This window comes from Ascidiella aspersa, chromosome 6, assembly GCF_963924565.1.
Source record: "Ascidiella aspersa chromosome 6, kaAscAspe10.2, whole genome shotgun sequence".
Lineage (NCBI taxonomy): Eukaryota > Metazoa > Chordata > Ascidiacea > Phlebobranchia > Ascidiidae > Ascidiella > Ascidiella aspersa.
In genome coordinates this window covers 8,414,347-8,521,479 of record NC_139452.1, presented here as the reverse complement: position 1 = coordinate 8,521,479, position 107,133 = coordinate 8,414,347, and the positions used below count along the sequence as shown (strand labels likewise).

General features: G+C 36.5%; 8 protein-coding genes and 3 long non-coding RNA genes across 14 annotated transcripts; 6 read left to right on the top strand and 5 right to left on the bottom strand.

Moving 5' to 3' along the window:
- Positions 1–2,072: 2,072 nt before the first annotated feature.
- Positions 2,073–12,474, bottom strand: LOC146139515 (sodium-coupled monocarboxylate transporter 2-like). Its single transcript, XM_083392474.1, has 14 exons — positions 12,332–12,474; positions 11,378–11,488; positions 10,851–10,941; positions 10,096–10,213; positions 9,651–9,718; positions 8,891–9,045; positions 7,804–7,944; positions 6,135–6,264; positions 5,819–5,907; positions 5,235–5,338; positions 4,795–4,955; positions 3,910–4,234; positions 2,480–2,676; positions 2,073–2,120 (listed from the first exon to the last, which is right to left on the bottom strand). Exons 1-14 carry the CDS (start codon positions 12,472–12,474, stop codon positions 2,073–2,075), a joined length of 1,881 nt encoding a protein of 626 aa, XP_083248600.1.
- A 2,366-nt stretch (positions 12,475–14,840) lies between these two features.
- On the bottom strand, positions 14,841–18,427 carry LOC146139514 (ryncolin-1-like). Its single transcript, XM_083392032.1, has 7 exons — positions 18,015–18,427; positions 17,834–17,887; positions 17,545–17,657; positions 16,779–16,878; positions 16,309–16,405; positions 15,782–15,922; positions 14,841–15,121 (listed from the first exon to the last, which is right to left on the bottom strand). The coding sequence occupies exons 1-7, from the start codon at positions 18,262–18,264 to the stop codon at positions 14,941–14,943; spliced, it is 936 nt and encodes a 311-aa protein (XP_083248158.1). The 5' UTR covers positions 18,265–18,427; the 3' UTR covers positions 14,841–14,940.
- Positions 18,428–18,880: 453 nt separating this feature from the next.
- Positions 18,881–22,335, bottom strand: LOC146139513 (fibrinogen C domain-containing protein 1-like). Its single transcript, XM_083392473.1, has 6 exons — positions 22,206–22,335; positions 21,591–21,703; positions 20,979–21,078; positions 19,937–20,033; positions 19,423–19,563; positions 18,881–18,995 (listed from the first exon to the last, which is right to left on the bottom strand). The coding sequence occupies exons 1-6, from the start codon at positions 22,333–22,335 to the stop codon at positions 18,881–18,883; spliced, it is 696 nt and encodes a 231-aa protein (XP_083248599.1).
- Positions 22,336–22,346: 11 nt separating this feature from the next.
- On the top strand, positions 22,347–26,444 carry LOC146139512 (uncharacterized). 3 transcript variants are annotated; one of them, XR_014501308.1, is made up of 4 exons: positions 22,347–23,520; positions 24,944–24,990; positions 25,394–25,529; positions 25,731–26,444. It is a non-coding gene; the product is annotated as an uncharacterized LOC146139512 (long non-coding RNA). The 3 variants fall into 3 exon arrangements; XR_014501310.1 differs by having other exon boundaries at positions 24,944–25,000; positions 25,394–26,444; XR_014501309.1 differs by having other exon boundaries at positions 22,347–25,000; positions 25,394–26,444.
- A 2,563-nt stretch (positions 26,445–29,007) lies between these two features.
- Positions 29,008–36,843, top strand: LOC146139511 (uncharacterized). The gene is made up of 10 exons (XM_083391753.1): positions 29,008–29,169; positions 29,669–29,824; positions 30,754–30,900; positions 31,403–31,474; positions 32,046–32,204; positions 32,766–32,915; positions 33,566–33,637; positions 34,274–34,432; positions 34,933–35,082; positions 35,905–36,843. Exons 1-10 carry the CDS (start codon positions 29,121–29,123, stop codon positions 36,186–36,188), a joined length of 1,398 nt encoding a protein of 465 aa, XP_083247879.1. The 5' UTR covers positions 29,008–29,120; the 3' UTR covers positions 36,189–36,843.
- A 5,478-nt stretch (positions 36,844–42,321) lies between these two features.
- Positions 42,322–48,685, top strand: LOC146139510 (uncharacterized). 2 transcript variants are annotated; one of them, XR_014501299.1, is made up of 6 exons: positions 42,322–42,479; positions 43,992–44,593; positions 45,381–45,539; positions 46,071–46,220; positions 47,178–47,489; positions 48,079–48,685. It is a non-coding gene; the product is annotated as an uncharacterized LOC146139510 (long non-coding RNA). The 2 variants fall into 2 exon arrangements; XR_014501300.1 differs by lacking the exons at positions 42,322–42,479; positions 43,992–44,593 and having other exon boundaries at positions 44,676–45,539.
- Positions 48,686–50,282: 1,597 nt separating this feature from the next.
- Positions 50,283–52,859, top strand: LOC146139509 (uncharacterized). Its single transcript, XM_083392472.1, has 5 exons — positions 50,283–50,331; positions 51,186–51,341; positions 51,900–52,046; positions 52,398–52,469; positions 52,630–52,859. Exons 1-5 carry the CDS (start codon positions 50,283–50,285, stop codon positions 52,857–52,859), a joined length of 654 nt encoding a protein of 217 aa, XP_083248598.1.
- Positions 52,860–56,111: 3,252 nt separating this feature from the next.
- LOC146139508 (uncharacterized) lies at positions 56,112–58,801 on the top strand. The gene is made up of 3 exons (XR_014501370.1): positions 56,112–56,249; positions 56,586–56,657; positions 58,143–58,801. It is a non-coding gene; the product is annotated as an uncharacterized LOC146139508 (long non-coding RNA).
- Positions 58,802–66,032: 7,231 nt separating this feature from the next.
- LOC146139507 (uncharacterized) lies at positions 66,033–69,308 on the bottom strand. The gene is made up of 7 exons (XM_083392471.1): positions 69,215–69,308; positions 68,920–68,982; positions 68,404–68,550; positions 67,904–68,041; positions 67,061–67,513; positions 66,513–66,668; positions 66,033–66,163 (listed from the first exon to the last, which is right to left on the bottom strand). The coding sequence occupies exons 2-7, from the start codon at positions 68,969–68,971 to the stop codon at positions 66,033–66,035; spliced, it is 1,077 nt and encodes a 358-aa protein (XP_083248597.1). The 5' UTR covers positions 68,972–68,982; positions 69,215–69,308.
- A 10,949-nt stretch (positions 69,309–80,257) lies between these two features.
- LOC146139506 (sodium- and chloride-dependent GABA transporter 3-like) lies at positions 80,258–91,476 on the top strand. The gene is made up of 12 exons (XM_083392470.1): positions 80,258–80,378; positions 80,886–81,017; positions 82,520–82,763; positions 83,099–83,231; positions 83,784–83,918; positions 84,140–84,243; positions 84,731–84,824; positions 85,400–85,543; positions 85,955–86,092; positions 87,764–87,970; positions 88,990–89,166; positions 91,360–91,476. Exons 1-12 carry the CDS (start codon positions 80,258–80,260, stop codon positions 91,474–91,476), a joined length of 1,746 nt encoding a protein of 581 aa, XP_083248596.1.
- Positions 91,477–93,486: 2,010 nt separating this feature from the next.
- On the bottom strand, positions 93,487–102,129 carry LOC146139505 (sodium- and chloride-dependent GABA transporter 3-like). Its single transcript, XM_083392469.1, has 12 exons — positions 102,009–102,129; positions 101,288–101,419; positions 100,486–100,729; positions 99,819–99,951; positions 99,423–99,557; positions 98,771–98,874; positions 97,947–98,040; positions 97,027–97,170; positions 96,328–96,465; positions 94,900–95,106; positions 94,074–94,250; positions 93,487–93,600 (listed from the first exon to the last, which is right to left on the bottom strand). The coding sequence occupies exons 1-12, from the start codon at positions 102,127–102,129 to the stop codon at positions 93,487–93,489; spliced, it is 1,743 nt and encodes a 580-aa protein (XP_083248595.1).
- Between the last annotated feature and the right edge of the window lie 5,004 nt (positions 102,130–107,133).

Sequence of the window (107,133 nt, the reverse complement as noted above, 5' to 3'; positions counted from 1 at the left end):
AAGTGCGAAATAATTTCGTGCCCGAATGATCTATTTACATCCGGTTTGTTTACGTTATAATGCTGCCTAAATCAGCGCTTATTTACCGTTGTGTCGTGAAAGGCTGCCAAGTGGACAAACGAAAAATGTATTCAACAATATTGGACATAGGCCTATATATTTTAACATTTATTTTTTTTATTTTTTTTTTATCTGGTTTTCCTCAAATTGGTTTTGTTACACATTTCATTAGTAGTATGGATGACGACGTGTGGACTTGAATTTTAAACTAAACAAACGCTTTTTTCTCGCTTCGCGCTAACACTTTACTGCCTCCTATGTAAGTAAACACGTTTTTAACTGCACAATAGATCCGAGGCCAGATTAACTTACAGTTGTTGTAACATTGTAATAACAGAAATCTCTGTTAACATTTTGTGTGGCCCGCATAGACCTCATTTTGAGTTTGGATTTGGCTGGCGATTTGGAAAAGGTTGCCGAAGCGTTGTATCTAAGACACTCTGATATATAGTACGTTACGTCCCGCGGGTGAATCTACCTTCTAGTTACATTTAACCTTAAATCAAATTGGATTTGAACCCTTGGTGTAAATTTTGAGCATAGTGGTAAAGCTCCTGAAAGAGTTTCTGACGTTTGTGTGAGCAGCAGATCAACCGACTCTGAAGCATTTTCCAAATTCTACTTTATAATCCAACGGGAGTATAAAGATATTGGTCAGCAAATTGCCCTTGTGTTTAAAAAAAAAGTTTATAAACGAACGGTGGCCAAAACAATTTATTTACATTTTGCTAAACACATTAGTCCCAGCAACTTTAATCACAGAAGGAATGTCATTTTAGCATACGATATTAGCTCACATTAGATTGGCGGAATATTCATAAAATTGAGTGCAGGGTTGTCAACCTAGAACCTTAGCCCCGCCCTCACCCCACCCCTGGGGTGCAGCAGTTTTGCAAACAAGTCATTTCAAAAATACCCAAGTCAATTGAATTGAAAAATAACTTAAGTTCATGTCACAGTAATTTTCAATAAATAACAATTCCAAGTCCAAGTCATTGCCAAAGCGAGTCAATTTCCTATTAAAATCAAAAATAGTTTTCATTAAAACACTTTTTTTACCATTTGCTAAAACAACTCAAGTTCAAGTCAAGTCACATGTCCAATTGAGGTAATTAAAATCATGTCATTTGCAAATAGTTGCTTAAATGCACCTAAGCGGACGCACTAACAGGGCTAAAACAATCCGACGGCACACCTACGAAATATATATTACAATCGACAATAGATAACATAATCAAGTATCCTAGAGACCGCCCAAGAAGCGATATACGATTACACGCCCCGAAGGCGCAGGGAATTTTGGCGAATTAAATTATTTTATCTTCTAATTTTGCGTTTTTCAGTCTTCCTAAAATATCTATAGCTAGCTTAATTGCTTAAAAATATCTTCCTTGCCCAACAGCTTTTAATAGCAAAATCGAAAAATTGCACCTGAAAAACGTGGTTTGTACTTTTCGCCTAATTTATTTGGTTTACATTATATCAATGATCAACCTTTTTTTCTCATCTTTTTATTATCAAGCCCCTTTTTGTATTATGTGTTGTGCTTTGAGCCCTTCTCAAATATTAAATAATATCACACCTAAGGCAACTTATTTTTGGATTAAACGTTAGCGAGACAATAATCGGCAAAGCTTCGTAACAACTACTGATTAATATTAAGGAGAGTTTAAATACTTGGAGTACACAAACAGAGGTGAACCTAGGATTTTAGTTCGAAAAGGTCTAAGAACAAGATGATGTCATAGAATTGCGTCTTAAGTGGTGTCAAGACAATACTTATATTAAACAATATTACATGTACATCAATGTTAAAAGTAACGTTAAGAAATTGGTATTCATTTTCAAGGTCTTGAAATTCAAGATGAAAGATATTTATCACAAAACAAGTATATAGTTCAACACACATCAAAGCAAAGCATTTGGCAAACGCCAAATAGTCGGATGGAAAAGGTGTAATTAATGCAGATCTTCCAGTGTAATTGCTGAATATACTGGCTTCGAGTTGTCCACTAGATTTTTGTGTGAAATGCCAAGTTGTCCGAACCGTTTATTCCATTCTGAAAAAAGTTTAAACACCATAAAAAGTTGTAATAGCAGTATTTATATCGTAAATAAAGCGACAAATCTATAAATAAATAGGCTTATATCGACAGCAGTACAGATGCCATCACGATGCACAGAGGTATTCGATATGCGGATATGCATAAAACATATTTACATATATATATCGTAGATAACCACTATTAACCAGCATTTATTTAAGTTTGTTAAAAAAAATGCTTTGATATACACCATATTGTTTTTTTGTTAATAGCAGCAAGAATTGATAAATGGTTCGTTAATAGCTCGTATAGAACGGTATATCTTTTCCTAAGCCTAACAAGTAGATGATCTATAATTTTACTTATGTACCCACCACATTTCCACTGGTTTCGTAGGAAACCGATTGAATGAAGTTTCGTTCTCGTTTTATTTCGATTTCGTTTTCTTCATCATGATCGACCCCGCACCAGCAGCAGCGACGCGCACCAATCGGAATCCAGGAAAATATCACGTGGTCAAAGAAGCGGTAGATCATGCGGGGATCCACCTTCTTAGGATTTCTATGTCCGCCTTTAAACAGTTTGGATTTCAAAGGCAAAACAGAATGAATTTTGCACAACGCAATTAGCTTGACGAATTTGTAACTTTTCACTAAAAAGAGTATATAACTAAGGGTACTTAAGTCACTGCTTTTAAAACTTAACCATTTAGGGCACAATCAAGTGATTGTTATAAACTCGTTTGGATAATTGGTCTGTTTGGGCTTTTTTCTTTATTCATTTTCCACATAGAGAGAAGGCACTGATGGTAAGCGTATATATAATGCTAAGGCAGACGTCAGAAAGATGGAAACGTGGAGAGATAAACTATCTAAGCCGGGTGTGCGGCGATTAGAAGGCAGGTCCCCGATAAGGCCATCCACGTGATCAGATGTTAAAATGATAGAGTGTATAGAAGCTCGGTCTGCGTTAATTTCCGGGTTGTGCAGTGCTATTTCTACGGTTTTCTTTATCAAAAGACGACGCCAACACCGACTTGTCGCAAGAATCTTGGGGTTTTTAAAATCTATGTTGTGACCAGGATTTTGATGCAAATGCCTGGCCACGTCTGTGTCCTACGTGGACCGTGATGAAGGGTCGTGGTTATCCATACGCACTTGTAGGTTACGCTTGGTTTGTCCAATATTAGTGGATCCACACGAACATCGCACTTTGTATACAACGAAACGACGTACTGAACGACGTAACACATGTTGGTGGTCCTTGTGTATAAAACGAACTGATAGGTGTAGTTTCCTCTTCTATACCACTCTATCTTTTTAACATCTGATCACATGGATGGTCTTATCTGCTATCGGCGACTTACCTTCTAATCGCCGCACACCCGGCTTAGATAGTGTATCTCTCCACGTTTCCTTCTTTCTGACGTCTGCCTTAGCATTATTTACAATCATTACCTTCTCTCTATGTTGAAAATGAATAAAGAGTTATTCGAAACGTTCAAGATGATACCTACTTCTGTATGAGCTTTGATATTTTTATTACGTCTTACTACAAGCTCCAACCAATATGCTCAAAAAATAATACCAATATAAAAAGTTTAACAATAAATTGTTTATTCTTTGCAAACTTAAGTATAGGAATTGTCTTGCAATTTCTTATATTTAGGTTTAAGGTTATACAATAGTGTCGTTTAGAATTAAATCAACATCAATAGTTGAAGGTTAAACCATTTCTTCTAAATGCTTGTCTTTTGCAACCCTGGTAATAACAACCTGTTTTAGTGCACTATAGACACACTTACATGTCATGAAGCTTATAAGTAGCCCGGCAACGATCGTGAAGCACCATCCCAACGCCGGATAATAGGTGTAGGACATTGCGTACAAATCAGCAACTGGTGGTCTCTCTTCTTCAATCATCGATGTTGTGAACATTGTGGTGTTTTCTGTGGTCGTGTGGTACGCGGTAATGGTAGTCCAGTTGTTCGGAATCGGTGTGGTAACCGGACATTCGGTTGTAACAAAAGCCAGTTTATACAAGAATTGACTGGGGGGCGGGTAAAACCTTGACCCGAGAAATACCCAAATATTTAATCCGAGGCCTATTACCACTCCACCGAAAGCACCCTGCGTTGAAAAAAAGATACACCTGTTAACACAACATGCCTTCAGAGAAGCTTAGCTAAATCACTCATCCTGATCAGGATTGTAAATCAAGGAAATTCGCAACTTCACCGCAGGGCGCAGGCTAGTTGTTTTTCTAACCTGGCCTGGCTTGCACTAAAATCCTGATAAAGCTGACTGATTTCGCTTAGCCTCTCCGAAGGTATCTTGTTTACTATATATATCGGTGCCGTTATCGTTTTCCAGTACGACTCCAGAAGGGTTTGATCTAGGAATGCGCATTGTGTTATAAGTTGTTCACAGCTGTTAACATTCGTAAATGTAAAACTTCTTTTAACAACCATTAATATTTACGGAAAACGGACAACTCTTTGTTAACGACTTAATATTGTGCTTTTACTCATCGCACGTATTTCAAAACGTGACGACAAGTTGACATTTGGCTCCACAAATAAATTGATATTTAGCCTATAGTTCGTATTCAGAAAGATTGGGAATGTCGACGGACCTATCTAAAATATTGCTCTACCGCATTTACTTGGCATAAGCAAATTGAAACTCACGGCAGAATTTACACACGGAAAGAGCATTCCGAGCGAGTAGAGGCCAACCAAGGGCCCTCCTACCAGACCAAGAACACTGACCGCAGCTTCTAATATTGCTCCTAGTTGTGAAGTGAGGTAGGCAAACACCATACACAACGATCCGTAGAAAACGATAAGACCTGGTAAGGAAATACAAAACTTTTACGAAAAGGCATATGAGCCTAACGGAATAACCCACTAGGGGAAAACTGATGTTTTTGCCGTTTTGTGGCCATTTTGCACAATTTTCAAAAGTGTATTCATGTGTTCTATTTCAAATATAACTCTGGATGTAAAATTTGTTTAACCAAAAACAATGTTAGGTCTATCGAGTCTATATAGTACCTGTACCAGGTATAATATTTTGCTAACAGATTTATTTGATTTACCGGCTCGTATACCACATCATTACTAACTACCTCTGGATATCCAGACGTACGTGGGATCACTCCATTTGAACCAGGGCTTTAGAAAATCTTGCACTGTTACACTTGACAATCCTGTAATTGCTGTTGACACAGTGCTGAAAATATCAACGAAAGGTTATATAGTTTCTTGAACTGGGTGTTTAAGTAAATAGCTGTAGGCTACTTTATTAACCAGAAATTGGAAACCGTAGGCGTGTCTTTGAAAATGTTAGCAGACGACAGACAGGATGTGCAAAACCCATCTAAATGACAAAAACGCCGTTGCTTGGTTTATTCAAGACATATTTTAACCTGGGTTTTGAAAACGTGCAAATCGATACATAAGTTTGGTAACACGTAGCAGGTAAGCATGATAGTATTTAACTGGTTTCGCTGTTGATATACACCGTAGCAGCGCATTCTGAACTGAAATATTTTCTACAGTGTGAAATACATCGATTTTTAAACGCAATTTATCACCGGCATTGTAAATCGAAACATTTTGCTAAGTGTTCCTTTGCGCTTTCTCCTTCTTTAAACTTTCTTCCGAAATAAGTTTGTCCGCGATAAATTTAAATAGTACAAAGAGAACTAACCTCAAGCTTCCTGAGTATACGCAGGCGATAAACACTCCCGGTACTCCAGGATTGTTTTGGAAAATATCCAGCACCATAAACGGCAAAAGCTAAAAAGACGAAGTTGAAATTAGCAAGTTACAAAGTATTGGCTAGCCCGAACCTGATTATTCTTACAGTTATTTTATTAAATAAAATAAAGCTAAATGTATACAATTCTTTTCTCAACTTTTCTCCTAATTGGCTAGCCCGAACCTGATTATTCTTACAGTTATTTTATTGAATAAAATAAAATAAAGCTAAATGTATACAATTCTTTTCTCAACTTTTCTCCTACCTGATCATAACTCCCTATAATTCCTGCTGAGATTGGGTCACATGTTTGGTAGTAAGAGTACATAATCATCCCACACATCACCGCAAATCCATTCAACACTACCAAGCCGAGCCAGTTTACTGCAATTGCCCTGATCAGGATAAAGTATTGTAAATATTTCATTTTTGAACTTTGCTAATATTTTTCACTCATAAGAGTGAAAATTAGCAAATAGAAGCAGTAAAGTAAAACCTCTTTAATACATATATGAGTTAACTTTATTCACTTAAGTTATATCAACAAGTTGGCAACAATGTTACCATACAAGGCCATTAACTAATGTTAGAAATACCTTGATCGTTAAAAAACTTCGTAGGCTTATTTGTTTAGTGATTGGCTAGCTTATTTTACGCATAAGTAGCTATATTCGTCACAATTTAAGGGAGTTTCCCATTTTAAAAGTAGTTTTATTGTTGTTGTTAGTTTAAATTGAGTGATAATAAAAGTTAAACAAGTAATTTCAGAATTTATTGACCTTTCTAAACTACAAATGGCCGGCTAAATTATTTTAAAACAAGGCACGTTGCTTATAATACATCAAAGTTGTGATTGTTAACATCCTACACAAAAACATTTCTGCTGCTGCTGCTCTATACTTTCTTTAGTTTTACTTTCTTTAGTTTATAGGCTGTGCCTCTAATATTCCTGTTAAACTTAGACTTGATGCAGTGCAGATTTGTTTGATTAAAAGCAATGTTATGTGGTGAAATAAACAAACACAGCTATGGATTATCATTTAAGTGTTACTACTTCACCATAATTCCTTCATGGAACTAACCTAGGTACTGTATGGAATTTACTTTTTATATAATATTAAATGAATTCAAACTTTATCAACTAACGGATGCATTTTTTTAACAATAAAACCCTTTTCTTCATTGGGTTGTTAAGTTAAAAAATAAATGTGAATAGAAATGTAATTTGTTCTGGTTGCATTGATTGGTTTCGAAAGGCCTTGATTCACTTATACACCAACCAGGATTATTGTATTAACACTACAGATGGGATGCTGGTAACTGGTAAGAATATCAAATCTATTAAAATAAATAACAGTAAGTAAAACACTTTAAAGTATATAGCATTGTGGAAACTACTTTATAAACCCCAAAAGGAAAAAAACGTGGACTTTTAATGTGTGTTGCACTGTTTTACAGTTAAATAAAAAATGGGGCAATGATAGACCAATTAATACTGTCAAAAATGCTTAATAGTAGCTCTATCATAAGAAGTGCAGTTTTGCTATTATTCATAATTACTTCATGAAACTATTCTAGGTACGGTACTGCTGGAATTGACTTTGTTCCAAAATATAAGATAAAAAAAATCCAATTTTTACAACTGATAGATATATTAGTTAAGAATATATATTTTGTTATGCTAGAAACTTGTCCACATAAAGAGGGCACTGATGTGTACCTATCAAGATTTATTCGTTGTTACACCATTTTGGTATATCGCGCTGAGAATACTGCCCTATCAACACAGAAAGCGTAGAAAGAAAAAAAACGTGGGCTTTTAATTTGTGTTGCACTGTTTTACAGTTATCGGCAGGGATACACCAATAAGTACTGTCAAAAATGCTTAACGGTAGCTCTAACCTATGATTCCACTTCGAAAACACTTTTCTTACTTCTTTGCGTCTTTCACTGATCGGCATGAAAGGTAGCGTTGCACTTGTCCCTGATTGACTGCGTACATTCCGAGAGCGAGGAAATTCATTCCAACGCAGAGTGACCAAACCGACTGGCGAATCCGCGGGTCAAGACCAAACCTATGGGTAAAGCAAAACATTAAAACCTATGGACGATGGCAAAAAATTAGGATTTAATAATTAATGTTAGCGCATCCAGGATTTTGTTTTTAGGTGCTATTAAAATTGATGACGTCACAAGGTTACGCAAAACGTCTGACGTCACGAACAGTTTGTTTATCTTTTTAAGGATTTTAAGTTGTAGATCAGCGCAAAACAAAAAAAATCTTTATATTTCTAAATTACGAAAACGTTTTATTCTTAATGGCCTTCATGGCTTGCATTTTACCCAAAAAGGGTTAAGTTATTTAAAAACATTTTGAAATTCGAGCAAACCGCGAATTTTTTATTATATATATTTTTAGTGTGGCATAGTCACGTTTCCCCCGTAATCCACCCCTAGTCCATGAAAAGAACATTCGACACCATTGAATGAGAGGCGATAAGTGATATCGAGGGATGGGTCATTGGTACTCGATACCAGGGTGATAGTGGGGCCGATCTGATCCCACGTTTCATATTTATTACTAACTTAAGTTGCGATTTTGAACCAGCAATTTCTATTATATGAGATAAATTTATTAGAAAACAGTAAGTTGGCAACCGAAGATAACAAACTCTGAAGGAAATTTTGTTTTGTATACCTGGAATATCACGTTTAAACAATCAATTTTGCTGATTGGATTATTGTAAATGTCGTTTCAGATCGAAACGAGCGGCCGTTAACCTATTGACCAAAACAGGGGTGTCAAAATTAGCTCCCTTAAAATAAAAAATATATTTCAAGAATTTTTAGACATTTCATTTTAAAAACGGATTTTGCCAAATCAAAATGTGGCAATGTGGCCATACATATTAGGTAGAGTGGCATGCCTAATTTCAGGATTTTTGCTGTTCATTTTCGACAATAGCCATGCGCTGACACCTAGAAATTATGTTTGGTTAGTGCTGCGTTCGAACCAAAAACCTGAGCATTTCCGTTCTTCCTCCTTGTTGACATATTTCGATCACATTTCCAAATCCACCAAGTCTTATACTTCCTTGTATGATGATGGCCATGAAGCCAGTCAGCATGAAGATGAGTTGTATCGCGTCGGTCCAAATTACAGCTTTCAACCCACCCTGAAATTGATTTGTGGCAAAATTGTTTAGCGCTGGGCTTCATGAAAAACTACTTTTCTTTTACTGTTAAAAAAATATCTTTCTACATCACTTATATGGTAATTCGCAGCAAGGCTGCGAAATAGGAGGCGGGACTCGACGGAGTTGGTTTGTTTGGCTGGAGTCCGACTCGGGACTCGAAACTCGAGTAAGACCACGTAAAACTACCCGAGTCGCGAGTCAGACGTCCGCAGTCCTAAATTTTGAAAGTGATATGGCCGCTATGTGGAAATTGTAATGGTGGAATAGGATATGGTGGAAAAAATTCCAAACTTATATTGTGTGTCGATGAATTAGAATTTAGGTGAAACCTCCAGGAGCGGATTTCTAAATATTCACGCTATTTGTGTCACGCAATTGGGTAAAATCCAGGCTGTAAATTCTTTACCCGATTCGGGACTCGACCAAATCGCCACCTTTGGCAGGAGTCCGACTCGGGGTTATATTTAAACTACTCCGCAGCCGTAATTTGTACCACTCTTGGTTCACATAGATGTCGTGGTGAAGCAAAGTACTAAAATCATCATACGTTAAACAAAATGGGGTTAATTGCTCTAAAAACTTACCAACGCACTGTAGATCATGCAAATCGAACCAGTGGATACGACAGCACCCCAGAGATTGAATCCGGTAACTGAAAGGTAACAAAAAAAACAAGAACGCTATTTATCATATTTCCTTTAAAACTTGTCGTAAAAATATGAAGGTGTTAAAATGTATTAATTAGGCCTACAGTCATTTTAATGACTGGCAATTTTAGGGGCATGGTCGTTAACAGTAAGGCTGCAGAAAACATCTAAATTGAAATAAATTGTGAAATATTTAATTACTAGCAAATAAATTTATATTTGAGTCCCACACTCTACTTTCCAACTCAATATTTTTTGACTGATGTTGTAATATAACTATCGGTTTGTCACGAGGGAATAACTATGATGTTTTTGCATGTTATCGTATAAAATAGGCATGGGTTCTATTTATTTAGGCCCATAAGCGTTAAAAAGGTTTTACCTGCATTTAAAGCCAGGGCAGGGGCGTAGATAACGATCCCAGTGTATAGCAGAGTTTGCGCGATGTAAAGTGCAGTCCCCAAAAGGCGAACAGGACGATTGAAGCGTTTCTCCAGGTACTGGAAAACAAGGAGTAACCGTCTGAAAACAACAACACAGATAAGGTAGTTTTTTTTTACTTTTGGACTGTTTCACAATATCATTTAAACACGGCTGCAGATCTATTTGCAAGTGGGGAAATCAGATTGGTTCAGATCGGAGCCGATATCCGACGATTGTTCGATGAAACTGGGTTGGTGTCGGCAGCTATCCGATGCCATTTTGATTTCAACGTATTACTTTAGCTACAGAATGCGATCCTGTTAAAATTTAAGAGTAACTCTTTACCAAAGGCTGTGGCAATAAATTTTGTAATCGCTGAACTAAAAACGCATAAATACTAAAAATATATTAGGATTACTAAATATAAAGATTCAAATGAGTAGCCTAGGCCCCTAACCATATTAACAAGTGTTTTGTTGAAAAGGTAAATGCTACAGATTTTTCTTTTTTGCACAACTTTAAATATTGTTGTAACTCGTTCGTCATATTTTCTTCTGCAAAGTTATTCCCAAGGTTTATCTAGACGAAAACTAAACTTTTAAGGATCGGCCACCCGCGGGCAGCGTGTTTGTCATATAGGCTAGCTGAATTAAAATCAGCATAGACAAGAATATATTTGTAAACCGAGCATTTATTTTTTTAACTTGCACTTACCTCGTAGACGCTCGTCAGCTTTAATTCGTAGAAAATCGGCATGAACATCTCCGCAGTTATGATCAACGCTATTAGGAAGCCGACCAGAAACCTTTACAAATAAGAAGAATAAGGTTGTTGCACCAGGCCTGATAAACAAAACAGAGGTCGACAAAGTTGCCACGAAATCTCAGCTATTATAGGGACTCAAGAATTTTGGGGAAACGCGTACAGAAAAGGTGCTAATATGCCCGTGGATGTTTTTCGCTGAGCGACAGCCTTTGTACAGCTATATCTGTCATCCACCATTTTTGTTTTTGGAAGTTTGAATCCTACCGCAGTGTGACCCCTATAGGAGTGTGTATTACAACATGTCTAAAATGTATCGATAAGAGTTAATAATACTTCTAGAAAATAGCTTATGTATACTTCACCAGTCTATAATTAGTATTTCGTTTTTTGAGTCAATTTTGTGCACAATTTTTCAGCTGAAAAACGGTGTCAAGTTTAAAGTTTTACACACAATAGAAAAATAGAACTGAGCTCACCAGGTATATATGGCTCCGTAACGATAGACTTCTGCCGGTGTTCCAAGTACAGTGACCGCCGACATAAAGCCAACCGTAAGGGAGAAGGCAACGGGGTACGGATTCATAGACCTGCGACACGAACAAAATTTGTTTGCCAATTGAGGCACGTCATTTGTTTTGTTTTACATCGTGGGCTATCGTGCTTTGGCGGTATACAAAACACACGATTAATGTAAGGAATATGTCGTAAATTCAAAGCAATATTCTTACAACACGTATTTACTGCAGAATATAAGCTAGCCTACAGGCTTGGTATAACTGGTCGCTGTAAAACACGTTGACTTTAATATTGAAAAGTAGCTATATAGTACTCTAAAATAGTTTGTTGTACACTGTAAAATTAAACTTAGCTATGGACAATGATGACCGTTTTATTCGATAAAGCATCGCTAGAATATATTTTAAGTATAACTAAACGCTCACTTTTAATTAATTTCCCTTTTAAAAATATATTAGGGTGGCGGCTATAATGGAACACTATACGTATATAATACCTTTGTGGAATCGAAAACTATAGTCATTTTTCTGACTTTTCCACAGTTGAACACTAATCATAATTAATACCTCAGGCCATGTTTACTTTACATTTTCATGTTTTTGAGAAAGTATGTTTCAGATGCACATGTGTTAAGCTGTATACACACAGGGCTTGCCATGTTGTCCTTTTTATAAGATTTGTCTTTATTTTCCAGGTCTAGCTCTTTAAAATAATATTGTTTATATCTTACACAACTGGTGTCAGCAAACATCTTTTTAAGCTACATCTATATTAGTTGGTAATACACGTTTATGCTAATTTACCCTTAGTTATTTACTTTTATTTAAATTGAATCAACGTAAATCATACATTTCTTTCCTCTTGTTATTTCGAGGTGGCAAATCAATAGCTGTCCTGTGATTAATATCATTTACCTGCCGGCCACTAAATATTCTTCAGTATTTTGTTTCTTTCTATCCTTGACGGCGAAAAAGAATCCTACCGACGTCGAAATGGCCAGCATAAGCCCGAATATCACATAGTCCACAACTGAGAATGTTTTCGGATCCAGATCCATTGCAAAGCTAATTATCTTAGAATTAAATAACCAATCTACTTTCAAATTTTTAAAACAAATCTCGTTGGTTATGTGGCGTTATCGTTAAACATCTTGCAAATTCCGCCTGAAAGGCTAGCTTTTGGGCTAAGTTTTCGTGAGGTCTTTAATTGCCTCTAGTATTACGTCACCCGCCAAATAGCTTGTACTCCAAATATGTTTTAGTCAATTTGCAAAGAGTTTATACGGGGTATCGTCATACTTTGGTTTCCTTTTGGAAAGACATGCTGCTACAAAGATTATTTTTTTCAAATATATTTGCCTACAAACGTCTAGGTTAAAAACCAGACCTTTTAAATCGGATTTTTGCTATTCTGTCGGTCTATAATTTCGTTTACAAGTTTGCATAAAAAGTTTGGTCCGCTTTCTTCAACAAGCCTACCATTATTCTGGACAAACGTGTACTAAAAGCAAGTAGTAAATTTAGGTTTGTCCATTTTATAGTTCATTTTAAAAAGGAAAAAAGTTTACGCGTAATATATAATTATCTAAGTTGCGTAAGAAAGGGCGCTGAAAATTTTCCAATACACTGCAGTTGCAAGAAAAGGCACGATCTCAAAAACGCAAAGGTCATATTTCAGCCCGTGCACATATCGTTAACCTACGTTACGTTATTTGCCGAACCATCGATCAGCAAAGAGTGTGATGGATGCCGTTGCGGCCGTCGCAGTATTGTTCATCGCCTTGAATCAATATAGCACCGCGTAATGAAAGCAGCAAGCCTGGATTGCGGTACGGCGAGCGTGCCGCTGCATTGTCCGCCTCCTGCGAAACGCCTGGCACTCCCAGCACTGCTGTGTTTAGGCCGTGACTCTGCTTTCCTGCTGGTAGCTAACACTGGAAGCCTGGATCGTGACTCGGCAGTGCTGTCGGGTTGGACCGCACAACTTTCAACTCTGGCTCATTTGATTTGACACCCGACTCATTTGTTTCAACAGTTTCTTCGTCGTGTTATAGTTACGCCGATTGAGCAGTTAACGCACGACTGCCTCGAGTTGGACAAACAGCCACTCAGGGAAACAATATATAATAATAACTCCGACCTAAGAGTTGTTCCAGGCGTATTTATTGCTTTGTCTAAAGCAGGGGCAAAAACCTCTTCCGCGAACTAGATGCGACTGGCTGAGTTAATTCTGTCGCCCGCGGCCTGTTTCTCTAAAGTGGATAATATAAGTTGACAAGTTGTCGGAAGCTATTCCAAACCAAATGTGAATAAAACTTTAAACTCTTTAAAGCCTCTAACAGTTTCTTTCGTTAAGCGATGATTAAGTTGAAAACATTTGTTCTACACAAGTTTTTATTTTTGGTCCGCGATCTTCAGGCCTTTGAGATACATTTTGATGACCCCTGGCCTTATAAATTAAGTGCTCGAGTTTCCAAGTCATCTGACTTATCCATATTAACCTTTTTTGCATGTGACACAATACGCTGCCCTGCAAGCAACAAAAGGCTGAAGGTATATGAACTCGGCGACATCCTTTCCAGTTTCTCAAGCTTGTGTTGCCGCCTTAAAATGGAGTTGGTGAAGTGGCTGGCTAGGGAGTTTTCTTAGATTTGCGCAGGCTACATTCGGTTCTCACGTTTGTTTGATTTTGCCCACTCCAGACGTCGTCGAAGATTCAGCCGAGTGGCAAGCGGTGTCCTTAAGTGTCACGATCTTGTAGTTTCAGAAGATTGAAATCGCGAATTAGGGACGTTATAAAAACTTGCTATCAGACAACCGTTGCACAGTCGATAATTAAGGAAAATAGTTGGCAACCGACTGTGTGGATAAATATGCTGTTGGTACCAGTCATATGACTGTCTGGATACAAATGACTGTGTGTCTGGATATGACTATCTGGATGTGTTTGGATAATTTTGAGGTGATGATTGACCAAAACCGCGTGGACAAAATAAAATCGTTTGGCCAGAATACGCATTCTTCTGCTAAGAAAATAAGGCAAAAAATCATGTTGCTATCTTGCACACTAAACGTCTGCTAAAATATCGATATTTTTTCATCTTTCATTAGGTGTTCTAAAACTTTTTTTTTGGATGTATAACATAGTACGCGTAAATAACAAATTATCCCGTACGATTTTTCTTCAACGTGTGTGTTGATAAATAAAGCATACAACCCACCCCTTGTTAAACTTATAGTGCTTGAAGAAACGAAACAGTCCAACTTTCTTACACTATGTCAATGCCTGTCGTTGGGCTGACTGCAATATACATAACGACACTAAGTGGGCACCCTATAGCGGTCAAGACAACCATGACGTATTTCTGCCAAGCGAACTTCATTTCTAAATTGCAATTTTAAAAGCGTTTTGGTGAGTCGTAAAGGCGTGTTATATACACTGATTTATTTAATGCAAGTATATCTGATAAAAAGCAGCAGTTTTACAAGGTATAGGCGTTGGCCATTTCTAGTAATCGAGAACTTTACATGTCGCATCTGACTTTCATCATTGATTGACTGATGCCGCCCCACGCGTTTTTCCAGTGATACCAGCTGAGGGCATTACCAGAGTTCCCGCCGTTGTAGATGCCGTTCAACCTCGCGTATCCACAGTTGTTGTGCCACCACGGACCTCCGTGGTTCGCCGCACAGTTGTCCGGGTAACTGGACAGAACAATAGAACAAAGTCAGTCGCACAGAATATGTTCAAAAGGTCACTCAAACCTGTCCCCACAAAAACCTACCAACAGATCTTGATTAAAGTTTGTTATTTTACTACTAAAATTAATTACTGAACAAGTAAAGTCATTTTACCAAAGCGACTTAAGCCAAGTCGAGTCAGTTGGAAACAGTGACTTAGATGCACTCAAACCATGTCATTAACTTAAGGAAATGCACTGCATATTATACAATGGAATACTTCATTTGATGGAAAAGCAACATTTATTTGTGTAAGGTAGTCCTCGGATCTTATTTCATACATAAGATTAGGTTTATCTGTAGGACGTCGTAAGTTTCAATCACCCCTCGTTTTTAGAAAGATTATTTATCAAGGTGCTCTACTTAAAAGTTAAAACTTCTAGTTATGTCAATACCACATAAATTTCTAATGAATTCAATTGGTGAAGATTTATGTTTGGACGACTAAATTCAATACTCCATTATGTATTATGCAACAAAAAGGAGCGCCATATTTTTGTAGTGAAGTTACACCCTTCCAGAAAGCTTTGTTGGCAAATATATTTACGGCAGGTTTCGTGACGTTTTATTGGGATAAAAGAAAAAATCTTGTCTTCAAACTAATTTCACGAAACAAAAACTTACTTGTCGTTGTCGCGGTCACTGGTGGAAAAGCTGTGTCCGTTTTGGTTGTGGGTGGAAACAAGAATACTGTCCCCGGCGTTTCCACGATACTCGGCGATATTCAGGCGATAAGATTCCGAACTACTCCCGACAGAAAACTCCCTGTGTCCAAAGGAAAAAAATGATCGAAAACATGTTGCAAAGAATAATATTTAATTATTGACCGTTTGGTTTTACCTTCATTACTGGTAACCTTTGAGGTTCAAAACAGCACTACAGAAAACTATATTCATGTAAACCAATAAACAGCGTATAGCGAATATACTGGGACAAAATTAATTTAATTCTTAATTTAACGTCGTCTGTAAAATAGATGACGGGCTAACGAATAACAAAACACTACCGAAATATCATTTTTATGTTGGACATAAATAGTTCAGCAAAAAAGTCAGTAGGCCTAATAAGAGTTTAGCAGACGGATGTCAAACCTGGTAATAAAGCCAAAAGGTCAGAACCATATGAGCATATGTTTATATTATCACACCAACCCGTATTCAGCGAAAGCGTGCCCGCCACTAAAGTCCCAGATGTCCACGCGTAGTTGACATCCGCCATTTTTGGTCAACTGGTGAAGCTTCTCAAGACCTAATCAAACGGACGACTTTAATATAAGTATTAAGTAATTGTTTCAATCCATTTTAGTTATTGGGTGGGCTTATACTAGGTTACAGAATATGCCAAAAAAAAAAATATGAAGTCGAAATCTTGTTTGACTTTTTCTACAATGAAGTGCATAAAACGCCCTATTAAAATTTAATAAATTATTTATCCCATATATAAACTGTTGCTGCCAGGCATAGTAATGTAAATAAAAAAACAGCTTCTCTGGTAATTGTGATTATTTACCAATGTTTCGGCAACCTATGCAAGTCGCCTTCGTTTTCGATTTATTTTATTCGTCCCAGGATAGGAATGCAGTTTATATGCAACAACTCAATCCAATATTATTTTAACAAACCGAGCCAAAATTCCTTCGTCAGGTTTCCAAAGCCGTCAACGTAAGCTATCCAGTGTTTCGACTGGAAGGGTAGATTCCCGCTGTAGCGATGCTGAAACACCTTAATTAAAGTAGATGAAAAACAAGTAAAAATACAGGTTAGTTTCTCAATTGAAGGAATTTAAGAATCAGCTAATAGCCACGCTAGAATTCCTTACTAAAACAAAAAATAAAGTAATAAAAATTAAACTTGGGTATTGCATTGATTTTTCCCGTTACTTTGGTTGGGGTGATATCAGTGTAAATCGCTGTAAAAAACAATAAATCATCTTTTTAAAAAATGTATAACCTTTCATACGAAAGAAAAATTGCTTAAGCGTCCAAGTAATCAATTCAGTTTATTAAGATACGCTCGTTTGTTGTTGTGTTTTGTAATTTTCCTAAACAAACAAAAAAGGTATTTTTGAATGGTATGTAAACAAGTTAATCAAATTGAATGTACAATGCGGACTAGGTGACTAATAAACAAAATAAATACATATTACCTCTCCCTCTGTAAAACACGGTTAAAATAGTTGCTAATTTTGGTAAGCGTTGCCTAAAGCTAAAAAAACAATGAGAACCGCTCATCTAATAAATTAAAATGTAGGATCCTGTAAATAACATTGATTCGAAACGTTTACAATTTCTTTTTAGTATATATTTTAGGCTTTACACGATATAGTAACCCCTTCACACGATATTTTTGGACTTTTTTCCAAATATAATAATATGTAAAATATCTTACTCTCCATCCTTCGGAACAATAAACTTCCTCTCCTGACCGTAGCTTTTGCTTTCCGCTCATCCAGGCTTTCTTACAGCTTTCCGGAATTAAAACGTCAGATAATGCCTGTAGAACTTCGCGCAGAAACACAATAAGTAATCTTACAGTGCTCTGAGTTGTTACAGCATGTACATTATGCTTTAAGGCCATGGTCTAAAATCGTATAGCGTACTGTTGCGTTAAGCTTAATTGTAGCCTACTCTATTGATTGGTTTTCCTGTAAAATGTTGTAAAAAGTTCCCATATTTACCTCGATTGGTATTGTTCAATTTAGCAGCTTGATGGTCGATTTTCCTCTGTAATTCTGCAAATATTACAAAATACGAGCTTCATATTTCCCAATAGTTACACATTATATGCCAAAGGAAAACTCCCAAAGTTGTTTGTACTGAACTTTGACCTACATAACTTAGGCAGAGGTAGTAACTTACCCTGGAGCGTATTTCGAGTTTCCTGACTAAATTCATCGATGTTTGATATTGGCCCAGGATCTCCTTTGGCCCCTACTTCGCCAACCGGGCCCCTCTTTCCGGGAAATCCCGCTTCACCCTTGTCCCCCTTAATTGGGGTCGCATTAGGTGATTCCTGACCCCCATCGCATACTGGAATAAATTTGCATTGTTGGCAAGCAACCAAGGATGGAAATATCATCAGGAACAAAACACAATATTTGTCCATCATAACTGGATTTACTAAACCTTATAATGATTATTTGACACCAACTGAAAGTATTGCATTGGCCATATAATTCTTTTTTTCTACCTGTTTTACCATTATCAGTCTACGACTTTGTTGCACAAACACAGATATGCACATTGCTTTCAAAAGTGTTAAAAATGATCTAATTTCCTCACTAAGTAAACATGGTTTGCCCAACTATCACTGTGCTAAACCTGCCTACTGTGCTTCTAGCCTGCCGAAAAACGCCTACAGGCATCACATCTTTGGTGTTTTTTTCTCTCATTCGACGTCACTGTTGTTCAGATTTGCTATAATTTAACAAATGTCTTCTTGTTTATCGGATTGATCCTTACTTTGCCAACACGACAAATTTCAACGACTTTTGTGCACAATATATTAACAGTACGACTACTAGTTGGTACGTAATAATCGCATAAAAGTTTTCAAAGCAACGAGCGTCATATATAAGCACGTAGTATCGTATATACACTCCAGACGTCAGATTTGATGTCATGTCTTCGTTTGTTTACCATATGTTGCGTTTAGATGCTTACATGTCGCATCTGACTTTCATCATTGATTGACTGATGCCTCCCCACGCGTTTTTCCAGTGATATCAGCTGGGGGCATTACCAGAGTTCCCGCCGTTGTAGATGCCGTTCAACCTCGCGTATCCACAGTTCTTGTGCCACCACGGACCTCCGTAAATCGCTGCGCAATTTCCGTCTAAACTATACACAAATACAATTGGATTAACATAATCACATTGGAAATATTCGAAGGATACTTTGAAAACTTATTTTGTTTTTGAGACCCGTCAGAAACGCAGTCCTGGTCAAGTATTTAGGTTGCCGTAAGTTACGTTTGTGAAATTCATTTAGTAATACTTTATACAACAATTTGAACATTTAAAACGAACTTGGTATTAACGGGTGTATATAGGCTAATTGGTTTAGTGAAACGCATTTAGGTTTACAAAAGTAACAGCTCAACTGGCATTTGTCAAATTATTACATATTTTGAAAACCAATCCCAAAAAGGGTTCTGTTTCTAATTTAGCTTATCATTGCAACAGTGTATTATTGTTTGAAACAAGGGCGTGTAAATACCTGGTGGGGGCTCTTTGGAGTTCTAGCAGGCGATTTTTAACTAACTCACCTATCGTTGTCGCGGTCAATAGTGGTAAAAGGTTGCCCATTCTGGTTGTAGGAGGAAACGAGAATACTGTCGCCCGCATTTCCACGATATTTGGCGATGTTCAGGCGATAAGTTTCAGAGCTACTCCCGACAGAAAAATCCCTGAAGTAAGTAAATCAATGCGAAAGCCGCAAATACAATTTCGCAACTGTACACGAGGTTATAGAGTCTCATTTTTTGTGCGTTTTGCAAAGAATAGTTAAATATCGTTTTCTCTCGTGTTACAGAGTAAAAAATAAGTGACAGGGTAATGTTAAAATTCAAAATTATTTTTCCAGTTCACAATTTTGCTACACAAAGTTGAATTTTGTTAACCAGATGGCTGACAAAAATCGAAAACTGTATCTTATAGTTATTTGTATATTGTTGGAAAGAAATTCAGGATAATTTACATATGACGCCATGTCTATTGTCTAGTGATCAGTTATTACGGATAATCCACCAGTTTATAAAATTTCCAATGAGTTGGACTAACCCGTATTCAGCGAAAGCTTGTCCGCCACTAAAATCCCAGAGTTCAACACGAAGTTGACATCCGCCATTTTTGGTTAACTGGTGAAGCTTCTCCAGGCCTGTTCATTAAGGAAGACTTATGTAATATAAAACGCTAATGGTTTAGAAAAAGCCTTTGATGTGGTTAGTGTTTATATATATATACAGCAAATGTCACATGATTTTTTAAACATGCAAACCACGCTTTTAACAAATCAAGTGCAAAAAAATATAATCTTCTTTCTTCCCTATCAAAATTTCCGTCGTATTAAAAACTCTGACTTGAAGCAAACTCAAAACAATCAATTCTGGATTGCACATTATGTGATAATAATCACACTCGTGTAGAATACGACATCAGTTTGTTTAGTTTGTTGTCATTTGAACTGTTTGTATCTTTGTTATTATAGTTGCGGCAGTTGTCTGGACAGTGCACCACTCTGCTAGGACCAGACTTGGACAACTAGATAATTCTAGTTTTCTAATTCAGTGAATTAGAGCAAAATGCGGCTAATTCTAATTCTAATCTAATTTGTGAATTGCTTGTGTGCTATAATTCTAGTTCTAATCTAATTCGGATTTTACCAAAAATCCTACTTTGTTCAACGACATTTTTAGTCTCTTAGTGAAAACAAAGAAGTTGAATTCAAACTCTTTGGTTGAAACGTAATTTTCACGGACTAAAAATCATATGCTAAGCTAAAATGCTTAAAAATTGGCACACACATAATTGACATGCACATTCCTATTAAAATACTTCTCGATTTAAATGTAATTGATTGTGAATAATAAAATGTAATTTTAGTTTAAATTCTAGTTCAAATTTGTTTTTTTCAAGAATTCGGTAATTCTAATTCTAATTCTAATTGATACTGCGATATTTAAATTATTTCAGTTCTTCAAAGTTGTTTTCACATTTAGAAATGCAATTTTTTTAACTATTTTTTATAAATATATCGGAAATTATATTTTAGATATTGTTTTTATAAATTAAATCGCTTCGTTTTATTCCAATTGCAACAAACCGATCCAAAATTCTTTTGTCAAGTTTCCAAATCCATCAACGTAAGCTTTCCAAGATTTGGACTGGAAGGAAATATTGCCACTATACCGATGTTGAAACACCTTAAAATTAAAACAGTAAAAAAAAATATATTTGATTCTGGGCCATGTTGATCGAAGTATACCTTATCGTTTAGTCGAGTTTTGTGTTACAATGTCAAGTTTTAGATTTTAAAACGATTTACCGCTTATTTAAATAAATATTTAGTCCGGCAACTTAACCGAGGTATTATTTTTATTAGATCACGTGTCGGCCCCCCTACACCAATATTTTGCAATCCGCGTTTAAACTTTAGTGTTATACATTTTATCAGCATTACTGACTTGGAAACATAGCTCATCGAAACATGGTGTTATATAAACATACACTGCGGAAATTATTTTCCATTGGCAGTATTTAAATGAACGAGTTATTACATATTGTCCGAATCACGGAATTCAGAGAATATAGAATAACTCTATATTCTCTAAATCACGGAAGCTGAAGTACAGAGATAAAACAGCCGATCACTACTCCGACACCGCAGGTTGGCAAGCGATATTTAAAATGTAACTAGTAATGTAAAATATCTTACTCTCCATCCTTCGGAACAATAAACTTCCTCTCCTGATCGTAGCTTTTGTTTTCCGCTCATCCAGGCTTTCTTACAGCTTTCCGGAATTAAAACGTCGGATAATTTCTGCAGCTCTTTGTGACAAAATAACATTGGTTTCCAGTCAGAGACTGCTAATTGGATAAAATATGGTGAACCTTGTGCGAGGTAAGAGTTGTTTTTGTTAAGATTATACGTGAAAGTTACCCCGTTAGTTTGTATTAAATATAAAAAAATTCTGGACAACCTATATAACTACCTTGTTTGGTGTCATTTAATTCAGAAGCTTGTAGGTCAACTTTCGTCTGCAATTCTGCGAACAGTGTAAAATATAAATGTATACACCTTTCAAAATATAAACAATTTATTTCATACCTTCAAAAGTGTTTATTTTTAAGTGTCTTACCTCATATGCGAACATTTTTAAATCGATAAATTGCGACCAATCTATTTAGCAGCTCATTTACAATAAAAAAATACCGTTAAGTGTATTTCGAATTTCTTGACTAAATCCATCGATGTTTGATATTTGCCCAGGATCTCCTTTGGTCCCAATTTCGCCAATCGGGCCCCTCTTTCCGGGAAACCCCGCTTCACCTTTCTCCCCCTTAATTGGGGCCGCATTAGGTGACTCCTGACCCCCATCGCATACGGGAACAAACTTGCATTGTTGGCAAGCAACCAGGGATGGAAATACCATCAGAAAAACAACGCAGTATTTGTCCATGATAACTAGTTTAAATTAAGGCTACATAAGAACAACAAACAACAATGGGTAACCTACTTTTTCAACCAATAATTTTATAGCCCTTTATAGCAATTTTAAATACGTAAGAGAAATCATGCATAACTTTGAGCAATCACAAAGTTATTTTTTTTAAAAGTTTTGAAAATTCCTACACGATATAACTAGAGACAAACCGCATAATTAGCAAGTTTTGAGCAATTATGAATTTATTTCCGTAGGCTATGCTTTTATTCTTGCTCACAAGTGTGTCTGTTAATGTAAAAGTAATTGAAAACAAATTCGAGCAATATATGCTTCTGTTTGTTTCTGATTTTATTTAAGCGTTGTTGTATCTAAAAATTGATTGACATTTCGTTCACGTGTGTCACGTAGGACATAAGCCGAAGCTATATGTGATAGTTAGGGCCAGGGGTGTGGTCGGATACCCGATGCCAAGTGATAGTATCGGTACTCCGATGCTTTGTTGTCATCCGTGCCTTATTAAATCGTGTATTTATACGTTTAAAATAGAAGATTAATAGGCTTTCCAGCACAAACGTAAGTTCATAATATATACATTGCACTTCGACATTTTATCGTTTGTGCGTTTTATGGATCAAGAGTGAAAATGTCATTGTACTAATAATACCAAATGTATTGGATACCTAAACTGTTCTTAATGAGACTCCGGCAGGAAATCGATTTTTGAATAAAAATCGACCGAGCGTAACGTAACATTTTATGTGTTGACTCTTGGCCACTACCAGGTGTAACATTTTTATTTATTTAAAAGTTTTATAATCCTAAAAAAAACAAAATTCGTCGCTATATCTTTTCAAATCCACAAAATTTAAAATTATCAGCAACACTTTTTAAAATCACCGTTAACAAATTTAAAATTATTGGCGCGAAACGTTACGTCACAATCACTACCATTGTTGTGCGTTCCTCTTTTCTAAAAAGTGAACTGTTTTCTTTTACCAAACGGATGCATTGAAAAAGCAACGCAAGTTTTTAAGTTTTTGCGTATCGTGAAAATGTTATGAAACTAAGTGCAGTTGTAGCTTGTGGACAACGAAATTTACTATGCAGCTAAGTACAGTTGTAGGCTCGATGCTACATTGTCTTTAAACAGAAAAAATGATGAAGAAATGTAAAGTACATCTCAAACCAAATCCCCATATGGTAAGTCAAAATGCAGGGTTGTTCCTAAGCAAAAATTTCCACTCGCCAGCCTGGCGAGCGGCTATCAATCAGCACTCGCCTGGACGAAATAACACTCGCCAAATTTGTTGGCACGCAGTCTGCCAATTTCCGTCCTAGCGCGGTCATTTCTTTGGTTATCTGTTAAACTGTCTTATGGTTTTTATATGTAAACATTAGTTTTTATAAAAGTCTGGTCGTTTATATTTTCATGCATGGATGGACAAATTACTGATCCATAAAGCAATTTACGCTACAAACAATGTTTTTCGCCGAATTTTTTAAACAATCATAAAAAAAAATAACACTAATATATATCAGTAGCCACAGCCTTCCTGTTTTCCATTTTTCTAAAAATTCTTGCGCTCTTTTGTTTTCGTATTATAATTTTTCTGTGCAAGGACGTTTTACCGCAGGTTGCTTCGCGCCACAAACAAAGCGCCACATTTCGCCTAACACTATAGTTACTGGTTGAACAGCAAGTAATGACAAAATGAATGTAAATTTACAACTAAACCATTCATTCGCAAAGTTAACCACCATATGCACCAGAGGTTCTGTGCTGCGACGCCTTATAGCTGCGACGCCTTATAGTCCTGATTACATCGCAAGTCAAATAAACTTTTCCAAAGGCGTCAACGACCGGGTTAAACTTTTAAAAATTAACAGAGTTCAGGTTAAACAATAAACCTCATAAGTTCATAAACTATTCACCACTGCAGCAATGACGTATTCGATTGTTTGTCGGTAAACAATTTAAAAAAATGGGACCAACAGTCTTTACTACGATCATACTACGGGACAAAGAGTCTTCTTTACGACCTTTGAACGTGACTTATTATTATTTGTTTAGTGTTGGATGAATTTGCGCTTTAGTGTTTAAGGAAATCACTGGCGCTAAGTTATATTTCGCTTAGTAGTGGTGCTTAACACAAGTTGTCCTACACAAACCGATTAAATTTCTCGCTGAAGTCACTCGCCAGTCGGGCGAGTGGATGTCATTCAGCACTCGCCAGGAGCGATTTGCACTCGCATTGGCAAGCGGGCGAGTGCTTAAGCCCAATCCTGAAATGTATGTTTTTTTAATGCTAAGTTTGTATGTTGAAATGTTATTAAATGTTTAACTAGAAAAAATACCCTCATACCACTTAATACTATATTGTTTCATTTTATATATTAAAACTGAGTTTTAGCTATTATGAGTTAATCCACTTTATTTTAAAGATGTTTTAACAGAAAAATACTATAGGTATCCACAATGAAAGTTCATAAAAACTATGCCTATAAAATTAACCAATAATTCTTACAAGGACCTCGTTTTGAGTTCTAATAGCAGCAGTTTACACAGGGACAATTATTTTACATCTGTATAAAAAAAATAGGCATTTCATGTATTTATTTTTAGAAAGTGGAATACTCTCTATAATAGAAAGCCAGAAAAAAGTATGAAAGGTACGAAAAGGTATGGTTTACATTTTTGTTACTGTGAGGATTATTCCAACTTTTGTTGTTTTATATTATTATATAAATAATTTAATTTAAGTGATTGTCTCTACATACATAATATATTGTGTTAAATGTGTTTATTCAATTGTTTGCTTCAATATAACCCAGTCTGGAAAGTATGGCATGTTTTGATGAGAAGTGCACAAAATATTAAAATGCATCCCACTTATGAATCATATAGGCAAATCGGGGTGCAGGTTAGGTCTACTAAAAAAATTGTGTGTGCACTTGCCATACTTTCCCGTGTGCTATATTGTTAAATATGTGTTTTTGTGTGATTATTTGGAGGGTACAACTACAAGCACATCATTTTTATATAAATTGTGGCCATTTAACTGTTTTTGTTTAGAACTTGATGTGCACCACTTCAAAAAGTCATCTACAGACAAGCATTTCTGCAAGCACTATTTTGCTAAACAGGCTTCATCCACACAGGGATGCGGAGATTACAAGAACGCTATCAAAGAACAAAAAGCAACTGACAAGTTAAGGATTTTTTCTAAAATATAGTGACTAACATAAATTTTGAATTCTAATTACATGTTTCAAGAATTATTTTTTATTAAAAAAAAGGCTTTTTTTGGTTTGTTGCTTTTGTAAACATAGTTAGTTCAAACGTTTTACTAGCACATAACTTTAATACATACATATATACATATACATTAACACTAATTATGTTATTACAGCTGTTTCATATTCATCCCCACTCAACACTCAATATTGTGTTGTGTTTGTAACCACCAAGAAACAATTGGAAAATGAAAGTGGAAATGAAAACCAAAATTCAGGCATAAATTGCATTAATATGTGCTTACTTATGAGTATACTGTCAACGTTACATATAGCCATTTATTGTTTACGAACCTCTTGGTTAAGCATTCCATCAACTGTCAAAACTCTGTGAAAGAATTGGCCATAACTTATGATTTAATTGTTTAGTATTTTGCAGTTTGTTTTAACTCGTGTGGTGTCATTATAAGTTCTATCCATATGTTTTTTTAATTACAGCAATGTTTATAATTCTTTTTTTCTATTTGTGTTTATATTTAAATATTCCTAAGTTATTCTTTTAAGCCGTTTTTTTCAATTGTTTTTAACATTTTTTTTTCTTTTTAAATAACCGTTTGAAATTTTTGTACTTGCTGTTATTGTGCATCTGTGCGCGTAAATTTAATGACAATAAATATTGATTGCTTGCTATTTTAAATTTGGTGTAAAGCAGGAATATATTTGGCCAGGCTAGTTTCACGTTTGAACCACATGTGGGATGCCATGTATGAGAAATCAAAGAAAATCTAACATGGGCCGATGTTACCTTTCCGGTCTCCCAGCTGGGATATATCCATGCGGTTTCTGTGGTAATCTGGTAATGGGCCATACTAACACCGTAAATAGTTCAAGTAAGGCCCGCATTAAAATTTCCGACTGGGATAGAGGTAATGGTCTACTTTTGACTTTATCGTACGTCACAATGCTGCAAGTTTTGTGCCTAATTGATTAGGAGAACAAACTCGTTCAAGTCGTAAACTTTAAGACCAGTTTTATGTGAAAAACTTTAATAGAACCACGTACAACACATATAATATCAAAATTAAAGTTTCCATTTATGCTTTTAAGTTGCATACTTTTGTCGTAATTACATTTTGGGTAGATTTTGAGTTTTCAAGGTCCACCGGTCCGCGAAATTTGTGTTGAAATTTTAGCGGTCCGTAAGCTAAAAAAGGTTGAGAACCACTGTGTTGGAATACAGTAATCACATCATTTGGGATCGGATGGAATCGCGATACTTTTTTCTCAAATCATCGAATATCGGTATCGAAATAACAAAAATGAAGTATCGGAAAAAAATCCAGGTCGCTACTCCAAACTCATTATATCAACAAACCGCATAAACTTAAAAAGCATCCCTAAATATGAATGACGTGTCGAGGGCATAATACTATTACATACGATGCTTTCGATGATAGAGACAAACTTAACTTAAAGTTAGTTTGTAAAAACAAATGATAGCAACAATTCAAAGGATTTATAAAATATAAAATTTCTTTGAAATTGCATTTTAGAAAGATTCACAACATTAGTCTGTTGTCAAAGGTATAGAGAAAAATATCTATGAGAGCGCGATGAACGTTCTCGTTTTACTTTGACCAACTGTTGGAGCTTTAACCTTGGTGTCGCTTCTATTTTCTTTTTTATTCGCATTTTACACTATAATCCAAAACCCAACGCCTCAATCGTTCTTTCTTGTAGAAATCGTTTCTTTCTTGTAGAATTCAAAGCGAACAATCGCCGCCTGTCGTGACCACTGACCACGCCTTGCCGAATAATCATCAATGGCAATCGTATGCGTGTCACCAGCATCACGCATATCATTTTATTTACGTTTATATTTGTAGCTTTTCTATTGTCTATATTCACTTTCTCGGCACTGGGTTACGAATTTTTGTTTCCTAACTAACGTTTTTTTGCTCGCATATATTTTACCAACAGACAAATAGGCCTATTAAAATCGCTTATAATGCGATTACTCCATTATCAGGTTAATGAATATGTTTTGCCAATAGAAAAATAAAGTATTTCTCAACTTTACCTTTCTTCACGATAATATTATAAACTATTCTTCTCGCCAGGGAACTAACAAGATCGTGCAAAACAACAATGTGAATTACAATGTTTTATTTTGTGTTTCGACCTTTTTGGAGATGCAAATTGAAAAGCACTTATAAGAGGAATTTTGAAAGAAAATCGTAGTTTAAGCATGATAAACCGGTAATACGACTCTGCCGCCTGGTAAACACTTTACTTCTTTATTCAGGGAAAACAGGGAAATTCTTCTTGTCGATGGCTGGAGATATAAATCTAATCTCCACACACCCCTTTTTGTGGCAAAATAATGGCGAAATTGAAGCTTGCAGTTGATGTGTCGGAGTGCTCGCGGCATAAACCGATGATTTAATCTCACAACCAGAATAGCGTTCAGCCGCATGCTTAAGCCGCAGTGACTGGCGATGTTATTATTAAGGCAAATCATCAAAAATTCCCAATCCACATTTAATTTGTTTCCACGGTTAGGTTCAGTCCAGTAATTATTGTTACTCATTGCACGTTACATCTTCGTGGACAGACAGGCATATTTTAAGATAAGCGTTAGTCGTTTAAACTGTAAAATTGTGTTCCACTCGTTTCACTGATTTAAATGGATTTTAAATACTATAAAAATAATCACGTTCGATTCTGAACAAATTGTATATTTACTGACACCCTATATTATTGCAATACACCTTTCCTAAGTAGCTTACTATGTATATCGCTATGAAAAATAAGAATTTAAAATGAATGAATCAATTCATCGGTCCTAACCAGGGGGCGTATCAAGGATTTTTGTTTAAGGGGCCATAAAAATTATGAGTGATGACGTCACAAAGTTTCGTCGTGGCATCACGCTATAAAAACAATTCTTTAAAACATTGTAGTTCTCGTATTTACATATAGTAAAATACGAAATCTTTTTTTTTTGGAGGACATGGCCTGATGACCCACCTGGGATCCTTCCCGGGCCACAACACTCCTACAGGTGTGTTTGTCGTGCTACACAACTATCTCTGATATAAGTTCATTGATGAATCACACGGTGCAACACGACGACCAAAATCAAAATAGTATTCCCAAAGAAAGATTTATGTTCCGACCAATGAGTTGACAACATCTCAAGGACCACACATGAGGTGTTTCACCGCCGCTAAATTTCACGCTTTTGGAAATCCCAAACGATCGTGGGGAAAAAGTCGTGTGGGAGAAAACTTAACCTTTGCCAAAAGAATTACTGTTTACTCGAAAAACCCTTTCAGAAAATTTTCCGTCAAATTGCCTCTAAATTTCGGCTTGCATGCTTTTTTCGCCGGAAGGCAAGTCAGGCTATTTATTCCGGGCACGTTTCAAGCAAATTCGTCACGTGCGCTTTGCCATGACGCAGTAAGCTTGGGAGTATATAAGTGAGGGCTAAGCGACCTGTTTCCCACTTTGCAACAGTTGTTAATGCGAAATACAACGAGTTTTTCGTTAACTGCAAGAACATCATGAAGATTGGAATCCTATTAATAGCCCTTCTCTCCGCGGTAGCGTTTGGTGAGTTGCTTAATATATATTGCACTGACAATAGGTAAAATATATTTTGATAACTTAACATAATTAGTCGGATACTCTTTTGCCTCTACAAATCACTGTTGGATTATTTGCAGTAACATATTGTATTCGTAAAGTAGACTGAATGTCTCACAAATCGTAACTAAAAATAAAATACTTTTTACACGATGATAAATTCATTGACATTTAAAAATCGCCTCAATAGAGTCTTGAAGAGGTCATGGATAGCTCGTTATAATGCAAAAATCGTAAAAACAAACACATATTATTCTATTGCATTCATTTGTTTTATTTAACAATAATTCTAGTTGTGTTACGCCAAACGCTATGTTGCTTATAAACTTAACGGCATTTCTGGCCCGGTGTCGCACCTCACGGAAACAAATGGCCGTGTTTTAGATTATTAAGTTCGTTCGAAGCTTAATCTGTCGTAAGATAAAAATGTCCCACAGTTTAAATTTCACTTTCTTTTCATCCCCAGTCCAGGCTGGTCCCGTCGGCGGCCAAGAGCCCCAGGACCCAAGGGGCTGCCGGAGGAAGTGCATGGGTCCCGGCAAGTGCATGTCGAATGAGGAGGTACGCCGCAGGATGACGTCATCAGGCGCTACGTGTCAGACTTGCATAGAAGCGAAATGCGGTATGGAGACTTTGCATTCGGTGTTGCATTCTTCTCACTAACAATACACTAAAGCAGTGGTTCTGAACCGGGGTGCAGCGGCATATTTAGCAATCTTCAAGAATCTGATTTTTGCTCAACTCTAACAACTTTTTGTGTAAGATTAGAGTGGAACATATCCAATTATAACTTCCTACATTATGTAGAGTTGATGTGTGTTGTTTCAGTTCCGTTTATTGTGTCATTATAGTGAATTACCTACGGAAAAATGTCGTAATGGTGCCGCAATGTACTTTTCATTTCTGAGGGGTGCCGCAACCATAAAAGGTTGAGAAACACTACAATAAAGGATGGAATTAAATGTGAATACGGTCTATGCGCGAAAGCATGTCAATTAACTAAAACGCAAAATGTGAAAAGTTGCTTTCATAAACCATTTCACATTTTACATTATTTTCTTAACCTGATTAACTTTTATTACACATTTTGCTTATATTGTCAAGAATCGCTATTATTCGAAGTTTGCATTGCTTATTAGGCACATTCGTCAGGTTATATTAAGCCAGGTTATTTATTCTATGTAAAATAATTTCTTTAATTTATATTTTTTACCCTTCTTGAGAAACGGTATTAACGGGTGTTCGGTTAGCCTATTTTTCGAAGACACAAATTCATGCAAATAACAACGCTGTGTTGAACAAAGGCGATTTTTGTAACAATAGGCTGGCGCAAATACTTCCTCCCCTAAAATTGTACTAGGCCTACTTATCTCCTCATCAATAGTGTATAACTGATCTGTAATATCCTCCCTAAAGATTACCGTACTATAATAATCTACGATCTCCTCCTTAAAATTGTGCTATAGTGATCTGCGATCGGCTCCCCACAAGTGTAATGCCTACTGGAATTATGTAAACGTGTATTACGTAAAACGGGTACCGATTTTGCAGGGGCCGTGGACCAGTATATGAACAAGGCCACACGATTGCCTTGTGTGAGAAACGCGAGGAACGTCTGCGTTTCCTGCCAAATTACCGAAGCAGATGAGGCACGGATGTTGAGTTGTGAGTCCTGCTTGTCGAAATGTCCCGGCCAAGGTGAGTGGCAGTTAAACCTTTTTTGGTATATAGAGTTAAGTAAAGCGGTTTGAGAAGTGAAACTAGCTTTTTTTCGTGTCTTTCGAAAACTTTTAAAAATTCTTAAGCGTTTTTTTTCTAGTATTATCTTTGAAAGGATACACTGTGCAAATTTCTGGCTTATGTCAGACTTTATCTTAAATGCCAACAATTTGCTCTGTTTTTTCGTTTGATTGCTATTGTAAGTGTTAGAAAGATATCCACATGATGTTTCTCAGCTTTATGTGGTTAGCTATTAAACCAAGGGATCCACATAAGTATACATATTGAAAATTAGCCCTGAAAAAGTAACACTGGTAAACGATTTTGAGATATAGACTAAGCAAAAAACATTTGGCAAAACGTTTGATGCATCAGCCAACGGTGCTAGTTTTATCGCTGAACCTGGGTAGCTTTAATTTCGAATAGTTTTTCAGCCTAAAGAGATCTTGAATTACTCATATTTCATCATGTCCTCTTTCAGCACAAAGCGGTTCCATGACGGACTCTGGATCACCAGGATCACCTGAAACGCCTGACACGCCAGGAACGCCAGGTGGTAAACTCGATTCCAAGTAGAACTTTATTAACTACACATAATCAAGCGAACAGCATGAAACTAGTGTTCAACAATTTACATCCCGCAGCGTTAATATTCTGTCGGCCTGCAGTATATTGCCCCAATGAAAATAAGATCCAATTGAAATGTTGTCGGGTGCCATTGAAATTATTAAATGATTTAAGTCCCAGTCCAAGTCATTCTCGTAACATGTCAAGTCCAAATCAAGCCATTTGAATTAAAATAAAATGTTAATTAGGTAGTAAGTCGTTGGAAAATTTGTAAACGTGTCCGATTTTGAGAGATTAATTAGTAAACTACCAAAATATTACCACGTAGCAATCAAACTGTTGTTACCAAATATTATCTAAATTTGTTAAATGAATACATTTTTTTTAAATCACGAACAAGTCATTTGTCCTAAAGACCTAAGTCAAATCATCATTGACTCAAGCGATTACACCCCTAACTAAATAACGTGGCAGCTGCGCCACCAATCTTTGTTGTTATACTGCCTTAGGGTAGAGTACAGCGGTCGTTAAGCTTACAGTTTTATTTTTTTTATAAGGCGGTCAACACGAAAGGCTCAACGAACCAGACGAGAAAACATTGCGCGACTGCTTCAAGGGTTGCGTGACTGCTGAAAACTGCACCAGTCTGAAAGAAGTCCGGAAGCAAATAAAAGCCACCAGTAGTGCCTGTAGATCTTGCATCAAGGAAGAGTGCGGTTAGTTTTAAACTTGACAATATAATCTACATGGCAAATAAACTGGTGGGCAACAGTCACTATGTTGACATTCAGAGTGTTGAAACGTGTGTTCAGTTTTTTATTGAACGTATATCACGCGACATAGAGACTTTTAAAAAGTAATATATCAAATTTATTTTAATCTAACGACCATATACTTGCAGACCAATCATGACTTGTTCCACAAACATTGCATTTGGCAGTGGAATAAATTCATTGTTTTGACCTGAACAAAATTTTACCTAATTTTTTTGGACCTTTGCTGGAAATTCACTTTAAATTTATTGATTTATAGTCCAACTTATTTTTTTGCCTTATATGCAATAATACGGTATGCAGTTTAGTTCATTTTTGCAGTATAGTGTAGTGTTTAGGTGGTTCTCTGGATTGAGTTACTTTTAACTCTTAGAGGAAACTTTATACGACAATAGTCCAAAAAAACTTTAATTTTACTATAAAGAAGGAAAGCAAGCAACCAAACTAAAAAACGCATGTCTGCACATCAAGGGCGCTTTTTGACAATTTCGCTCTGATAACCAGGTTCATACGAAACAAGCAACAGGACCGATATCGTGGTTTGCATCTGGGACGCCAAAGAGGATTGTCACGAGTGTCCTGACGTCACAGATGAGGAGGAAGCCAAACAGGAGTCGTGTAACATGTGTATGGGCAACTGTCCGCTCTTTCAAGGTAGACTGTTACGCTTTAAATGCAACTGATTTTTAACATCATTAGAAAGTGTCGTTTTGCATCATTACCGTTTTTGGAAGTACCGCAAAATGCCTTCTCCCTTTTACATGGTTGTCATAGCTTATTATCGTAACTGTAACAGATCTTTTTATTGGAAACACGACAGAATTTAAAATTAATGGTAAATCGCCATCGTCTTAATCAAGACTTTTCGTTCCGCATTTGCACCAACATCAGTTGAGCTCCAAGTGCGTATCGAAACGTCTTTATTATGATGATGTCCATATTCCCGACATATTTGGTTTCTGCTTTTTGAAGCTAAAACAGACCGTTCATCGTGTAAAAAAAATTGCTTATGATATAAGGTACCGTAAAAAAGTGTAAAAAACAAACTTGGCTGTCAAATGGTCGCATATCTTGGCACAACCTCGAACAACTTGCTTTTACATATGTAAAGAGCTATTGGTTGCAATTCCTTACTATGAACAGGTGTCCCTAATAGTTAAGTTCTTCTTACTTTTTGTTTATTTGAACCGGCAAGGAACTTAAATTACATAGAAAAAAATAAAGTTTTGTTTCATTTGATGGTTTTTATATTAGTCTTCGTAGCCTTCTAATTTACCCTTATTTAATATATCAAAACATTACAGCACAAGGAGGTTCTACCACAAACTCAGAAACTCCCAAAACCCCAAAAACCCCAGGAATGCCAGAAGTGCCAGGTAACATTTTCTTTAAATACGTATAAATCACCATTGGTTGCGTTTTTGCGTGCACATGCAATGACTCATGCACCGAAATACGCGTGTATTTTTTTTTTTTGAATAGACATAAAAGCACCCTACCGTTCGTCTCCAGTAATAATCATTTATCAGAACGGGCTCCACTATTTTAACGTGTATGTTGTCGGACGACGAGATTTATTTTACATTGGAAAAATTAAAAATATATCAGCTTTAAATGGATACGAATTTTTAATCGCACTGAACAACTTCTCAAATAAATGCCAGAAGGCTGTAAAAGATTCTAAAATCTGACGCTTAAAAAAAATGTAGAGGATCAGGACAGGAGTGGCTTTCGTAATTTTGTTCCGTATGGTAGCAAAGCGACGACGCGCTCGCGCGCACTGGCATACATTTTCGGACTTTAGTACTTAAAATAGTAATAAAAAAACACGAAAATTGACATTAGACATCCTTAATATAACTCAAATACAGCCTAAACGAAAAGCCACATAAAACTGGTTGAAGAGCCGTGAACGGTGTTTTTAGCCACCCCTGCTAGATTTGAAACATTTACCGTATTGCTGCGTTAAATTGCGAGAATTTGCTGAGCACATTTTGTCTTTATTTCGCAAGGACGCAACCAGGCAAGCTCGGAAGAAGGAGATAACAAAGCTCTAGGCGATTGCTTCAAGGGTTGCGTGGCTACTAATAACTGCACCAGTCTGAAGGAAGTCAAGAAGCAAATAAAAGCAACCGGCAGTGCTTGCAGATCTTGTATTAAGGAGGAATGCGGTTAGTGTTTTTTTTTAGATATTTATTTCTTTCTGAAGATAATGCACAACTACTTAATATGTTTAAGGGTATTTTGGCTAATTGACTTTACCCTTCCAATAACTTTTTAATAAAGCGCCCCTTAATAATTTATTTACACCTATATAAGGATTCGTTTGATTACTTAGTTCAAATAGGTGAAATAAATGAGTCCCCCTGTAACAAATATACTTTGTGCAACTTTTTCCAAAATACGTTTAACAGCCATTTTTGTCTAAAATTAACTTGACTCCACTAATCAGGCATGAAATAATAACTTTGAAAACTGTCTCTATATAATTCAAATACAAAAATCACTTAGTGTACACTGACAATTGATTCGTATTGTCAATAAAACTCGTATTTATGAAAGTGGCACTTGGAGACTTCTGGCGACCACACTTAAAAACATTTGACAACAACCTAACAAATCTATAGTACAGTCATTTGGCAAAGTTTTGACACTTTTTGTCGGTCACCAGGAGAGTACGAAAATGGCAAGGACATCAATACCGTTGTGTGCATTTTGGATGCCAGGGGGGAATGTGACGAGTGTCCTGACCTCACAGATGAGGAGGAGGCCAAACACAATTCATGTGGCGTGTGCATGGAGAATTGCTTGCCCGACCAAGGTTGGTATGATTTCTTTGCTGCGCGTTCGTTGATATTTTTTCTTATAAACGGAAACACAACCTAAACCTAAAAGCCGCATGCGGTGCGCGAGCCGCGGTTTGGCCACCACTGATGCTGTATGTAGAGCATTACAGGCTATGTAGCACAGCAGCCTAACAATAATATAGATTTGAAACATTTTTACTTTCTATGCTGCACGTTTATTTATATTTTTTTAAATTAAGTGAATAAATGCCGCGCCAATGAGTAGCAGTTTCTTTAAAAGTACACCAATTGTTTCTCTGAAGTGTTGTTCAGCACTTTAGTGATTAAACCAATATTATATGAGCTATTTGTATTTACATCTACGCATGTCGGCAAAATTTTAATAAACACATGATTGTTTGAGTAATGTATTTACCGCAATTTTTTTATCAGAAAATTGCATTTTTAAGGGTTTTGATATCTTTTAGAAATGTACTTGAGTCACTATTTTACATGACTTAAGTAAAGACTGTCGGACAAATAACTTGACTTAGTGAGAATCAAATTATAAATAAATTTCGATCGAATTTAGTTAGTTTTTCAACTTTAATTTTGCTAAGAGTTTTGCTGGATTAATATTTATTTTTGTTTAATAATATTAATCAATATATTTCCTAGCATTGGACGAGTTACTAATTTAATAGGTATGTTTTTCGCAAATGACTTAACGTTGACTTGCATAAATACAAATGACGAACCTTTTCTAGCTTTAAAATGAATTAATACTAAAAGTAAAAAAAATCACTCGGAATTGGTGAACTCAAATGACCTCAAAAAATTTAAATTTCTCAACGCAGGCCCACATGAAGGCGGCCTCGAGGGGGAGTACGAAGGCCCGGGGTACCCAGGTGGGGAAATTCCCCGAACCCCCCACCCCAGTGAACCGACAGACCCGAGTCCCGTGACCCCGACTGTTCTAAGCCAGAGCGACTTCCTAACCCAGCTTATGGCTTGCGTCACTAAGCAGCAGCAGTGCGCCGCCTGTCCCTCGGTGGGTGAGCTGAGTGCCACGTGTGCAGAGTGCAAGAAATGCACGGACAACCCAGCGTTTAGCAGTGAGTCGTTATTTTTGTGCTCGTAAAATATACCATTTTGAGGTTCGGAGCCACCATTGAAGCATGTTGTAAAGAGTATAAAACTGTTTTTCAATATTAATAGCAGCGTTTTATATATGTGTGGCTTATTACTTGAACGTTTAAACAACCTGACCTAAATTGCATTTAGCCTTTTTACTTCGAGTTCTCAGCAACGCCAAAACGCTTTACATTTCAATATATTTATTCCGATTTTTTCTTGTAACAATCATTTTGGCAAAAACAAAAAAATTGTTCAAATCTTCTCAATAACACTTAATTATAAATCGCAATTCTTTGCCAAGCCCAGATATAATAGTGGTAGTAAGTTTTGTTTGGATTAATTTAATAATCAGTTGTTTGTTTAAAGTTCGTAATTTAACGAAACACCTTGAACTACGATTGCTCTACTGATACGTTCCACGATAGTATTTTTACAAACAAAAGTTGAATAGTTTTGAAACAAAGTGGAAAAGCCTTTTAAAAGTTTTGTTGAATCCGTTATTTTCCTTTTTCAGAAATTCTTCTTATTTTTGGATCGCAATTTGGTCCTGTAATACCAGGACCGTACCGCAAGTAAATCATATCATCGCAAAGAAGCAAAGAATGTTATCATTAAAGACGTATTCCACTTGAAAATACAAATCCAGTATTTGAGAACTATATATTGTGTTAATACGGACTTTTAAACGTATTCAAGAATTGTGTGTGTAGGATAAGCAGCTTGAAAAATAAGCCGATAAAAATAACTATTTTTTACTGAAACATCGATAAGTTTAACTTAGAATTTTTAAGAGGGTGTTTGTGTATATAACTTTATACAGTTAAATCTATTAGCAAAATAACCCAAATGGTTTTACATAACAATTCGATATATGTATTAAAGACGAAAGCTTTCATTTACCACGTCATTTCGAAACATGTTGTTGGACACGTCGAAATACACCAGTGTTACAAATTGCCAATCTTATGCAAACAGGTTATTGTCACAACCTTAATCATGGACTAACACCAGAATCAACAGTTGTTAAATTATAAAATATAATGACTAAAGATAATATATGACAGATAATTATGCAGACTTCTACAAATGCGTCAAACCTTTATGTATGTAAAGCGTCGACACTTCATAGCTGCTTAGACAGTTTTAAAATGTATCTATATTCTCTTTTTAAGGTCTAACCATTTAAACAAAAATAAGAAATGATACTTTTATAATTTAATTACGTAAAGCAAAACGAGCGCGATACGATTTGCTAATGAAACACAAGATAGATAATTTATTTTGCAGTGGAAATTTTGCAAATCAACTGAACCGCTGAACTACCCTGAAGAATGGTAACAATGGGGACGAAAACTCGTATCACTAATATTACAGTTTACCTGCATGTTTGTCCGCCACGGGCAAAGCCAAGTAATAGTTTAATTTAAAGAAGAAAAGCATTTCCCATAGTGTTTTACTTTTTGAAACAAAAAATCACGATCTCTTTTTCCCGCCAGGAAACTGCAAAAAACCTGCAAAGAACCAATGTGAATTGCAATATTTTATTTTGTGTTTCGACATTTTTGTAGATGCAAATCGGAAAAAGAATTTCGAAACAACACTGTTGTTGACGTATATTGAATCGGTAATACGATAGTGACACCCGGCCAAATACGTTACTTCTTTATTCAAGAAAAACAGGGAAATTCTTTTTATCGTCAGCTGGAGATATAAATCTAATCTCTACACTCCCGTTTTTGTGTCGAAATAATGGCGAAATTGTAGCTTGCAGTTGATGTGTCTAAGCGAAAAAAAATAAATGTTTTATCTTAAAAACAGATTAACGTTCAGCCGCGTATTCAAGCCTAGCTATGTCAGTATTAAGGCAACTCATAAAAAATTTCCAATCCACATTTAATTGATTTGTGTCGGTTAGGTTCTGTCAAGTAATTATGCTATGCTCATTGCACGTTACACCTTCGTGGATTCGAGATACACATCTTGAGATAACGATTAGTCCTTTTATCGATAGAAATGTGTTTCAACTAATTTAGCCAGATTTAACATACAATACTATAAAAAATAATCTCGTTCGATTGTAAAAAAATATTTGTTAAATGCATGCAATATTCCAACATACCTTGCCCAAGTTCTATACATATGGCTATGGAAGATAAAAAATCAAAATCAAAAAATAAATACATACGTCTCAAACAATGGCCGATCCATTTTTTTTGTCTGAGGGGTCAAGAAAATATTTAGGGATGACGTCACAAAGATCTTCATGACTGACGTCATAACACAATTCTTGTGAGCACTCTAGTGTTCTGAAAATATCGAAAAAAATTGTATTTACATAGTAAAATTTGAAAACAAAGAAAGAGCAGCATGGTCTAATGCCCCAACCTGAATACGCCCCTGGCCGCAACACTCTAGAGGTGTGTTTTCGGGCTACACAACTACCAAAAATATACGTTCACCCATAAATCACACAGTGCAGCAGGACGACCATAATCGAAATGTTATTCCAATAAAAAGATTTGCGCTCTGAGCAATGAGTTGACAACTTCTTAAGGGTCGCACACCAGTTGTATCGCCGCTAAATTTCACGCTGTCGGAAATCCCGAAAGATCTTGTGGAAATTTTCTGCATCAACCTCTACCAAAAGAAATACTGTTTACTCGAAAACTCTAACAAAAAAACTGCCATCAAATTGCCTCTAAATTTCGTCTTGCATGCTTTTTTCGCCGGAAGGCAAGTCATGCTACTTATTTTCGGTAACGTTTTGAGCAAATTCGTTTCGAGTGCTTTACCGTGACGCAGTGAGTTTAGAAGTATATAAGTAAAGGCTAAGCGACCTGTCTCCCACTGTGCAACAGTGGCTAGTGGAAAAAGAACAAGTTTGTTGCAAACTGTCAAAACATTATGAAGATTGGAGTCCTAGTTATTGCCCTTCTCTCCGCGATAGCGTTTGGTGAGTTTCTTTGCACTGACTTAAATTTATAGATATATAGGGTTTTGGGAAGTTAATATAATTAGTCGGACTCGTTGTTTGAACATCTGCTTGTTCCGTAACATATTTTATACGTAAAGTAGGTTGAATGTCTCATAAAATCTTGAAACCTTATTCCACTAAAGATAAAATACTTTAAACACGACAATAAATTCATGGACATTTAAAAAGCGCCTCAATAGAGTCTTAAAGTGGTCATGGACAAATCGTTATAATACAAACATCGGAAAGACAAATGCATATTATTTAATTGAATTCATTACTGTTTTATTTAACAATAATTCTACAAACACTATGTTGTTTTCGGCCTTTCTCTGACCAGGTGTCGCACTAAAAGGGAGGGAATAGACGTGTTTTAGCATATTAAGTTCGTTCGAAGATCATCAGTCTGCCAAAGATAAAAATGAGCCACAGGTTAAATCTCGCTTCCTTTTCATCCCCAGTCCAGGCTGGTCCCATCGTCGCCCAAGAGCCCCAGGACCCAAGGGGTTGCCAGAGGAAGTGCGTGGGTCCCGGCAAGTGCATGTCGAAAGAGGAGATACACCGCAGGATGATGTCATCAGGCGCTACGTGTCAGACTTGCATAGAGGCCAAATGCGGTATGACGCTTTGCATTAGTGTTGTATTCTTCAATAAACTTAAGCCATGGCTCTCCGGCACCCTGGGGGGCCATTTCTAATGCTCAAGGGCGCCGCGACATATTTGGCAATCGTCACGAACCTGATTTGTGCTCTTTTACAACTTTTTGTGTAAGATAAAGTGGAATAAATTTAATTATAACTTCCTACATTATGTAGAGTTGATGTGTGTTGTTCAGTTGCGTTTATAGTGCTATTATAGTGAATTACCTACGGAAAAATCTTGTAGGAGTTCCGCAGTCTATTTGTTATTTCTGAGGGTTGCCGCAACCATAAAAGGTTGAGAAACCCTACAATAAAGGTTGGATTGAAATGTGAATACGTTGTATGTGCGAAAGCATGTCAATTAAGTAAAATGCAAGTGAAGAGTTGCTTTATTTTACTTAATTTTCTTAACAATATTAACTTTCACTACACATTTTGTATAAGTATGTTGTCAAGAATCTTTTTTTTTTAAGTTTGCTTTGCTTATTAAGCACATTTGTCAGGTATTTTATTAGGCCAGGCTATTTATCCCATGTAAATATTTTTATTAATTTATTTTTTTCACCTTTTTGTAATTCGGTAACGGGTGTTCAGTTCGCCTATTTGTCGAAGACACCAATTCATGCAAAAAAATATCTGTTGAACAATGGCAATTTTTTTAACAAAAGGCTGGTGCAAATACTTCCTCCCCTATTATTGTACTACTTTTCAATAAAAGTGTTAGTGATCTGCGATCTACTTCCTAAAAATGTGCTTTAATGATATTTAATCTACTTCCTTAAATTGTACTATCATGATATTTAATCTACTCCCTAAAAGTGTGCTAAAATGATATGCGATTTCTTCCCTATAACTGTACTGTCGGCAGGATTTAAATGTATGTAAAATTGATACCGATTTTGCAGGGGCCGTCGACCAATATGTGAACAAGGCCACACGATTGACTTGTGTGAGGAACGCGAGGAACGTCTGCGTTTCCTGCCAAATTACCGAAGTAGACGAGGCACGGATGTTGAGTTGTGAGTCCTGCTTGTCGAAATGTTCCGGCCAATGTAAGTTGAAGTTAAGTCATCCGTCATTTCAGCAGAGCTGTACTATTTTTTGTTCGAATTGGTTATTGGCAGTTCAACGGAAACGGTTTTCGTTGAGTTTTTGCAAAGTTTGGTATAGAGTTAAGTAAAGCAATTTAAGAAGTAAATTTTTTGTTTTTTCGTGTTTTTCGAAAAGGTTTTAACAATCCCAAAGCGTTTTTCGAGTATTATGTCTTTTGAAGGATCCACTGTGCAAATTTCCGGCTTATGTCGACTTTATCTTTTAATCCCAACAATTTGCTCTGTTTTTTCATATGATTGCTATTGTAAGTGTAAGACATACACGTGATGTCAGCTTTACATGGTTAACTATACTAAACCATTGAATCCACATATAGCCTATAAATATAAAGAAAGTTAACCCTGCAAAAGTAACACTGCGGTCAACGATTTTAAAAGTTAGACTAAGCTGAAAAACATCTGGCAAATCGTATAATTCATGAGTCAATTGCTAGTTTTTTCAACCTATTATCGCTGGGCCTGTGTAGTTTATAATTTGCCTTTGGAGCGAATAATTCTTCAGCCCCAAAAAACTAGAATTACTCATATTTCATCATGACCTTGTTCAGCACAAAGCGGCTCCATGACGGACTCTGGATCTCCAGGATCTCCGGGATCGCCTTATACGCCAGAAACGCCAGGAACGCCAGGTGATAAACTCTATTCAAGTTAGAACTTTATTAAATACGCATAACCAACCGAACAGCCTAAAATTAGTGGTCGGCAACTACGGTCAGCGGGGTTAATATTTTCGGCCTGCAGTATATTCCCCAATCAAGATTAGATTAAACTGTTGAGGGATGCCAATTCAACTGAATTTGGTTAACATTTTAAACTGAACAACTATTTTACAAATCTCATTAAACTTTATTTGAAAAAGTGTTAAAGATTTTTTGTTTTAATATATTTAAATAAAATTAGTAAGTTCGACACAAAGCTTTAAATCCGGCCTGCGATTGGCAATATTAACAGTTATGGGTCTACCCTTGACCTTCAGGCTGTTTGCGACCCAATTAAAAAAAAGATTTGGTTGTAACTTTTCCAAATCAGTTTCATAGCATGTCAAGTCCAAGTTAAGTCATTTAAAAAAATCCAAAATGCTAACTTAGGTCCTATAATTCTTAGGAAAATTTGTATACACTTGTCCGATTTCGAGCGATTGACAAGCAACGAACAGTAGCGTAAAACGTAGCCATCACTGTTCCACCAGCAGAAACATAGATGAAAAGCTTTTCAAATATTACCAAACATCATTAAACAAAAACACCTGTATTTTGAAATGCTAAAAAAGTAAATTATTCGAAAGATTTAAGGCAAGTCTATACATTAACTTAAGCGATTATACTCCCACCACTAAGTGGCCATCTCCGCAACCGATCTTTTTTGGTTATAGTGCTTTAGTTTATGGTACATTTTTTTATTTTTAGAAGGAGATCAACACGAAACGCTCAACGAACCAGACGAGAAAACGTTGCGCGATTGCTTCAAGGGTTGCGTGGCTGCTGAAAACTGCACCGATCTGAAGGAAGTCAGAAGGCAAATAAAAGCAACCAGTAGTGATTGCAGAGCTTGCATTGAGGAAGAATGTGGTTAGTTTCAACCTTGACAATATAGTATATAGGGTAGGGTTGTTTAAAAAAACACTTTTTTGTCAATTTTCAGTGGGAACCCCCTGTAATTGTTAGGTTTCGTCAAAAAAAAAGAAAAAATTTGGGCACGTTTGGTTCAGTATTGACCTACGCCAATTTGAAAATTCATATTTAGGCTAAAATTGTTGAAAAAAATAAATTATCCTTCCCCGTTTTTTACTGTTTTTGCATTGCTTTGTAATTGAATAGCTATAAATAAACCTGTTTTACAGTAAAAAAAGTGAATAGTCATGGTATAAATTTTACATTTCAACAACATTTGTTAGGCTGTTTCATACGAAAAATGGCTTAAAATTTAAAATAAAATAGATGCAGCACACATGACATCAAATCAATAAAAAAGTGCATTTAGTCTTCACACAATTATATCAATTACTTATCTGAAGTTCATAAAAACGTGCTAAAGAGCCATTTTTCGTATGAAACAGCCTGACAAATGTTATTTAAATGTGACGTTTATGCCATGACTACTCACTCTTTTACTGTAAAACAGGTCTGTTTATAGCTATTCAATTGCAAAGCAATGCAAAAAAGTAATAAAAAAATTTTAGGGGGAGGATAATTTATTTTTTTCAACAATTTTAGCCAAAATCTAAATTTTCAATTTGACGTGGCACGGTTAATACAGAACGAAACGTGCTCAGATTTGTTTTGTGGGTTTTTTAGACACAACCAAACAATTACAGGGGGTCCCTACTAATATTTGACAAAAAAGTGTTTTTTGAGCAACCCTAATATAGGGCTAATGAGCTGGCGTGCATCAGTCACTATCTTGACATATAAAGCGTTAAAACGTGTAATATATGTTCAGGTTTTATCGAGTGTTAATATCTCGCAACATAGAGGTGTTTATAGAAATAAATATACCAAAATGAAATTAATCTCACGACCATATACTTGCAGACCAAACATGACTTGTCCCGTAAACATTACATTTAAAAAGGCTAATAAATGCATTGCTTGGACCTAACCAAAATGTTACATAATTTATTTAGACATTTTCCGAAAATCCACTTTACTCGGTTGAGCAAAAAGCTACTCTCCTGGGTTTATTGGGTGTTTCCCATGGTCTCCCGTATATATATTAGAAATTATACAAGGGTATCAATATAACTAATATTCTATATGGACACTCATTTAGATTTCTCTGCTTTTACTTTGCCTGTAAAAGCCCGTTTGGCAATGTTGTATCTTAAATAAGGCAATTTATTCACCAACTGACTTTTTAGCCTCTTATCCAATTTTGGTATGCAGTGGAGTGTACTTTTGCAGTATGCAGTGTAGCGTTCAGGTGGTTCTCTTTAATGAGTTACTTTGACCTGTTAGAGGACGGTAATAGGCTAAACGAACGGTAATTTTGCTATAGAAAAGGAAAACAAGGAAATAAACTAAAAAACTGTATTTGTAAACATTAAAAGCGTCGCTTTCTGACAATTTCGCTCTAACAACCAGGTTCGTACGAAACGAGCAACAAAACCGATATCGTGGTTTGCATCTGGGACGCAAAAGAGGATTGTCACGAGTGTCCTGACGTCACTGATGAGGAAGAAGACAAGATGGAGTCGTGTGACGTGTGCATGGCAAATTGTCCGTTCTTCCAAGGTAGACTGTTACGCTTTAAATGTAACTGATTTTCAACACTGTTAGAAAGTGTCGTTTTGCACCATTATCGTTATTTGAAGTACCGCAAAAAGCCTCCCCTTTTCATGGTTACCATAGCGTTTCATCCTAGCTATGATTTTGTAACAGACACTTATATCGGTATAGTATGACAGAAAATAAATAAATGAGAAGGCCATATAGGTCGATTAAATCGCCATCGTCTAACTGAAGACTTTTTAATACGCAAGTGTTCCTAATAATTAAATTCTTATTACTTTTTGTTTAATCGACCCGGCAAGGAATTTAAATGTCACAGTAAAATTTTGTTTATTTTGAAGGTTACCACATATAGCCTACTAATTTTCCTTATTCTACCACAGACTCCGGAGATTTTACCACAGATTCAGAAACTCCCCAAACCCCAAAAAACCTAGGAACGCCAGAAGTACCAGGTAAAATTTTTTTCTAAATGGACAGATGTTTCATAAGTATTAACTACCATTCGTTGAGTCAACCGAAATAAGTAACACCTTTTACATTGGCTAAAATTGATATCCACCTATTTCTCTTCATTTACAAGCATATCTTTAGTAAGCTAAATTCGTAATAAATGTTGCCAACCAAAAATATGTGTAGGCCAACATAAGAGAATTTTGTTTCGCCATTAACGACTTATTAAATAACGCCAGAAGACTATAAAATAAAGAGGAACAGTGCAGGAGCGGATTTGTAATTTTCTTTGAAGGGAAGAGAATAATGTGACTACATATATAAGTATCGCGCACTAATATGTAACGTAAAAAAGGCCAAAATATTCATGGGTAGGAAGAGAAAAAATCGTCCCTTATATAAGTTAGCAAATTGCTATTTGGCCATAAACGCACGACATATTTGTGCCGGCAAGATTTCTAACTTCTAATATTTTTCTAAGTATAGGCTACGACGAAAAGTTTCACGCTAAGCGGCATACATTTTTGCATTTTAGTATTTAAAATAGTAATAAAAACACACGAAAATTGACAACAGACATCCTTGATATAACTCAAATACAACCTAAACGTAAAAGCCGCATAAAATTGGTTGAAAAGCCGCAAGCGGCGATTTAGCCACCCCTGCTATATGTCGAGCATAGCAGGCGATGCAACACAGCAACCTAACAATAATACAGATTTAAACACTTTATCGTATTGCTGCGTTAAGTGCGAGAATTCTGTGCATATTTCTTCTTGATTTTACTAGGACACAGCCAGGAAAGCTCGCAAGATGGAGATAACGAAGCTCTGCGCGACTGCTTTAAGAGTTGCGTGGCTGCTGACAACTGCACCAGTCTAAAAGAGGTCAAGAAGCAAATAAAAGCAACCGGCAGTGCCTGCAGATCTTGTATTAGGGAGGAATGCGGTTAGTGTTTTTATATCTTACTTTCATTCCAAGGTGATATAAATAAAAAGTCCCTCCGTAAAAATACATTTTGCTTTCCGAAGAAAGTTTAGCAACCATTTTTGTACTCCATATAATCAGGCGTGGTACAACAACCTATAAGCAGCGATTTGCAAACAGTTTTTACCTGAAAGACCCATTTTGCTCGTAAGAATAATTGAGAACAGCATCGATAATAGTCACGAGACAGTAATGTTTACTCTATTTCAAAATACAAAAATCACTTAGTATACACTCTCAATTGATTCGTTATTGTCACAAAAATCACCAATAAAGGCATGTTTCGGCCCAGGAGTCAGAGTCAGAGATTATACTATAAATACCATTGTTGCATGAGCTAACAATTGATAATTTTTAAACAAAATAGTAAATTTTGTAAAAGTGTTATTTGAAACTTCTGGCGATTACACTCAAAAACAATTGGAAATAATTTAACAAAGCTATCGTAAAAGTCATTCGGAAAAGTTTTGACACACTTTTGTCGGTCACCAGGAGAGTATGAAAAAGGCAAGGACACCAATACCGTTGATTGCATTTTGGATGCAAGAGGGGATTGTGACGAGTGTCCTGACCTCACAGATGCGGAGGAGGCCAAACAGGATTCATGTGGAGTGTGCATGGAGAATTGATTACCTGATCGAGGTCAGTATTACTTATTTGCTGTTCGTTTGTTTATATTTTTTGTCTTATAAACTGAAACACAACCTAAACTTAAAAGACTCATATGCGACTCGCGAACTGCGGCTTGGCCACAACTAATGCTATATATCGAGCATTACAGGCGATGTAAAACAGACGCCTATCTAATATGGATTTAAAGGATTTTTACATTCTTTGCTGCACGTTTGTTTATGTTTTTTAAATTAAGTGGATCAATGACGCGCCAATTAGTAGCAGTTTCTCTTAAAGTGTACACTAACTGTTTCTCCGAAGTGTTGTTCAGCACTTTAGTGATTAAACCAATATTATATGAGCTATTTGTATTTACATCTACGCATGTCGGCAAAATTTTAACAAACACATGATTGTTTGGGTAATGTATTTACCCATTTTTTAGCAGCAAAATTGCATTTTTAAGAGTTTTGATATCTTTTAGAAATCAACAAGCGTATTGTTTGAAGCGTTAAAATGATAACAACCGATAAAATCTGAATGAAATACGCCAGTTTTGTAATGACTCAAGGTAATACTGTACTTGAGTCACTATTTTATATAACTTAAGTCAAAACTGTCGGACCAATAACTTGACTTAGTGAGAATTAAATTATAACAAAATCAATAAAATTTAGTTAGCTTTTAACTTTAATTTTGCTGAGAGTTTTCTGGCTCAATGTTACATTTTTGTTGTTTAATATTAATCAATATATTTCCTAGCATTTGACGAGTTGCTAATTTAATAGCTTGTATAGCTTTATTTTGATGCGAAATACTTGACTTTGACTTGACTTGTAATTTTACGCAAATGGCGTAACTTCGACTTGCATCAATACAAATGACGAACCTTTTCTAGCTTCAAAATAAATTAATACTTAAAGTAAAAAAAATCACTCGAAATTGGTTAACTCAAATTATCTCAAAAATTCAAATTTCTCAACGCAGGCCCACATGAAGGCGGTCTTGAGGGGGAGTACGAAAGCCCTGGGTACCCAGGTGGGGAAAGTCCCCGAACTCCCCACCCCACGGAGCCAGACGACCCGAGCCCCGTCCAGGCCGTGACCCCTACCGTACTGAGCCAGAGCGACGTTATCAAAACAATTTTTACGATCAGAGTTATTTTTCCTATTTCTGCCGTACCCCAGCTTATGGCTTGCTTCAATAATCACCAGACGTGCGCCACCTGTCCCTCGGTGGGTGAGCTGAGTGCCACGTGTGCAGAGTGCAAGAAATGCACGGACAACCCAGCGTTCAGCAGTAAGTTATTATTATTATTATTATTATTTTATATAAAATATACCGGTTTAAAGTTCGTGGACACCATCGGAGCATGATGCAATTAGCAAAACAGTTTTTCAGTTTCAATAGCTGCGTTTTATATATGCATGGCTTATTACTTGAACGTTTAAACAGCTAGACCTAAAGTTTATTTGCCCTTTCTACAATGGTTGTTCACTAACGCCAAAACGCTTTACAATGCCAATACATTTATTTTCGATTCTCCCTTGTAACACTTTTTTTGGCAAAAACAAATAGGCCATAATTCAAACCTTTAAATATAGTATCGCTAAGCCAATTTTTAATTTTCATTATAACATTACTTATAAATCGTAATGCTATACCAAGTCCACTTATAATAGTATAGTAAGTAAGTTATATTGTCACATAATTTAAATATCACTTTTTTGTTTAAATTTTATAATTTAAGGAAATACTTTGAGCATAAATGCTTAACTGATACGTTCGAAGCTTGTCTTTTCACAAACAAAAGTTGAATAAATTTAAAAACAATGTGCCAAAACCTATCGCAAGTTTTTGTTAATTCCTTTCTTTTTGTCTTTTTCAGATATTTTAAGTATTTTAGGATCGCAGTTTGGTCCTGTCATTTCAGGACCGTAACGCAAGTATATCATATCATCAAAAAGAAGCAAAGAATGTGATCATTAAAGACAAATTACACTTGAAAATGAAAAAGCTGTTTTTGCATGTTGTATATTGTGTTTATACGGACTGCTAAACTTGTTCAAGAATTGTGTGTGTAGGTAGGACAAGCAGCTCGAAAAATAGCCCGATGAAAAATGACTAATCTTCACTGAAAACATCGATAAGTTGAACTTATATTTTTAAGAGAGTGTTTGTTTATACAACTAATACAGTTAAACTTATTAGCAAAATAACCAAAATGCTTTTACATGACAATTATAATTCGATATATGTATAATATCAAAGACGAAAGTTTTTATATACCACGTCATTTCGAAACAAGTTATTGGACACGTCGAAATACACCAGTGTTGCAAATTGGCTATTCTTATGATAGCAAGTTGTTGTCACAAACTTAACATTGGGCTAACGCCAGAATCAACAGTTATTAAATTATACAATAATGACTAAAGATAAAATATCCAAACATGCGACAGACAATTATGCAGACTTCTACAAATGCGTCAAACCTTTATGTATGTAAAGCGTCGACACTTCATAGCTACTTAAACAGTTTTAAAATGTTTATATTATCTTTTTAAGGTCTACCCATTTGAATAAAAATAAGAAATTATGTTTTTTATAATTTAATTACGGAAAGAGATACAAGCGATACGATTTGCTAATGAATAGTTAATTAAATAGGTAACACCAGATAGGTAATTTGTTTTGCAGTGGAAATTTTGCAAATCTACTGATCCGCAAATTTAAGTACCCTGAATAATGGTAACCATGGAAACGAAAACTCGGTAAAACGTATCGCTAAGATGGCAGTTTACCTGCATGTTTGTTAAGTAACAGTTTATTTCAAAGAAAAAAAAAGTGTTACCTAATTTTCTTTTTGACACAAATATATCATGAACAACTCACCTGGAAACTGCAAAAAAACGTGCAAAACACGATGTGTTTTACAATATTTTATTTTATGTTTAGACCTTTTCGGAGATGCACATCGGAAAATAAGTTTTGAAACGACGCCGTTGTTGAAGTATTTTTAATCGATAATTAATACGGCGTTGCTCTCTGGTAACCGCTTTACTTATTTTACAGGGAAAACAGGAAAATTCTTCTTATCGGCGGCTGGAGATATAGATCTAATCTCCACACACCCCTTTTTGTGGCAAAATGATGGCGAAATTGTAGTTTGCAGTTGATATATTTAAGCGCTCGCGGCATAAACCTAAGATGTTATCTCAAAACCAGATTAACGTTCAGCCGCATGGTCAAGCCTAGCAATGTCATTATTAAGGCAATTCATCGGAATTTTCCAAACCACATTTAATTGATTGCCTCAGTTCAGAGACATCTTTACGTTTGATTATGAAAAATCGTATGTTTAATGAATACAGTATTCGAACACAACTTCCCCAAGTGATATGTACATCGCTATGGAAGATAAGAAATCATAATATAGAAACAAATAAATACGTCCCAACAACTAGAGGCGAAGGCAGGATTTTTGTTTGAGGGGGCATTAAAGTCATTGGGGATGACCTCAGAAAGTTCCATCATTACATGACGTCATACAACAATTCTTAAACGCACTTGATAGTTCTTGGGCGAACAAAAAAAGTTGTATTTACATTGTAAAACTGGAATAAAATATTGTGAGGATATGACCTGATGGTCCACCCTGGTTACGCCCCTGGCCGCAACACGCCTACAAGTGTGTTTGTTAGGCAACACCACTATGTCCAATAAGATTCATGCTCTGAGCAATGGGTTGACAACTTCAAGGGCCGCACATGAGTTGTTCGTTCTATCACCGCTATATTTCACGCTGTAGGAAATCGTAAAGGATCCTGGAGAAACTTGCATCAACCACTGTCAATTACTGTTTACTTGAAAACTCTACCAGAAATTTTCATGTCAAAATGCCTCTAAATTTCTAGATGCATGCTTACGCCGGGGGGCAAAGTCAGACTACTAATTTCGAGCTCGAATCAAGCAAATTCGAACGAGCGCATTTAGAGAATATACGTGAAGGCTAAGTGACGTGTTTCCCACTTTGCAACAGTCGCTAGTCTGTGAAAGAACGATTTTATTTTATTAATCTGCAAAAACATCATGAAGATTGAAATCTTCTTCATTGGCCTTCTGTCCGCGGCAGCGCTTGGTGAGTTGACTTATATATATCGCACTGACTTTAATTAGGTAAAATATAAGGTTTTGAGAAGTAAATATGTGTCGGATACTCTAGCCTCTTCAAATCACTGTTTGAATAGCTGCTTTCTCAGTAACATGTTGTATACGTTAAGTAGGTTGAATGTGTCAAAAATCGTGATGTTTTAATCCACTAAAAGTGAAATATTTTAACACCAAGATAAATGCATTCAATGAAACATTCACACATATGTGCGTTAATAACTGAGATCTAGCCCTTCGAAGCTGCTTTTTGACCAACGACTATACGGCTTACGTATAATTTGTCAAACAGATTGAGCAAGCATTGGCGCATGGTTGTTTCTAGACTCGTTCCCTTCTGAGCCTGCACAGCTCAGTTGGTAGAGCGACGGTCCCGGCTTGACCGGAGGTCGTGAGTTCGAACCTCACTGCAGGCTAGTTGTTTTTCTAGTCTGCTCTGCTTGCATCATAGATCAACAGATTCGGTGAGTCTGCGATGGCTTTAGGTGTACCAAGATAAATGCATTGACATTTTAAAATCGCCGTGTCTTGAAGAGGTCATGGATAGTACGTTATATCACAAAGTTCGTATTGACAAGCACGTATTGTTTCACTGAATTCATTAGTGTTATATTTAGCAATAATTCTAGTTGTATTACGCCCAAGATTACGTTGCCTATATACTTAACGGCCTGTCTCTGAACCGGTGTCGCACCTAACGTAAAATATAACAATTTATTAAAACGGATGGCCGTGGTTTAAAATATTAAGTTCATTCAAAGCTCAGTTTGTCCGAGATGAAAATGTTCCGCAGTTTAAATCTCCCTTTGCTTGACCCTCTTGCAGTCCAGGCTGGTCCGATCGGCGCCCAAGAGCCCCAGGACCCAAGGGGATGCCAGAGGAAGTGTGTGGGTCCAGGCAAATGCATGTCGAACAAGGAGATCCACAGCAGGTTGGCGACGTCGGGCGCTTCTTGCAAGACTTGCATAGAGGCCAAATGCGGTATGGACGCTTTGCATTCGTGTTGCATTCTTCTCCTTAATAATACACTAATGACTGGAATTAAATGTGAACACGGTATAAACGCAAAGAAAGCATGCAAATTAAGCAAAATACAAGATTCGAAGAGTTGCTTTCATCAAAAAATCATTTCACCAACTAACTTTTTTAGCGGGATTAACTTTTATTTGCACATTTTTTATATTTTCAATAATCGTAATTATTCAAATTTCGCTTTGCGTATTAAACACATTCGCCTGGTTATATTAAGCCCAGCTATTTATCCCATGTTAAATAATTTAATTGATTTATTTTTTAACCGTCTTGAAAATCGGTGTTCAGTTTGCTTATTTTTCGACTAAACAATATTAATGCAACACAGAACGTTTTACTTATCAACGGCGATTTTTTAACAATCAGCGGGCGCAAATACTTCATTCCCTGAAATTGTACTTCTTATCTCCTTCTAAAATTGTACAACTGATTTGTGATTTCCTCACTGAACGTGTACTACTGGCTGGAATTAAATGTGTATTATGTAAAACGGCTACCGATTGGCAGGGCCCGTGGAACAGTATGTTGCGAACAAGACCCGACTTATTTGTGTGAGGAACATGAGACACATCTGCGTTTCCTGCAAAATCACAGAAGCAGACGAATCGCGGATGTTGAGTTGTCAGTCGTGCTTGTCGAAATGTCCCGGCCAAGGTGAGTTGCAATTAAACCTTCCATGGTTTCAGCAGCTTTATAGTGTTTTGTTTGAAGTTGTTATTGATAGCAAAACGGAAACAGTTTTCGTTATATTTTATACAAAGTTTGTCATATCGAGTTAAGTAAAGCAGTTTGAGAAGGGAAACTAATACATTGTTGCGGCACCTTTTAAAAATCCTAAAGCAATGTTTGAATATTATTTATTTTAAAGGATTCCACTTCTTCATAATTTTTGTTTATCCAAACCGGCAAAGAATTCGAACGTCACAGAAAAATTAGGTTTTGTATAATTTAAAGACTACCATATTAGTCTTCGTAGCCTTATAATTTACCTTTATTGTACCACAGACTCCACAGATTCTACCGCAGACTCAGAAACTCCCAAAACCCCAAAAAGCCCAGGAACGCCAGAAGTGCCAGGTAACACTTTTTTTAATCGACGATACTTATTTAATAGGTATTCCTTGAGTTAAAACAAAGAGTGACACCTTTCACATTGGCAGAAATTGATCTCACCTATTTTTCGTTACTTACACACACACTGTTATTAAGCTGTATATTACTTCCTTTTTATCCCCAGTCCCGGGTGGTCCCATCGGCGGCCAGGAGCCCCAGGACCCAAGGGGTTGCCAGAGGAAGTGCGTGGGTCCCGGCAAGTGCATGTCGAACAAGGAGATCCACTCCAGGATGGCGGCGGGCGCTACGTGCAAGACTTGCATAGAGGCTAAATGCGGTATAGACGCTTTGAATTCGTGTTGCATTCTTATCCCCGAAAAATACACTAAAGCAGTGCTCTTTAACCTTTTTTAGTATGGTGAACCCTTAAAGTTGTTGTGACGAACTCATGCACCCAGGGTCGGATTAAGGGTACTGTGGGCCTAAGGCTATTTACCAGGGAAGGGCCTAATTTTGCAAACGAGGCTGCAAAAAGTAGTAAAAATACATACCTACATGAAAAATTGAAATTATTTAGGCTACTGCAAAATGACACAAACATAATATAAAAACATGTAATAAATGTAATTAAGTGTCATAGACTCATTGTAGGCGAGCTGTGGGCCAGTGGGTCACTTTTGACGTTTTTGCATCTGCAGGTTTTTTATTTACCTCGTAAAAAAGGACTTTGAGGTCGTAACGTGAAGTTTAATCTACCCTTCAATATACAACAGCATTTAACTCAAAATGTAAGAAGAGAAAAGTTGAATAAGTGCACCTACTTTCTAATTATTTAAAAAATCAGTCGTTTTAAATTAAACTAACTTAGTTTTGGACTCCGCCGAGATATTTTTGTATATTCGACTAATGTTTTGTCACTACATTCGCCGAGATGATTCCTAGATTTTATTTTAATAATGCGTTACTATTGTTTGGCAAATACGCGTGCATAAGCTAGCTCAGTGGCAGCAACCTATTTCTAGTCGCGGGACAAAACCAAACTAAGAAAGTCCTCCGCAGGCCGCACAAAATGTTAATTAAGAATTGTGTTATTAAAATGTTAGAACAACTGTGAATCAGGCGGGTCTCGGATCTTTTGCACCTAAAGATGTGTTTATTTACGTTTACGGAGGAAGTAACGTGTTGACGCAAATTAAAATTCGAGTCCACACCTCGTCATCCATACTATTTATAAAAAATGTGATAAAACTACTTTGAGAAAAGGCAATAACCTTAATAGTTAATCTATTCCGCGTTTGTTAACCTTTTTAAGTCCGGGCGCACCCGGCGAGCGAAGCAAGCGCGATTTTTTTGGTACCGGCATTTTTTTTAAACTTATTGCTGTTTTTTATTACATTGCCGAAAATAAAAGATAAAAAAATGTTAAAATTGATATCATTAATATTTTGTAACATACGTTTTCGGTTTGTCTGCAACGGTAAAAAAGCGCAGATGTACTTAAAAACACAGCATCAAAACGTAAACAAACTGGACGTAGAACGAACAAGCGCTCGAATCGCGAAAATTTTTCGCACTTACGTATAGTTAAAAAGTCAAAAATTAGGCCTATTTGAAATGGACTCGCGTTTAGTTGTCGAAGAGGCGGCGGGCCGGATGAATTACATTGGCGGGCCGTAGGTTGCCGACCCATGACCTAGCTGAATATTGGCCTAAAAGTAAGTTGATTTTGAGTAAACCCGTAGCATACCCTTGCGCGTTTCACGATGGAGTGTTCTTTTGCAAACTCTTTAGGGAAATTGGGAAATCTCTGCACTAGGCATTACAAGTTAGTTGCTTGCCCAACCGCATTTGACGGAAATTAAAGATTAGGCAAAGGTTATCGTCAAGCAATTTGCTTTCCGAAAAAACGCTGACGCCGCACCACATGGCTAAATATAAAGCAACACAGTAATGGACAGACCTTTATCTCCCAATCTTGCCACTCACAAACGTACGATTAGGCGTAAAACTTCGCGAAAGACGTACAATATTCTACTTTGAACATCCCTAGTTGCGAGTAAATCAAAGAACGTGTCAGAAAAATGAGTTACAATACGTTACAAGAAAGGTCATAATTAAAATCACAAATTTAAGATAACAAGCAAATTTTATAAATAAAGACACTTTTGTAGTCGGGTTTTGCAAACTACGACCTAGCTAGAGAGTTATGCCAGTACATCACTAACTCCCTAATAATTTTACCTCTATCCATTTTTTACCCCACCCACTACCCACTAATAACCCCTAACAGGGCCAAAAATCCAGTGCAAAAACAGCGGCGCCCTAATGGGGCCGGTCAAATTAAGGCGTCCGAGCGTCGACACCAAAACGGCCCATGCCAGACCTAGCACAGCGCCCGATCGACCCATACCCTCTCCCTTAAGTTTCAGGCGCTATTTTGCCAATTTAGGGCAATATTACGATGAATTTAGGACGTATTTTGACAGATTTAGGTCTTATTCAGACGATTTTGATCTCATTCTGTACTGGGAAGTAATCTGCGTATTTAATTTATGCTTTATGCCATTGGTCTTTATTCTATGGGTTAAAACTTTTTTTTTCTTTAGTTATTGTTGCCTTTTAGGTTTTATTGTATATTCCCCTAAAAAGTGATTGCACAGAACGTAAATAGTTCTTAACTCGTTTGCAGCATAAATGAAACGATTTATTTACCTACTCACACACAAGGCACATATTGACTCGACTCAGTCATTAGTTTTTAAGCAAAAACTGTACTGTACTCATATTGGATCTGTATCACTATCAGCCTTACAAAAAGTTAACCTTAAAAAATTGAGGGCCGAATTTTTCCAGGGCCTAAGGCTATAGCCTTATTAGCCTATTGGTTAATCCGGCCCTGCTTGCACCCTGTTTACTTAAGAGGTAAACTGAGGTAAAAAACGATATAAAAAGCATTATGCATACCAATATTATTATGTGAATTAAACCAAACGGAACTGCCAAATTTTACACACGGTCGGAGAGAAGTTGATTATGGCTTGCAGTCTTCTTGCGAGTGCTATTGCATATCATAAAACAGCTTTCAAATAAACTGTAGAATATAGCAAAGAGACTATTTCACATTTTTATAAAATACAGATGTTCATTTCTACATCAGTTGAAGCCTACACATTTTTTTTTAATATCCTAAATGTCAAATATTGATCGAACGAAAGCATGCAAGTTAAATTAAATACAAGAAGCGTAGAATTCCTTTCATAAAGATTATTCCACATTTTACTTATTACACATTTTTTTAAGCATCGTTATTGTTCAAATTTCTCATTGCCTATTAAACTCATTCGCCAGGTTATATTAAGCATAGCGATCTATCCACTGTGAAATAATTTCATTGATTTATTATTTTAACTTTTTTAAGAATCGGTATTAACGGAAGTTCGGCTTGATTATTTTTCGAAGAAACAACATTCATGGAAATCAGAAAGTTCTATCGAAGAACGGCACATTTTTCAACAATCGTAGTGGGCGCAAATACTTTTTGAATTTCTTATCTCCTTCTAAAATTGTACAACTGATTTGTGATTTCCTCTCTAAAAGTGTGCTACGGGCTGGGATTCTGGGATTTTATCTGTATAATTTAAAACGGGTACCGATCTGCAGGGCCCGTGGATCACCGTATAAACAAGACCCGGCTGATCTGTGTGAGAAACATGAGAGACATCTGCGTTTCCTGCAAAATTACAGAAGCAGACAAGGCACGGTTGTTGAGTTGTCAGTCGTGCGTGTCGAAATGTCCAGGCGAAGGTGAGTTGCAATTAAACCATCCATGATTTTAGAAGATTTGTATTGTTTTGTTCCAAGGTGCTATTGACACAACGAAAAAGGTTTTTGTTGGATTTTTTTGTAAAGTTTGTACATGGAGTTAAGTAAAGCAGTTTAAAAGGTGAAATTAATATAGTTTTGCCACCTTTAAAAATCCTAAGGAATATTATCTCTTTAAAATGATACACGTCCTTTATAATTTTTGTTTATTCGACCCGGCAAAGAATTCATACGTCACACAAAAATTAAGTTTTGTTTAATTTGAAGGTTACTATATTAGTTTTCGTAGCTTTATAATTTACCTTTATTCTACCACAGACTCAGGAGATTTTACAACAGACTCAGAAACTCCCAAATCCCCCAAAAGCCCAGGAATGCAAGAAGTGCCAGGTAACACTTTTTTTAATTAACAGATATTTTATTGGTATAAATAACCATTCGTTGAGATAACCGTAAATAGTGACACCTTACACATTGGCAGAAATTGATATCACCTATTTTTCTTTACGTAGACCCCTTCTTTACGAGCTGGATTTGATATAAATGTTGCCCACTAACAATAAGTAAACAAACAAATTGTTGTTGGAGTAATGCATTTATATCATATTTTACTATCAGTTGATTGAATATTAAGAGTTTTAATATCCTTGATACACAAATAAACAATCGTATATTTTGCAGCGTTAAAACAAAACTAACCGATATAATCTAAATATATTTGCAACTTTAATTCTACTAAGATTTTGCTTTCTAAATATAACTTTCGCGTTTTTCAAAATCAAAATATTTAGGGAACACACAGTAAGACCTAAAAATCAACAATATACCTAAAGCAGAAAAATCGATAAAACTATAGAATTGAACTATAGACCTAAATTAATCGGAATAAGGCCTAAATTCATCGGAATAGGCTTAAATTCATCGGAAAAAGGCCAAAATTCATCTGAATTAGTCCTATAGTCATTGAAATAAGGCTTAAATTCATCGGAATAAGTTCTAAATTCATCAGAGGAAGTCGTAAATGTCCAAAATAACGCCCGATTCTGTGGGTAGAGGGTATGGGACGATCGGGGGCCATCGGTCTGGCATCGGCCGTTTTGGAGACTACGTTTGGACGACCTAGCTTTACCGGAGTTTTCAGGGCGCCGCTGCTGTGGCAACGGATTTTTAGTCGTGTTGAGGGTTTTTGGTGGGTAATGGATTAGTGTTGAATTTATTAGGGGAGTTTGAGATGTATTTAGGGGTGGGTTTTGGATTAGTTAAAGTGTTATTCAGGCCTGATTGTCACCTTTTACGTCTTATTCCGACGGATTTAGGACTTATTGGGATTTAGACGGTACAAATACCAAGGTATTAGTCCTATTTTGACCTTATTCCGAATTGTGTTTTATTCTGACGTTGATGTTGTTCTTATCTAGGTCTTATGGCTGGAGTCCAATATTTCCTAGCATTGGACGAGTTTGTAATTTAATAGCTTGTAATTAAAAAAGAAACACTGAATTACCTAATGTTCTGCTAACCATCGAAAACGTCGCCGGTCTGTATTCAAACAACCCTGATTTAAACCATACATTCATAAACAACACAGATTTTTTTGAGATAGTTTAGTCGCGCTAACCTAGTTCAGTAACCTATGCTTTTTCACAGTGATGCAGAGGCATGTAGCTCGCGTTAAGAGCATAACCGTTTAGGCGTGGGAAAAAAAATCTATCTACCAAAACTGTTCAATCTAATCTACCAAAACTGTTCGACATCTCAGCATTTGAAAGTTTGAAACGATTTGCCTACAGTAGAAACGATGCACATCGTGCAGCGTTATCCCACAAAAATTTACCTCCTTAATATTATGGGCAACTAATGCTTTTTTCATTAAAGGTCCAGCGGAAGAAGGCGACAGTCCGGGCCAACACGGTGGGGAAACTCCCCAAACTCCGGGACAGCACACTCCCAGTGAGCCGAAAGAACCCGGACAGTATGCCCCGTAAACTATGGCTACGAAGACAATTTCGTTAAGAGCGGTGTGCCATTTGACGTTGACGCTTAAAATTGGCTGTTCACTTTGTCCACTATTACTTTTTAGTGTATTTGACAATTTTATAACAATCCTGCGATGACAGTATAAGATTGAACCCTTAGAACTACATTTTTTTTCATCGCGTGCCGCGTACGTTGATGCAACATTTATATTGCATATAATAAATGGTAACGTTTGTCCGCGAGTCGGAATATAGTCGACGAAAATAAAGTCATGTGCTACCAGACAGTAAAAACTACTCTCTTTCGATGAGAAAAATTCGAGCATCTCAAGCGAGCGCCGTCGCAAACCGGTCACGGAAAAGCAATTGTTATCTTCAAAAGGTTTAGTTTTACGTATGACGCAGTTTGGTGCCGGGATTATTTGCTTGAATATCACTAAACAAGCAATTCTAAACAATTGCTTTGACAACTTAAAGTTTTAGGTTTTTTGCAAAATTAACTGTTTTTTATTTAACATTTTAAGAATAAAATTGAGCTATTTATCTCAATTTTTGCACAACGATTAGATTGCTAAATGCTAGATATATTTGTTTTTCGTATTTGAGTTGTTGGACATATTTGGACGAATTTATCAATTTTTAATAGTTTCAAAGTTTTTTTCGGAGATTTGAATTAACTTGTTGTTTTTTGAAAATACATAAATGACCTGACTGTGACTTGGGTGATTTAAAATGACTTGTTTAAAACATTAGTCTTTTCAAAAACCAAAAGTTGAATAGTTTTAAAAACAATGTGTAAGTTTTGTTGAAATCCGGTATTTTCCTTTTTCAAAAATTTTATGTTTTTCGGAATCACAGTTTGGTCCTGTAATGCCGGAACCGTACGGCAAGTATAAAATGTTATCATAAAAGACGGCTTCCACTTGAAAATTGAAACGCTGCATTTGCATGCTGTATATTGTATTTATACTGACTGTTAAACGTTTCAAGTATTGTGTATGTAGCACAACCATGGAAAAGGATATTTGTTTTATTGAAAACATCGATAAGTTTGATTTAGAATTTTAAAGATGGTGTTTGTTTATACAACTTAGTTTAGTTAAAGGTATTAGTGAAACACCAAAAAAATTTTCATAAAAATTATAATTCTATTGGCCTATCCCTATTAGGCCTGCGTACACATCTGGTGCATAATATTCATTAAATACTTTCATTTAACACGTCATATCGAAACATGTTATTGGATACGTCGAAATACACCAGTTTTACAAATTGGCAATCTTATGCAAGCAGGTTATTGTCACAGCCCTAACCTTGGATTAACACTAGAATCAACAGAATTAATCTTGTAGCATGATGACTTAAAGATAAGTTCTCCAAACACGCGACTGAGAATTATGCAGACTTGCGGCGGACTGCTACAAATGCATCAAACTTATGTGTATATATAGCGACCACACTTCGCAGCTAATCAGACCGTTTAAACATACATAGAACATCTTTTTAAGCTAAAATGAGCCAAATAATTTTTTTTATTAGAAAAATATTTTATATCATTCGATCTGTCTTATAAGCAATATTAAGTCTCGTGGCGTTTTGAACAACTCCTACATCCGAAAGAATGTGAGTGCTAACAAACCTCAAGATAAGTTTACTTCTTTTAAAGTTGAAAATTGCAAATCAACCGACCCGGAAATTTGATTAGCCTGAAGAATGTTAATCGTGTGAGAGATAACTGGTTAAAACTTGTCGCTAATATGGCAGTTTACCTGCATGTTTATCCGCCGCAGGCCAGGCTAAAGTAGCCTATATTTATTTTAAAGAAATTCGTAAAGGTAGCTTTTGAACGAAGTTAAACGCTCGGGCAGTAGATTAGTAGAGGTCAAGTCGTTTTCTCACTTCACACAGCTCAGTTTTCTGTAAGAATTTATTGGTTGTTCGATTCTACAAAACGACAATGAAAATTCAAGTCCTATTTCTCGTTCTTATTTCTTTTGCTGTACTAGGTAAGTTGCAATATTTTTGTGAAGCGAAGTGCAAATTTATTTAGGGTAAAGCGCATGTTTTCCCAAGTAAAGAAACCGTGTTTTGGAGTTTAATGTAAAGGTATTTAGTTGACTGCAAATTAAAAAATCTACCTCTTTTAGGAGAACGGTTTGAGCAAAAATGATCTTGCAAAATGTTGGCGGTTAGCGAACTACGGCGATCCGGTTATTGTTAAAATTTTGTCTAAACTATATAGGATTATTACCATAATAAATTAAAACCTGACAAGCACAGTGGAATTAAACTTGTTGAAACCCGGGAACAGAATTTGTTTGTTTTATCGCTAGCCGATAATAACAGTATATTTTCAAGTAGCAAGATTTTTGGAGTTAATTGGTCGGAAAAAGTGGAGAATCCAGGCTTGCAACATTGTGGTATTCAATTACCTGCAGAAAATACTGAGAGCGTTTTATCTACCCATGTGGGAAAAGATGCCAAATGTCCTCGCATTATTATTAATTCCGCGTTGAATTGCCTTAAAAGGCTCGTACACTTTCAAGGGCAGATAGTCTTTTGGAAGGACATAGAGCCCAGTGTTTTTCTAAGGTGTTTTGGAATTTCTCCAACTTTCTCCAGCGGTTTCCCAAATTTTGGACCTGCAACTTTTGGTATTCAAATGAAACACTTGCGGTCTCTTAAAACTACTTAGCGGTCACCCAAACAAAACCTTAAAAAAAAACCTGCATTGAGCTATCCTCGGGAAACACCATCTCTGTAAAGCACTGTTCAAAACCACCCTTTTATACCTCTTTAAAATAGATAATCAAACACTTAGATGAAAAATATGTCACAGTATATAGCTAAACCTGGGATAATGTTTCCAAAACATGTCGTTGCGATCACTTTTTTTCAATCGACTGTCTTATACTTAGTTTCCGCGGACCACTGGAACGAAGAAACATCATCAGGTAGCCAAGAACCTCGAGACCCAAGGGGTTGCTTGAGGCGGTGCGTCGGACCCAACAAATGCTTGACAAACAAGGAAGTTCGCGCAATGGCGAACAACGCTACGGAAGACTGCGAGATTTGCATAACTGGCCACGGCTGCGGTGCGTGTCACTTTTTTTGCTTTGTTAATTTTTATATATCACTGTATCCCTTTAACTTATCCTTTTTGTACAGGTATGATTGACGGGAAAAGTTGTTCGTTAATGTGCTTGTAATTATTGTTTATTTTCGCCTAAATTAGAAATTTTGAATTCCCCCCTCGGAAAGGCAGACGTTTAACTATAAGAACTCCTGAGCGACGATGGTAGAGTATATACAGCCCTTCGTAAAATCTACAATAAAAATACCTTCAATTTTTTTTTTAATGCTTATTGATTTTAAGCCACTGTTAAACAATCTTCGATGTGTCAATTGAGAATCTTTAGTGTTTATAAATGTTATGGCGACCGAACAGTGTGTCACATGCCAAATCACACAAAGTCTGAAGCTAATGTTTGAAACACTATAGACAAAATGCAAACTACAGCTTAAAGATTATACAAGTTGTTAAAAGGTATATTCAGCTGTATGGTTAACGGCATGAGTTCCGGTATTTTTATGTGCTTAGTGTTCCAATGAGAAAGTCTTAACTGATTTTCCACAACTAAGTGTCCAGTTACATTTATGCTAACACTTAAATTAACACTTTAAATTTTCTCGTACGATGTAATGGGATTTCAGGATGAGCTTCATTCTCGTTAAATTTACAGAACAAATTGATCACAAGAACATGACTGCCGGGCTGGATTGCATCCGAGCAGCCAGACTTAACTGCACTTCCTGCGAACCCCTTACCGAGGAGCACATAAAGAGAATGGCGAAATGTCAGGAATGTCTGATGCAATGCCCTAACGGAGAAGGTGCTTGGGTGGTTTTTAGTTCGACTATAGCTTTGCGTTGCGTCCTAATTTGCCCAACGACATATTTAAGCCGATTTCGATCGGTAGAAACGCTGGTGATTGCAATTAGGCGCGCTGATTACAATTTAAGTTGCACACTATTAGCACAAGATTCCAATGATAAAAAACTGAGGAGATGCAAAATGTATAACATAGAAAGTAAAGCGTTTTAAAAACTAATTGGGACAACACGTTGGAAATGTAAGGAGTTTTATTTTTTGTGTCTTTAGATTTACTTTACAACGTGATTTAACAGTAAGTTATGTAGTGCATCTAAGCAATTGTATTTTGGGCATCCTGTGTAGCATTCACGTATCAGTGCCTGCTATCAACGGACAACATACGACTTGATTATTAATAGGTGTTTGAAGTCCATATATCTATGAAGGTAAACTGAAATATACATTACAAATGCATGCGCATAGCTCAGTTGATAGAACCACGTTCCCGGTGTGACCGGAGGTCGTGAGTTCGAACCTCATCAGGCTAGTTGTTTTTCTAGCCTGGCCTTACTTGCACTATACGTTCCTTATCCGGCAGACTGATTTCAGTAATCCTCTCCAAAGGCATCTTATGTGTAGAGGTTTTGATTGTTAATACACATTTCCAGGACAGAGCGGTTCGACTCATTCCGGTACGCCAGATTCTCCAAGAGCGCCTCCACACGGATCACAAACATCACGAGGGACACCAAGTGCTGAAATTACAGGTAAAGCTCGTACTTCGTTTATAAGCATTTTGTTTTAACACGCTAAACCGGGGGTGTCCAACACGCGGCATGCGACCTAATGAACAATAAAACGCATGCCCCCAAAAAACACTAAATTTGCTCTACAGCTTAGCCATTGTGAAAGTAGCAAAGGCATCTCACCGACAGAAACTTAGATGCAGTAATGCGCATTTCTATAACACAGCTTAAGGCTAATCATCTTCAGAGTTAAAAACAAACGTTTGCAAAGCAGCACTTTGGTCAAGTATAAATGGTTTGCTTGATTAAATAAACAAATGTTTTCCCTGTGTAAATAAACGTTTTTTTTATTTTTTGTAAAAAAGGACTTTAAAGATTAAAAAGAGTTAGTTACGAAACTTTGGCACTCGAAGAAGGTATAAGATAAAAATTGGCACGCCGCAATGCTTGAGTTGGACACCTCTGGGTTAAACATTTTCGATTGATGCTTTTGAACGGATCAATACAAATCATTCACCAATAAAAATGCAGTAAAATGTAAAAAAAGCGATATCTCTGCTATTTGTTACGTAGGAGGCAATAATGAGGAAAACTCAACAGCTGAAATAGACAGCAAAGTTGTACGCAACTGCTTTGCATTGTGCGTGTCTCTGGAAAATTGTACAAGCTTGAAAGAAATCAGGAAGCAAATAAAAGCAACCAGCAGTGCTTGCAGAGCCTGCGTCCGAGAGGAATGTGGTTGGTACATTCTTATCAACAAGTTAAAGCACAAGTGCTCATTAACTTTTAAATTCTAAATGCTTACGCTCTGTTTAATGGTATAAATTGATTAGGTGTGTACGTTTTAACCTATGTGACACGGGTCAGGTTTTACCAATGTTTTTTTACTGAGGGGCTCTTTAAAACATATACATATATATGTGTGTTTACACTATCATGAATCTACCACAAATAATTTATTTTAAGGCCCATAATATAATACCCTAAAAAACAATTAACACAACAAGCACCACTCGTTGCTGTATATAAAGTACAATGGTTTCGCACTGATTACCAGGTTCGTACGAAACTAGCAACAAGACCGAGATTGTGATTTGCATCTGGGACGCAAAAGAGGATTGTCACGAGTGTCCTGACGTCACGGATGAAGAAGTAGCCAAACAGGAATCGTGTGACGTGTGCATGGAATCTTGTCTTCCAAAACAGGGTGAAAACTTTTCGAAATTGCGTATTTAAGTTTGGTTTATAGCTCAAAAGTGCTCCAGTGCTTATATTTGGATTTTAACATAATGCCTCTCGCTGTTATTCTCAGGTTGCTATTACCGGTACACTTTAAACCCAGCGTTTTGTTGGAAATACACTTATAATTCAATATACAGTTCGTCAATAAATCTATCTACTTTAGCCATTAAAATCTAAACGGACATCTTATAAGTTTACATTTTATTATGTTTATAAACGTCAGTGATTGATTTAAATAGGGTTGTCCAAGAAACTCAGCTGCCGGGGACACGCTATTACTTTTGTTTTGTTAGTGGGCCATACTCAGTAGACTTGTACATGAATAAACTGACTGAACTGAACAACTAACACAAATTGGCAGTTTATGGATTATCTATTGCTAATTTAGTGGTGTGTGAATTGAAATGTTTAAGAAACACTGAATTAGACTTAAGTCTTTTGAACAAATGACTTGACGACTTAAATCATGAAGTGTTTTTTTTAACCTTTTTATAAAATTGGGTTATTTGTCATAATATTTGCGCATAAAACAATTTGCTTGCTATATGGTGAGTTTGTCTTATTTTTTACTTCTCTTATCGCATCTAATCGGACAAAGTTAATTACCAGTTTTCAAAATTTAAAGTTGACTTAAAAGACAACGACTTGTAAGCTTGATTTCATAATGATTTGACTGGTACTTAAGTCATTCCAAAATGACTTGCTTACAACACTGAGCGTTGGTCCCATAAACGAATTTCTTCTTTATATTTCATATAGAAAAAAAAACTGTTGTATTTTTCATTAAAGGTCCAGCGGAAGTAATTTCAAGCCACGAGGGAGACGACGACAGTAGTCCGGGACAACACGGTGGGGAAACTCCCCAAACTCCGGGCCAACGCACCTCCAGTGTACCGACAGAATCTGGGCCTTATGCCCCGTAAACTATCGCTACGAAGGACAACGTCGTTTAAAGCGGTTTTCACATTAACGCGGATGCTTAATAATGGCTGTAAATTTTGTCTATTTTGCTTTTAATTTAAATGCAGCACAATACCAAGATCATTTAAAACCCGATGACAACATAAGACTAAACCCTTAGAACCGTGGTTTTCAGTCTTCTTTTAGTCGCGGACTTTTGTGTTAAACATTTAACCTGTTATTCGGCCCTTTATAAACAAAATGTGGTGACCCTGGTTTTACATTTAATCTCAATTTCTGAGTTTTGTTAAACGTCACTCAAGAGTAACATTCGTTTATTAATGATAACCAAATATTTAATACATATGACAGCTCTATTTCATTTTAGTGCCTACAAGTTGCACATACTTAAAATTTGTTCAGTTTTCCACGGACTCTCGAACCCAATGGAACCTTCTTACGGGCCCCTTGGGGATCCGTAAACCCCTGATTGAGAACCACTGCCATAAAAACTACTTGATAAACATATACAAAACTGATGCACTTGAAATGATCTGTTTTAAAAATTTAACGGTTGTAGCTATACCAGGCCTTCACAATTCAAAAATAGCCAACTGATGTGATTATTTATGATCAAATGCGCCCACACCATGTTGTTTAATTGGACATTGAAAAGTTCAATGTAATCACATGTCCTAATGTTTTTTTTGAAAACGGGCATGTACTATATGCTCATTACTAGGCCCTCCTCTTTTTTATTCCCTTTTAAAATATAGTTCCATGACTGATAAATAAATTTCAACAAAACTTTGCTCCAAACACCTCTATTTTTGCAATGGGCTCCAAATATTATATGAAGTTTAAATTAGAAAAGTGCAATTTTCCTGCCATTTCTTAAATATCTCTAACAAAAATAAGACAGCAAATTTTTACAATACGACCACCTTTGAAATTGTATTTTGTCAAAGCATTTGCAAAAGCAACAGCTTTCATTAATTACAAAAGTGACTCCATCAAAGGCACAGCTTTAACCTTGAGGATATCCAGGACCATAGGCTCCCCGGTATCCGCTGTAACCAGCACCTCTCGGAAAAGACGAACCAGCTCCATTGACGGGGGAACCACCCTGTGGGAAACCACCGCGCCCACCACCTCCACCTGAATAAATAAACGCACGTATTCATTTTTTGTCCGAATACTAATGTCAACTATTGTTTCTTTTATTGGACTACAACATCCTTGTGTTGCTGTATATACCAAAACACAAAGCGTGTTAACGTCACATAAATAACGTAATGCTAGAGTAGAAATATATTAAGTTGTTTAATAACATCCATAGTGTACTAAGTTTCGTTTAAAACTTTGTCGCAAACCATACAGTTATAATATTACTCTGTATGTGAAACTTCGCGAAGTTAACGTCGGACGAGATAAGTTAAACATTCATTAATGATGGAAAAGTTTTGATTTAGATTGTTTTAACAACTTCCCATTGTGTGTAACTTACGTTGCAACGGCGAACACTTCGTTTTAAGGCACTTTGTGCACATTTTCTCCTGGATTTGCTCGCTGTCAGTAAGAGGGGAACAAAGCAGACAGTCATATCTCGCTTGTGCGATGCACTTCGTTGCTCTGAGGGTGCTGTTGAGTTTATCAAGGTCACCTGGGAAGAAAGCGCGTGGTTAAATAAGAAAAAAAGATATATTTAAAGATTCCATAAAGAAGTTGCGAAACCGCGTGATAAGAACCCGATATTCTTATTTTTGGGGTTTATTATCGCATGCACTATTAAAAAGTAGTGCTACTTTAAATTTTAAAAAGTTGGGAATGCTACCAATGCTAAATCTTACAATGTAAATGCATTCCTAAATCAAGACAAAACAGGTTTATGAATAGGCTGACATTTAACAACCACAAAATGTTACAAACCTTAAACAACCGCATTCGAGCAAATTAACCAACGCTTTTAAACGTTGTGTGGCAAAATAAGAGGAAACAAATCGATAACTTGCTCTGCAGTCCGATAAAGTAAATGCGAGAGAAAAGCCAACTTACCGCACGTCTCTACCACACACTCGCGGCACTTGGCCGTCACGTTTGCGATCTTGGCCTTAGCCTCGGCCAGAGTAGGACAACTGGCGCAACCGCCGTTGTCTTTCGCACAAGAGATGAGGGTGTTCAGTCGCTTGACCAGCGCTTCTGTGTTGGGACCAGCGCCGCCTCCCGAAATTAATCCGACGATCCGAGACAAATCGGCCCCACTGATTGGCAATCCACCACTTTGTGCGGCCTGGATCAGTCCTCTGATAGAGGTCAGGTTGGCTAGGAACGGAGGCCGATTTCCGCCGGAAAATGGTGGCCGTCCTCCCGCGAAATTTGGTCGACCTCCGCCGCGAAATGGCCCGACTCCTTGGCCGAAAAATGGTGGTCGACCACCGCGTGGCGGGCCTCCACCGAAGGGTGAACCCCCGACGGTCGCTGGTTTGCTCTGGCCGGTAGGGGTCGCCTCTGTGCGTTAAGAAAATGCTCATTTTTGCTTTGTCACGTTTTAGGGTATTTTAAACTCAATAATGTATTGCGTTCTAAGTGTGTTGTCAAGATGAAACTATAACGGAATAACCCTTTAAATTAATTACTTTTATTATAATACTTACAAGAGTCTCTACCTAACTAACTTTTTGTATCCAGATATAATTAAAAGAAAATAATGAACATTCTGTTTCGATTGACTGATATTTTGCGTACGCTTAACGAAGTATTGGACTCGCGATGGAGATATGCTATACTTTATATTCGTCACTATCAAGCAAATCGATTTGTCAGAAAAGTGTTCTGAACAAGCCACCTTTTGAACTGCGCAATAGAAATACCTCTAAACAGGTTTTGTTAGCTATTTACCTTCGTCGTCAAGCAGGGTGCACCTTTTTAGGCAGGTTTTGCACAGTTTGGCTTCCATTTGTTGCCGGTAGTTAAGCGTTGGACATTCGAAGCACTCGACCATGGCACGGGAAATGCACCTGGCGTTAATCTTGTTACCTGTTGCACAAAATTCCGGATTACATAGGTTATTTTTCTTTTCGACATACGTTTCGATCGACTGCACTAAAACTTTAAACATTCTCTATATAAAGTAGTACAAAATAATATCAGATATAGCAGTAACCTACTGTAGGCAGCAGCATCGGTAAACGAGTTCTGCTTTTTGATTAACACCCAAACTAAAACCTTAAAATTAAAAAAAGCGATAATGGGCCTCCAATTAAGTTGTTCAACATTTTCAGTCCAAAATGACTTGACTTGGACATAAGTTTATTTACAAATGACTTGACTGTGACCCAAGTCGTTTCGAAATGACTTGTTTGCAACTTTGTGGTCGGTCACCCTTGTTATATACTTACGGCATTCTTCGCTTACGCACTCCTTGCAATCATTAGGGACCGTCTGCATTCGCTCCTTCAGCTTTTCCAACGAAGGGCAATAACGAAGTAGCTCGCATACGTCGTGGCACTTCTTGGAAGGCTTACGCGGCGGTTTTTGTGCCTCCACTTAAGAAAATACATAGCCACGGTAAAATTACTTTTATTCAGGAAAAACATGGCGTTACTTTTTGCAAAGAAAATTGCGTTACTTTTTTAAGAAATTTAGAATACCTTTCGAGGACTATCGAAATTTATTTTTGTAACCAAGTAGAAGGTATATAATAGTCTGGTATACAAAACAAATACGAAAGCGCATAAGTGCACTCTGTAAAACAAATGGCTCTTTTTTAACTATTAACCTTAGAATCAAATCCAGAAAATTACACCAACAGTTTGCAGAAAGACTCTTATATGATAAGCTTGGCAGTGCGCCAAAATCGTACTGTTTATAGGTAGACGTAAACAATGCTATGAAACCTCGTAGTCAAAACTTACCGTTTATTAGAAGGGCACAGGAAAGCGCTAAAGCGATTGCAAAGATCTTCATTCTCAGTTTGTCTAAACAGAAAATATCATTATGTTGCTGCAGGTACTTTCATTGCAGGTTTTCGTTGAACAAAACGCATATATAAAATACGAATATACGGTCGGAAAACATTCTAAGCATATTTGTAAAATAAGTTTATTTTTATGTCTACTCATTTTAGAAGCAGATCATTGCACCAACATATTTAGTTTTAAAAGGACAAACAATGTAATTTAGTATACACACTTATTAATATACACTTACCTGTATTACCTCTTCAGCAGGTGAACGCTACTGTCAAAAGTAATTGATGATTGATGCAGTTTTACCCCAGTCTCTGACGGTATATATACCCAAGTTGTCCCAATTTAGGCGCATGCCATTCCAAAAATAACCACCCGTTAGGCGTCGCCCGCGGGCACTTCATCTCTGACGTTGTACATCCTCTGGGTTTACTGCGTCACAGCTTTCGCGCTTGGGGCATATTTAGCACTTTTATCGGCGTTCAACAAGTTTAAGTTAAAGACATATTGTTTATTTGTAAAATTACGTTCGTGCTTATCTAATATTTGACAGTAAAAATGCAGCAACCTAAATGTTTTTTGCGATCTTTCACCACCATGCATATGTGTTTTAGCGTCTGTACTGCGCTGATACGATGACTGAAGTTAAATTTTGTGGATTACCTAAAAAAATTGTTCTGTTCATTGTGATAGCTGTTTGGTGTTTATGTGTCCCAATAGGTTGGTTGCTTTAGTTTGTCACTGTATTTTGCAAAACCTTGGAGTTCGATGTTGTCTGTTAAATTTTATCCTAATAGAAAAGTATTTTACAAATTAAGTGTACAATAAAATTATTCAAAATCAGTGTACCACCATCCATGAAACTAGGTACAGTTCTAAAGTTGTGCAAATGGATTCAAACAAGAAGTATATAGTGCTCGTTTGTTTGACATTTAACTATATCCAATATCTCAACATTTTATTAAAACAGTCAACATATGAAATCCTAATGGGCAACCAACAATTACTGTATTTAATAATGCGATTTTAAATACCAGTATTTTAAAAGTCGCAAACCATTACCTTCATTTGTCTTTCAACCTAAGGTCGCCTAACATTTGCGATCAGACATCGTTTCCTTCGATTCAGCAGACTTTCCCTGAAGCGATTCTGACGTCACAAACAAAGGGCGCATTTTTCAAAATTCGAAAATAGCATTATCCTGTATACGCCAATCCGGTGCAGCAAAGACGCAAAACCAAACCCAAGCTTTCAATTGGGTATAAATTTAGATTTAACAAGCAACATCCCTCAGTTCGACATGCATTTTACAAAAATAGATTCGCGTCAAAGCCATTGATCAAAGAAGACAAGCTTTCGCAAACTTTTAAATCGTGCCGCATCACTTCTGCTAGGCGTCGCCTCAGGCTATACAACAGCGGAAGGATACGCAACGCCAATTATGGGGCGGGAATCTATTTTAAATGTTTTTGCTAAACTCCTTAAGGACAGAAATGCCGCCTTTGCGGTCAATACAAAAGTTTCGGCGGATAAAATATATATAGAGTTTTCAGTCCTGGTCGTTCGCTATTAAAGTAGGCAGAAGCCTTAAATACCCTTTTTATAGCTCAATGTGTTTCCAGGGTACGTGTGTAAATGACTTTTGAAACATTAACCATTGGTTGCTATTCGGAAGATATATTTAATTGAAAGATTGCCGAAAAAAAACACGCAAACAAGCCTGTTTTTTGTTATTTGCACACCGAAAATTGCAAGAAGAAATCTCCCTGATAGGTTAATATTCCACCCTTGCTTAATCGGGTTTATAAGATAACAAGGTTTTTTTCGTAAGAAATCATAAAGCGTTTACATAAACTTGTCACTAAATTACAGAAAACACTGAACTTCTATCGTCATCACAATATCTAGCTTTCTGATTTTCACTGCCACTTTAAGTGTTTACCTACATTTTTCCAAACCAGGGGTGGGCAATTTTTTAGCAGGAGGTCGATGAGAAACAGGAAATGTCTATGCAGGCCATGGCGAAAAGGGGAATAAAATAATACTATGTCATTCCTTGTAAAGAAAGCTACTATGTCGTAAAAAATAATTGACAGCAGTTATGCGATTATTGACACGGCCGGTTAAAGACTTGTTTTTGAATGATGACTTTAAAAACAAACGAAAATCATTGTGCGAATATTTTGTGGAAACATGCGATTCCAAGGCTCGCGCGAATAAATAACCATGTTTTTATGAACACATATAGTTTACGGTGGAACAAAAAGAAACATACACGACACACTTCAATTGCATCGGTATATAATTGCTGTTTTAGACTAATAACCTGTGATTAAAATATGATAATCTGTTAAAGTTTTCACACAAGCTGTAGTTATAAGCATCAAGGCAGGCGCTGTACAAGATAATGTATGAGAAAAACCTTGAAACTGGCTTAACTCTAAATTCAAGAGGAATAATAGTCTCAGCGTTACTAATGATATACCATGGATCTAGCTTAAAAAATGAAATCATTTCGACATGATAATAATGAAAAACAGCAACACATTTTAAAATACAACAGGCTGTTAATGTGCTGTAAATCTCGGTAATTTTATATTTAAAACAGGTTCCTCTGGCAATATATATTATTTTCTACCAACGTTTCGGCTTACTATCCGGCAAGCCTTCGTCAGGGACTGACACACAAAGCCAACAAGACACAAAGTAAAATCACAATAAGAAAAAAGGAGATAAAAATGTGCGAGACGCGTTCAAAATTCACAGCGATAAAACAACGTTCAAAATATAAAAATCTTTTAGCACCTGTCGGTACGGCGCTGGAAACAAAACGTCCGTTTTGATATTCATCGTATCCGGCGTTCGGTGTATCTGCCAGGATTCGCGAAACAGCCGTTTTCGGTAGTCGCTCTCTCTAGCAAGAACAATGCCCCCATCGAAATTAATATCGTTGACGACTGCAAGCGTGCTGCGCCAAGGCTGACTTTTTGGCGTCGTTGTTGTTCACATCGCGAATATGCTCTTTCCTGCGTGTATTGAACGATCTTTCCGTTTCTCCAACGTACACCATCGGGCAATCGCCGCATGGAATTGTATAAATGACGCCCTTCGTGTTGTTGACGTCTATTGGGTCTTTAGGATAAGACAGCAAGTGGCGTAACGTTGTAATAGGTTTTACACCAACTGCGATGCCGAAGTCCCGTAACAGGCGCCGCAAAACGTCCGTCAGGCCTGGAATATAAGGTAAGGTAACGTACCCCTCCCATTTGGTATCAGTAGGTGAGTTTGTCGTTGAGGTCGCACGCTGTTGTCTCAGTAAGGACGGCGGATACCCATTGAGACGCAAGGACTATATATTGCCAGAGGAACCTGTTTTAAATATAGTATGCCTGGTAGCAACAGCATATTTATCGGTAATTTTAAATAAACCGTAACACATCCCCAATCCTCGTGTTTAGTTAATAGCTTGTTTACAGTGAGTATAGTTTGTATGTTCTGATTTAAGCAGTTCAACAGGTAAACAAGTTTGTTAAGCAATGCTTTGGATAACGGGCCTGCGAATGGCTGTTACCGAAATAGTTAGACCAACCGGATCGTAGTACAACCAAGACCAGGCTAGAAGAATCTAGCATGCGGCAAGGTTCGAACTCACGACCTCGGCCATACGGGGACCGTTGGTCTACCAACTGAGCTCCACTGCTTTATACTTTGGATATTGGTAAACGTTTTGTTTTTATGCGTTTATCAGTTTTGTTTTATTTTATTGTAAGATAGTGTTTGACTGGCGCTTTCTAAACCACAACATATTGTTTGCCGATCTAAAGTGTTGTAATGATTTAAGTCAATGACTAAGGCAATGCACTTAACTCAATTTTTTCAAATGACTTGACTTGACTTAAGTTTTTTTGCCCAAATTACGTGTTGTTGTGTAAAAACGTTTCTTTGTGCACACTATTCAATGTACACACACATATATAAATATATATTTACGAAAGGCATCTATCGTTAGTCAGTACAACTCCAGAAAGGTTTGATCACAGAATACACATTATGTATATAGGTGTGTTTCAGTGCAATTATTATATATATGCTTTTATTTAACAGTCTTTCATAAGAACATTTTGAAATGTTTGTGACTCAATGCTCTATTATTAGTCCTCTTTCTGCTTCTCGATAGAGACGAAGCGCGAAGCAAAATAAAGACACATGAAAAGGTCTTAGCAATTTTTTGTATTTTATTAAATTACACTTGCTTTGAAGCGTTCAAAAGTTTTGTTTGCAATATGTGATGACAAATACTGAAAGATCACAGGATTTCTAAACTTACTAGCATGCCTTGTATGAATTTATAAACCCACCATAAATGTAATTAAAGATTACATGACATAAGTATCCTAAAACGTAATAACCCCTATTCGAAAACAATGTTGTGATCTCGAGAAATTGCGGTCGTTCGATTACTTTGGGTTACGTTGGTTGCATAGAGGCCATTGTTTCAAGACAATTTCCGAAACTATCCGAACCTACTTATACGGTTTTACTGCAAATCTTATTCTTGATGTAGCCTACAAACAGTATGACAAAAAACTGATTTATTTGAGTATTCATAATATGCCAAATAGCTTTCGATTAGATCTGTGACGATTTAATAATTTTAACTCGTTCCTTATACTAATATCAAGTTAAAAAGAATCCCTTAACGGTCCTGCGTTGGAAAAGATTGGGCACTGCTTTGAACAACAGAAATTTAAGTATATGCGTCATACTTGTGAAAAAGCAGGTAGGCCTATTGCCCGTCGGTGAAGGTACAACAAATTCGTCAGCCTTTAGTATGTCCTAACTTCGTTAGACTGTTTCGTAGCGGTTCAGTTGTTTTGTCACGTTGCATTTGTTCTTTTTCAGGTGTAGCCAACTTATATTTGATTGCGATCGATTGAAACATGTTTTAGATACTCTCGATCAACTGGTTCGAGTCACAAGAACACCTATTAAACATTTTGCGCGTTAATTGCATTCCAAGCCACTGATGGAGGTTTATTTGTGATGATAAAGAACGCTTTTTATGGCTTTTCCAGACAACAATTGGTCATTTTAATGTTCCGCTTGTGTGCGACACCTACTGTAATGACGCAACACATATTCGACGCGATCGAAATGTGGCGATCGACGCGTTGGCTACCCCTGCCATAAATGAATTGTCAACAATGTTTTTGTCCTTATTTATTTAAATTGTGACGAGTTTTACTTGGTTAATCCTATTCCGCTGGGCGTTTTTTTTTACATTTGCCGCACTTTTTAAAACAAGTCATTTTAGATTATTAAAGTTCTAGTCAAGTCATCTCCGGATTAAATTATATCCAAATCTAAGTTATGGCAGTAGCAAGTCCAATTCCTTATAAGTAGGGATGTTCAAAGTAGAATATCGAATCCCATATGGATTCGAATCCAATTTTGCCGTTTATTTCGGGTAATTGGAACCGATATCATTTAATGTTTTACCGCGGATTGTTGCGCCTAATTGTACAAACGCGTGTGGTAAGTTGGCCTGTCGCTGCGGCTACCAATTTATAGTGCTTGCTTTAAATGTAACCTGGTAGTGCAGTGCCAGCGTTTTTTCGGGCGACCAATTACTGCGTCTCACGATAACGTTCGTCTAATAATTAAGTGTCAATCAATTATTGGGCGAGCGACTAACGTGTAATGTCTGGTGTGGAGTTCGCAATTGCCCTAAATGCGTTAAGTTGCAAAAGTAATATTACGTTGTAAAACGTGCTGGCCGTCTACAAAATGCGCTATAGGGTTACTTAAGGTTAACTTTAGGCCAATATTCAGCGAGGTTATGCAGTTATGCACAGCGTAATTGTCAAGAATTTGTTATGTCAATAGTAACTTCGTATTCTTTGCAGTACATTATTTGACTGCATAACAGATCATGTTAGTCAAAAAAGAAGCACTAAAACCCAACAATGCTTTAAAAACAGGACCGAATTGCTTAAGACTTCTGTGTGCAGTGTTTCACTGTACTCACTATTGGCAAAAATATAAGTTTAGGCAACAACCTGTACAGTTGACATAATACAGTTTACAGAACTGCTTCAAATGGCAGTTGTTCAGAATTTTAAACATATGGGAGATTTTTGTGTTATAATGTACACATGTTAGCAAATTGTTTGGGCGATTTATTGCTGTGATTGTAGGCCCTGTCCTGTGGGATAGATTAAGATTCATCCCTTCCCCAAACAAAACCAAGGTTAGATAATTTAATAAAAATATACTAGGATTCGCTATTCTGGATTCGTTATTCTAGATTCGAAACCTATTATTCTAGAATACCTTGGGATTCTACTTTGCACATCCCTACTTATAAGTTAGTTGCATTAAAGTCAACTGTTAAACTATTAAAACTTGTTTACTTGTCTGTTTCGGAGCGATATTTTAAATACTAAACAACACAAATATACCCTCTAGCGAGCAAACTACTTTTTAAGCATAAATAGGTGTAAAACTAACAAGTTTTTACATTTTTATTTATTTATTAAAAGCACAAGTTCAAGCTATCGTAATTTCATTATTGCAACACTGCAAAAAGGTATCACAAATGTCCCAGCGTAAAAAATGCCGACAGCTAAACACAAAATACTAGCATCAAATGTTTCAACACATTGGATGTCCAGAAATAACTCGCAAAGCTTCTAAACTGCAGCTTATTTACAGTTTTAAACACAGTTTTAACTGTTTCTGGCATAATCACATTTTTGATAGCTGTTTTACGTTAATGTTCAAAGCGAAGCTCAGACCGACGGCGCAACTGTGCAGATTGTGGGAAATTCTATTTTATTTATTGCACTCTTATCTTCAATAAACAACTTCATTAAGAATAATTATAGTTACCGTATTTTTCGGGCTTAATATAGGAGAGCTTCCAAACAGCCACCTGATTTAGAATAATTTGTTGTCATTTAAGTATGACGTCACAAAAAAGTTACAACATGACGTCACCAAACATGTAACTTAAAGAGAAAAACACTAGGAGAGCACATCACCTGATGTCTGGTAGTTTGCTTTGTCGGATCGTTTGGCTTCGACGCAGACGCCAGACTGACAAAGTTGATAGACCAACACAACGTTTGTTAATGTGAGTCTTACCGAGTAAAAAACAATGATCCAATCGGGCGCTTTTGTTATATTGGAAGCCAGGTTGAACTATATGTGCTGTAGAGTGTAACAAGGTAAGGTCTTCTTAACTCTGTGAAGTTAAGTTTACAATAGACATACAGCTAGCCTTCAGGTTATGTGGGAAGGTAAAAGCTTCGCCTCAAACTTAAAATAAAGAGTTTATCAACAGGTTTTTTTTTGAGAATCAATCTCAGTGCAGACATTGTATGGATTTTCCCAGGTTTGCAAACAAGTCATTTTGAAATGACTTAAGTTCCTTTCAAGTCATTCGTAAAATAAAATCCGGGACTTTTCGAATAAATAACAAGTTAAGTCAAGTCCAAGTCATCAGATGTCCAATCAAATCCCAGTCCAGTCAAGTCATTTGAAAACAGTAAATTAATTGCACTTAACCCAAGTCATTGCAACACTGGTTCATACTCTAAAAGTGTAGCCAAATATAGTATTGACGACTTTTTAGCTGCGTTTTGATGTTCGATTTTCCGCTGTAACCTAGCATTTTACACTACCCAAATGACATTACGCATTGACCATAATATAACCGGACATCCTCAAATATGGTGTCAATTGACGGAAAATCAACTCATTCAGTCCATATACAGATGCATCGCCAAAGCGCAGACTAAAACCTCGATAGTTTCTGTGTTTAAACGAGCTAGTCCGAAGTTTGGTAAATCTATAGGACGGATTTTAAGGCTTTCAAATCACGCTATACATTCGTACGGTAAGTTTGTGAAGATATGTTTTATTACGTGCTATGTTGAAAGCAGTTTTAGAAAAGAAAAAAATATATTTAACAAAAAATTTGGCGTGACAATGGTCTAAATAACACCAAGAGCGTGTATATTAAGTCATAATGCATTTAGTAACAGAAATCAGGTGAATCATAATTTTGGACCTTCAAGTTCGCTATATATAAGGCTCGAGGTTGCCTAAAATGACTATATAGTGTTGTAGCATTAAAGGATCCCTCGGTTTTGTTTGTTGTGACTGAACTCTACAGCAAATCACGCAGCATAACGCTACGACATTTTTCTTCAGGGGTTTGATGAAGTGTTGGTGCAAACTTAACGGAAACGTTAGTCCAGCATGCATGACAACATCGACGCACGAAAATGGATTTGATCAATGATAGACAACCGCAGCTGTGCCGATAACTTTTATCGTGGTTTTCTTAGTCTGTCGAACCAAGACCGACCATAATTAGGTAAGTCGGGCGACCGTTTTAATTAGTTGAAAGGGTCAGAATACAGACTTATTAAATAATCTATATAAAGTCCTTGTCTGTACAATAGTCCAGATAAGATGGTAAACCCTTTTGTTGCGGTGTAATTGGGTTTCGCCTGGCATGTTACATAATATCGCTTAAAGGGCTATGTAAAAGGCGTCTTACGTCTATGACATGTGTATTGTGTAGCGCTAACATTGACTTTTCTGCCGATCTGAAAAAATATCATTGATAGAACTTTAAATTCAGTAGATAATGAAAAAATACAAAATGATGAAAAAATATTAGAAAATCGTATCAAAATATCAGAATTTGTACAATCCTCATTTTAATTAAGTTTCAATAATCTTATCGTTTTGTTTCTGGTGGGTTTTTAACCATTAGTATTTTTGCCAAATAGTTAAATTTGGCAAGCGAAACGATTCCAGCATTTACAAGAAAGCACTGTTGTTGCCTTTAAAACTATGCGGAAACGACTGGGAGAATACGCTTAGCAAGTAACAAAAATTTAATAACGTGGAAAAATACTAGCAAAAATACAAAACGGGCCACAACGCGAAAAAACACTACCAAGAACGGCGGAAGCACGAAATATTCGTTGGGCGTGGCGCGCAGACAGTGCAAGGAACTTTATCGTGAATGCCAGAACCAGCAGGCAAAGTCTAATTTATCGCTGCAGCAATAGCGAAGTAGACGATATGCTAATTCAATGTTCTAGGGCAGGCGTCTGCAAATAGTTTTTGGCAGCGTCCAGCAAAATAATTTTAGTGGGCCCCAAGAGCCCAAACTATCGCGAGCCAAACACTTCGGAAGCTGATTTTGATTGAAAGACGTAGTATACTTTGAGCGTTGTTGCACTTTATAAACAACTTGTAAAGTAAGTAGGCTGCAAAACAAAAACTTAGCGTGTCTCAATTTACAAAGATAAATCAGCTCCGCTTGTTTATTTTTTTGAAAGGTTTCGATAGCATCTGTAACATGACTCAGCTTGAAGCCCAAACGAAAATGTTTGGCTTGTGAATGTTACAATCGGATGACAAGGGCGATTTAAGAACGAATTTATTTCTTAATGTTCCGATGGAGTTTCAGTCTTTTAAACCCAGCCATATTTGATAATTAGCTTAATGTAATAATCGCTGGTTATAGGTGTAATATTTGTTGATGCGCGCAAACATCCGATGTCTCGCAATCCTTTAAGTAAAAAAAAATAACTGAACAGTTAGTACAATGGGGGAGATTTTGTTTAGAAGCGATAAGCATTTTAAGACATGATGTTTTCAAATTACGTAAGAGCGCAAAACCTTTGCCCAGTCATATCCACAAATGCGGAAGGAAGAACAAATTTAGTGTATTTGGTTTTAGTTGACAAAACTTGTCTTTGACAACAAAATGGTCTAATTTTTAGGGCACCGGCCTAATATGGCTCGCGGAATTCTTGTTATTGGCCCGCAATATAGTAAGGCGGGAATGGTTTTCTAACCCACGATTTGCGGAAATCTCTTCTAGGGTTGACAATAAAACTTAAGTTTAAAAACCGGAGTAAAACCTTATCAGACATGTTTTAATGAATATATATCTAGTCTGTACTGGCATCGCCAGTTCCTGTAAGTAAAGTGAAACACATATAGGCCTACAGAGCAAAGTAATAATAAATTTAATAAAAAAGTAAAAAAAGGCAGTACAGGATTAGGTAAAAAAAATCGAAACAGCGTATCAGAAAATGGCTTTTTGAACAGTCATCTAATGCAAAGCAGCGCCGCGTGGACAAGACAATTAACCGGACCTAACATTTAATCAAATTGAGTCGAGATATTAAGGCAAAAATGGAAAACGAGGCGTGCTTAGGGCACACTTTGCGTAATGAAAGGTGTAATCTAATCCGAGGTAAAATCATTTTTTGCATGTTTATAGTGGCATTTGTTTCTGATAGCTTTCATATGTTGTTGACCTTTTTGGTAATTCTATCATTACTTTGCTATATGTATTTTATTTTCCCTATACAAATTTACGAAGTCAGTGCAGGCGAAATACATATTCCTTCAAGAATGTCTGATCCTGTTTCTACTAGGGTTTTTAAACACCGAGTTTTGTTGTTAATATATGCATCAGCGGAACAATCATCAACAAGCAGAAACCTGCTGCCAAAGGTTTTTTATTTCATAAATATACGCCCTTTTGTATCTATATATACATAATATATATATATCTATTGTAGGGTTAAACGATAGCTTGATAGTACAAAAGAGTTCAAAATCCGGCGTTACTTAAAAAGTCTTCAGAGGGCTTTATAAAAGTCTTTGTATGTTGTCTTCTATGAAACATAGATCGCTAGTATTGGTGTTTTTGCTTTGTCCTTTGTTGTACGCTCTCTGCGTAATTATGTTGTTTGAGATGAGTCAAATGTAAAATTGGATCTCCCTGCTCATTTGTGTCGGCATCCAGCTTCTGGCGTCTGACATTTTACTGCAATTAGCACTAATTAAAATATTTAATTATTTTGTTGGTTTATTTCCTAAAACATTATGATAATAAACCGGATAGGAAGCAATGTGTTCGGGTCTATACCCATTATCTAATTGTCATTATTCTTGGTAATTATGGTGCTTTGAACTATTTTGAATCTATGTTACTTGCGGCTAATAATGAGTTCAGGCGAGATGTTGATATATAAAATATTAATGCAGTCCAAATTGTAACCTAAATATAGGAAATATGCGACCAGCAGATTTCCAGCGGCGACTTTACGGCAATTTGAAACCTTGTGTTCAGCCGATTCGCAAGGCTTACATGTTGATTGACATTTAACCTACCGAGTAAGGGACCTAATACGTTTATGCCTATCCTTTGATTGCAGATATCTTGTGTTTTTTTGTTTATAAAATGGCCAAGGCAAGGCAGACGTGGAGCAACGCGATTGACTTCCTGTTCACTGCTGTGGGCTTCAGCGTCGGGTTGGGAAATGTTTGGCGTTTCCCCTATCTCTGCTTCAAAAATGGCGGAGGTGAGTTTTTCCAATGGAGTGTGTTGCGATCGTTGGTAAAATACAAGGAATTTGTTGTCATGTGCCACACAGTTGTTGACTTGGAGTCAGCACTGGAAAGAGCTCTACCACTTTTGTTTGTTCTTTTTGGTTTATATTTGTATAAAAAAGTATATTAACTAATTTTGCATTTGTTAGGACTACTGCACATCTATTCTATGTGGACAACATCACTGAACGCCGAAAACAGTAGCTAGGTCTAACGAATATTTAAAGTCAGTTAATTTTCAACTTTTTATTTTTTCCGAACATAACATAAAGCGCTTAAAAAACTAGGGAGAGACCCATTCACACATTTTTACGAAGACAAATCACAATGATATTGTACCTACTGTTAGGGTCTCCCGCTAAACAGACTGGTGAATAATCCATTGTTTTACAATTACATGATTGAGAAGCCACTTTTAACCGATCATAGTTGGTTTGCAAAATATTAACTATGCTGTTTTTAAACGACATTGCTTTAAGGGGCTTTCCTGATACCGTACCTTATTTTCGCCGCTGTTCTGGTTGTCCCGATGTTGATATTGGACATCGGAATAGGTCAGTACAGTCAAGCAGGACTACTTCAAACCTGGAGCATCATTCCAATTTTTAAAGGTAAGGGTTTTTTCTTGGAGTATCCACTATGTATCTTTTATACTACCAAGGTCTTGTTTGCAATCGTCAGTATAGTAACGGAGTTTAACATGCCATAAAGTCAATGTTACGAGACAAAACATTTTCCGGAAGGCAATTTTCGAAACAGTCCAAAATAAAATTATTGACATCAATATTGTTTAGGCTTTGCCTTACAGGTCTTTCACTTTACAAAAGTTGGTCATTTTAAAACCACCTTCAGCCTAAATCTAGGCCGTGAACTAACAAATTGTTCCGTATATAATAAATCACATGTGGTAACTCAGTTTGTAAGTTTGATCAAATGGAAAACCAAGTTTTCAGCCGGACCCCAAATTTAACAACAACTATAATAAAATGCGACCATGTGTAACGTGATAACTTTAAGCAATCCTAACGTGAAGTAGAAGTTGTGACTCTTAAGCTTTACCAATGTGTCGATAAGCCCTGTGGTTTTCAAACGCTTATACACTGTCGTTGAAATCTATATATCACCATTGCCCACCTGCAAACATAATCACGGGAAGAACGCCAGTTTTTATAAATACGTAAAACAAGTACACTAATCGCAGTAAAAGGCGTTTTTTCACTGAAACAAATCAGCTAGATAAAGTTAACTTTAAACAGCTTTTTAGCATTTGGAGTCATATTCGTCAGGTATAACTGCAAATCGCTTGGTTTGCTAATATAAAGGACATTTTTTTGTTTTGATGCAATAGAAACACGGCATTTATCTTCGTGGACCACAATCTTTTGCAAATTGTACGAGGGCCATACAAAGCGAGCAGGGGCAGATCCAGAATTTTGGGGGGTTGGGCATTTTTAAAGAAGATGACGTCACAAAGTTATGAAATACCGTCTTGTCATTAAGGTTTGGTCGATTAAAATGTTAGTGTATGATGACGAGGCTTAGTAAGCACAATTAACGATTTTCACATGCTCGATATATAATGGCAAACTTGTGGTCATTTCGCTGAAACAAGACTTTTTATCATAAATTGTATTTTGAAATAGTTTGAGTCAAACGCGGCAAAAAAAATTGAGACACACCCGTTTTACTCTCTCTATAAATATAACAGAAAATCATTTATACCAGGCGGTAAAAATGCATTTTGTGCAAATAAAGTCATTAAAGAATTTCCTGTTACGCACGGCTATCACGTGACCAGCTTCCACAAAAAGCAGCCACCCATAAGAGCTCCCCCCCCCCGTTTTTCTGAACGAAGGATGTTTGTGGTAAGGATAGATTAACATACGACAAAAATGGGAATAAAAATAGGTAAATTATAGTTTGATTTTAGGTGATCTGCGATTGGCAGAATATGTAAAAAAAAAATTTGGACATCACTATAGGGGCCTTGTTTCAAACTACCCCAATTTAGATGCTTAGAAATTCATAGAATAGTGTTTTTCCCAATTCAAGCACATGTATTTTTCCGTAGCGCTGCCGTACTAAGACAATTGTTTTCGTTTTGTTTTTTCAGGAATAGCTCTGTCTCAATTTCTAATGCAATTTTACCTCGAGTGCTTCTATCCGATTCTTTTCACCTGGTCGTTGAAATACCTGGTTAACTGCTTTTCGGCTGTCCTGCCCTGGTCCAGTTGCGACAACGATTGGAACACGAAGCATTGCGTTACACCAAGCGATGTGAAGAACACTACTTTTGGCGCGAACTCAACTCTCGCAAGTTTGAACGGAACGTCTTCGGCCGCTGAAGAGTTTTGGAAGTAAGGAGGGGGCGTGAAGTTTATACTTTAAGTTCAATTCAATAATCTACAAGGTACTTTTACTGCTTTTGAGGTTTTGCGGTAATTTACCACTGACACGATACTGTTTATATTTCGGGACAAGGTAAGGGAGGCAACAAATAAATATTCAAAATCAATGATCTGCCGAATATAGCTTTAACGTTATATGAAACGTGGCATGCTAGTAACTATAGTTGTATAGGAAATGTTCCGTGCCATTCACATAAGGCCACCAAATCAACAATATCAGGACTATGCAAATAAATTCGAATTTACAGGATAGATAAAAATGAATGATTTATTTGGCTAACTAGATACGAGGTTCTTGCTTTGTCTTCCGGCATTGAAAAAGTTGGAGGATTTCGTGTGGACCTGCTCATCTATCTCTTTGTTCTTTGGCTTCTCTTCTATCTCTGCACGTTCAAAGGCATCAAGTGGTCGTCCAAGGTGAAGTTTACCTTACGTATCCAAGTAGCAGACTTAGTTTTACAAAACACGGATTTAAAAAAAATCATGCCAAAAAAAGCAACTAAACTTACCTGGTGGAAAATCGCTTTAAAAGAAGGCTGCGGTTTCATATATTTTTTATTATTTTTTCACCAACTATTAAAGAAAGTAAAAGTTATGAACGTGCAGTAGCAGTCTTCTTCCCATTGGCCGAAAATTAGGCCGGGAAGTGTCAGTATATGTTCGGGCCCATTCCTCGGACAACCGATCTCCGTTTAAAGAGCCAGTGCCGCCACTGAAGGTAGGGCCAGAATTGAACTGCGCATAGACAGAAGGTAAACATTTCTACCTTTTTGTTTATGGTGTTATTAATCAGAATACTTCTCGCAGCGAAAAACAGCAGGATACTTACCGCCGTTAAAAGACTACCTTATATATATATATATATATATATATATATATATATATATATCTTTTTCACTTGTCAAAGTATTTTGTGAAGGTTTGAACGTTCACTTTTAGTCGAAATCACTTACATAGAGATCCTTGCAGGTTGTGTACGTGACAGTGACCCTTCCGTTTATTCTCATCGCTGTTATTCTCGTGCGCAGTGTGACGCTGGATGGCGCCATTGACGGGATAAAGTTCTACCTGATACCGGATCTAGCAAAGCTGAAAAACCTGGAGGTTCGTTCCACAGTTCAGCGATAATAATCGTAATTCGTACGATAAAGATAGAAACACATTTAAAGCCAAACCATCCTGGTAAAATCAATTTAAGCTGAATCTTTAGGACATTAAAATTATTTTTTAAACATCAGAAGCAACCGCTTTATATACTGCAGGCGTTTAACTGGTAAATAATTTCAAACTTGCGTGAATATTTTATCTAATGTAACTTCTTCCAGGTTTGGGTGAGCGCATTATCGCAGGTTTTCTACAGCAATGGGCCAGGACTTGGGGTCTGGGTGCTACTGGGAAGCTACAACAAGTACAACCACAATCTGTGGAGGCAAGTGAAAATAGTTCCGAACGTTTGCGTACAATATTTTGAATATTTTTATAAGAATGGCAAATAGCTTGATGATGAATTGCAAAACCAAAAAGGTTGAGTAGACCATCTTGATAAAGATGTTTCGATATCATTTTCAGTAAATGTTATCTGAACCGTTTTGGCTTTGCAATTTACTATTAAGCTACATTTCAGATCCGTGCATAGTGTACCCAACTGCACATAGGTTTTGTGATTTTTTTTTTAAATATACCGGCTTGGAACTATATACACATGATTAGTTGGAAATACTTGAAACTTTGTCATTAACATGTGTAAGCAAATGGACATAGTGTAACGCAATCAAGCTCTACTATTTATTTTATGACGCGAAAAAAGTTTTCTCCTTTCTGTTTTTAGCTTCCTTTATTGGGAGATTTCGTACCTGGCAAATGTTTGCCTTATCCAATGTAGGCAAAGCAAGCTTTAAATGTGTGTATATCAACAGAGATTCGTTCACGATTGTCATCATGAACCTTCTGACCAGTTTCACGGCGGGTTTTGCCGTGTTTTCCACTCTCGGGTTTATGGCCAAATACCAGGTGACTTTTTCACTTTACTTTCAATCCATGCCGTCCAAATATAGTGCCGGGCATTGTAGTTACTTCAACATTTTGATAGCAACAATCACATTTTTTAAGCAAAAACGTGTCTGATTAGATCAATACTCGATATCCAGTGGTTGTATCGGTTATCGTCCGATACTAGAGTGGATCAGTGCCGATCTGATACCTATCTTATTTGTACTTTACATCCGTGATTTGCGATGCAACGCAGGGATTTCGACCTTGATATGTAGATTTGTCAAAAATATTATAGTTTACCGCTGAAGGTAACTAAATATTTTAACGCTAAACCAAATTTTGGTGTAATAACGGCAAAGTTACATTTTAACGTTTTAATTTAAATATTTTGTTGGTTTAAGTTAAGTAATGCCGTCATTTATCATGGGATCGAATCACGCTACGTTTTGTCTGAAATATAAGGTATTGGTATCGGATTAGAATGACAAGTATCTGCCATCCCAAGAAACAACCGTAAGAAATAGATTGAAGATAAAAAAAAATGCATTACCATTGTATATAGATTGCTATCTGAGACTATGTGTTCTTTTAAGAACACAACGATAGAGCAAGTGGCATCCTCCGGACCTGGACTCGCATTCATCGTTTATCCGGAAGCGATGTCCCTGCTTCCTCTTCCTCAACTATGGAGCGTTCTCTTCTTCGTGATGATTATCTTCCTAGGATTCGACACACAGGTGATTGGTTTACCTCTCGACCAACTTCATTTGGCTTGGAGCGTTCAGTCTTTTAAAAATTAAACTGTTCCCGGTTGCGGCAATAATAAGTTGCTATCTTATACATACTTTACATGTACGATTGCAAAGCTGAACCCTATAAGTATAATTGTTGCCGGGTTAAATGTAACAAACACACTTTTATAATCTTTAAATTATGTTTTTGCTATACAAATTACTGTACCATCGGCTTTTAATAATAATCGGTTGTTAAACCTAATTGCGATTTCTAGTTTTTTTAATCAATAGCTTAACGTTTCAGTCACATGGGTGTGATATACACTTTTTTGAGTGTTATCTTTATTCACAACTACCGCGCTACAGGCCTAATTAGATAAATGTGCACAACTTTATTACGAATTATGCCTTTAGTTTGTCCTGCTCGAAACACTAGTCACATTGCTTACCGACAACTGGTCAACGGCGAAGAAACATCCTTACGGCAGAGAGATATTTCAGGCGATTTTGTGTGTCATACTTTGCCTTGGAGCTTTACCGATGGTGACAAACGTGAGTGTGTTTTATCAAAAAAACACAGCCCCATGGAGGGCTGTAATGACTTAAGCAAATAATAATTTAAAGAATGCACATAAGCCACTGTTTTTAAATGACTTGACTCAAGTCTTTGGGCAAACTACTTTACCTGATTTAAATCTTTCAAACTTATGACTGTATTTTCATACTTTATTAAATATGGAAAGAACTTGACACTTAGTGTGGCAAACCAATCACTTCAAAATAATTTTGAAAAGTCAAATTCAAGTCTCGAAAAAATAATTTTGAAAAGTCAAATTCGAGTCTGGTTGAAATTATGTCGATCTTGACAAATATCAATTCAAGTACAAATTGAAGTAACGTTATAAGTCAATCAATGCATGAATTTTAGACTTTTGACATTGCTAAACTTATTTGATTGCAGACAATGTTGATCAATATAAAACACAAAAAAACAGCATAAAAAAGGTTTCAGCTAAGGGTGTATGATAATATTGGATCGGAGCCGATCAGAGGCGTAGCTAGGGGGGTACGGTGGGGTACATACGTTCCCGGGCGCCAGGGTAGAGGGGCGCCAAAATGAGGCTTACAAATGCCAAAATGAGGCTGCTTCTTCTTTAAACACAATGTTCTATTAAATTTGAATTGTTTTTCCGTACAAAGTAAGGTATATTATGTTAATGTAATAGAAAATGTGATTAAACATCGAAGAGGGGGCGCCAATTTTATAGTTTGTCCCCGGGCGCAAAATAGACTGGCTACGCCTCTGGAGCCGATACTCAATGGCGAGTGGTAGTATCGGTCGTTGAACGATACTACGGCGGTTAGGGCACCGATCAGATACCAAATTCATAAAAGATTGTCTGGTCCAACGCACCGGTTTCTACTTTCAAATGTCAATTTATCTCAAAATGTTAAGTCAACAACTGAATATGGCTAAACTGCTTAACGCTCAAGTAAAATCTGGCTTCATAATCTGTTAATAATTCCTTTGGAATGTTTTAATTTTATTATGTATTGCTTATTTGAGGCATATTTATGATTTGCTATCGGATCGGGCCGCGATACCTTTCGTCTAAAATATCGGGTATTGGTATCGGAATAAAAAGGTATCGGACATCCCTGATTGAAGTTGTATAATATAGGGCAGTGGTTCCCAACGCATGGGTCGCGACCCAAAGTTGGGTCGCCTGATTATTTTGGGGGGTCGCTTGTTTTTCAGGCATATTGTATCTTTTCACAAAACTGGAAATCATAATCACAAAATATGAAAACTAAACAGCGAAACCGGCTGAAAGTTAAAGCTGGCATCGGTAACTCTATATGCTCAAGCAAAATAACGCCTCGATTTCAAAAACTCACTGAGAGCAAGCGAGCACAACTATCTCATTAGTGATATAATAAACATATTATTTTCGGAAAAAGTAACTGCCTTTGTAATGCAGTTTGTTTGCAACGCAATCTTGTATTTACTTGGGTCGCAAGATTATACAAAATTAATTTTTTTTTAAATGGGTCGCCTTTAAAACGTGTTGGGAACCACTGATATAGGAATACATGACACCGTGTCTACAAAGTAGCTCAAATAAACGTTGCTGAATTAAGTCATTATAACAAAGGTGTCTCGCAAGTTTTATACTTGTTGCTTTTCGAAATGAGTGTATGACCACAAAAACTTACATTCAGGGCGGAGCTTACGTGTTCGAAATCTTCAACCAGTATGCGGCAGCTGGATGGTGCTGGTTCCTTATTGCTGGTTGCGAGTGCGTAGCGGTGGGATGGTTTTACGACTTTGATCGTTTCTGGTCTAATCTGGTCGATATGGTCGGTGAACGGCCAGGACGGATGTGGCTTAAGTTGTCAATCAAGTACCTTGGGCCCATGACATGCTTCGTAAGAACCAGTTTATTGTGTTATTTAATCATTTGCGATTAAAATTTTTTGACTGTTTTTCGTCAGACATATGGGCTTTTGTATGCCGCCAATTTCCAACACAAAGGCAATACGTTTCGTCTAACATCTAGCTCAGGTGCCATGTTGTCAAGTTTCATTATTCAAACTAATATTTATATTTAAATATTTCATATTTCAAACTAATATTTAGCTTTTTAACCAAATAATTTCCTCAGCCTTTTCGAATACATTTGAACACGGGGAGATGAATTGCCGACTTGAATCGCTGAAAACTAAACTCTTGGTGTTCGACTAACAGACCACATATACGTTAAAGGTGTAAAGCCTTTTTTTTTATTTAATTATTGTTATTATTATTATTATTTTTGAATGCAAAAACTAAATCACACAGCTCAAAAAAACAAAATGTCAACAGCACACAAGATCCGACGCCTTAACAGAAAATAAGCGCAACTTTACACATTGCTTGCGGAAACAATACTGATTGGCAATCAGCTAAACAAACGAACACGCAGTACGGGATGCTAAGAAATAAAGTTGCTTAAAGACTCTGTCAAACACTCAAACGCTATAGCGTTTGTAAATCAATAGGTGATAACTATAACTGTGAAGGATGCCTGATATAAATGTGTTTAAACCTTATCAAACATATCTAATGTAACTTAAATGCAATATGATGACCAAGACGAAGTTTATCTTTTTTTAGCTCAGCCGATATATTTATGCAAGTATACCCATATAGAAGGGTGAGTATTACTGTTCTACTTTTGCTGTCAATACCTTTTATATGGTTTTTGTATCTTGTTATTTGCTTCGTTTGCTTTTGTAAAGTTCCATATTGATCTACAATGTTCTTTTCGTATCCATGCCTAATCCTGTGCTATACTGGATTAGGTTATGTAACCTTATTTTGCATTTAGCTATTATTTGTCGCAAATGTTCTCAAACATTCTAAAAGTTGGCTGAAATTTCCTAATTATTACATAATTTATTTTCAGGCTTTTTCCATCTACCTTATGTCAGGAATCAAACCCCTGAAATACAACGACTATCTGTATCCTGATTGGGCGCAGGCCATCGGGCAAGTCATAAGCGTCAGCACGACAATCTTCATTCCCGGCTTTGCCATCTATGTGCTGATTAAAGCTTGTCTGAACGGATCGCCGTTAACCAAGGTTAGTCGTATGCACAGTTGCGCAAAGTGGTAGAATCGAGTGTTATTTTTCAGTGTTTGGATAAAGTTACCTTTAGAAACCTTTGCTGACAATATTGCTTCCTTTTTCTTTCTTCTGGTATAGCTTAGTTAAGGTAACGTAAAAAGCCAAACGCTTGCTAATAACTAGTAAAGCTGCCTAAACAAACAATTTTTTCGTTTATTAAAATTTTCCTGGTTCAAAGTTTTTTAATTTTAAAAGTCTGCATCGCCGTTTAGGAAACTGCTAAGTTGAGGTCATCTTTTACCACGTAAATCTTTAGTTTATAAGAATAACCACAGTATAAGGTAGAAAGCGATTTACCTTAAGTTACCGCCAAAGGTAATTTTGGACGTAAGGCAAATTCTAACTCCTCGCCTACCATAGCCTTTTGTTGCGCTATTGCTTTCATATAAAACAACCATGCAACAATTGCTGCGGTAGCTCGTAACAGCTTAAATTCGATGGTTGACGGAAGCAGAAAGCGGAAGTAATTCCACACGAATGTAAACTATCAACAAATCACAACTTCCAAAATGTATTGTGGATGCTGTGCATTTGGTTGCGCAATTTGTAAGTTGTGTTAAAGTTGAATATGTGGATTGCCCTGATCGCCGCTAATACTTTTGTTCTTGTATGTTTTTCAATAGTTATATTGTGGTCCTCAATTAATAAAGCAGCATAATAAAAAGGGACGTATGATCTTTTTAGCCTATTTGAAAATTAATTGTTTTTCAATCAATTTTAATGTTCATGTAAGTTTTAAATAAAACAAAAAATTTAATTCCCTTTCCGCCGCTACAAAGTAGGTTAGAGGCCTGCAATGCAATTCGTATATACGGCCTATGAAGTATATTCCAGAACAGTGTGGTCCAACTGCAGGCCCGCGGGCCAAAGTTGGCCCGCGAGCTCCGCTGTTTTGGCCCGTGAACTGATAGTCAGCTTTGCTGCAATCTAGCAATATCACTTCAATTTTTGTTATTGCAATGAACAAAAAAACTTCGTAAATGATCCTTTGTCATTTCATAACTACCGTAGCTGAACAAGGGTGTACATTTCATAAAGTTATGCCATAGGCCAGCGGTTCTTAACCTGGTGATCTTTTGAAACAAGATACCTTACTGTTTAAATCAATGTGTCGAGCACGAGCAATTTATCGTGTGGCCTATATGCGAAAAGCCTCCTGAATTTACAGTCTAGCGCCAATTCAACCAATTAAACTAAAAAATTGCACGCTTTACTATTACAACACGCTTTACTATTTTCAAATTGTCTAAGTGATATTTAATTGAAAATTCCGAATTGCTTTTTGTAGGGGGGCGAAAGGCATTGGAAAATTACCAAAGGAGGTGCGGCTGTGAAAAGGCTAAAAACCACTGCCATAGGCTATGTATAATTTGTCAGCAATAAGCCTATATAAGAATCGCTATTTAAAGACATTGGCCCGCAGGATAAAAAAAAATGTTTTTGGCCCGCGATGAAAAGAAGTTGGACCATGCTGTTCAGAACATGATATTATAATGGAGCCTATAACGCATTAACCTCACAACTACTAAGGTCTTTCAATAGTTAAAAGAAACTTATAGAATGGAATAAAGCTAAATTATTCTGCCGTTCATTTTTTGACCTCGTGGTAATTCATGGTATGCAGAGCGTGGTAATTCTGTACTGTTAATGATGTTTTGGAATTTTTCATTCTGAACTAAGTCGACAACACTTTTTTTCGACAACACTTTTTTTGCTTGACAATCGAACGAATCCGACTCCATGGCGATCCTATACTTTGTTAAATACAAGCGTTTTGAATAAACCTCACATCGTTACCTACCATCATAAAAGAAAATTAATAACTTTATGTTTTTTGTACGTCTGACAAATTTGCTTGAAAATGGCAATTAGTGTATTCACTGCTTGCGGCTTTTCGTAATACCGTTTGAGAAACGGCTCATTTTTCTGAAATAAAATATTAATTTAGATGGGATAAATAAGGTTAATGCTCACAACTTTTTAATAACAAGACATTTTGTTAACGTAAAAGAGATTAATTGCTAACTTTTCCTACTATAATTTATCTTGTACCAAAATCCATGTTACATGTTATTAGGTTAACTAGCAAATAAATCTTTGTTTTTGTTTCTTATCAGTAGCCTATTTCAAACTGTATCTACTTCGAAGGTTCTGCGCAGGCCTGATATGGAAATAAAACGCCATGGAGCGCCAACGAAGAAAGAAGACTGCGAGGAATTTCTCGAGCTAAAGTCGGCGAGCGAAGACATAAAGATATCGTTTTAGGATATTGTCGATCATGGCCGTCTAAAGAAAGCTCATATTTTTATGAGCCGGAGATTTCCTTCTTGGAATGAATAATTTGAGCCAGTTCAATGGTTTTGCAAAGTTGCTTAGTTGGCTTTGTCACAAAAGATAATAAATCATAGCCAATAGAAATCGTTTATGCGTGCTAAAAGGTGCCTGACATTATTTGATTAATTTTTGATTCCCCCTACAGTGTTGTAGCAACTATTAGATAAGTTTATATACAGTACAGTATAGGCGTAAGTATTTTTTGGGTTAACTGGGGTAGGCGAAAAGCATACTTTTAATTAAAATAAACCTAACAACGTGAAAGAACTTTAAGGTAATACCCTTTTCCATAGATGCTTCATTTACACAATGCATACTCGCCAATTTGACTTGTATGTTCAAATTTTGTGTTGTGTGCCATGTTGTATTGATTACCATGATCACTAAGACACTAAATTGGCAGTGTTTCCTCAGCTTTATGACTACTAAATGTAAGGTGCGTCTCTCTATATAGTTAATAATCATAAAGAAAGTTTAAAACTTCGTTACGAACAATAGACAAGTTCTGACATATCAACCATTTAACATAGCGGCCTACTTTTACTAACCCTGTTGTCGCGACGGTTTCTTTTTTTAAATCGAATTGTTTTCCTAGAGTTGTCTAAGCCAGCGGTTCTCAACCAGTGGGCCATGGCTCACTGGTGGGCCACAGACCAATTTAAAAAAAGCTAGATTTGGTTTCATTTGTGTCACTATATTTAATTTTACAGGAATAATGGCTTGGGGAGGAATAAAAAATGAATGTAAATTTCTTATATAGCCGCAAGTATGTCACAAATGCACAGTTGAACAGATAATCTGCTTTAAAATATGCTCTGTTGTGTTTTGTTCTAAACCTATTTTACAGTTTTTTCTATCATAAAAATTTTATTGGGCCACAGAATTTATTTGCAACGTAAATGGACCACGAAAGAAATAAGGTTGGGAACCACTGGTCTAGGACGAGAAGACTATAGACTGATAGAGTCTATATTCAGGCAAAAAATCAAAATCGAACCGTGTCCAACTTCTCTATGCATAGACAAACTATAGTCAATTTCTAATCATTCACAATGCTGAATTTGAGCTTATGTTATTAACAAATTAAATTGCACCCCACTGATTATTATAAATGTAAACTCCGTTGCCGCCAGTCACTTGTTTAGCCTATTTAGGATCAAATTGACCAATGAAGACCAACAAAGTGTAATTTTCCTAAGTTTGCTGGATAATATGCAAAATATTAATTGCAAAATAAATCGACCAGCTATGCGAAATCGGGCAAACAGTCCCTCATAGAATAAATAAAAAAAACTGTAGAATTGTTTTTATAAAGGACTTCGCTCCTAAAGTAAGCCGAAATTTCAATTATTTAGCGCCAACGCTTTGTGAAAGCTTTTTGCACCCCCACTCCAGTTGTTGTATATTAATGGTAGGATAAAACCAAGCAACCTAGCATAAAGTTTGTTTCTTTCTGGTACATTAAAATGCGGCGGTAATCATGCTAGATTCAAGACAAACGATTTACAAAAATCACCGAGAAGTAATCTGGATGAGGCAATTTACTTTTAGTAAACCTATCCGTTTATGGTATAAAACACAGATCCATCCACCGAAATGTAGCTCACTTACAAAAAGAAATTACATATTTTGTGAAGTTAAGTAAATGGAACTGATCTCAACTTATAACTGGAGTACTGGAGTATAGGTATCATTTTGACCTTCTTAGTAGAAACTAAAATGATGTTAGTTATATATTGATTTGAATACTTTTATATCCTGCAATTCAATATGTGGTATATTCACCGTTTCATTTTTATTTAAAGCGATTTATCTAATAATAATCGAAGTGCAGCAGTTTTGAAGATAAAAAAGCTTGTGGTCCAGTGACCTTTGTCAAGTTAAACACTGCTGGACTAACTGAACTACTTCTTTGCCGAATGACAGGCATTCCACATAATTCTAAAAAGTCATCGTAAAATCGTCGTCTCCTGATTTCATCTCAAGAAATTCCTCTTCCGCTTTTCCTGTTGCTGATCTTTGATGCTTTCTCTCGTTATCAGGCTTGCGAAGAATCTTTAAAATTAAGCAAATATTGTTACAAACAACTACTGATTTATCTTTCCTTAAAGTAGTGGCCCTCACTAAGGTACTTTGAACCTACAATGCTTGATCCCGTTTCTATCGAAAACATATTTTCATTTCTGCAATAGTCGTGTGCTTCAAACTTATGTTTTATCTCAATTAAATTCTATAACTCATATGGCTAATAGTTCCACGAAAGAAAAACAACAACTGTTATCCATTAGAAGCACATTTCAAGTTGATATTTACAACATTTGGCGGACCATTCAGACGTTCCATACCAACCTGCCTGCTTATTTCTGCCAAACCTAAAAAATAGTAGTTCGTCCACAGTAAAATTTTCTCTTTTTGCTGCTATTCAGTATTGCATAAAGCCAACATTGCGCTAACAGCGAGTTCTTCGCTGCAATTTTAATTATATAACAACATTTAATCTCAAACAATAAAATTTCCAAACGTCTTACCAGGGTTAACGACGATCCGTTCAACCAAGCTTTAATCAGTGCGAATATGGCAAATCCAGGAATGAAGATTGTCGTGCTGACGCTTATGACTTGCCCGATCGCCTGCGCCCAATCAGGATACAGATAGTTGTTGTATTTGAGGGGTTTGATCCCTGACATAAGGTAGACCGAAAAGGCCTGTGTAAAATGGAAATAATATATGTTTGACCAAATCTTGTCTAATACTCATACATTTATAAGTAAAAACTTATAAATTTAAACAGTTTTTTTTTACCCTATAACAGGAGAAAGCATGTTTTAGGTTGTTTTTTAACACAGTGGACAAGGCAGTATTAGATCGTATTTCACTGTAAAGAAATATGTTTATCATCGAGTGATACGTCAAGTCCTAAGTGTAAATAGACAAAGCCATAAGTATAATAAGACTAGTCAATAGAAAGAGAGTGGCCCAAATAATAGATAAAAGATTCATTCTTTTATTAGCAAACGTTTCGGCAATTTCTTTTGCCATCATCAGTGCAGTCAGTAAGCAAAAGAAATTGCCGAAACGTTTGCTAATAAAAGAATGAATCTTTTATCTATTATTTGGGCCACTCTCTTTCTACTGAAGATAATCAACAGATCCGTGTTTAGTGTTCCTAAGACTAGTCAAGTCATAGAACTTTCAATTAGTTTTTGTGATTACGTCTTCGCATGGCTTCTAATAGAGGTTTTAGACTAACGATATGACATTTCTGTTGACACTCTCTCAAAGCCAAAATGTTTCTAAAAGAAAAGCTAGACTTGATTCGTTTATGATTTCAATGTAATCATAGCAGACTCTTACGAAGCAAGTCATGGGAGCAAGGTACTTGATTGACAGCTTGAGCCAAATCCGTCCTGGCCGTTGACCGACCATATCGACCAGATTGGACCAGAATCGATCGAAGTCGTAAAACCATCCCACCGCTACGCACTCGCAACCAGCAATAAGGAACCAGCACCATCCAGCTGCCGCATACTGGTTGAAGATTTCGAACACGTAAGCTCCGCCCTGAATGTAAGTTTTTGCGGATTTTATTTTTGGTGAATTATAACAAAACAAAAATAAATGTTTTTCACTGCATTGCAACAAGGGTAATTATTCAGTCCAGTGTGTCCAACAAGACCTTAGCAAAGGCTTGCTTTAGTTTTATGTGTCAGAGAACCTTTTGCACAATTTGTAACATAGTGCCAAAATGTCTTCATGAGAAAGCACATACACGTGTGTAATCATCGGTACAATTGAAGCTTAATTAGCGATGAATGAATTACTGCGAAAACTGCGATTGGAATTTGTGTTTAAGTAATTTTTAGTCAGTGTTTGCAAACGCTAGATCAAGGGTCTCAAACACGCGGCCCGCGGGCCGCATGCGGCCCGCGAGAACATTTTGTGCGGCCCGTGTAAAAATTTTGGATTTCCAAGTATTTAACAATATTTAAGTGCCACATATCTTTTTTTATCAGATTTAAAGTAAAAATTCACTCTAAAATTGCTTCAAAAAACTGAAACTATACTCACCAAACTTCACTGTCATATCACTTTCAAACGCTACCATTTATGCGGTAAAAGATCTACTATTACGTCACATTGCCTATTCAACTCTGTACAGTTGTTCATTGTCGAGTTGTAGGCTTTGATTGTTCTAGCCTAGTATTGAAATAAATTTCTATAGCTTAAAAAGCTAAATTACACTTGTCTTTTGCTTCAAAAATGAGAAAAATCACAGACGAAGGAAAAGTTTTTCAAGATAAGTGGGAGGAGTTATATTTTGTCACCGCGGTCAGAGGTACTAGTTATTGCCTTATTAGCCGGCAGAAGATCTCTGTTATGAAGAAGTATAACAAGGGTTTGCACTTCGAAACAATGCACCGCGATAAATAATATGCTTACCAGGGCAAAGTAAAAAAATATAAAGTTAAACCAGCACTTTGCAAACAAAGAATTTTCTTTGCCAATATTAGGCAGTCCACATCTGCAAGCAACTCTAAGATTTGTTTCTGCTGACAATTTGAAGCCCAATATCGATATCCCTGTCCTTGATAAACGCTGCCAGTAAAGTAGCCAGAACAAGTAACTATAGCCTAAAATCAGCCTACACGTGTTTATATTTTATTGTGTTCTTATTTATTGTAAATTGCGGCCCTTGGGCATTTTACACGTCCTCATTTGGCCCTCAGAGCAATTTGAGTTTGAGACCCTTGCGCTAGATGTTCCTTATGAACAAGCACTTACGTTTGTCACCATCGGTAATGCGCCAAGACAAAGTATGATGCCGAAAATCGCCTGAGAAATCTCTCTACCGTAGCGATGATTCTTTGCAACTGACCAGTTGTCGGTTACCAGTGTGACGAAAGTTTCCAACGTGACAAACTGCAAGGAAAAGTAAACTGTGTTTCAATATTGTTCAAATACAGTAACTATTTAGCAAAAGCGTCGAGTTTCCAAAAATAGCACAACTTATACAGAGCACGGCATACAAAGCTGCGGCGTCAATAATTTGAAAACAGGGGATCAAATTTCACGTTGCAGTTTCCGCTATTCATTTCAGTTTGTAAAGCATACGTTGATAGCTTGTCGGTACATTAAAAGTGACAAGAAAGCTCGCAAAACAAACGTTTCCTAAGCCATAACACATTCCTGAGTGTGGCTTTATGTACTTCTTAGTGTTAAGCAAACTTAGCTCCCCTTTTTCGGCTTAAATATAAATATGATTTTTATATTTAGTAGAACTTTTCGCTGTACAAAGTATTTTGCTATGTGCAAGTCAAAAGGTTTTGCCTGCAATATACTTATAGGGTTCAGCTTTGCAATCATATAAGTAAAGTATGTAAAAGATAGCAACTTATTATTGCCGCAACCGGGAACAGTTTAATTTTTAAAATACTGAACGCTCCAAGCCAAATGAAGTTGGTCGAGAGGTAAACCAATCACCTGTGTGTCGAATCCCAGGAAGATAATCATTACGAAGAAGAGAACGCTCCATAGTTGAGGAAGAGGAAGCAGGGACATCGCTTCCGGATAAACGATGAATGCGAGTCCAGGTCCGGAGGATGCCACTTGCTCTATCGTTGTGTTCTTAAAGGTAAAAGCGATAAGTTAGTCTCAGATAACATTAAATCCATGCACTGCTAAGATATTCCTCTTAATGTGTATTACATTAACTATTCAAAAAGACAAAGCTTTGTCTAATCATGAGCAAAAGATTAATCTTTGTGTGAATGTCCGCCAAAGGCACGCAATTCAATCTAACATGTTTTTCTTTACTTTTGGGATATAAATATATACACTCTTGAGCTTTAATTTGTTATAATCGATTTGTGCGCTCAAGGCCTGTACGACTATGGTCTCGTAACCCAAAAGTTAATAAACAGTGCGTCAAAATACCATGACCTGTCGGTTAAATTTCCAAGGGCGTTGCACATAAGTTTCCGCTTTGAATTTAAACTAATTTCAGTTACAAAATGCTTCCAGATATTATTTTCACATGACATGTGTATTCGAACTCATTGACACGAAAAATTCAGCAATTGTTAATGATTTCTTAAATTAACAAATAAATAAACAAATAGACAAAAAGTATTAAAATTCCTATCGTTGGATGCGTCCCAAGTTCACCAAACAGCGATACAAACAATTGAATTGTTCAGACCTGTGTTATACACTACAGTGCCTCTCGTCATGTGACTGAGAACCTAACTCAGAAAAATGGGACTAAAGCGACCTCGTATGACGAAAACACGCATATTTCAGCCAAAATATTTCGCCAAGCTTATAAAGTACAAGATTGTTTTCGTTAAAGGTGAAACTGTTAAAAAGCAGAAACTGTTAAAATAAAAGCGCCAAGTTCTAACCTGGTATTTTGCCATAAATCCAAGAGTCGAGAAAACAGCAAAACCCGCCGTGAAACTGGTGAACAGGTTCATGATCACAATTGTAAATGAGTCTCTGTGTAAATGACAAGAAATACAGCGATTTATTGCATGATATGCTTAATTGGTGTGTGCATTAAGCCAAGGACAAATACTTTTGAGGAAAAATACTTATACCTTAATGCAGTGGTTGGCAATCGCCGGTCCGCGGACCGGCACCGGTCCTCGAGGAGTTCATTACCGGTCCGTAGCAGGGTTTCCAGATGACATTTTCATCAAAACCCGATTTTTTTTATTGTAAAATCTAACTCCTCGTACGTACAATATATCAAAAACGGGCCATATATAATGTTTTTTTCAAAGTTCAAGCGTGCTCACCCTAAAGTGCAATAGAATTAAATCATGCAAACATTGTTTATTAACAATGTTGATGTTCAGACAGAAAATTTTCGAATAAACGCATGCATTTTAATTGGGACACAAGTTGTGATAAATTTCCTTTACAGAACATTTATTTTTTTAAGGCCGGTCCTTGACAAAATTTCAGTTTTAAACCGGTCCGCAGTCTAAAAAAGGTTCCCGACCCCTGCCTTAATGCATGAAAATATTCTTAAATTTTCAGTGTTGAAATATGAATCATCCAGAGGACATTTATTGCAGTAAATAGACCATATTTCGGATGACATTGCGCCACAGATTTATGGAACTTTACAAAAAAGTTTGAGATTTCACAAAGTGGCAGCATATTTTAGAAAATACGTTTCACTCGAAAACACCAGCTTGTATTTAAAACAATTTTCACTTGCCTCCACAGATTGTGGTTGTACTTGTTGTAGCTTCCCAGCAGCACCCAGACCCCAAGTCCTGGCCCGTTGCTGTAGACGACCTGAGACAAAGCGCTCACCCATACCTGTTATTAATTTATCAAATAACCCGATACAATACCAAGACAAGTATGATCTTTCGAATTCAATTATGGACATAAATTCTATAAGTACTGTTAACCTTTTAGTGTTTTTTTTTATTAAACACTGCTCCTAGTGGCGCGCTTTGCCTCTAGCAGAAACGTGTCTCGTTCGTGTCCTTCATTTCATACGTGACCGTGTTTCTGTTAACAGCTACTTTTGTTGCGGTGCAAGTTAAGTTTTATATTTATTTTTATGTTGATTAAGTGTTGGTAACCTCTGTTTGTTTGTTTTATTAGAATTAAGAATAAGGAACTAAGTTGTTGTAACCATCATCGTGTTTATTGACTGCTAATAAAGACTTCAGTCGACATCAACTTTCAGGTACGTTTAATAAAATTTGTAATTTGCTTCGTATGCTTTTACTCTAAACTTTTTAAAGCCATTCTTTTTATCAGCCAAAGAATTGCAACACGTTTAAATGCTGATTGCGATAAACATAATAATTAAACCTTTGAATGCCAACTTTCGAACTAAATATTGTTGAACGAACCTCTGGGTTTTTCAGTTTTGCCAATTCAGGTATAAGATAGAACTTTATGCCATCAATAGCTCCGTCTAGCGTTGCACTTCGCACGAGAATAACGATGATAAGAAAAAACGGAAGTGTCACCGTCACGTACACCACCTAAAAGGTATTAAAAAAATAGATTTTTAACTTGGAAAAACACAGATTACGTTCAGTAATATTTGCAACGAGGTAGTTTGTTCAGTTAAAACCTAACATTGTGAACATAACTCAAAAAACATATTCATGGTATATTTAAACATGTACTGGTCTCGACACAATCATGTATATTAACATGATGCTATTTACCTCTTGATTTAACTGACTGACTATCGGCAGCTCTTATTTTGTCAGGTATTTAAGTGTGTCGCTACACTTTACCTTGGAAGACCACTTGATGCCTTTGAACGTGCAGAGATAGAATAGAATCCAAAGAACAAAGAGATAGATGAGCAGATCCACACGAAATTTTCCAACTTCGTCAATGCCGGAAGACAAAGCAAGAACCTCGTATCTAGGTACATGAGGGCAACGAATGAATAACTTTTTCCTGTAATGTCAATGAAACAAATGACCTAGCCTAGTAATGTTAATCAAAAATGAAGCAAATGACCTACAGCTTTGAAATATTAAAAAATAAAAAATAAATGACCTAGCCTTGTAATGTTAATAAGAAATGAAATGAATGACCTAGCCTTGTAATGTTAAAAAAAGTGAAATAATGACTCAGCCCTGTAATGTTAATAACAAATAAAATAAATGGCCTTACCTTGCAATGTTGATAAATGTTCTTAAGCGTTTATTCCGCGTATACGAAATGTGGGTACAATCGTCTGTCGTTTTAAAACCCTTACTAATACGCTCCGGTTTGTATGATATAAAATTTGGTAAAAAATGAACCAGCAATTTCCCATTTAACGCCTTATATTGCTGGTCCACGTACGATAGTTATTATCCAGCAAGAAGTACATTAAAATATAAATTTTCCGCGTTCACTCCCTTGGCCCGAAAAAGAAACATACCATTGTACCAGTGAAGAACCACCTACTTCCAAAACTCTGCAGCGGCCGAAGCCGTTCCGTTTGAACTTGCGAGAGTTGAGTTCTCGCCAAAAGTGATGTTTTTCACATCGCTTGGTGTAACGCACTGCTCCGTGTTCCAATCGTTGTCGCAACTGGACCAGGGCAGGACAGCCGAAAATGAGTTGACCAGGTATTTCAGCGACCAAGTGAAAAGGATCGGGTAGAAGCAATTGAGGTAAAATTGCATCACAAATTGCGACAGTGCAATGCCTATAGACAAACTTGATATTTTAGCCTATACGAATCGCAAAGCGTTTCTCCTATGACTGCCTATTTTTCAAACCAGTGTTTTCCTACAATTTATCTCACGGAGCCCCGCTGGACCTCTAACAACCAAGCGAGGAAAGCGAGCTTTGTTTTTTTGTTAGAACGTTTTTTTTTTCTGTAATGCTTGTTTATATTCTTTAGTGGTCGCTTCACCTTTACACCACTGGGAATAATTGGCCGAAAGAAAGCTAAATAAGGATGAAATACACTCAGGGTTATGGATAATCCACTCAGGGTTATGAATAAGGGTGCATAATTTAAGTGGAGAAGAACATTTCATTGTTTTAACCATGTAATTTAATTAAATTTCCCTTTATTGCTAAAATCTGTAGAAAGTATTAATGTACTTGAAAACATAATTGTTATTATAAATTGGTTTATAAAAAAATAATTAAATGTAACTCAAAATACTTACAAAATTAAAACTGTATTTCTTTTTAGTTTGACTACCTGGCATTGAGTTTTTACCACCCAAGGTATGCAAATTACCATCTATACTACCTTTAAACAGTGGAATTCTGCTCCAGGTTTGAATAAGCCCCTCTTGGCTGTGCTGACCTATTCCTATGTCCAATATCAACATCGGGATAACCAGAACGGCGGCGAAAATAAGGTACGGTATCAGGAAAGCGCCTGAAAAACAAATTGATTCTACGTTTTTAAACTACGACAAATAATTTTAAGTGATTTCGTCATTCACTGATCGAAATGTAAATTTTTCAGCGGAAGGCGCATTTGCTTTGGCCATTACAATTACAATAAGTCTGACCATGGTAAAAATTCTTGCAAAATTTTCAGTCTAAATGGCATTAATTTCAATAGTTTGACAACATCACTGTTCTATACAATAACATATAGGGTTGTGCGCATACAATATCAAAACGTTAATAAATCAAAACAAAAACGATATTGAGCCTAATTGCTGATTTTGGGCCTTTCGTGATATTATATCGCGCCTAAAATAATTGAGAATTCCATCAATGAATATAAAATGAAAATCCTTGCGGGAGTTTCTAATACCGAGACGATTGCCGTTAACTCTTAAATACAGTAATATATATGCCGTAACGTGAATTACATTAGTCCACCAAACCGTTGACGTAACGATTTAAATTTCGAATAAAAATAAATTACTACTATATATTTTAAGTCTGAAGGGCATAAAAAAACATAATACATTACACTCGAAACCAATCAAAATCTTTATAAGATAACTACAAACCTCCACCGTTTTTGAAACAGAGATAAGGAAAACGCCAAACATTTCCTAATCCGATGCTGTAACCCACGCCAGTGAACAGAAAGTCGATGGCTTTGCTCCAAGACTGCCTTGCCTTTGCCATTTTTATCAATAAAAAGATTTTCTTTGAGTTGGACCAAAATCTGAAAACAGAAGCCTTTAACCAGCGATTCGCCAACGGAGGTCCACGGGGGTTTGTGAAAGTTTCTGAATTTGTGGCATTATTTATTATGAAATATTATATTCCAACACGTTTGTCCTTTGTTTGTACTGTACATGGTAGGTTTTGCCACTGGAACTTTTCATAATTATTTACCCTATACTCTGTTGAACATAAGGTTTCGTCGGGAGACATAGTAAACTACAAGTTTAGATAAAAACAATTAGTTGGGCCCATGACCGCCCTTGGGTAACAAACTTTTTTAGCTGTCGAACCGCTTAAACCAGTACTTATACAAACTGCGCTGCAAACCATCTTTTGAATAAACATGGTGTGTCACGGTTAATATAAATTTTAGCAGGTAAAACTTTTCCACGTCCCTCAGTTTGGCCACAACTGATCTAAACTTTACCATTATTTAGTTTACATTAACAGTCTATTATATTTCAAAATTTGTTGCCGTTTTTCTTCAAGTATCGAAATGATTCCATTCTTTCCATGGCATACAATCAGTAGCTGAGACTGTTCATCTTAAATTCATTGTTTAGAGTTTAAAAGCCGGTTTCATAGGTTTTTTCTCCTACATTATCTTGTATAGCGCCTTCCTTGGTGCTTTGTAGCTACAGCTGGTGTGTAAACGTTAACAGATTCGCATATTTAAATCACAAGTTATGAGTCGAGGGTCTAGCGTCTCGCGCTAAAACAACAGTTATACCGATGCAATTGAAGTGTGTCGTGTATGTTAACTCGTACGGTTGTTCCACCACAAACTCTGATCACAATAATATGATTATTTATTTGCGCGAGCGATGGTATCGTAGGTTTCCGTGTAATATTCGCACAAAAATAATTATGCATAAACAAGTGTTTAACCGGCCGTTGTCATAATCGCACAACAGGGCAGTGGTTCTCAAAGTATGGGTCGCGACCCAAACATGGGTAGCGCAGGGTCAAAAAATGGGTCGCTCTATGGTGATTCAATCCTGCGCAAACGAACTTTTTTTATTTAATTTTTCAAATATTTTCAATTCAATCATAACTGAATTATGGCATGATAAGCTTTTCACGTGGCTTCAAATCTGTAACCTGTTGCATCATAAGTGGTTTTATGAACGTTTTGATGGCAGCCACCTACAGTATAGCCATAGCCAACTACAATAGCTGCTAAGACTGGTGTAAGCTTTTAGTCAGCAAACAAGCCACACTGATATTACAAAGGAAAAAATTCAGTTTCACCAATCACACTAAAATAAATCAATCATTTGTTTGTAATTAATTATTGTTTTATATAACTGTGTACTACATCTGGTTGTCTGTGTCTTTTTCGATTTCATGCATACCAGAAAAAGCAAGACTACATTTTTTGATGTTTGAGACGTGGGTCGTGAGATGTTCAATTTGGGTCGCGTTCAAAAAAGTTTTAGAACCACTGATGTAGGGATATTGGAGAAACTTCTTTGTGGTTTTAAGCAGTCGTTCATAACCCGAATGCTTACTTGGAAGTTGTGTAGAGGTAATTTTGAAACTGACATAACATGTTCAGGTATAAGTCATGTGTGCTGTTTTGTATTAGGATTAAATGTGTCGTATAGGTTTGACTACGTTAAATCGTTCAAATGATGTCAAATTTGTATTACTTTTTGATTAATGGAAACATTTGATTAATATTTGTTTCAGTTAAAGTTTTGTCGCAGGTCTCCTTCAGCAGGAACGGCCCGGTACTTATATTCTATAATTATATGTTATATTTTATTAAATAAATTACACTCGCAAGGCCTCCCCCTTATTCCTACTATCCTACTGTAGTTGCTTGTAGTAGCTTTCTTTACAAAAAAGCTTTTGTAGCTTTCTTTACAAATGAATCACTTTTATATTATATTATTTCAGATCGTTTTTTTGCCATGGCCCGCAAAGATATTTTCTGTTTCTCATCGACTTTTAATAATTATTGCCCACCCCTGGTAAGAAGAGAAGTATGAAAGCACAAAACGCGTAAAGAGGCACTGAAATCAGCAAGCCGGAACATTATGAAGACGATAGAAGTTTAGTGTCTTCTGTAAGTTACTGACAAGGTTTTGTGAAAGCTTTATGATATCTTGCCGAACAAACCTTGTTATCTTATAAACCCGATCGAGGAACGGTGGAATATTAATCCATCAGGGTGATTTCTTGTTGTAATTTTCGGTGTGCAAACAACAAAAACACGCTTGTTTGCGTTTCTTACTTTTTCGACCATCTTTCAATTACTAATATCGTGCGAATTGAAACCAGTGGCTATTGTTTCAAACTTATTTTCACACGTAGGCTACCCTGGATATACATTAAATGCCCAAACGGGCATATAAAGGCTGCCTCCTTCAACAAAATGTCAGACGCCAGAAGCTAGCTGCCGACACAAATGAGCAAGGGATCTAATTTTACATATGACGCGTCTCAAAGAACCTATAATTGCGCCGAGAGCGTACAACAAAAAACAATGGCAAACTACTTCTAATTTTCTATTTAGTTTTTTTTTCGGGCCATGTCCTAAACATTGAATTGGCATATAGTTTGCTTTGCTGTTGCTGCGGCGACAGATTTGATCTCGCCAGCTATAGTTCTTGCCTTCACGGAAAAGTCAATATTTAGCGCGATTCCGCCGTTCTCCGTAGTGTTTTTCCACGTTTTGCGTTGTTTTGTATTTTTGCTAGAATTTTTCAACGTTATAACTATGTTGTTAACTACTGAGCGTTTTTTCCCAGTCGTTTCCGCAAAGTTTTAAAGGCATCACCAGTGCTTTCTTGTAAATTCTGAAAAAATTCTGAAAAAATTCTGAAATCGTTGCGCTTGCCAAATTCAACTCTTTCCCCTACTTTCCAGAAACACTCTGGTTAAACCCCCACCATTAACAAGACGGTAAAAACATTTAAGCTGTGTTATTTGATTGTATTACCTACTGAATTTAGCGTTCTATTGGAGATACTTTTTTCAAATCTGCAGAAAAGTCAATGTTAGCGTTACACATAGATGTAAGACGCCTTTTACATTGATAGCCCAAGTTACATGAATGGCGCAACCGAATTACACGGCAAGAGTACAGGAAAATGCGAAATAGAAGCACTGCTATTTGCACAGACAAGCACTATAGTCGTTAAAATTTTTCCTGGGCAAAGGCGTAATACTTTAAATGCTGTTACAAAGTGTGTGAACTATATTAAAGCGAGGCGACTAAACCAGCGTTTTTTTCTTGTTTGTGTGATGAGATTGCAATTACATACATTGAGTTGGTTATTACATGGTAAAGTACTTTATGAGCTGTGAAAAGAATTTATTTTGTTTTTAAACAAACGAAATCATTTTGCATTTTGTCTTAACAGTTTGGCGAGGCAATTGTAAACGTGGCTTACTTAGCCGGAATATTTGATTTGCTGAATTGTTGGAATCAATCTATGCAAGTCCAGGCTTTTTAATAATTGGTCACATTGCCATATTTACCGCTTTTTGCAGTGAAAATAACAAGTCTGACGTGAACTATGTTGTTGCGATTAAGTATATCGGCAAGCGAAATTTACACGCTTTACCAAAATACAACGATCCGAATTTCTTAGAGGCTCAGCGTAATATCGTAGCTTGCGGTTTTCAGTTTGAAAAACTCCTCGTCCTCATTTTCGGTTGCTGTTCTGTAATTTTTCTTCTTATCGTCAACAGGCTTGCGCAGCACCTTTGAAGAAAAAAGGCTTTAAAATTGAACCGGCCTACACCTAAAATGGTTGGTATCAGACCAGTATTTAAAAAAGGGTATAGGACAAACGTCATAAACAATTGCCATGCAGCTTCAAGTTTTCTTGCAACCGTTTCGAAACAACACACCGGTATCCAGACTTTGCGGCAATTTGATTCTGCTGTGATGCTTATATACAACGTTCTGATTAGAATATACCATTTTTAAATTGCTTTTAAATCTGTGGTCACCAAGGTACGGCTCGCGTATCAAATCCGACCGTCCGGCCCGCGACATATTCTCAATGAAGATGAAATATACAGTTGAAGTGTTGTCAAGCAACAAAAGCACTTGTAGGCCATAGGACAATTGGGAATTTAGAGGAATAAAAATCCACGATTTTTGGATCTTATTTCTTTAAGTACAATAATTTGTTTCAATCCGAAATGCCACAACATGTTTATATGTAAAAAAAGTACATATTATAGGGAAAGCAGAGGAACAGTGATCTATACGTGTAACTGTAGGATAATTGGTGAAAATAGCTGCGCTTATTCGGTGCCATTTTGAGTCGTGTGAATCTCCGTTACCCTTTAATAAATTTAAGCACACGGATTATGAATACAGTTTTCAAAAGAGCCCTGAAAATCTGTTTCGCGTTATGTTATCTGTTCTAACTAAACATCAGATAATATCCAAGGCAACACACGGCAAAATTAAGGGGCGTTTTATAATTCACTTCGCCTAAGGCACAATAAATTTGACGAATTACATTACTGTATCTCCTAATTTTGCGATTTAACAGCCTTCCTAAAATATCTTGGGACGGTCAAAGTCTTGGAAACTGTACTTTCTTACGATAGCGGATTGAGAACTGTTAATAGCATATTCGACAAATAACCTAATTCTGCCAATTGGGCTTTTACCTATATGTTAAATTTCTTACAGCAGTCAAAGGTTAATTTATACAATTAAGGGAGAAGAAAATAATAAGCTAAAAATGCCAATAATAAATTTACAATGATATATTTCACGAGTTTCGAGAGTGCTGTGGATAAATAATCTCTTTTTCTGTTTACCAAATCATTGTTTACCAATCATTGTTGTTTAGAGCTCTGGTGGTTGAGTTAGTTAAAAACTGTTTTAAATAGGTTTCCAGACGTTTGAAACAATACGAAAATCTCATAAAGTTACACCTGGATTATTGCGTAAGGTACAAATGCTTGCTTTGATGCACATTTTTATTA

Coding starts and splice junctions, on each gene's coding strand:
- LOC146139515 (XM_083392474.1), bottom strand. CDS start 12,474: ATGGATCTGGATCCGAAAACATTCTCAGTTGTGGACTATGTGATATTC. Junction 4,956..5,234: donor GTACGTCTGGATATCCAGAG/GTAGTTAGTAAT, acceptor TTTCCTTACCAG/GTCTTATCGTTTTCTACGGA. Junction 4,235..4,794: donor TTCCGTGTGTAAATTCTGCC/GTGAGTTTCAAT, acceptor TTTTCAACGCAG/GGTGCTTTCGGTGGAGTGGT.
- LOC146139514 (XM_083392032.1), bottom strand. CDS start 18,264: ATGATGGACAAATATTGTGTTTTGTTCCTGATGATATTTCCATCCTTG. Junction 17,888..18,014: donor AACTCGAAATACGCTCCAGG/GTAAGTTACTAC, acceptor TAATATTTGCAG/AATTACAGAGGAAAATCGAC. Junction 16,406..16,778: donor GACGAAGGAATTTTGGCTCG/GTTTGTTAAAAT, acceptor CCGTTTGATTAG/GTCTTGAGAAGCTTCACCAG.
- LOC146139513 (XM_083392473.1), bottom strand. CDS start 22,335: ATGGACAAATACTGCGTTGTTTTTCTGATGGTATTTCCATCCCTGGTT. Junction 21,079..21,590: donor ATTGTTCCGAAGGATGGAGA/GTAAGATATTTT, acceptor TTTAATTTTAAG/GTGTTTCAACATCGGTATAG. Junction 20,034..20,978: donor GACAAAAGAATTTTGGATCG/GTTTGTTGCAAT, acceptor CTTAATGAACAG/GCCTGGAGAAGCTTCACCAG.
- LOC146139511 (XM_083391753.1), top strand. CDS start 29,121: ATGAAGATTGGAATCCTATTAATAGCCCTTCTCTCCGCGGTAGCGTTT. Junction 29,170..29,668: donor TCTCTCCGCGGTAGCGTTTG/GTGAGTTGCTTA, acceptor TTTCATCCCCAG/TCCAGGCTGGTCCCGTCGGC. Junction 33,638..34,273: donor AGGAATGCCAGAAGTGCCAG/GTAACATTTTCT, acceptor TTATTTCGCAAG/GACGCAACCAGGCAAGCTCG.
- LOC146139509 (XM_083392472.1), top strand. CDS start 50,283: ATGAAGATTGAAATCTTCTTCATTGGCCTTCTGTCCGCGGCAGCGCTT. Junction 52,047..52,397: donor GTCGAAATGTCCCGGCCAAG/GTGAGTTGCAAT, acceptor ATTGTACCACAG/ACTCCACAGATTCTACCGCA. Junction 52,470..52,629: donor AGGAACGCCAGAAGTGCCAG/GTAACACTTTTT, acceptor TTTTATCCCCAG/TCCCGGGTGGTCCCATCGGC.
- LOC146139507 (XM_083392471.1), bottom strand. CDS start 68,971: ATGAAGATCTTTGCAATCGCTTTAGCGCTTTCCTGTGCCCTTCTAATA. Junction 68,551..68,919: donor CTGTGCCCTTCTAATAAACG/GTAAGTTTTGAC, acceptor TATTTTCTTAAG/TGGAGGCACAAAAACCGCCG. Junction 66,164..66,512: donor GAAGTGTTCGCCGTTGCAAC/GTAAGTTACACA, acceptor TTATTTATTCAG/GTGGAGGTGGTGGGCGCGGT.
- LOC146139506 (XM_083392470.1), top strand. CDS start 80,258: ATGGCCAAGGCAAGGCAGACGTGGAGCAACGCGATTGACTTCCTGTTC. Junction 85,544..85,954: donor TCCTAGGATTCGACACACAG/GTGATTGGTTTA, acceptor TTATGCCTTTAG/TTTGTCCTGCTCGAAACACT. Junction 89,167..91,359: donor ACGGATCGCCGTTAACCAAG/GTTAGTCGTATG, acceptor TCTACTTCGAAG/GTTCTGCGCAGGCCTGATAT.
- LOC146139505 (XM_083392469.1), bottom strand. CDS start 102,129: ATGGCAAAGGCAAGGCAGTCTTGGAGCAAAGCCATCGACTTTCTGTTC. Junction 97,171..97,946: donor GATTTATGGCAAAATACCAG/GTTAGAACTTGG, acceptor TTTACCTTTAAG/AACACAACGATAGAGCAAGT. Junction 93,601..94,073: donor ACGGATCGTCGTTAACCCTG/GTAAGACGTTTG, acceptor TTAATTTTAAAG/ATTCTTCGCAAGCCTGATAA.